Consider the following 144,179-nt stretch of genomic DNA (forward strand, 5'->3'; position numbering starts at 1 on the left):
TGTCTCCAAACTCTCCAGTGGCTCGGGGTTAAATTTTTCACGATAACGCTTTGGTGAAGCATCTTGGGACATTTCCGTCCAGGTGCTAAATAAATGCAAGTTGCTGTTGTGTGTGTCTCAGTGTCAGCTTCTGCTTCAGCTTCAATCTTGAATAAGCTTTCCTCTTTGCTCCATTGTAGGTTCCAGCACTTCCACATCACAAGTTGGGGAAGGGCTCTCCCTCCATTTTAAAGATGGAGTAGGGATCTCCCTCCATTCTAAAGATGGAGGGGGGTGTATCTTGTGCCCCACATCCTGACTACTGTTTGGAGGCCTGTACATAACTCCCATTATGGTTTTTTTTTACCTTTGTGGTTCCTCAACTCTACCCACACAGATTCTACAACATCTGACCCTACATCATTTCTTGCTATCGATTTAATTTCATTTCTTACTAACAAAGCAACCCCACCCCCTCTGCCAACCTGCCTATCTTTTCGATAGGATGTCTATCCTTGGATAATAAGCTCCCAGTCCTGATCCCCTTGCAGCCATGTCTCCGTGATGCCCACCACATCATACCTGCCAATTTCAATCTGCGCCACAAGCTCATTTACCTTATTTCGTATACTGCGTGCATTCAGATACAACACCTTCAGTCCTGTATTTCCTGTCCCCTTTCTCATTGTTCTCCCTTTATCTGTTGTGCTTGAAGTTAGATTCCTAGCCCTTTCCAAACACTCTGTCCTGTTTTGTGTTCTGGAGACTTTAATAGCCTCTCCTGGGCTCTCCTTTCTTTTCAGTTTTTTCATAATCTTCCATGAAGTTGAATCCACCCCCCACCCCCCCACACGCTAACCTGCTGCTTTGTTTCCCATTAGTCTTACTTCTTGGAGTTTTACCCTTCCCTCCACCACCCAACTTTCTAGTTTAAAGTCCTGTTGACCACCCTACTTACTCTTTTTGCTAGAACATTGGTCCGAGATCGGTTCAGGTAGAGACTGTCCCAAGGGTACAGATCCCTCCTGTTCCAATACTGATGACAGTGCCCCACTAAATTGAACCCCTCTTTCTCGCACCACTCCTTTAGCCATGTGTTTACTTCCCTTATTCTCACGTCCCTGTGCCAATTTGCACGTGGCTCGGGTAGTAATCTGGAGATTATAGCCCTTGAGGACCTGTTCTTTAATTTAATTCCTAGTTCTTGATAGTCCCCAAACAGGTCCTCTTTCCTAGTCTTACCTGTGTTATTTGTCCTGACATGGACCACAACAACTGGATCCTTCCCTCCCTCTCCAATATCCTTTCAAGCTGGTCAGAGATGTCCCTCATCCTGGCACCGGGCAGGCAACATACCATGCGGGACTCTCAATCCTGCCTACAAAAATTGCTGAATGTGTGTGTGTGTGTGTGTGATTATGACAGTGTCACACTCTAATTGGTCAGAGGACCAGTGCTCCTGCTTGGTCTTCCAGTGCCGTCCCCTTCTTCTGTTGGGATTGAGGCTGCCATCAATGACCAGAGATATTGTGAGCAGGAGCATGTTCAGCGCGGGTATGAAGCTGAACTCAGGTGGACGTGTGGAAATTCACGGCAGTGAGAAAACCGCTGGAGGCGTGGAAGGGATGGAGCCAATGGGAAGGCTTCATAAAGACCTGGTGTAGGCACCAAGTGGGCGGCAGCTGCCAGGTTTCTTTGGGTGACAGGCCCAGGTTAAAGGCTGCCATTTCTATAGGGGCAGTGTGCAGTATGGTGCATGTGCAGCCGCCATCTTTATAGGGGCTGTGTGCAGCATGGTGCATGTGCGGCCGCCATCTTTATAGGGGCAATGTGCAGCATGGTGGATGTGCGGCCATCTTTATAGGAGCAGTGTGCAGCATGGTGCATGTGTGGCCGCCATCTTTATAGGGGCTGTGTGCAGCATGGTGCATGTGCGGCCGCCATCTTTATAGGGGCAATTTGCAGCATGGTGGATGTGCGGCCATCTTTATAGGGGCAATGTGCAGCATGGTGCATGTGCAACTGCCATCTTTATGGGGGCAATGTGCAGTATGGTGCATGTGTGACCACCATCGTTAGATTAATAACCCACAGGGGGTGATGAATATAGAGATAGAGTTTGGTGTGAAATCAATGGGTTGCTTTAAAACATGAGGTAAGGTTTGCAGTCAACAACAACAGCTATGTCTATATAGCAGAAAAGGGGACATGGATGGCTTCTGGAAGTGGAGGAAGATGGTTCTGAGGACACAAAACCACTCCTGGAGGAGTTAGACATTGACCTAAAGGATATTTACTGTCATCCCAGTGCACTTAACAGGAAAATTATCAAAGTGTGACAATAAGGAGATATTAGGGCCGATGACCAAAAGATTGAGAAAAGAGTTGGTTTTAAGGAGTGTCTTAAAGGAGGAAAATGAGGTAGCGAGGTGAAGAGGTTTAGGGAGGGAATCCCTTGGGGCAAAGGCACAGCTACCAATTCACAAGAGGCCAGAATTAGAGAAGCGCAGATATCTCGGAGGGTTGTGGGGTAGCAGGAGATTGCAGAGATTGGGAGGGGTGAGGCCATGGAGGGATTTGAAAACAAGAATAGGGTTTTTTTTAAAATCAAGATGTTGTTTGACTGGGAGCCAATGCGCATCAGGGAGCACAGGGATGATAGGGGAAACGGGACTTGCTGTGAGTTAAGGCACAGACAGCAAACGTTTGGCTGGCCTCAAGTTTAGGGGGGGGGGGTGGTGGGGGGTGGGGGGGGGGGGGTGGGGGGGGGGGGGGGTGTAAAATGTGGGAGACCAGCCAGGAGTGTGTTGGAATAGTCGAGTCCACAGGTAACGAAGGTACGGATGTGGGTTTCAGCAGCCGACGAGCTGAGACAAGAGAAGTCAGATGATATTATGGAGATCAAAATAGGCCGTCTTAGTGATGGCAAGGATATGAGGTCGGAAGCTCATTTTGGGATCAGATGTGACACCAGGGTTGTGAACAGACTGGCTTAATCTCAGGGAGATTACCAGGGAGAGGGGTGGAGTCGGCCGTCTGGGATTGGTGCTCGGTCCGAAAATCGTGGCTTCAGTCTTCTCGAACTTTAATTGAAGTTAATTAGTCAGCTGGAGGAGAACCAGAAACTAAAATGGGCCAGAGGACTGATGCAACGCTTCACTTAGAGAGGGTGAGAAAGGAAGGAAGGAAACTCTGGGAGTTTGGAGAAACCACCTTCAGGATCGCTCATTAAATCTCCACACAGTAAGTTCTGGCTAACGTCTGCATTTTTGTATGGTCAGTCAGGGTGTTTAAAAATGAATGGCAAAACACTGCGGATGCTGGAAATCAGATGCAAAAACAGTGGATCCAATTCTTCAATGTTAGAGGGAGGCAATGGTGTAGTGGTATTGCCACTGGGATAGCAAACCAGAGACCTAGGGTAATGTTCTGGGGACAAAACAAAAATAAAAATACCTGGATAAACTCAGCAGGTCTGGCAGCATCTGCGGAGAGGGGCACAGTTAACATTTCGAGTCCGTATGACTCTTCAACAGAACTAAGGAAAAATAGAAAAGAGATGAAATATAAGCTGGTTTAAGGGGGGAGGGGGGGGGGGGTGGGACAGGTAGAGCTGGATAGAGGGCCAGTGATAGGTGGAGATAACCAAGAGATGTCACAGACAAAAGGACAAAGAGGTGTTGAAGGTGGTGATATTATCTAAGGAATGTGCTAATTAAGGGTAGAAAGCAGGACGAGCAAGGTACAGATAGCCCTAGTGGGGGTGGGGTGGGGGGAAAGGGATCGAAATAGGCTAAAAGGTAGAGATAAACCAATGGATGGAAATACATTTAAAAATAATGGAAATAGCTGGGAAAAGAAAAATCTATATAAATTATTGGAAAAAAGGGTGGATCGGAAAGGGGGTGGGGATGGAGGAGAGAGTTCATGATCTAAAATTGTTGAACTCAATATTCAGTCCGGAAGGCTGTAAAGTGCCTTCACATAAAAGACTCAATCTACTTGTGGACTGAGTACATCTAGAAACACAACGATTTCCGTGCTGGCAGATCCACAGTGATCCCTCTCCATATCCCGGCTACAAGATAAGAGTGGGGAACAGGATACTATTTTAATTAAACAGATTGCACTAAATTAACAAAGCAGGGACAAATTGAAAAGCAGCCCCTAAAGGGATACTGCCAAAAAAAAAAGCAGAATCTTAAAGGAAACTTACAAAATTAAAATGTGATTAAAGGGGTCAATAAAACACCCCAGCCCCCACTCTGCCCACTGGGCACAAAAAGACCTCAATCATGCCAGCAAGCTCCTTCTTCAGAGGCACCCAACTGTGAATGTAACTGCGGAAGAGGAGCCGACAGTCAGGAGGGAACAGGATATACCTCTTCGGCTGACTTTTGTAGCTCTCACTAAAGCATTCAACACTACCAGCAGGGCAGGACTGTACAAGATTTTGAGGAAAATTGGCTGCCATAAAGCTCATTCTCTCTGTATCACTGCATTCAGTCCACTCCTTTATTCCTCTCTCTCTTTGCATTGTGTGTGTGTGTGCGTACATACGTGTTCTGGGAACTCATTCAAACCTTGCCGGGCTGTGAGACTGAAACCCCAGTTGATAGGTGAGAGATGTGCGTGTGCGTCTCAAACTCTGTGCTACACCCTTCAGTGCTGCAACCCATCGGAAGCCACAAACCAGAATTGATTGTCAGCAGCTCCCCCTGCAACTGACTATTGAGTTCAACGACGGAAGCAGCAACTGACTGTCAGCATTCACTGTCATTACCTCTCTGAAACCGAGTTCAACTACAGGATGTTGGGCTGTCGCAGATGATTCTGATACAGACAGGGTGGCTCATCCTGTAACTGCAGAGCTGGCAATGACTAAAATCAGTAAAACCGTCAATGCTCACACTTCCATATCACTGTTAAAAATCTCATTAAAAAGTTACGCCTTGTTCAATCAGATCTAACTGGGTTTTAACTGCATTGTGTTTAACAAAATTTGATGAACAACAGAACATAAGAATATGATTTTTACTGGCATATCGGTAGCGTGCTGCTAAATGATAAATTCGATTCAAGCAATTGTTTTTAGTTTTTTTTCCCAACTATTTTAACTTCCACCTTCACACCCCTTCTGTCTGTCCCAATCTTTAACTTGCTCAATGTGAAAAATGTTAAAAGTGATCTTATTTTACAAGAACATAAGAAATAGGAGGAGGAGTAGACCATTCTGCCCCTCAAGCCTGTCCCCACCAGTCAATAAGATCATGGCTGACCTGACGTGGCACTAACTTTGTGTCTCATACGCACAGGCAGAGTAAAGCACCTTACTAATAATCACCCCGGTCGATCATTGAGAATGAGCCCCAGGTTCTTTCTTACTGTGTTAGTGAGTGCTGAGTCCTGGGAATTGGAATTTGGGTGGGGGGGTTGGGGGTTGGGGGTAAGTGGAGGACCTGGAGCTATTTGGGTAATAATCTTGCCTCCTTGTGATATAACTCCTGATCAACACCGCCACAACTCTAGCACCAAAAAGCACTCTCAGAAAAATTTTTTCCACAGGTTTTTGCCCAATTTGAGACCGGCAGGGATGAGCCTGTAATAACCAGGCAAGGCTAGAGTGGCCACGTCAAGAACAATGTCCACATATGAAGGGGATTCCAAATCTTTCTGTTGCTTCTTCAGGGAGTCTATCTCTTGCTTCATTTCCCTCGCACGGCCCTGGAATCCTTCTTCATTCAGCTTCTTCTGCTCCAGGAGCCTTTGATTCAGGACCTTCTCGTGTTCTTGTTGCAAGCTGCTCCGCTCCTGCTCCAGCTTCTCTTTCAGCTGGGCCATGGTATCCTCCATCGCCTGCTTCTCATCCTTCCGAAGCTGCTCAGCGGCTCGTTTCTCCTCCTCCCTCCATTTCCGCTCTTGCTCTGCTATTTCTGCCCTCTCCCGTTCGGCTGGTCAAAGAGAACATGAGGAATTACAGTTACTTTAACAATGCAGCAAGAGGCCATTCAGCCCTACCCATCCCCGATAAGGTTTAAGTTCCGCGCGAGCCTCCTCCCACCTTCGCCATTCAGCCCCTCGTGCCTGTACCACCATTCAATCAGATCATAGCTGATCTGGATCTGAACTCCCATCTACCCACCCTGGTTTTTTTTTATTCATTCATTCAGGGATGTGGGTGTCGCTGGCTGGGCCAGCATTTATTGCCCATCCCTAATTGCCCTTGAGAAAGTGGTGGTGAGCTGCCTTCTTGACCTGCTGTGCTGCACATCCCACAGTGTACACCCACAGTCCTGTTAGGGAGGGAGTTCCAGGATTTTCACCCAGTGACAGTGAAGAAATGGCCAATGGCCAATATATTTCCAAGTCAGGATGGTGAGTGACTTGAAGGGGAACTTCCAGGTGGTGGTGTTCCTATGTACCTGCTGCCCTTGTCCTTCTAGCTGTTACTGATCGAGGGTTTGGAAGGTGCTGCCTGAGGAGCCTTGGTGAGTTCCTGCAGTGCGTCTTGTAGATGGTACACACACTGCTGCCACTGTGCGTTGGTGGTGGAGGGAGTGAATGTTTGTGGATGGGGTGCCAATCAAGCGGGCTGGATGGTGTCAAGCTTCTTGAGTGTTGTGGGAGCTGCACACATCCAAGCAAGTGGGGAGTATTCCACCACACACCTGACTTGTGCCTTGTAGATGGTGGACAGGTTTTGGGGAGTCAGGAGGTGAGTTACTCTCCGCAGGATTCCTAGCCTCTGATCTGCTCTTGAAGCCACAGTATTCATATGGTTCCATAACCCTTAATCTCCTTAACCGATAAAAATCTGTCAATCGCAGTTTTGACATTTTCAGCTGATCCCTTCCAGCCTCAATAGCTTTTTCGGGGAGAGAGAATTCCAGATTTCCACTCCCCTGTGTGTGAAGAAGTGCTTCTTGACATTACCCCTGAATGGTCTGGCTCTAATGTTAAGGTTCTGCCCCCTTGTTCTGGATTAACGCCCTCCGCCCACACACCCTGACCCAACTAAAGGAAATAGTTTCTCTCTAGCAACCCGAGTGAATCCCATAATCTTCTTAATAGTCTAAATTAAACAGCCTTAATCTTCTATACTCAAGGGAATACACCCTTAGATGTACAATCTGTCTTCATAATCTTAACAGTTAGATTCCAACCCTTCTGGCTAATCCAGCTTCCACTTAAATGTATCTATAATATTCGCATCCATCATTCCTTGTGTAGTGAGTTCCACATCATTACCAGCCTCTGGGTAAAGACATTTCTCCTGAATTGCCTCTGAATACAGCGATCTACTTGTTTAAAGTGTGTTCTAATAGCACACTTTAGCATTGTCTTACTTACCCGAACAGCATAACCCTCTGTTCTTGCTTTAGTGCAGTTACTGCACAAGCATCAGGAACCACAGTGTAGTTGTGCATGCTCACCATGTTCTTGCTTAACACTTCCTGTTGCTTCCCTCTCCTGCCCGTTGTCATGGGAGCAGGAAGCAGGAAGATTGTGACTGGGAAGTTGTGTGGGTGGGTGAGGAGAGGGAGATGGTGAGCAGGAGAGCGGGTGTTTGGAGATTGAAACAGCGAGCGTGAGAGCTAGAACGGGGTTGTGGGTGGGGGGGGGGGGGTGGTGTGGAAACAGCAAGTGAGAAGGTTGGGTGTGAAGGAGGTGGTGAGCGGGAGGGTCAGAGGAGAGAGGCGGTGAGCGGGAGGGCTGGGGGAGAGAGGCGGTGAGCGGGAGGGCTGGGGGAGAGAGGCGGTGAGCGGGAGGGCTGGGGGAGAGAGGCGGTGAGCGGGAGGGCTGGGGGGGAAGAGAGGCGGTGAGCGGGAGGGCTGGGGGAGAGAGGCGGTGAGCTGGAGGGCTGGGGGAGAGAGGCGGTGAGCTGGAGGGCTGGGGGAGAGAGGCGGTGAGCGGGAGGGCTGGGGGAGAGAGGCGGTGAGCTGGAGGGCTGAGGGAGAGAGGCGGTGAGCGGGAGGGCTGGGGGAGAGAGGCGGTGAGCTGGAGGGCTGGGGGAGAGAGGCGGTGAGCTGGAGGGCTGGGGGAGAGAGGCAGTGAGCGGGAGGGCTGGGGGGAGAGAGGCGGTGAGCTGGAGGGCTGGGGGAGAGAGGCGGTGAGCGGGAGGGCTGGGGGAGAGAGGCGGTGAGCTGGAGGGCTGGGGGGGAGAGAGGCGGTGAGTGGGAGGGCTGGGGGGGAGAGAGGCGGTGAGTGGGAGGGCTGGGGGAGAGAGGCGGTGAGCTGGAGGGCTGGGGGGCAGAGAGGCGGTGAGTGGGAGGGCTGGGGGAGAGAGGCGGTGAGCGGGAGGGCTGGGGGAGAGAGGCGGTGAGCGGGAGGGCTGGGGGAGAGAGGCGGTGAGCTGGAGGGCTGGGGGAGAGAGATGGTGAGTGGGAGGGTCAGGTTAGGGAGACAGTGAGCGGGAGGGTTGGCGGAGGAGAGAGGTGATGAGTGGGAGGGTCGGGGAGAGAGATGGTGAGTGGGAGGGTCGGGGAGAGAGATGGTGAGTGGGAGGGTTGGGGAGAGAGATGGTGAGTGGGAGGGTCGGGGAGGGAGATGGTGAGTGGGAGGGTCGGGGAGGGAGATGGTGAGTGGGAGGGTCGGGGAGGGAGATGGTGAGTGGGAGGGTCGGGGAGAGAGATGGTGAGTGGGAGGGTCGGGGAGAGAGATGGTGAGTGGGAGGGTTGGGGAGGGAGGTGCTGAGCAGGAGGGAAATGGTGAGAGGGAGATGAGTGGGTAGACTAGTGATTATAATAGTAGTAAGTAAAAAGAGGATTGTTGGTCCAGTTAGTTCAATGCAACCAATCGGTTTTTGATGTAGAAATTCCAGGTCAGGAACATAACATGTTGGTTTCTTTTGGGAAAATGACTTTTGCTTAGCAGACCTAATGTGTTCTTAAAATCTGATGGGCTAAATGAGAGGCAGCTGTTTGAATCCTGCTGAAAAGAGAGATACACTGCCGAAGATTTGCATTTTGCACTTATCAGGACAAACACAAGAATGCCAAATTTCAAATGACGACAACAATTTATACTACACGAGGAAAGGGTGCTGATTGCTGGGGCAAGCAGACTCGGATTGGCCAAGGCAATGCCATGAAAAAAGCAATGGGGAACTATAGGCTCCCCAGGTAATTCACAAAGCTTGAACAGATTCCTTTTGTTTGCAGAGTATGGGCCCCTGAAATAGCTACGGTAATAACCAATATAAGACACAAAGTTGAGCTCATAACATGGATCATTTACACTTGCTAGAAGCAACACACATTCACACACAGGACCAGCTCTCTGCCAACAAAAGGAATATGTTTGAGTCTTGCATCTTTTGTGAAAGGAGGTTGGGAGCCTATAGTTCCACGTTGCTTTCAGCCAAATGAAAGTGCTGATTGGCTGCCAGTTTTCTTGGGTTTTGGGGGACTGTACCTGCAAGCTGCTTCTCCCTGGCCATCATGTTCTTATCAACAAGCCGAAGGTGCTCTGAGAATTGCTGCTTCTTTTCTAGAAAATCTTGAAGAACCTGTTCAGCCTGTGGAGGGAATGGGTTTAAGTGTTTTTGGAGAAGATTTTCACCCTTCAACAGTTAACAGTGGAGCAATGAAAATCAGGCACTGGAAAGGTAAGAATTGGAGCGGCACACATTCTCCGAGGGGTGTAGGGTCTGGCAGAGGCTACAGAGATAGGGAGGGTTGTAGGGGCTGGAGGAGGTTACAGAGATAGGGAGGGCTGTAGGGTCTGGCAGAGGCTACAGAGATAGGGAGGGTTGTAGGGGCTGGAGGAGGTTACAGAGATAGGGAGGGCTGTAGGGTCTGGCAGAGGCTACAGAGATAGGGAGGGTTGTAGGGGCTGGAGGAGGTTACAGAGATAGGGAGGGTTGTAGGGGCTGGAGGAGGTTACAGAGATAGGGAGGTTTGTAGGGGCTGGAGGAGGTTACAGAGATAGGGAGGGTTGTAGGGGCTGGAGGAGGTTACAGAGATAGGGAGGGTTGTAGGGGCTGGAGGAGGTTACAGAGATAGGGAGGGTTGTAGGGTCTGGCAGAGGCTACAGAGATAGGGAGGGTTGTAGGGGTTGGAGGTGGTTACAGAGATAGGGAGGGTTGTAGGGGTTGGAGGTGGTTACAGAGATAGGGAGGGTTGTAGGGGTTGGAGGTGGTTACAGAGATAGGGAGGGTTGTAGGGGCTGGAGGAGGTTACAGAGATAGGGAGTGTTGTAGGGGTTGGATGATGTTACACAGATAGGGGTGTAGGGGCTGGAGGAGGTTACAGAGATAGGGTTGTAGGGGTTGGAGGTGGTTACAGAGATAGGGAGGGTTGTAGGGGTTGGAGGTGGTTACAGAGATAGGGAGGGTTGTAGGGGTTGGAGGTGGTTACAGAGATAGGGAGGGTTGTAGGGGCTGGAGGAGGTTACAGAGATAGGGAGGGTTGTAGGGGCTGGAGGAGGTTACAGAGATAGGGAGTGTTGTAGGGGTTGGATGATGTTACACAGATAGGGGTATAGGGGCTGGAGGAGGTTACAGAGATAGGGTTGTAGGGGTTGGAGGTGGTTACAGAGATAGGGAGGGTTGTAGGGGTTGGAGGTGGTTACAGAGATAGGGAGGGTTGTAGGGGTTGGAGGTGGTTACAGAGATAGGGAGGGTTGTAGGGGCTGGAGGAGGTTACAGAGATAGGGAGTGTTGTAGGGGTTGGATGATGTTACACAGATAGGGGTGTAGGGGCTGGAGGAGGTTACAGAGATAGGGTTGTAGGGGCTGGAGGAGGTTACAGAGATAGGGAGGATTGTCAGGGCTGGAAGAGGTTACAGAGATAGGGAGGATTGTCAGGGCTGGAGGAGGTTACAGAGATATGGAGGGTTGGAGCGGCTGGAGGAAGTTACAGAGATAGGGAGGGTTGTAGGGGCTGGAGGAGGTTACAGAGATAGGGAGGGTTGTAGGGGCTGGAGGAGGTTACAGAGATAGGGAGGGTTGTAGGGGCTGGAGGAGGTTACAGAGATAGGGAATGTTGTAGGGGCTGGAGGATGTTACAGAGATAGGGAGGGTTGTAGGGGCTGGAAGAGATTACACAGATAGGGTTGTAGGGCTGGAGGAGGTTACAGAGATAGGTTTCCTGGGGCTGGAGGAGGTTACAGAGATGGAGAGAGTTGTAGGGGCTGGAGGAGGTTACAGAGATAGGAAGGGATGAGGGCTCAGGATGGATGGGCTCCTCTTAGTCAACTTCAAATGCTTCAGGACCTCAACTCAAATCAGCCAGAAATATTCCCAGCATTCCAAATTATACCTGGACTCCTTTCCCTGTTTTGGCTCGATATCCCTCAACCAGCACTGCCACATCCTTCACATACTCCGCGTATCCTCCTGACTTTGCATAAGACCCTGTCTGCATCTTTTCTTTAATTGCAGCTCCGAGCCTCAATATGATGGCGCTCGAGATGTTCACAGATTCTTTCCTGTTCTCCTCACACATGTTGGTGTAGATCGTAGCCACTGAACTCTGTGAAAGAACAAGGACACAAGGTAATTAACCGAGTCATCGTCTTATCTAACCAAGAATTAAGTTAGGTCAATGGAGTTGGGATATAGATCAACCAGGATCTCACTGAATGATGGAACTGACGGGAGGGGCTGCCTGGCCTCCTCCTGTTCCTATTTTCCTATGTTTTGCCCATCCTCCAGTAGCAAAGAATTAAATGGATAAAACATTCCCAGTTGGTAAACTCTCCCATTGGTCAGTTACAAGACAATGCTAGAATGAGAAGAAATTATTGAGCAGCAAATTCCACTGCACCACATAGTGGCCAGGGTCTGTCACTACACTGTGTCAGTTGACATAGGAAATTTGACTGGGAAATGTTGACACAGGAATTTACAATGGAAAGTATTGTCTCAAATACTTCGCCGAAAATTGCAACAGAAGATAAGGCTTGTGGAGAAAAACGTTTTTCCGGATATCTGGATATATTTTTATCTAAATTGATTGACTGATCTTTCCAATTTTTCAGCATATTCTAGGGAGGACCTTAAGACTTTGTAGGGTGTACACAGATTTACTGGAGTGATTCCAGAGAAGGTTAAGGGGAGATTTAATAAAGGCGCTCAAAATCATGAAGGGTTTTGATAAGAGTAAATGAGGGGAAACTGTTTCCATTAGCAGGAGAGCAAATGAGGAGACGTTTCTTTTAAAACAGTGAGATATTGTGATGTGGAATGCACTGCCTGAAAAGGCGATTCAATTGGCACTTTCAAAAGGGAATTGGATAAATACTTGAAGGGGGGAAATTAGCAGGGCTAAGGGGAAAAGAGTCAGGGGGTGTGGGGGTGGGGGGAGTAGAACTAATTGGATAGCTCTTTCAAAAAAGCCAGCAAAGGCACAATGGGCTGAATGGCCTATTTCAATGCTGATTCTATGAGAGGTATTGACAGAAGGGATGCTGGTGTCTGCAGCACCGATACAACTGAACTCACCATGAATTCCTGCTGATATTTCTGCCCTTCATCCTTGAAGCATTGTTTCATGAAGAGCTGAAGGGCCCGGGACTGGCACTGATTGTGGATCGCCGATAGTTCCTCCACTGTCCTTGTCGGGAGACTGACCTGTTCTTTCATCCACCCCTCATAGGCCTTGGTCGCCTCGTTGACCGCGGCCGTGTTCTCAATCTCCGCCAACATGTGGACCGTGCTTTCGAGGCACGGGACCTTCCCGCTGCGGATAGAGTCCACGTAGGTGAGGGCCAGGTTTCCCAGCACTGAGGGAGAGAGGCACAGGGGCAGCTCAATATTGACATTAAAAAGACACATGGAGTCTCTCCTGGACGTACATTGGTGTCTGTTCCACTAAAACAATAAGCACCGGCAATTTGAGATTGGAGCAATCGAACGGCCGGGAATCTCTCTTTAGCTGCAGGAGTTGGGAGGGTCAGCGGGAATTTGACAGACTCCCAAAGTGTGTCTCTCTTTCAAACCCTCTGACACCTTCGGCATTCACCTGACACACTGCTTAAGGGCGTCCACACATAAGTCCCATGTCATCAAAGCCTCCATGGTGGCGGGAGAGTAGGAGGAGGAGGAGAAGGACGCTTAGAGGAACAAGGAAGAGGGTGAGGAGCAGGAAGGTGAGGGAAAGGAGGAGGAGGGAAGAGGGGGGTCAAACGGAAGGGTCAGGATGAAAGACGGAGGACGTGTGCCAGGGTGAGCGGGAGGGGAGGGCGATGTGGGGGACGAGAGCAGGGGAGTGAGTGGTGGTGCGAGGACTGAGGAGTGCGTTTGACAGGCTGCCTGATTTTGGCATGAGTGAAGTTCCCAGTTCTTGTAATGGAGGAAACTTGCTAATGAAAGTTGTACACAGGGGCACAAGCTGGAAAATCCTCCCCCAACACCCCACCATGGTCTATCTGCCATCCCTACTGTTTATCACCAGCTTATTACCTACGACCCAGAAGGAAGAACACCTTCTTCCACTGAATTACAGACACAAGGGGCGAAGAACTCAATGAACTGTCAGGAATAGCTGTGATGATCAATATGTCATCAGCAGAGCCTCTGTAATTAACCCCAAGATGATGGTAGATGGTCAGTGTTATTTACCCAATATGGGAGACTGCTCCTTACATGGGTATACATGGTGGTAACTGCCCTGGTAACAGTGACCCACACTGTCCCTCACTCTCAAACTACTCCCATCACTGCCCTCTCTCTCTTTACCCTTTATATACTGAGGAGAGGGTCCATACACTGAACTTGTATTCCTGACCATATCGAAAGCTAAAGGGGGTAATTTGATTGAGATATATAGGATTTAGAAAGGGATTGATGGGGTAGATTGAGAGAAACCTTTTCCCCTGGTGAGAGGAATCTAGGCCAAGGGAACATGACCTAAATATCAGAGCCAGGCATTCAGGAGAGAAGCTTGGAGAACACATCTTCAAAGAAATTGTGGTAGAAATATGGAGCTCACCATTACATAAAATAGTAGGTCTAAGCTCAATTAATCATTTTAAATCTGATTTAGAATTTTGCGAGGCAGGATTATAAAAGAACATGGAGCAAAATTAGGTGGGTGATAAGACACAGATCAGCTGTGACCCTTAAAAAATGTCAGAATAGGCTGGAGGAGCTGAATGGCCTCCTCCTGTCCCTAAATATCCAAACCGTTGTCCTTCCAGGGGGGGCGCAGAAGAGATTAACCAGAATGGCTTCAGGGATGAGGGATCTCAGTTAACGTGGAGAGTTTGGGATTGTTCTCCTTAGAGCAGAGAAGGTTGAGGGGAGGTTTAATGGCAATTTTCAGAATCGTTCAAGGTTTTGGCAGAGTAAGTACATAGAAATGGTTTCCCATGGTATGAGGGTGGGAAAGAAGAACCAGATGGAGAAATGAGGAAACGCTTTTTGACGCAGTGAGCTGTGGTGACCTGGAAGGCGCTGCCTGAGAGGGCGGTGGAAGCAGATTCAACAGGAACTTTCAAAAGGGAATTGGATAAGTACTTGTAGAAGAAAATTTTGAAGGGTTATGGGAAAAGACTGGTGCAGTGAGATTAATTGGATCGCTCTATCAAAGAGCCAGCACAGGCATGATGGGCTAAATGGCCTCCATTGTGCTGTAAGATTCGTTGATATTTATGAAGTGGACAGTATAGGTGTTTGGATTATCCTAATATCAGTGAGGCAAACTGACCCTCACCTTCACACACAGGATTTCTCTCCTTTTTTATGATGAACTCTCCATATCAATCACAATGTCCTGAACTACAAACTCTGGCACTTACATCTCCCGGTGACTCTGTGACCTCCTTTCAGTCTCTTTATCTGCGCTGTGCTGTAAACATACTCCAGAAATTCCTGGGCCTGTTTCACAAAGGCTGGATCCAGTCTGGAGTCTGCAATCTGATCCATATTTTTCATCAGCTCCTTTTTGGCTGGTCGGTCAAACACAAAACACTTGCGAGTGGGGAAATAATTCCTGATACATTCCCTGGGCAGGTTGTGGTCCTGAATTTTCTTACTGGTGCCTGAGAGGAAAGGAAACACATTAAAAAAAAATCAGCTCTTAACACATGAAAACCAAATGCAAACTGATCAGGATTGTCAGTCGTAGCTCAGTGGGTAAAACTCTCACCTCTGGGTCAGAAAGTCATGGACTCCACACATTGTCCAGAGGCCAGAGCCCAGAATCCAGCCTGACACTCCCCATTGCCAGTATTAAAGGGAAAGACGCGCTGTCGGAGGGTCAGCGCCGAGGGAGCGCCGCGCTATCGGAGGGTCAGTGCCGAGGGAGCACCGCGCTGTCGGAGGGTCAGTGCCGAGGGAGCGCCGCGCTGTCGGAGGACTAGTACTGAGGGAGGGCTGCACTGTTAGAGGGTCGGTACTGAGGGAGCACTACATTGTCGGAGTGTCAGTCCTGAAGGGGTGCTGCACTGTCGGAGGGTCATTACTGAGGGAGATATGCACAGTTGCAGTGGCAGCCCTGACGGAGCCCTGCGAGGTCAGAGTGACAGTACTGAGGGAGCGCCACACTGACAGAGGTACCATTTTTTATATGAGACGTTAAATTGAGGCCCTGTCTGCAATCAGAGGCGTCTGCAAAAGGTCCCGCTGCCATTACTTTAGATGGAGAGTCGGGCAGTTCTCCCTGGTGTCCATAGCCAATACTTATATAATAAGATAGGCACCAATAAGTTCAGTAAAAAATTCTGGATTGCAGGCGTTGCCATAAGACCATAAGACATAGGAGCAGAAATTAGGCCAATCGGCCCATCGAGTCTGCTCCGCCATTCAATCATGGCTGATAACTTTCTCAACCACATTCTCCCGCCTTCTCCCCGTAACCTTTGATCCCCTTACCAATCAAGAACCTATCTATCTCTTAAATACACTCAATGACCTGGCCTCCACAGCCTTCTGTGGCAATGAATTCTATAGATATCACTTTAAGGGAATATGCAATAAAGCAGCTTGTGACCAACAGCTAGAAGTGTGTGTGTGAGTGTGAGTGTGTGTGTGCGTGAGTGTGTGTGCGTGTGTGTGCATGAGTGAGTGTGAGTGTGTACATGAGTGTGTGCATGAGTGAGTGTGTGTGCATGAGTGAGTGTGTGTGTGCATGAGTGTACGTGTGTGTGCATATGAGTGTGTGTGTGTGTGTGTGTGTGTGCGTGCATGTGTGTGTGTGTGTGTGTGTGCATGAGTGAGTGTGTGTGTGTGCATGAGTGAGTGTGTGTGTGTGCATGAGTGAGTGTGTGTGTGCATGAGTGTGTGTGTGCATGAGTGAGTGTGTGCATGAGTGAGTGTGTGCATGAGTGAGTGTGTGTGTGCATGAGTGAGTGTGTGTGTGCATGAGTGAGTGTGTGTGTGCATGAGTGAGTGTGTGTGTGTGTCCAAATTGCAGCTGCACGAGCAATCATTGCTGAATCCATAAAGTTGATCTGTCTGCTGGGTCATCCTGTATTGTGTCTGCAAATAAACCAAACCTATGTATAGTTTACCAGTCCTGGTGCGCGATTGTGGAGGGCACACACAGAAATACAACATGATGGCAGCGATGTTCAGTTGAAGGCGGAGCCACAAGCAAGATTTGGTGCAATATGGAAGCCATCTGTACAATGAAACCCCAGGAGGCAGAGTCCCTTTATGGATGGCGCTTTGCAGAATAGGCAGTAGCTGATTGTGCAATTAGCCCGATTGGTGGTTAATGGGAGCAACAAGTTGGTTTTGAATTGAGCAGTAAAATCTGAAGGGCCCTCATCACCACCGGTGCCATTCCTGTGCCAAAAGAGAAAGGAACGCAAAATGGGAGCGGGAAAGAAGCTGAACTGAAGCCAAAAAGAGGGAAGAGAATAAAAGAAACCCTAGTTGCTGCATTGTGAACCTCTCCATGGAGTAGAGAGGTTACAAATTCCCCTCTACATTGGGAGTGTCCGTAAAAGGTAGGGAACATCAGAAAGATGACCACCAAATTCCACAGCATGAATCGGAAGGCCACAGGTGTCCTCTCCGAGTTTAGGTTTTTCAGACAAAGGATGGAACTCTGCTTTTTGGATTTATTCCAGAGAAACCACACAGCCCTGGTGATTTATCCACCTTCAAGGGTGCCAGTCCCTCCAGTACTTCCTCTCTCACTATGCTTATTGTATCTAGTATTTCACACACCTCCTCTTTAACTAGAATGTCTGCATCGTCCCTCTCCTTGGTGAAGACAGAAACAAAATACTCATCCAGAACCCTGTCCACACCTTCACCATGTACATCTCTGATAGGCCCCTCGTTTTCCTTAGTTATCCTCTTGCTCTTAATGTACTGGTAAAACATCTTTGGGTTTTCTTGATTTTACCTGACAATATTTTTTCGCACCCATTGTTTGCTTTCCTAATTTCCTTTTTTACTTTACTCCTGTACTTTCTATACTCTGCTAGGCTTAAAAATTAGGGGCCGCCCTTTTGGGACAGAGATGAGGAGAATTTTTTTCACTCAGAGGATTGTGCGACTTTGGAACTCTCTGCCTCAGAAGGCGGTGGAGGCTGGGAACAAAAAAAGACATTCATTGAATATCTTTAAGGTGGGGGGTAGGTTGATTCCCTTGCCTAACAAGAATCTAAGGTTCTCAGGGGGTAGATGGGAATGTGGAATGAGCAATGCAAACAGATCAGCCATGATCTTATTAAATGGTGGAGCAGGCTCAATGGGCTGAATGGCCTATATCTGTTCCTATTTCATACGTTCGCATGACCCAGCTGCTGAGCCATACTGTACCATATCTTCAAATAAACCGACCCCCACCCCCCGTATAGTTTACCAGTCCTGGTGTGAGATTGATCAGTGTAAAGCGGACATAGAAACACAACAGTAGGATGGGATGAAGAGAGGGTTGGAGAAAAGGCTCATGTGAAGCATAAACAGTTTGGATTGAGTGAATCTACAGTTTGAAAACAGGATAATGGAATTCTGTGTAACTTTGGGAGGCGGTGGGAGACAGGGATACTGAACTATTGGAATGGTCTATAACTCAAGATAACACTGGTGGGTCCTCTGGTCACTCAGTTGCTGCTTGTTCCACACTCACCCTGCTTTAGTTTGAGAGCGTTGTCCAGGTATTCATCCGCTGTCACCTTTCTGCCTTCCAACTGCAACTCCAGGGAGAAGTCTCGAACGGACCAGACAAAAGCCGGGAAGAAGCGGGCAAACTCCATGGACTCGTCGTCCCCAGCCCCTGATTTCACTTTGATGAGCTCGGTCAGTTCCGTGACGTAGCTGAGCAGCAGCTAAGGAATGGGGTTCACAGGGGGGTAACAGATTCTAGCAGCTGTCAGACCAGAGCACAGGGTGATGTAGTTGTCTGATTGGAGCTGGACGGTGTGAGTGAACACGTATTGAGGAACTGACTCCTCTCAGATAAGCAATAGGACAGAAACGTGTTCGCTCCAGGAAACGGTTAATTTATTATTGAGAATCTAGTTGGGTTTATCATCAATTCCCAAAGGTTGGTATCATTGGCAAGGCTGGTGTTTATTGCCCACCCGTAGTTACCCTCAGAAAGTGGTGGAGAACCACGTTCACGGAACACAGCCATTGGCTCGCTGGGTCACTTCAGAAGGCAGTTCAGATTCACCCTCTTTGATGTGGGACTGGAGTCACAAATACATTCAGTTCGGGTAAGCAGGTCCTGTTTCCTTCCCTAATGGATCATAGTGAATCGACTGGGATGATTCCAGCTCCAGTTCGACTGGAGAAAAGCAGACATGTGATCTGACAGTGCAGGAACCCCAGTGAGCTGGAACCTGCCTGAACCTGAGGGACTGACCAGTTTTAAACTGAGCGCTGGCTGGTGCGAAGACTCAGAAATCCAGAAGGGGGTTTGATAATTTGGAAGATCAAGGTTGGCAGATGAAATTGAATGCAGAGAAGTATGAAGCGATTCATTCTGGTGCAAATAACAATGAGAGGTAATATAAAATAAAGGGTACAATTCTGAAGATGGTGCGGGAGCAGAGGGACCTGGGGGTCTATGTGCATAAATCAGTGAATATGGCAGGGAAGGTTGAGAGTGCGATTTATGAAACAAGGGATCAACCACACTCATGAAGCTCGACACCATCCAGGACAAAGCAGCCCTTCTTGACTGGCACCCCATCCACACACATTCACTCCCTCCACCACAGACGCACAGTAGCAGCAGTGTGCACCATCTACAAGATGCACTGCAGGGACTCATCAGCGCTCCATTTACAGCACCTTCCAAGCTCACAGCTGTTGCCATCTAGAAGGACAAGGGCAGCAGACACATGGGGACACCACCACCTGGAAGTTCCCCTCCAAGCCACACACCATCCTGACTTGGAAATATATCGGCCGTTCCTTCACTGTCGCTGGGTCAAAATCCTGGAACTCCCTCCCTAACAGCGCTGTGGGTGTACCTACACCACATGGACTGCAGTGGCTCAAGAAGGCAGCTCACCACCACCTTCTCAAGGGCAATTAGGGAAGGGCAATAAATGCTGGTCAGCGATGCCCACATCCCATGAATGAATAAGATAAATGTGCAAAGGATACTGCAGCTTCGCGACTGCATACTGATCGATGGTGCCCATGCTGTTGTACACCAACATACTGCTCAACAGCACGGCAAGAGCAAAGATCCAAGAATCATTCTTTTCATCACCCTGGAGAGAGATGGAACAATTAAAAGCAGTGCTGAATCATTTCACACAATTCCCTCACTTTATTGAACAGCTGCAACACTTGGAACAATACTTTGTTATAAGCCAAAATGTAAATCAGCTCATAACATGACACCTTTTCCTGTTTCTGTGAAACAACCTCAAGGGGCTGAATAGTTTCCTGTTCCTGTGTGCCATGCTCAAGGGGCTCAATGGTCTTCTCTTGCTTCTGTGTAACTTGCCTCTCTGAATGGCCTCTCCCTGTTGCTGTGTAACAGGTTTGAGGGCCTCAATGGTCTCCTCATGTTTCTGTGTACCAGGCTAATGGGGCTGAATGGGCCTCCTCCTGTTCCTGTATGACAGACTCAAGGGGCTGAATGGCCTCTTCCTGTTCCTGTGTAACAGGCTCGAGGGGCTGAATGGCCTCCTCCTGTTCCTGTGTAACAGGCTCAAGGGAGTGAATGGCCTCCTCCTGTTCCTGTGTAACAGGTTCAAGGGAGTGAATGGCCTCCTCCTGTTCCTGTGTAACAGGCTCAAGGGAGTGAATGGCCTCCTCCTGTTCCTGTGTAACAGGCTCAAGGGGCTGAATGGTCTTCCCTTGTTCCTGTGTAATAGGCTCAAGGGGCTGAATGGCCTCCTCCTGTTCCTGTGTAACAGGCTCAAGGGAGTGAATGGCCTCCTCCTGTTCCTGTGTAACAGGCTCAAGGGAGTGAATGGCCTCCTCCTGTTCCTGTGTAACAGGCTCAAGGGAGTGAATGGCCTCCTCCTGTTCCTGTGTAACAGGCTCAAGGGAGTGAATGGCCTCCTCCTGTTCCTGTGTAACAGGCTCAAGAGAGTGAATGGCCTCCTCCTGTTCCTGTGTAACAGGCTCGAGGGGCTGAATGGTCTTCCCTTGTTCCTGTGTAATAGGCTCAAGGGGCTGAATGGCCTCCTCCTGTTCCTGTGTAACAGGCTCAAGGGAGTGAATGGCCTCCTCCTGTTCCTGTGTAATAGGCTCGAGGAGTTGAATGGTCTCCTCCTGTTCTGATGCTCCAGTGCAAATTGCAGAGCAAAGCATGCTGACCAATCAGTTCATTAATCTCAAACCATTGACCCTCCCACACTTCACTCCCTGCCTTGGAATGTCGAGTGTATTCTTCCGTTTACAGAATGGTGTCAGTGATCTCTGAAACGCAATCATGGACTGAGAGATAGAATGACCCACCTTCTCCACATCCCCCAGTCCTTCAGTGTCCAGTAATATGAGGCAGTGGTTAGGATTTCGTGGGTGAGGCACACACATCATCCAGATCCCTTTGGTGTGGGACTGAATGGTGGATCCCAGTGAGAAACCTGGTTTGCATTGGGGAAGAGCAGAAGACAATTACTGATTCACAGAATCACAGCCTGACATATTCAGTTCATCATTCCACACGGCCCCAAAGGTCAAAACCATTCGGGTTGAGAGAGAGAGAGAGAAAGAGAGAGAGAGTGGTATAGAAAGAGAAAGAGGAGGAGAGGGGAGTGAGGGAGGAGAAGGAGCAAGAAGGAATGAGAAAGAGAAGGAATGAGAAAGAGGAAGGAGTGAGACCAGGTGAAAGATAGAGGTTGAAAGAGAGAGGGTGAAATACAGAAAGAGAGAGAGAGAGACACAGACAGAAAGAGACAGAGAGAGAACGAGAGGTTAATCAGAGCACAGATGGGGCCACAATAGAGGAAACAAGGTACAGATATGAAGATGGGAATCTATACAAGGTCAATTTATTCATGATGTGAAGAGGAAGAGACAAAGACTGGCCATGTCCATGTTTTGATTCTCACAGGGTAGTGACTAAGGCATTTCTGAACTTTGGAGTTTTGTACCTCTCTGTCTCCCCGCCAGTTTGTTCATGAGGTAGGATTTGCCGGTTCGGTACAAACCCACTATGGCCACCACCACCGCCGGCTGGCTGATCTCCAGCAAGATGTTCAGGGCCTCTTGGCTGACCTGGAGTTCACCAGACGCGCTGTTCTCAATCAAACACACGGGCTCCTCCATGTTGTACACAGCACGACCTGCGCTTGGGTTCATGAGGGGGACAATCCTTTCCACCTAATGCACAAAGAAAATTACAACGTGTTCACTCTCCAGCTCCTAATGGGAGGAAAGATGAATGGGAAAGATTGTTAGGATGTGACCAGGTAGTTAAGGGCAGGAGGTATTGGGTCAACACTACAACAAAACTGGAATTTGGGAATGAGCAAGGAAAGTTGAGGTGAAGAAAAGTCCTCCACATATGGAGCACACCTCATGCCCTCGAGATATCCCAATGTGCTCCACAGCCAATGAACTACTTTCGAAGTGTCGTCGCTTGTAATATATGGAAACATTGCAACCAATTTGTACATAGCAAGCTCCCAAATAGAGAAATAATATTAATGGTCAAGTCAGCAGTTTTTGGAGGATGGACATCCTGGTGGTAAACTTGCAGAATTATCTGTACTTTCAGTCGATATTAATAAATTAGTTCTTAATGGCTTCTGATCCTGTACAATTTGGATGAATCTTCTCTGCTGGTTCTCTCCAGCACAGGTCAGTAAATTGATACCTTGGCACGTTTGGGTTCTTTCAAAGAACCCAAACGTTCTTTCACTCCTTTTCCAGCAGTTACTTGGTCCAGTTGCACAATCGGCTTCCTACATAGGACGATGTCACAGAGATTCTCCAGGATAATCATTCGGCCATTGCACATACAGCTCACACAGGTTTCAATCAATCTGGCCAACACTGAAACAGATTCGAAAATAAGTCACAATCTCTCCAGGGACAAGTGCAACACTCAAGAAGCGTGACATCATCTGGGGCAAAGCAGTGTGGTCAGCACCCCCCCACCCCCCCCCCACCCCCCACCCGCACCATAAACATTCCCTCCCCCCTCCACCGTCGCACAGGGGCAGCAGTGTGCACCATCTCCAAGATGTCACTGCAGCAACTCGCCAAGGCTTCCAGACGCATGACCTCTAACAGCTAGAAGAGCAAGGGCAGCAGATGCATGGGAACACCACTACTTCCAAGTTCCCCTCCCAGTCACGCACCATCCTGACTTGGAACTATATCGCTCTTACTTCATCATCACTGGATCAAAATCCTGGGATTTCCCTCCCTAACAGTGCTGTGGGTGTAGCTACGCCATATGGACTGGAGAGGTTCAAGAAGGTGGCTCACCACCACCTTCTCAAGGGCAGTTAGGAATGAGCAACAAATGCTGGTCTAGCCAGCGACAGGCATATCCCGAGAATGAACTATTAAAAATTACTATGCTTAATATTCTACTAAACGGCCTAACATCTCCCAGGAGTAGTGAAGTTTAAATCTATCCTTTTACATTTTATTTAATAGAAATGGGTCATCTCGAGTTAACTGATCTGCTTGCATCAACATGCCCTGTTTCCCTGAGTTATATTTGTCTGCAGCGTCTGTTTGCAGTCTTTGAATTAATTAAATTTTGTTGCCTTTGGAAGAACTTCCTTTCGTTCCCCCAGACCTCCTTTCCATCACTCCACATGCCAACAGTTATACAGCACATTTATGTCCCCGATGCCTCACAAGTCCATTGTCTGAAAAAAAACCAACACTTCACCATGTAACCTGATGTTAGAACAAGTGACCAACAGCTGGATCAAAGGCCCAAATTGTAAGGAGAATCTGAAAAGGTGGCGGGGGGGCAGTGGAAAAAGAGAAGATGGAGGGGGTTAGGGAGGGAATTCCAGAGCTTGGGACCCAGGCAGCTGAAGGCACGGCCGCCGATGGTGGAGCGATGGAAATCGGTGGATGCTCAAGAGGCCAGAATCGGGGCAGTGCAGCGATCTCGGAGGATTGGAGAACCGGGAGAAAGCAGTGGAGATAGGGAGAGGTGAGGAGGCCCAGAAGGGGCTGAACACCAGAATGATAATGTTGACATGGGGCTGTTGTTAGGTCGGAAGCCGGTGGAGGTCAGTGGGCGAATGGAATTTGGTTCGAGTTAGGATACGGGGCAGCAGAATTTCGGATCAGCTCAGGTTTATGATGGTGGGAGTTGGGAGATTGGCCTGGGGAACTTTGGAATAGACGAGCCCGAGAGGTAACAAAACCGCTGAAGACACCTGACCCAGGGGTCGAGCAAGGGGGAACGTACTCTGCCCATTAACCTTGTGGCCTCCCACGATGCTTTTCACTTTGCTGTTGTGAACATAGCCCCTCAGTCTTTCTGCCTGCATCTGGAATTCCCGGTCCAACTCCCCCTCCAGAACCTCGTCTATTCTCTTTCCATCAGCATCCGGACACGGGTGGCAGAATTCGAAACATTTCTGTCGGTGAAATAGCTTCCTGAGGCAGCAACTGACCGAACAGTCGTCGGTATCTGCGAAACACAAGTGGGGATGTGTCTGTAATTCAGAGGCCAAATCAAAACAAGGTAACTCCAAGGTCCAAATGGAACACACCTGCTCCTACTTATAATGTTCCTTTTGGGGACTTGACAGGACAGATGTGGGGGAAATGTTTCTCCCTGGCTGGGGGAACATGGGGTCACAGCCTCAGAATAGGAAGTCGGCCATTTAGGACTGAGATGAGGAGAAATTTCTTCATGCCAAGAGTTGTGAAGCTTGGAATGCTCTAGGCCAGAGAGCTGCGGAGGCTCAGTCAATGAGTATATTCAAGCAGAGTTCAACAGATTTTTGGGTACTAATGGAATGAAAGGGATATAGGATTGGTGCAGGAGAGGTGAATCAGAAGCAGAAGGTCAGCCACGATCTTATTCAATGACGGAGCAAACTTGAAGGGCCGAATGGTCCACTCCAGCTCCTGTGTAACAGAATCAAGGGGTTGAATGGACTCCTCAAGTTACTGCGTTACAGGTTTGAGGGGCTGAACGACTCATGTTCCTGTAGAATAGACTCGAGGGGCCGAATGGCCACCTCCTAAATTCAGCAGGAGTCGTCCATTTGGTCCATTGCGTCTGTGCCAGTACTAGCTACCCAGCAGGAAGCATCTAGCCCAGTCCCATTCCTCTGTGTAGTATCGACATCCATTTTATATTCTCCCTTTTCAAATCCTTTCCCAATTCCCTTTTGAAAACGTTACAGTTTTTGCTCCAAAACCCTCTTGTGATAAAACACCTCAAATTCCAATCATCCACTGTGTTAAACTTCAATCTTCACTGTTTGATCTCCTGGTGATGATGAGTTATCCATTCACCAATAAGAGAATACAATCTATCAGGATTTGCCCTCTGTACACCAGGAATCCCCCCCCATCCATGAGGTTGTCAGTGGTTTAATGCCACCAGCCTTCAGGCAAGATGCCAGGAATCAGAGACAGTGGATAATGGAAAAACACGGATTGTGGATGAAGACATGGTTCAATCTGATTCTTTCTGTCGCTGGACACATTTCGACCTGGTGTCAAAGCATGGGATCCCATTTCGGATGGAAAAGTCCCACTCCAGCTACATGAACCCCAAACTCCAGGCTGACAGAATCAGTGCAAGTGCTGAGGGAGTGCTGCACTGTCGGAGGGACAGTACCGAGGGAGTGCTGCACTGCCGGAGGGACAGTACCGAGGGAGTGCTGCACTGCCGGAGGGACAGTACCGAGGGAGTGCTGCACTGCCGGAGGGACAGTTCCGAGGGAGTGCTGCACTGCCGGAGGGACAGTACCGAGGGAGAGCTGCACTGCCGGAGGGACAGTACCGAGGGAGTGCTGCACTGCCGGAGGGACAGTACCGAGGGAGTGCTGCACTGCCGGAGGGACAGTACCGAGGGAGTGCTGCACTGCCGGAGGGACAGTACCGAGGGAGTGCTGCACTGCCGGAGGGACAGTACCGAGGGAGTGCTGCACTGCCGGAGGGACAGTACCGAGGGAGTGCTGCACTGCCGGAGGGACAGTTCCGAGGGAGTGCTGCACTGCCGGAGGGACAGTACCGAGGGAGTGCTGCACTGCCGGAGGGACAGTACCGAGGGAGTGCTGCACTGCCGGAGGGACAGTACCGAGGGAGTGCTGCACTGCCGGAGGGACAGTTCCGAGGGAGTGCTGCACTGCCGGAGGGACAGTACCGAGGGAGTGCTGCACTGCCGGAGGGACAGTTCCGAGGGAGTGCTGCACTGCCGGAGGGACAGTACCGAGGGAGTGCTGCACTGCCGGAGGGACAGTACCGAGGGAGTGCTGCACTGCCGGAGGGACAGTACCGAGGGAGTGCTGCACTGCCGGAGGGACAGTACCGAGGGAGTGCTGCACTGCCGGAGGGACAGTACCGAGGGAGTGCTGCACTGCCGGAGGGACAGTACCGAGGGAGTGCTGCACTGCCGGAGGGACAGTACCGAGGGAGTGCTGCACTGCCGGAGGGACAGTACCGAGGGAGTGCTGCACTGCCGGAGGGACAGTACCGAGGGAGTACTGCACTGTCAGAGGGTCAGTATTGAGAGAGTGCTGCACTGTCAGAAGAGCCGTCTTTCGAGATGTTAAAGCTGAGTGCCCATCTGCCCACTCAGGTGGACGTAGATGATCTTATGGGCTCTATTTTGATGGAGAGCAGTGGGTGTTTAATCCATTGTGCTTGGTCAATAATCATCATTAAAATGGATGTTCCAGTCATTATCATGTTGCTCCCTGTGGGACCTTGCTGTGCGTAAATTGGCTGCCGCTTTTCACACATTATGACAGTGGCTACACTTTGAAAGTATTCCATTGGTTCTGAAGTGCTTTGGCGGGGTTGGGGGTGGGGAATTCTGAGGACTATAGAAGGTCCTATGTAAATGTAAAACATAAACAGAAACAGAAATACCTGGAAAAACTCAGCAGGTCTGGCAGCATCGGCGGAGGAGAGCACAGTTGACTTTTCGAGTCCTCATGACCCTTCAACAGAACTAAGTAAAAATAGGAAAGGGGTGAAATATAAGCTGGTTGGGGGCGGGGGTGGTGTGGAGGGTGGTGTTGGGACAAGAAGCCAGTGATGGGTGGAGATAACCAAAAGATGTCATAGACAAAAGCACAAAGAGGTATTGAAGGTGGTGATATTTTCTTAAGGAATGTGCTAATTAAGGGTAGAAAGCAGGACAAACAAGGTACAGATAGCCCTAGTAGGGGTGGGGTGGGATGAGGGAATCAAAAAAAGGCTAAAAGGTAGAGATAAAACAATGGGTGGAAATACATTTAAAAATAATGGAAATAGGTGGGAAAAGAAAAATCTATATAAATTATTGGAAAAAACAAAAAGGAGGGGGAAGAAATGGAAAGGGGGTGGGGATGTCACTCGGTCTGTGTTTGGTACACCTTCGGTCTCTCCGCAAGCATTACCCAGACCTCCCTGTCACTTGCCATTTTAACACTCCACCCTGCTCTCATGCCCACATGTCTGTCCTTGGACTGCTGCATTGTTCCAGTGAAGCTCAACGCAAACTGGAGGAACAGCACCTCATCTTCCGACTAGGCACTTTACAGCCTTCCGGACTGAATATTAAATTCAACAATTTTAGATCATGAACTCCCTCCTCCATCCCCACCCCTTTTCCGTTTCTTCCCCCTCTCTGTTGTTTTTTCCAATAATTTATATAGAATTTTCTTTTCCCACCTATTTCCATTATTTTTAAATGTATTTCCACCCATTGTTTTATCTCTACCTTTTAGCCTTTTTTGATTCCTTCACCTCACCCCACCCCACCCCTACTTGGGCTATCTGTACCTTGCTTGTCCTGCTTTCTACCCTTAATTAGCACATTCCTTTAGATAATATCGCCACCTTCAACACCTCTTTGTCCTTTTGTCTGTGACATCTTTTGGTTATCTCCACCTATCACTGGCTTCTTGTCCCAACATCCCCCTCCACACCACCTCCCCCCCCCTTAAACCAGCTTATATTTCACCCCTTTCCTATTTTTGCTTAGTTCTGTTGAAGGGTCATGAGGACTCAAAACATTAACTCTTTTCTTCTCCGCTGATGCTGCCAGACCGGCTGAGTTTTTCCCAGATATTTCTGTTTCTGTTTTTGTTTTGGATTTCCAGCATCCGCAGTTCTTTGCTTTTATCTCTATGTAAATGTAAATTCTCATTGTTTGTTACTTGTTGCTTATACCTCAGTTTCTCTCGATTCTCACAATGTTTACCTTGCCTGAGGGTCAGAATAGATAGCAGGTCAGAATCGTCTGCAGTCAGTCTGAAGCCACCTATCCAAAGATTTAGCTCGGAGTCCCGAACACACCAGAGAAATTCAGGGAACTCCCCCTTCTCACTGGCATCGGAAGGCATCTGAACATACTGCGAGATCTTGGTGATGAAGCTGATGGTGGTTAAGGGAATGAGACAAAAGGCAGCCATCCTATATGTACTGTCCACCACCTTATTACACATGATTAAAGTATTACATTCCCCAACCATTTGCATAATGTTAAATTAGGACATTATTTTACATAGAATTTACAGCATGTATACCTGTCTACACTTCTTATGTTGTCTACGTTTTACATTGACCACTCAAATATTGGGAACAAGGTTAACGAAACAAATAATTATCAACCTTGAAACTTCGCACTGCCTGTGTTTGACCAGGGCAGTATTTACATTGATACTCATGCCCCAATAAAATAAAATATTGGCCCATGTTCACACCATGCTTCAAACGGCTTCACTTGGAATAAAGTGGAGATTCCTCAGTGAGTACCCAGAGGGCAGAGGCTGAAAATGGGAGTGATGATCAGAGTAAAACGTGACCAAGTCCAACCAAACCAATCAGGCTAAAAAAGCACATAGGATTACACAGAAGCTTCAGTGCAGAAACAGGTCATTTGAAACAGAAGGTGTTTGTGCTCCGCACAACTTGAACGTGAAACTAATGTAATTAAAACAAATCTCATTATTAATACTTTATTTTTGATCCCTAAAATCCAGGGCAGAGGGGTTGAGGCGAAGGTGTTCATGTTGTTCGGATAAAGGGGTCAGGGAGAAACAGAGAGAGAGGCAGATAGAGACTTACACATAAAGAGATGGATGGATAGAGAAACACACAGAGAAAGATAGAGAAGGGCAGAAAGAGAAGGGGAGATTTAGAAAGAGATTATGAGAAAAGCAAAGAGATTGAGGGAGACAAACTCAGGAGGACAGAGAGTTAGGGAGACAGGCAGCAATAAAGGTGTAACCAAATAATTATAGTGAAAGGTAGAGAGATATAAATGAGTCAGTGAGCGAGAGAGAGACAAGGAGAGTGACAAAGGAAGAGTTTAAATCGGGTTATGGAAAATTGAGTGGGGGGGTCATTTTTGACCGTTGAGACTGAGTTACAACTTCCTCAAAAAGACTGAGAGCTGTTCCTCTTTAAACCATCTTCAAATTAAACCCAAACTGCCCACAAAACGAACCATTCCCAAAACTGAAGTGGACACAAACCCAAAGTTCCCCAAATCCAAACCCAATAAAACTGATCCTCAAAGAGCAATGAAAAGGATACCGCAGTTTGTCCAGGGCCTCTTGGTCGACCCTGCCTTTACTGTTATACAGGAAGATGCTGCTGAGAATCAGAGCGAGGGCACAAATCCTGGTCTCTGTGCTGTCATCTCCCTGGAGGAGAAAGATAGAGAGGCCGGGGGAGGGGAGAGAGGCCGGGGGAGGGGAGAGAGGCCGGGGGAGGGGAGAGACGGAGAGAGGCCGGGGGAGGGGAGAGACGGAGAGAGGCCGGGGGAGGGGAGAGACGGAGAGAGGCCGGGGGAGGGGAGAGACGGAGAGAGGCCGGGGGAGGGGAGAGACGGAGAGAGGCCGGGGGAGGGGAGAGACGGAGAGAGGCCGGGGGAGGGGAGAGACGGAGAGAGGCCGGGGGAGGGGAGGGGAGAGAGCGGAGAGAGGCCGGAGGAGGGGAGAGACGGAGAGAGGCCGGGGGAGGGGAGAGACGGAGAGAGGCCGCGGGAGGGGAGAGACAGAGAGGGGGAGAGAGGCCGGGGGAGGGGAGAGATGGAGAGAGGAAGAGAGGCCGGGGGAGGGGAGAGACGGAGAGAGGGAGAGAGGCCGGGGGAGGGGAGAGATGGAGAGAGGCCGGCAGAGGGGAGAGATGGAGAGATTGGGGAAGGCAAGAGACGGAGAGATTGGGGAAGGTGAGGGATGGAGAGGAACATAGGAATATCAGAATATGGGAAATAGGAACATGAGTAGGTCATTCAGCCACTCAAGCCTGCTCCACAATTCAGTTAGATCATGGGCTAATCTTCTACCTCAATGCCATTTCTCCACACTATACCCAAATCCCCTGATGTCTTTAATATCTAGAAATCTATCGATCTCTGTGTTGAACATACTCAATGACTGAGCATCCACAGCCCTCTGGGGTAGAGAATTCCAAAGATTTACCACCCTCTGAGTGAAGAAATTCCTCCTCATCTCAATCTTAAATGGCCTACCACTTGTTCTGAGACTGTGTCCCCAGGTTCTAGACCCCCAGTCAGGGGAAACATGCTTCCTGCATCTACCCTTGTTAAGTCCTGTAAGAATGCTGTAAGCTTCAATGAGATCACCTCTCATTCTTCTAAACTTGAGAGAATACAGTCCTAGTCTCCTCAGTCTGTCCTCATAAGACAATCCTGTCATCCCAGGAATCAGTCTGATGAATCTCCTCTGCACTCCCTCTATGGCGAGTGTATCCTTCCTTAGATTAGTGGACCAAAACTGTACACTGTTAGGGGGAATAAAGGGATCCAGTAAGAATTTACAGTAAGGGAATGATACTGTTGGAATCTCCAAGCTGCCAGTGCCTGCAAGTACATAATCAGTAAAAAAGCACCAGATGAACCTCATACACTCTCAAACTTTGTACACCCTCAGGGTTTGCAATCACCAGCAAAGCCCTGGGAGTCAGACTGGAGACTTAGGTTGTAAAGAACAACTAAGATTGAGCCTGTTTACAGCAGATAGGGAAAGAACAGATGGTCCTTGTTTAGGTAAGAGAGAAGGTCTCTGCCTGGGTGAAAATAGGGACATACGTTGCATGTACCTGTTACCAGAGATGTCTGTTCAATGTAAACCTATATGTTGACAAGATCGGAATCTGGAAACTGTTCTTGTACGTGACCAATAATGTATAAATATGTTGAACATTTGTAATTTAGCAGAGTGCTATATCAAGCTGTATTGAGATGGTTCTCCCCTTGCAATTGCTCGAATAAATGATCGTACCTGAGACTCCTGTGGTCCGTTTGTCAAAGTGATCACAACAACACAATACTCCGGGTGTGCTCTCACCAAGGCTCTATACAACTGCAGCAAGACTTCTTTGCTCTTGTACTCAAATCCCCTTGCAATAAAGGCCAACATATCATTAGCCTTCCTAATTGTTTGCTGCACATGCACGTTAGCTTTCAGTTACTCATGGTCTCGGACACCCAAGTCCTTTTAGACATCAAAACTTCCCAATCTCTCACCATTTAAGATTTCTGTTTTTCTTACCGAAATGGATAACTTTACATTTTTTCCACATTATATTCCATCTGCCACACTGTGGCCCACCCCCTTTACCTGTTTAAATCCCCTTGCAGCCTCTTTGCATCCTCCTCACAACTCATATTGATACCTAGTTTTGTGTCATCTGCCAACTTGGAAACATTATATTTGATTTCGACTGTGAACAGCTGGGGCCTAAGCACTGATCCTTGTGGTACTCCACCATCACCGCCTGCCAAATTGAGAATAACTCTTTTATTCCTACTCTCTGTTTTCTGTCCGTTAACCAATTCTCAATCCATACCAGTATATTCCCCCAATCCTTTCTGCTCTAATTTTGTTTACCAATGTCTTGTGTGGGACTTAGCGAAAGTCTTCTGAAAACCCAAATACACCACATCCACCAGCTTCCCCCTTATCTATTCTGCTTGTTACATACTCAAAAAAAAAACTCCAGCAGGTTGGTCAAATATGATTTCCCTTTCGTAAATCCATGTTGAAATCCGATTATTATTTTCCAAGTGTCCAGTTAGCACATCCTTTACATTGGTTTCTAGCATTCCCCCTACCACTGATGTCAGACAAACAGGTCAGTAGTTCCCCATTTTCTCTCTCCCTCCTTTCTTAAATAGTGGGATTTCATTTGCTACCTTCCAATCTACAGGAACTGTTCCAAGATCTATAGAATTTTGGAGAACGATCATCAATGCAGCCATTATCTCTACACCCACCTCTTTCAATACGCTGGGATGTAGGTCATCAGGTCCAAGGGATTTACCAGCTTGCAGTCCCATCTATTTCTCCAGTACTACTTTTTATTACTCATACTAATTTCCTTCCATTTCTCATTCTCGCTAGTCCCTTGGTTCTCCAGTATTTCTGGGAGTCTTTTTCTTGTATTTTCCTCCATGAAGACAGATGTAAAGCATTTGTTTAATTTATCTGCCATTCCCTTATTCCCCAGTATAAATTCTCCTGTCTCTGCCTGTATCGAGATAGGGGAAGCAGAGAGACGGAGAGGTTGTAAAAGGGGAAGAGATGGAGAGATTTAGGGAAGGAGGATAAGGTAAGAGAAGGGGAAGAACTGGAGACTAATGAGAGTTTGAGGGTTCCACGTACTTCTTCACTGGAAGATGCTGTCTCTGCTGAGCAGATTCTTTGACCTTATGTATCCTCCCTCTCTCCATCCAAAACTCTGTTTAATTATTGACCTCACATCCTAATCTCAACACTGCTTCCTCCTTCTGACTGAAAGCCGGGTGAATTGTGTAGTCACCTGCGAACACATATGTCAATCAGCCCAGTGGGTGAGGGGAGCTGTTCGACTGTGGGGGGCATCATCCAGATACAGATGCTTCCTGACTTGCTGAGCGCTTCCCGTGATCATAGGCTTATACACCACAGAAGGAGGCCATTTGGCCCATCGTGCCTCTGTCGGTGCTTTGAAAGAGCAATCCAAGTAGACCCACTCGCCCTGCTCTTTCCCCAAAGCCCTGCAAAATTGAACTGCTGCAAATATTTATCCAGTTTCCCTTTTGAAGGTCCCTGTTGAATCCATCACCCTTTCAGGCAGCGCCTTCCAGATCACAACAACTCACTGCATAAAAAACATTTCTGCTGTCTGGACCTTTTACCGGTTATCTTCAAATTGAGTACCGACTTTCCTGCCAGTGGAGATAGTTTCTCCTTATTTACTCTCTTGACACCCTTTGCAATTCTGTACACATTTCTGCTAACTCTGCCCCTTAATCTTCTCTGCTTTAAGAAGAACAGTCTCTCCACATCAATGAGTGCCTCATCCCTGGAATGATTCTGGTAAGTCCCCTCCACATTCTCTCCGGAATTGGACTCAATACTCCAGTTGAGCCAGAGCCAGTGTTTTATAAAGGTTTAGCATACACCTCACTTTTGTAATCTGTGCCTCTATGAATAAAGCTCATGTGCCCTTTTTGACTGTCTTTCCAACTATTTTTTTGATTTATTCATTGGATGTGGGAGTCGCTGGCTGGGCCAGCATTTATTGCCCTTGTTCAGAGGGCATTTAAGAGTCAGCCACATTGCTGGTGGATCTGGAGTCACATGTAGGCCAGACCAGGTGACCAGGATGGCAGATTTCCTTCCCGAAGGGGCATAAGTGAACCAGGTGGGTTTTTATACCCTGGTTTCATGGTCATCATTAAACGTTTTGATTCCAGGTTTTTATTACACTAAAATTTCATGATCTGCTATAGTGGGATTTGAACCCAGGTCCGCAGAGTCGTCCCTTGGCTCTCTGGAATACTAGCCCAGTGACAATACCACTTTGCCATCACCTCTTCCTTCAGCTGCCTTCTATGATTTGCATACATACACTCCCAGGTCTCTCTATTCCTGCACCGCCTTCAAACATGCACCAGTTTGTCCCTATTGTCTCTCCTCACTCTTCCTACCAAAGCCCCTCCCTTCACAATTCCTGTGTTTATCAACAATAGCTGGCTCATTTCATTCTTAAACGCGCCCCATTTCTACCCGTTACCTGTTCCTTTGTTTCCAATCCGTCGACATCCAGAATAACCAGACGCTGATCATCTTGATGAGGGTGAGGGAGACACCACATCCACATTCTCCGGCCGGGGGCCTTGTTCCCAGGGCCCACTGGGAATCCTGTGTGTATGGACAAAGAACAAACTTGCGTTGATGAGGCTAAATTTTTTTTCAATTATTTTTTCACGGGACATGGGCGTCGCTGGCTAGGCCAGCGTCTATTGCCCATCCCTAACTGTCCTCATTCAGAGGGCAGCTAAGAGTCAACCACATCAGAACCATGGACCCCATCCTGGTCTGGAGTCACATGCAGGCCAGACCAGGTAAGGACAGCAGACTTCCTTCCCTAAAGGGGCATTAATGAACCAGATGGGTTTTATAACAATTGGCAATGGCATCACTTTTGATGCCAGATTTCTATTAAATTCAGATTTCACCATCTAGCCCCGGTGGGATTTGAACCCAGGTCCCCACAGTATTAACCTGGATCTCTGGAACTGTAGCCCACTGACAATGCCACTATACCACAGGATGTATAGCCAGGCTTGTGGTCCCTGGAGCATAGAAGATTGACAATAGAGTCATTTTAATTTAATCGAGGTGTTTCAGACGATTCAGGGAGTTGATAGGGAAAAGAGAGAGAAAACAATCTTTCGGATTGTGTGGGGTGGGGGAGGGGCAAGGCACAGAACAAGGGGCCAGAAACTTTACAATTACAGCCAGGTTCTTCATGAATGATGTCAATCATAACCTCTCTCAGTCATACTGCTTTCTCTCTATCCCATGGTAACACAGACTGACGCTAACACCTTCATGGGGCATCGCAGGGAGCTCCGCAGCCAGTCAAACGCTGAGTTTTACATTAAAACGTGGTGGTTGCGTAATGCACAGCAAGATTCCACTAACATCAATTGAAATAAGCGGCCAGTGAATCTGGTTGGTGTTTGGTTGAAGGATCAGTGGTATCCTGGGCACCAGGGAAGAGAGATAAACCCCCCCCCCCCCATTTCCCTCACCACCTCCATGTGCGGCTCTTGTGGTGCACAGGGTAGGTTCCTTACCTCCGAACCCAGAAGCTTCGGTTTTGAGTCCCACTCCAGGAGTTGATGGTCAAGGAAGGTTAATTATCAACCTGCAGATTGTTGAGGGACGTCTATGCAGAGGGGTAAGAGCAGGAGAGTCACCTGGTCAGCTGCGCTCAATACAGAATGAAGCGGAGGAGGTTACAGAGATGGGGATGGATGGAGGAGGTTGTAGGGGCTGGAGAAAGTTACAGAGATGAGGAAGCGACAGAGGGGGCACAGGGAGGCCATGAATGCCTTTGAGCATGAGGACCAGAATTTTAAAAGTTCCGGTGTTGCGGGACCAAGAGCCAAGATAAGAACTTACCTTTCCTCTGATTGGCCAGCCTGTTCATCAGGTAGGACTTCCCAGTGTTTGGGGGCCCTAGTATCGTCACCACCTGGACAGACTGGGTAATAGCTGAGAGGATTTTCATTGCCTCTGGATTCAGACTCAGGGATCCTGAGGGAGAGATCTCCAGGAGGTGTATGGGCCTCTTCATATAACCATCAGGCTCCATTGCAAACAGTTCTCAGATACCTGCAACCAAAACACAAGAGCTCATAAGAAATTAGGAGCAGGGGGAGGGCATTTGGCCCATTAAACCCGCTCTGCCATTCAATAAGTTTGTGGCTCATCTGACTGTGGTCTAAACTGCACTTTCCTGGCTGCCGACCATAACCCTTGGCTCTATTGTTGATCAAAAATCTGTCAAACTCAGTCTTGAATATATTCAATGACACGGCTTCCACTTCTTTCTGGGCAAGGGAATTCCAAAGATTAACGACCTCCTAAGAGAAGAAATTCCTCCTCATCTCTGTCTTAAACAGGAGATGCATTATTTTTAAACAGTGCTGCCTGATTTTAAGGTTCCCTCACCAGGGGAAACACTCTCTCAGCATTTGGAGTTGGTCAAGAGTTGGTCAAGAATCGTTCCACAATTACCAGGGATGGGGTGGGCCTTAACCAGTTGACTTGATCTATTTCACTGGGACCATTGCAACCAACATGCAAATTCAACCAGCCAACCCAGGTCCCTTTCACTGATCATTTCATACTCTCCTCCAATCATTTCCAATTCCATTCCCTGTCAATCCAACTCACCAAGCTATGAGTAGTGTTGACACTCATTCCACAGCCCTCATTTCTTAAGATTAATAGCGCAGAAACAAGCCATTCCATCTAAGTGGTTCCTCCCAACGTTAACACCCAACACTATCTAACAAAATGGAAAACAAGGACCTCAGTGTTGAATAGCCTCCTCCTATTTCTGCGGAGCAGGGCTATGCCACATTGCCGGAGTGTCAGTACTGAGGGAGTGCTGCACTGTCAGAGGGTCAGTACTGAGGGAGTGCTGCACTGCCAGAGGGTCAGTACTAAGGGAGCGCTACATTGTTGGAGGGTCAGTACTAAGGGAGTGCTGCACTGTCGGAGGGTCAGTACTGAGGGAGTGCTGCACTGTCAGAGGGTCAGTACTGAGGGAGTGCTGCACTGTCGGAAGGTCAGTACTGAGGGAGTGCTGCACTGTCGGAGGGTCAGTACTGAGGGAGTGCTGCACTGTAGGAGAGTCAGTACTGAGGGAGTGCTGCACTGTCGGAGGGTCAGTACTGAGGGAGTGCTGCACTGTCAGAGGGTCAGTACTGAGGGAGCGCTGTACTGTAAGAGAGTCAGTACTGAGGGAGTGCTGCACTGTCGGAGGGTCAGTACTGAGGGAGTGCTGCACTGTCGGAGGGTCAGTACTGAGGGAGAGTTGCACTGTAGGAGAGTCAGTATGGAAGGAGCTCTGCACTGTTCAAGGGTCAGTACTGAGGGAGTGCTGCACTGTCGGAGGGTCAGTACTGAGGGAGAGTTGCACTGTAGGAGAGTCAGTATGGAAGGAGCTCTGCACTGTTCAAGGGTCAATACTGAGGGAGTGCTGCACTGTTTTTAAGTCAGTACTGAAGGAGCACTGCACTGTCAGAGGGTCAGTACTACATACGAACATATGAATTAGGAGCAGGAGTAGGCTATATGGCACCTCGTGTCTGCTCCGTCATTTGATAAGATCTGATTGTGGCCTCAACTCCACTTTCCGCCTGTCCCCAATAATCTTTGCCTCCCTGGTTAGTCAAGAATCTACCTAATGCTGACTTAAAAATATTCAATGACCCAGCATCCACCATTCTCTGGGGAAAAGAGTTCCACAGACTCAACCCTCAGAGAGAAAATAATCTCTCCTCATCCCTGTCTTAAATGGCAGACTCCTTAATTTTAATCTGTGTCCCCTAGTTGTAGTTTTTCCCACGAAGGGAACCACCCTCTCAGCATCTGCCTGATCAAGTCACCGCAGGATTTATATGTTTCAATAAGATCACCTGTCATTCTTCTAAACTCCAATGGATACAGGCCCAATGTGTCCAACATTATTGCAGAAGATAGGTAACCCCTTCATCCCAGAAATCAGTCAAGTGAACCTTCTCTAATTGCTTCTAATGCAATTATATTCTTTCTTAAATAAGGAAACCAAAACTGTACACAGGACTCCAGGTGTGGTCTGACCAATGCCCTGTCCAATTGCAGCGTAACCTTGCTACTTTTATATTCCATCCTCTTCGCAATAAGTAACAACATTCCATTTGCCCTCCTAATCACTCGCTGTACCTGTATGCTAACTTTTTGTGATTCATGCACCAGGACGCCCAGATCCCTCTGTACCTCAAGTTCTGCAATCTCTCTCCATTTAAATCATATGCTGCTTTTCTATTTGTTTTGCCAAAGTGGACGGGTTCACATTTTCACACGTTTCACCACCTGCCAATTTTTTGCCCACTCACTTAACCTATCTACACCTCTTTGTAGACTTCTTATGTCCTCTTCAGAACCTACTGTCCTGTCTAACTTTGTGTCATCAGTAAATTTAGCAAACATATATTCGGTCCTTTCATCCGAGTCATTGATATAGATTACAAGTAGTTGAGGCCCAGCGTTGATTCCTGAGGCACTCCACTCGTCACATCTTGTCAACCCAAAAATTACCCATTTATCCCTACTTTCCTTTTCCTGTTCGTTAACAAATCCTCTATCCATGCTAATCTGGTACCCTCCACACCATGAGCTCTTATTTTGTGTAACCTTTGAAGTGGTGCCTGGTCAAATGCCTTCTGGAAATACAAGTACACCACAGCGACAGGTTCCCCTTTACCCATGTTGCTTGTTACTTCGTCAAAGAACTATAATAAGTTAGTCAAACATGATTTCCCTTTCACAAAACCACGTTGACACTGCCTGATTGTATTGAGATTTTCTAAGTGCCCCACCATAACCTCCTTTATAACAGGTCCCAGCATTTTCCACTACAATAGATGTTAAGCTAACTGGCCTGGAGCTTCCAGTTTTCTGTCTCCCTCCTTTCTTGAATAGAGGAGTCCCATTTGCTATTTTCCAATCTGTTGGGGCCATTTCAGAATCCAGGGAATTTTAGAAAAATGAAACCAATGCATCTACTATTTCAGCAGCCACATCTCTGAAGACCCCAGGATGAGGCCGATCAAGACCTGGGGAGTTGTCAGCTTCTCATTCTAATGATTTTCTCAGTCTCCTTTCTCTGGTGATTGGAATTGTTTTTCCCTCCCTTTCATCTTTTCACTTACTATTATTTCTGGGATATTAGTTATCTCCACGACAATGAGGACAGACACAAAATATCATTTCAATTTATCTGCCATTTCCTTATTTTCCATGATTAATTCCCCATCCTTACTAGATAAAAACAAAAAACTGCAGATGCTGGAAATCCAAAACAAAAACAGAATTACCTGGAAAATCTCAGCAGGTCTGGGACCATCGGCGGAGAAGAAAAGAGTTGACGTTTCGAGTCCTCATGACCCTTCAACAACTGTTCTGTTGAAGGGTCATGAGGAGTCGAAATGTCAACTCTTTTCTTCTCCGCCGATGCTGCCAGACCTGCTGAGATTTTCCAGGTAATTCTGTTTTTGTTCCCCATTCTTACAGTCTGGAGGACAAACGGTAATAGTGCTTTTCCTTTTAAATACCTGTAGAAACTCTTGCCATCTGCTTTACACTTCCAGCTAACTTCCTCTTGTCCTCTCATTTCTCCCTCAACTTCTTTCTAGCCATTCTTTGCTGGTTTTATATTCTGACCAATCTTTGGTCGTATGACTAACCTTTGTGAAAGTATACACTTTTTCTTTAAAATTGATACCATCTTTAACTTCCCCAGTAAGTCACAGATGTGTATCCTTCCATAAGAGTCTTTCTTTCTCTGTGGAATATATCTTTGCTGAATGTTATGAAATATCTCCTTAAATCTCTGCCACTGCATCTCGACTGACCTATCCCTGAACCTAAATTACCTAGTTCACTTTAGCCGTGACTGTCATTATGTACTCACAATTCCCCAGAGCACTGCATTGTCCGAGGGTGAGTACCGAGGGAGTGCTGCACTGTCAGAGGGTCAGTACTGAGGGAGTGCTGCACTGTCAGAGGGTCAGTACTGAGGGAATGCTGCAGTGTCTGAAGGTCAGTATTGAGGGAGTGCTGCACTGACGGAGGGTGAGTACTGAGGGAGTGCTACACTGATGGAGGCCGAGTACTGTGGGAGGTCTGCACTGTCGGAGGGTCGCTACTGAAGGAGTGTCACACTGTTGCAGCTTCAGCACTGAAGGAGTGTCACACTGTTGCAGGGTCAGCACTGAAGGAGTGTCACACTGTTGCAGGGTCAGCACTGAAGGAGCTTCACACTGTCGGAGGGTCAGTACTGCATCAGCGCTGCACTGTTGGATGGTCAGTAATGGAGAAGGGCTGCACTGTCGGATGGTCAGTAATGGAGAAGCGTTGCACTGTTGGAGGTGCTGTTGTTTTGATGCGACGTTTATCTAAGGCCCAATCTGCCCTTTCGGCTGCAGGTAAACAACATTCAGGATTCCCAGAGGACTTTGGAACTGGGAGAGAGAATGACATGGAGGGAGAGAGAGGGGAGAAATGAAGAGGGTGAGGGTGAATAGGGAAGGAGAGGGGGAGGAGGCATAAATGGAGTGAGACACTTGGTGAAATGACAGAGTGAGTGACTGGAGTCTCTCTCTCTATCGAGTTCACCTCCAATATCCTGGCAGTCTACAAAGGAAATGGAGCCAGAGGAAACGCTCTTGGCAGCAGTGACAGAAATAAGGCAAGAAAGAACTCCCAGTGTGGAGAATTCACTGGAGTCTGTGTGCGGGGTGTGGGAGGGGGGTGCGGGGTATGGTAGGGCAAAGGGAGCCCCATGTAAAGTGGTCCCAGGGTTTCAGTTTGAGCTCAAACACCGTGAACCAACACAAGGCCCTGAATACTGAACAGCCACAGTTACACCGAGCAGGCTAACCGCCCAGGTGTAAGTGTGGAGCCAGGTGAACTTACCTGTCGCTTCAGCTTCTGAGGTGCCAGATTGTGAGGTGTCCGCCTGTGCACTGATTCCTCCTTGGAGACAGGGAGTCCGTGAACCGTCGGTGTGCGTCTCCTCGGGGTTTGTGTGGCTGCACCCGAGCTCCCGCGGAACTCAACTCAATCCGAAACAGAAAGTGAGCAGCTTGTATCATAAACACACACACAGAGAGAGAGAGAGAGAGACTCGCTGGATGAGGTCAGATACCAAATCCATCTTCCTGAATGTTTGACATGTCGGTAATTCTCCAGTTCTCGTCGTTCAGTATGCCCACACCTTCTGCTAACATTCTTACCTCCAGTATTACACAGGCTCATTCGGGATCAGCGCCCTTGTTCAGGTAACCCCTTACTGTCTAAAGCGGTCAAACACCAGCACCACCCCTCCCTCAATCTCTCTTCCCCCGTCCCCAGCTCCTTGTCTCATTGATCTCTCTATCTACCTCTCCATCTCCCTCCCCCTGTCCACCGCAAATCCCCCACTCTCCCTTTATTCCCCTCACTGTTTCTACCCTCTGTCTCCGCTTTCACTTTAACCGCGCGCTCTTTCTCTCTCTCCTCCCCCTCTTTTTCCACGCACCACTCTATCTCGTTTACTGTTCTCTGTCTACGACAAGGAGGACAGACACAAAATATAATTTCAATTTATCTGCTATTTCCTTATTTTCCATGATTAATTCCCCATTATTACTGTCGAGAAGACCAACGCTCATAGTTCTTTTCCTTTTTAAATATCTGTAGAAACTCTTGCCATCTGCTTTACACTTCTAACTAACTTCCTCTTGTACTCTCATTTCTCCCTCATCTTCATTCTAGCCGTTCTTTGCTGTTTTTTATATTCTGCCCAATCTTTAGTCATACGACTAACCTGTGTGAAATTATAAACTTTTAATTTCAAAATGATACTATCTTTAACTTCTTTAGTTAGTCACAGATGGTGTGTCTTTCCATAAGACTCTTTCCTTCTCTGTGGAATATATCTTTGCTGAATGTTCTGGAATACCTCCTTAAATGTCTGCCACTGCATCTCGACTGACCTATCCCTGAACCTAAATTTCCCAGTTCACTTTAGCCGTGACTGTCTTCATGTCCTCACAATTCCTCAGAGATCTGCATTGTCAGAGGGTCAGTACTGAGGGAATGCTGCAGTGTCTGAAGGTTAGTATTGAGTGAGTGCTGCACTGACGGAGGGTGAGTACTGAGGGAGTGCTACACTGATGGAGGCCGAGTACTGTGGGAGGTCTGCACTGTCGGAGGGTCGCTACTGAAGGAGTGTCACACTGTTGCAGCTTCAGCACTGAAGGAGTGTCACACTGTTGCAGGGTCAGCACTGAAGGAGTGTCACACTGTTGCAGGGTCAGCACTGAAGGAGTGTCACACTGTTGCAGGGTCAGCACTGAAGGAGTGTCACACTGTTGGAGGGTCAGCACTGAAGCAGCTTCGCACTGTCGGAGGGACAGTACTGGATCAGCGCTGCACTGTCGGATGGTCAGTAATGGAGAAGCGTTGCACTGTTGGAGGTGCTGTTGTTTTGATGCGACGTTTATCTAAGGCCCAATCTGCCCTTTCGGCTGCAGGTAAACAACATTCAGGATTCCCAGAGGACTTTGGAACTGGGAGAGAGAATGACATGGAGGGAGAGAGAGGGGAGAAATGAAGAGGGTGAGGGTGAATAGGGAAGGAGAGGGGGAGGAGGCATAAATGGAGTGAGACACTTGGTGAAATGACAGAGTGAGTGACTGGAGTCTCTCTCTCTATCGAGTTCACCTCCAATATCCTGGCAGTCTACAAAGGAAATGGAGCCAGAGGAAACGCTCTTGGCAGCAGTGACAGAAATAAGGCAAGAAAGAACTCCCAGTGTGGAGAATTCACTGGAGTCTGTGTGCGGGGTGTGGGAGGGGGGTGCGGGGTATGGTAGGGCAAAGGGAGCCCCATGTAAAGTGGTCCCAGGGTTTCAGTTTGAGCTCAAACACCGTGAACCAACACAAGGCCCTGAATACTGAACAGCCACAGTTACACCGAGCAGGCTAACCGCCCAGGTGTAAGTGTGGAGCCAGGTGAACTTACCTGTCGCTTCAGCTTCTGAGGTGCCAGATTGTGAGGTGTCCGCCTGTGCACTGATTCCTCCTTGGAGACAGGGAGTCCGTGAACCGTCGGTGTGCGTCTCCTCGGGGTTTGTGTGGCTGCACCCGAACTCCCGCGGAACTCAACTCAATCCGAAACAGAAAGTGAGCAGCTTGTATCATAAACACACACAGAGACAGAGAGAGAGAGACTCGCTGGGTGAGGTCAGATACCAAATCCATCTTCCTGAATGTTTGACATGTCGGTAATTCTCCAGCTCTCGTCGTTCAGTATGCCCACACCTTCTGCAAACATTCTCGCCTCCAGTATTACACAGGCTCATTCGGGATCAGCGCCCTTGTTCAGTTAACCCCTTACTGTCTAAAGCGGTCAAACACCAGCATCCACCCCTCCCTCAATCTCTCTTCCCCCGTCCCCACCTCTTTGTCTCATTGATCTCTCTATCTACCTCTCCATCTCCCTCCCCCTGTCCACCGCAAATCCCCCACTCTTCCTTTATCCCCCTCGCTATTTCTACCCTCTGTCTCCGCTTTCACTTTAACCGCGCGTCTTTCTCTCTCTCCTCCCCCTCTTTTTCCACGCACCACTCTATCTCGTTTACTGTTCTCTGTCTACGACAAGGAGGACAGACACAAAATATAATTTTAATTTATCTGCTATTTCCTTATTTTCCATGATTAATTCCCCATTATTACTGTCGAGAAGACCAACGCTCATAGTTCTTTTTCTTTTTAAATATCTGTAGAAACTCTTGCCATCTGCTTTACACTTCTAACTAACTTCCTCTTGTACTCTCATTTCTCCCTCATCTTCATTCTAGCCGTTCTTTGCTGTTTTTTATATTCTGCCCAATCTTTAGTCATACGACTAACCTGTGTGAAATTATAAACTTTTAATTTCAAATTGATACTATCTTTAACTTCTTTAGTTAGTCACAGATGGTGTGTCCTTCCAAAAGACTCTTTCCTTCTCTGTGGAATATATCTTTGCTGAATGTTCTGGAATACCTCCTTAAATGTCTGCCACTGCATCTCGACTGACCTATCACTGAACCTAAATTTCCCAGTTCACTTTAGCCGTGACTGTCTTCATGTCCTCACAATTCCTCAGAGATCTGCATTGTCAGAGGGTCAGTACTGAGGGAGCGCTGCACTGTCAGAGGGTCAGTACTGGGTGAATGCTGCACTGTCAGAGGGTCAATACTGAGGGAGTGCTGCACTGTCAGAGTGTCAGTACTGAGGGAGTGCTGCACTGTCAGTGGGTCAGTACTGAGGGAGTGCTGCACTGTCAGTGGATCAGTACTGAGGGAGTGCTGCACTGTCAGAGGGTCAGTACTGAGGGAGTGCTACACTGTCAGATGGTCAGTATTGGAGAAGCGTTGCACTGTTGGATGTGCTGCTGTATTGATGCGACGTTTATCTAAGGCCCAATCTGCCCTATCGGCTGGAGGTAAACAACATTCAAGATTCCCAGAGGACATTCGAACTGGGAGAGACAATGACATGGAGGGAGAGAGAGGGGGGAAATGAGGAGGGTGAGTGTAAATAGGGAAGGAGAGGGGGAGGTGGCATAAATGGGGTGAGACACTGGGTGAAATGACAGAGTGAGTGACTGGAGTCTCTCTCTCTATCGAGTTCACCTCCAATATCCTGGCAGTCTACAAAGGAAATGGAGCCAGAGGAAACGCTCCTGGCAGCAGTGACTGTAATAAGGCAAGAAACAACTCTCAGTGTGGAGAATTCACTGGAGTCTGTGTGTGGGGTGCGGGGGTTGGGGGGGGGGGGTAGTTTGGAGAATGGGAGAGGGAGACACATGTCAAGTTTCAGTTTGAGCTCCAACACAGTGTACCAAAACAAGGCCCTGAATACTGAACAGCCACAGTTACTCCGAGCAGGCCAACCGCCCAGGTGTAAGTGTCGAGCCAGGTGACCTTATTTGTCGCTTCAGCTTCTGAGGTGCCAGAGTGATGTGTCCGCCTGTGCACTGATTCCTCCTTGGAGACAGGGAGTCTGTGAACAGCCCGCTGTGCGTCTCCTCGGGGTTTGTGTGGCTGCACCTGAGCTCCAGTGGAACTCAACTCAAACTGAAACAGAAAGTGAGCAGCTTGTATCTTAAACACACACAGAGAGAGAGAGACTCGCTGGGTGAGGTCAGATACCAAATCCATCTTCCTGAATGTTTGACATGTCGGTAATTCTCCAGCTCCCGTCGTTCAGCACCCCTTCTGCTAACATTCTCACCTCCAGTATTCACACAGGTTCATTCGGATCAGCGCCCTTGTTCAGTTAACCCCTTCCTGTCTTATGCGGTCTAACACCAGCACCACCCCTCCCTCAATCTCTCTTCCCCCGTCCCCACCTCCTTATCTCACTGATCTCTCTATCTACCTCTCCATCTCCCTCCCCCTGTCCACCGCAAATCCCCCTCTCTCCCTTTATCCCCCTCACTGTTTCTACCCTCTATCTCCGCTTTCACTTTAACCGCGCACTCTTTCTCCTCCCCCTCTCTTTCCACGCACCACTCTATCTAGTTTTCTGTTCTCTGTCTACGACAAGGAAGACAGACACAAAATATCATTTTAATTTATCTGCTATTTCCTTATTTTCCATGATTAATTCCCCATTATTACTGTCGAGAAGACCAACGCTCATAGTTCTTTTCCTTTTTAAATATCTGTAGAAACTCTTGCCATCTGCTTTACACTTCTAACTAACTTCCTCTTGTACTCTCATTTCTCCCTCATCTTCATTCTAGCCGTTCTTTGCTGTTTTTTATATTCTGCCCAATCTTTAGTCATACGACTAACCTGTGTGAAATTATAAACTTTTAATTTCAAATTGATACTATCTTTAACTTCTTTAGTTAGTCACAGATGGTGTGTCCTTCCAAAAGACTCTTTCCTTCTCTGTGGAATATATCTTTGCTGAATGTTCTGGAATACCTCCTTAAATGTCTGCCACTGCATCTCGACTGACCTATCACTGAACCTAAATTTCCCAGTTCACTTTAGCCGTGACTGTCTTCATGTCCTCACAATTCCTCAGAGATCTGCATTGTCAGAGGGTCAGTACTGAGGGAATGCTGCAGTGTCTGAAGGTTAGTATTGAGTGAGTGCTGCACTGACGGAGGGTGAGTACTGAGGGAGTGCTACACTGATGGAGGCCGAGTACTGTGGGAGGTCTGCACTGTCGGAGGGTCGCTACTGAAGGAGTGTCACACTGTTGCAGCTTCAGCACTGAAGGAGTGTCACACTGTTGCAGGGTCAGCACTGAAGGAGTGTCACACTGTTGCAGGGTCAGCACTGAAGGAGTGTCACACTGTTGCAGGGTCAGCACTGAAGGAGTGTCACACTGTTGGAGGGTCAGCACTGAAGCAGCTTCGCACTGTCGGAGGGACAGTACTGGATCAGCGCTGCACTGTCGGATGGTCAGTAATGGAGAAGCGTTGCACTGTTGGAGGTGCTGTTGTTTTGATGCGACGTTTATCTAAGGCCCAATCTGCCCTTTCGGCTGCAGGTAAACAACATTCAGGATTCCCAGAGGACTTTGGAACTGGGAGAGAGAATGACATGGAGGGAGAGAGAGGGGAGAAATGAAGAGGGTGAGGGTGAATAGGGAAGGAGAGGGGGAGGAGGCATAAATGGAGTGAGACACTTGGTGAAATGACAGAGTGAGTGACTGGAGTCTCTCTCTCTATCGAGTTCACCTCCAATATCCTGGCAGTCTACAAAGGAAATGGAGCCAGAGGAAACGCTCTTGGCAGCAGTGACAGAAATAAGGCAAGAAAGAACTCCCAGTGTGGAGAATTCACTGGAGTCTGTGTGCGGGGTGTGGGAGGGGGGTGCGGGGTATGGTAGGGCAAAGGGAGCCCCATGTAAAGTGGTCCCAGGGTTTCAGTTTGAGCTCAAACACCGTGAACCAACACAAGGCCCTGAATACTGAACAGCCACAGTTACACCGAGCAGGCTAACCGCCCAGGTGTAAGTGTGGAGCCAGGTGAACTTACCTGTCGCTTCAGCTTCTGAGGTGCCAGATTGTGAGGTGTCCGCCTGTGCACTGATTCCTCCTTGGAGACAGGGAGTCCGTGAACCGTCGGTGTGCGTCTCCTCGGGGTTTGTGTGGCTGCACCCGAACTCCCGCGGAACTCAACTCAATCCGAAACAGAAAGTGAGCAGCTTGTATCATAAACACACACAGAGACAGAGAGAGAGAGACTCGCTGGGTGAGGTCAGATACCAAATCCATCTTCCTGAATGTTTGACATGTCGGTAATTCTCCAGCTCTCGTCGTTCAGTATGCCCACACCTTCTGCAAACATTCTCGCCTCCAGTATTACACAGGCTCATTCGGGATCAGCGCCCTTGTTCAGTTAACCCCTTACTGTCTAAAGCGGTCAAACACCAGCATCACCCCTCCCTCAATCTCTCTTCCCCCGTCCCCACCTCTTTGTCTCATTGATCTCTCTATCTACCTCTCCATCTCCCTCCCCCTGTCCACCGCAAATCCCCCACTCTTCCTTTATCCCCCTCGCTATTTCTACCCTCTGTCTCCGCTTTCACTTTAACCGCGCGTCTTTCTCTCTCTCCTCCCCCTCTTTTTCCACGCACCACTCTATCTCGTTTACTGTTCTCTGTCTACGACAAGGAGGACAGACACAAAATATAATTTTAATTTATCTGCTATTTCCTTATTTTCCATGATTAATTCCCCATTATTACTGTCGAGAAGACCAACGCTCATAGTTCTTTTTCTTTTTAAATATCTGTAGAAACTCTTGCCATCTGCTTTACACTTCTAACTAACTTCCTCTTGTACTCTCATTTCTCCCTCATCTTCATTCTAGCCGTTCTTTGCTGTTTTTTATATTCTGCCCAATCTTTAGTCATACGACTAACCTGTGTGAAATTATAAACTTTTAATTTCAAATTGATACTATCTTTAACTTCTTTAGTTAGTCACAGATGGTGTGTCCTTCCAAAAGACTCTTTCCTTCTCTGTGGAATATATCTTTGCTGAATGTTCTGGAATACCTCCTTAAATGTCTGCCACTGCATCTCGACTGACCTATCACTGAACCTAAATTTCCCAGTTCACTTTAGCCGTGACTGTCTTCATGTCCTCACAATTCCTCAGAGATCTGCATTGTCAGAGGGTCAGTACTGAGGGAGCGCTGCACTGTCAGAGGGTCAGTACTGGGTGAATGCTGCACTGTCAGAGGGTCAATACTGAGGGAGTGCTGCACTGTCAGAGTGTCAGTACTGAGGGAGTGCTGCACTGTCAGTGGGTCAGTACTGAGGGAGTGCTGCACTGTCAGTGGATCAGTACTGAGGGAGTGCTGCACTGTCAGAGGGTCAGTACTGAGGGAGTGCTGCACTGTCAGATGGTCAGTATTGGAGAAGCGTTGCACTGTTGGATGTGCTGCTGTATTGATGCGACGTTTATCTAAGGCCCAATCTGCCCTATCGGCTGGAGGTAAACAACATTCAAGATTCCCAGAGGACATTCGAACTGGGAGAGACAATGACATGGAGGGAGAGAGAGGGGGGAAATGAGGAGGGTGAGTGTAAATAGGGAAGGAGAGGGGGAGGTGGCATAAATGGGGTGAGACACTGGGTGAAATGACAGAGTGAGTGACTGGAGTCTCTCTCTCTATCGAGTTCACCTCCAATATCCTGGCAGTCTACAAAGGAAATGGAGCCAGAGGAAACGCTCCTGGCAGCAGTGACTGTAATAAGGCAAGAAACAACTCTCAGTGTGGAGAATTCACTGGAGTCTGTGTGTGGGGTGCGGGGGTTGGGGGGGGGGGGTAGTTTGGAGAATGGGAGAGGGAGACACATGTCAAGTTTCAGTTTGAGCTCCAACACAGTGTACCAAAACAAGGCCCTGAATACTGAACAGCCACAGTTACTCCGAGCAGGCCAACCGCCCAGGTGTAAGTGTCGAGCCAGGTGACCTTAACTGTCGCTTCAGCTTCTGAGGTGCCAGAGTGATGTGTCCGCCTGTGCACTGATTCCTCCTTGGAGACAGGGAGTCTGTGAACAGCCCGCTGTGCGTCTCCTCGGGGTTTGTGTGGCTGCACCTGAGCTCCAGTGGAACTCAACTCAAACTGAAACAGAAAGTGAGCAGCTTGTATCTTAAACACACAGAGAGAGAGAGAGACTCGCTGGGTGAGGTCAGATACCAAATCCATCTTCCTGAATGTTTGACATGTCGGTAATTCTCCAGCTCCCGTCGTTCAGCACCCCTTCTGCTAACATTCTCACCTCCAGTATTCACACAGGTTCATTCGGATCAGCGCCCTTGTTCAGTTAACCCCTTCCTGTCTTATGCGGTCTAACACCAGCACCACCCCTCCCTCAATCTCTCTTCCCCCGTCCCCACCTCCTTATCTCACTGATCTCTCTATCTACCTCTCCATCTCCCTCCCCCTGTCCACCGCAAATCCCCCTCTCTCCCTTTATCCCCCTCACTGTTTCTACCCTCTATCTCCGCTTTCACTTTAACCGCGCACTCTTTCTCCTCCCCCTCTCTTTCCACGCACCACTCTATCTAGTTTTCTGTTCTCTGTCTACGACAAGGAAGACAGACACAAAATATCATTTTAATTTATCTGCTATTTCCTTATTTTCCATGATTAATTCCCCATTATTACTGTCGAGAAGACCAACGCTCATAGTTCTTTTCCTTTTTAAATATCTGTAGAAACTCTTGCCATCTGCTTTACACTTCTAACTAACTTCCTCTTGTACTCTCATTTCTCCCTCATCTTCATTCTAGCCGTTCTTTGCTGTTTTTTATATTCTGCCCAATCTTTAGTCATACGACTAACCTGTGTGAAATTATAAACTTTTAATTTCAAATTGATACTATCTTTAACTTCTTTAGTTAGTCACAGATGGTGTGTCCTTCCAAAAGACTCTTTCCTTCTCTGTGGAATATATCTTTGCTGAATGTTCTGGAATACCTCCTTAAATGTCTGCCACTGCATCTCGACTGACCTATCACTGAACCTAAATTTCCCAGTTCACTTTAGCCGTGACTGTCTTCATGTCCTCACAATTCCTCAGAGATCTGCATTGTCAGAGGGTCAGTACTGAGGGAGCGCTGCACTGTCAGAGGGTCAGTACTGGGTGAATGCTGCACTGTCAGAGGGTCAATACTGAGGGAGTGCTGCACTGTCAGAGTGTCAGTACTGAGGGAGTGCTGCACTGTCAGTGGGTCAGTACTGAGGGAGTGCTGCACTGTCAGTGGATCAGTACTGAGGGAGTGCTGCACTGTCAGAGGGTCAGTACTGAGGGAGTGCTGCACTGTCAGATGGTCAGTATTGGAGAAGCGTTGCACTGTTGGATGTGCTGCTGTATTGATGCGACATTTATCTAAGGCCCAATCTGCCCTATCGGCTGGAGGTAAACAACATTCAAGATTCCCAGAGGACATTCGAACTGGGAGAGACAATGACATGGAGGGAGAGAGAGGGGGGAAATGAGGAGGGTGAGTGTAAATAGGGAAGGAGAGGGGGAGGTGGCATAAATGGGGTGAGACACTGGGTGAAATGACAGAGTGAGTGACTGGAGTCTCTCTCTCTATCGAGTTCACCTCCAATATCCTGGCAGTCTACAAAGGAAATGGAGCCAGAGGAAACGCTCCTGGCAGCAGTGACTGTAATAAGGCAAGAAACAACTCTCAGTGTGGAGAATTCACTGGAGTCTGTGTGTGGGGTGCGGGGGTTGGGGGGGGGGGGGGAGTTTGGAGAATGGGAGAGGGAGACACATGTCAAGTTTCAGTTTGAGCTCCAACACAGTGTACCAAAACAAGGCCCTGAATACTGAACAGCCACAGTTACTCCGAGCAGGCCAACCGCCCAGGTGTAAGTGTCGAGCCAGGTGACCTTAACTGTCGCTTCAGCTTCTGAGGTGCCAGAGTGATGTGTCCGCCTGTGCACTGATTCCTCCTTGGAGACAGGGAGTCTGTGAACAGCCCGCTGTGCGTCTCCTCGGGGTTTGTGTGGCTGCACCTGAGCTCCAGTGGAACTCAACTCAAACTGAAACAGAAAGTGAGCAGCTTGTATCTTAAACACACAGAGAGAGAGAGAGACTCGCTGGGTGAGGTCAGATACCAAATCCATCTTCCTGAATGTTTGACATGTCGGTAATTCTCCAGCTCCCGTCGTTCAGCACCCCTTCTGCTAACATTCTCACCTCCAGTATTCACACAGGTTCATTCGGATCAGCGCCCTTGTTCAGTTAACCCCTTCCTGTCTTATGCGGTCTAACACCAGCACCACCCCTCCCTCAATCTCTCTTCCCCCGTCCCCACCTCCTTATCTCACTGATCTCTCTATCTACCTCTCCATCTCCCTCCCCCTGTCCACCGCAAATCCCCCTCTCTCCCTTTATCCCCCTCACTGTTTCTACCCTCTATCTCCGCTTTCACTTTAACCGCGCACTCTTTCTCCTCCCCCTCTCTTTCCACGCACCACTCTATCTAGTTTTCTGTTCTCTGTCTACGACAAGGAAGACAGACACAAAATATCATTTTAATTTATCTGCTATTTCCTTATTTTCCATGATTAATTCCCCATTATTACTGTCGAGAAGACCAACGCTCATAGTTCTTTTCCTTTTTAAATATCTGTAGAAACTCTTGCCATCTGCTTTACACTTCTAACTAACTTCCTCTTGTACTCTCATTTCTCCCTCATCTTCATTCTAGCCGTTCTTTGCTGTTTTTTATATTCTGCCCAATCTTTAGTCATACGACTAACCTGTGTGAAATTATAAACTTTTAATTTCAAATTGATACTATCTTTAACTTCTTTAGTTAGTCACAGATGGTGTGTCCTTCCAAAAGACTCTTTCCTTCTCTGTGGAATATATCTTTGCTGAATGTTCTGGAATACCTCCTTAAATGTCTGCCACTGCATCTCGACTGACCTATCACTGAACCTAAATTTCCCAGTTCACTTTAGCCGTGACTGTCTTCATGTCCTCACAATTCCTCAGAGATCTGCATTGTCAGAGGGTCAGTACTGAGGGAGCGCTGCACTGTCAGAGGGTCAGTACTGGGTGAATGCTGCACTGTCAGAGGGTCAATACTGAGGGAGTGCTGCACTGTCAGAGTGTCAGTACTGAGGGAGTGCTGCACTGTCAGTGGGTCAGTACTGAGGGAGTGCTGCACTGTCAGTGGATCAGTACTGAGGGAGTGCTGCACTGTCAGAGGGTCAGTACTGAGGGAGTGCTGCACTGTCAGATGGTCAGTATTGGAGAAGCGTTGCACTGTTGGATGTGCTGCTGTATTGATGCGACGTTTATCTAAGGCCCAATCTGCCCTATCGGCTGGAGGTAAACAACATTCAAGATTCCCAGAGGACATTCGAACTGGGAGAGACAATGACATGGAGGGAGAGAGAGGGGGGAAATGAGGAGGGTGAGTGTAAATAGGGAAGGAGAGGGGGAGGTGGCATAAATGGGGTGAGACACTGGGTGAAATGACAGAGTGAGTGACTGGAGTCTCTCTCTCTATCGAGTTCACCTCCAATATCCAGGCAGTCTACAAAGGAAATGGAGCCAGAGGAAACGCTCCTGGCAGCAGTGACTGTAATAAGGCAAGAAACAACTCTCAGTGTGGAGAATTCACTGGAGTCTGTGTGTGGGGTGCGGGGGTTGGGGGGGGGGGGGTAGTTTGGAGAATGGGAGAGGGAGACACATGTCAAGTTTCAGTTTGAGCTCCAACACAGTGTACCAAAACAAGGCCCTGAATACTGAACAGCCACAGTTACTCCGAGCAGGCCAACCGCCCAGGTGTAAGTGTCGAGCCAGGTGACCTTAACTGTCGCTTCAGCTTCTGAGGTGCCAGAGTGATGTGTCCGCCTGTGCACTGATTCCTCCTTGGAGACAGGGAGTCTGTGAACAGCCCGCTGTGCGTCTCCTCGGGGTTTGTGTGGCTGCACCTGAGCTCCAGTGGAACTCAACTCAAACTGAAACAGAAAGTGAGCAGCTTGTATCTTAAACACACAGAGAGAGAGAGAGACTCGCTGGGTGAGGTCAGATACCAAATCCATCTTCCTGAATGTTTGACATGTCGGTAATTCTCCAGCTCCCGTCGTTCAGCACCCCTTCTGCTAACATTCTCACCTCCAGTATTCACACAGGTTCATTCGGATCAGCGCCCTTGTTCAGTTAACCCCTTCCTGTCTTATGCGGTCTAACACCAGCACCACCCCTCCCTCAATCTCTCTTCCCCCGTCCCCACCTCCTTATCTCACTGATCTCTCTATCTACCTCTCCATCTCCCTCCCCCTGTCCACCGCAAATCCCCCTCTCTCCCTTTATCCCCCTCACTGTTTCTACCCTCTATCTCCGCTTTCACTTTAACCGCGCACTCTTTCTCCTCCCCCTCTCTTTCCACGCACCACTCTATCTAGTTTTCTGTTCTCTGTCTACGACAAGGAAGACAGACACAAAATATCATTTTAATTTATCTGCTATTTCCTTATTTTCCATGATTAATTCCCCATTATTACTGTCGAGAAGACCAACGCTCATAGTTCTTTTCCTTTTTAAATATCTGTAGAAACTCTTGCCATCTGCTTTACACTTCTAACTAACTTCCTCTTGTACTCTCATTTCTCCCTCATCTTCATTCTAGCCGTTCTTTGCTGTTTTTTATATTCTGCCCAATCTTTAGTCATACGACTAACCTGTGTGAAATTATAAACTTTTAATTTCAAATTGATACTATCTTTAACTTCTTTAGTTAGTCACAGATGGTGTGTCCTTCCAAAAGACTCTTTCCTTCTCTGTGGAATATATCTTTGCTGAATGTTCTGGAATACCTCCTTAAATGTCTGCCACTGCATCTCGACTGACCTATCACTGAACCTAAATTTCCCAGTTCACTTTAGCCGTGACTGTCTTCATGTCCTCACAATTCCTCAGAGATCTGCATTGTCAGAGGGTCAGTACTGAGGGAGCGCTGCACTGTCAGAGGGTCAGTACTGGGTGAATGCTGCACTGTCAGAGGGTCAATACTGAGGGAGTGCTGCACTGTCAGAGTGTCAGTACTGAGGGAGTGCTGCACTGTCAGTGGGTCAGTACTGAGGGAGTGCTGCACTGTCAGTGGATCAGTACTGAGGGAGTGCTGCACTGTCAGAGGGTCAGTACTGAGGGAGTGCTGCACTGTCAGATGGTCAGTATTGGAGAAGCGTTGCACTGTTGGATGTGCTGCTGTATTGATGCGACGTTTATCTAAGGCCCAATCTGCCCTATCGGCTGGAGGTAAACAACATTCAAGATTCCCAGAGGACATTCGAACTGGGAGAGACAATGACATGGAGGGAGAGAGAGGGGGGAAATGAGGAGGGTGAGTGTAAATAGGGAAGGAGAGGGGGAGGTGGCATAAATGGGGTGAGACACTGGGTGAAATGACAGAGTGAGTGACTGGAGTCTCTCTCTCTATCGAGTTCACCTCCAATATCCTGGCAGTCTACAAAGGAAATGGAGCCAGAGGAAACGCTCCTGGCAGCAGTGACTGTAATAAGGCAAGAAACAACTCTCAGTGTGGAGAATTCACTGGAGTCTGTGTGTGGGGTGCGGGGGTTGGGGGGGGGGGGGGAGTTTGGAGAATGGGAGAGGGAGACACATGTCAAGTTTCAGTTTGAGCTCCAACACAGTGTACCAAAACAAGGCCCTGAATACTGAACAGCCACAGTTACTCCGAGCAGGCCAACCGCCCAGGTGTAAGTGTCGAGCCAGGTGACCTTAACTGTCGCTTCAGCTTCTGAGGTGCCAGAGTGATGTGTCCGCCTGTGCACTGATTCCTCCTTGGAGACAGGGAGTCTGTGAACAGCCCGCTGTGCGTCTCCTCGGGGTTTGTGTGGCTGCACCTGAGCTCCAGTGGAACTCAACTCAAACTGAAACAGAAAGTGAGCAGCTTGTATCTTAAACACACAGAGAGAGAGAGAGACTCGCTGGGTGAGGTCAGATACCAAATCCATCTTCCTGAATGTTTGACATGTCGGTAATTCTCCAGCTCCCGTCGTTCAGCACCCCTTCTGCTAACATTCTCACCTCCAGTATTCACACAGGTTCATTCGGATCAGCGCCCTTGTTCAGTTAACCCCTTCCTGTCTTATGCGGTCTAACACCAGCACCACCCCTCCCTCAATCTCTCTTCCCCCGTCCCCACCTCCTTATCTCACTGATCTCTCTATCTACCTCTCCATCTCCCTCCCCCTGTCCACCGCAAATCCCCCTCTCTCCCTTTATCCCCCTCACTGTTTCTACCCTCTATCTCCGCTTTCACTTTAACCGCGCACTCTTTCTCCTCCCCCTCTCTTTCCACGCACCACTCTATCTAGTTTTCTGTTCTCTGTCTACGACAAGGAAGACAGACACAAAATATCATTTTAATTTATCTGCTATTTCCTTATTTTCCATGATTAATTCCCCATTATTACTGTCGAGAAGACCAACGCTCATAGTTCTTTTCCTTTTTAAATATCTGTAGAAACTCTTGCCATCTGCTTTACACTTCTAACTAACTTCCTCTTGTACTCTCATTTCTCCCTCATCTTCATTCTAGCCGTTCTTTGCTGTTTTTTATATTCTGCCCAATCTTTAGTCATACGACTAACCTGTGTGAAATTATAAACTTTTAATTTCAAATTGATACTATCTTTAACTTCTTTAGTTAGTCACAGATGGTGTGTCCTTCCAAAAGACTCTTTCCTTCTCTGTGGAATATATCTTTGCTGAATGTTCTGGAATACCTCCTTAAATGTCTGCCACTGCATCTCGACTGACCTATCACTGAACCTAAATTTCCCAGTTCACTTTAGCCGTGACTGTCTTCATGTCCTCACAATTCCTCAGAGATCTGCATTGTCAGAGGGTCAGTACTGAGGGAGCGCTGCACTGTCAGAGGGTCAGTACTGGGTGAATGCTGCACTGTCAGAGGGTCAATACTGAGGGAGTGCTGCACTGTCAGAGTGTCAGTACTGAGGGAGTGCTGCACTGTCAGTGGGTCAGTACTGAGGGAGTGCTGCACTGTCAGTGGATCAGTACTGAGGGAGTGCTGCACTGTCAGAGGGTCAGTACTGAGGGAGTGCTGCACTGTCAGATGGTCAGTATTGGAGAAGCGTTGCACTGTTGGATGTGCTGCTGTATTGATGCGACGTTTATCTAAGGCCCAATCTGCCCTATCGGCTGGAGGTAAACAACATTCAAGATTCCCAGAGGACATTCGAACTGGGAGAGACAATGACATGGAGGGAGAGAGAGGGGGGAAATGAGGAGGGTGAGTGTAAATAGGGAAGGAGAGGGGGAGGTGGCATAAATGGGGTGAGACACTGGGTGAAATGACAGAGTGAGTGACTGGAGTCTCTCTCTCTATCGAGTTCACCTCCAATATCCAGGCAGTCTACAAAGGAAATGGAGCCAGAGGAAACGCTCCTGGCAGCAGTGACTGTAATAAGGCAAGAAACAACTCTCAGTGTGGAGAATTCACTGGAGTCTGTGTGTGGGGTGCGGGGGTTGGGGGGGGGGGGAGTTTGGAGAATGGGAGAGGGAGACACATGTCAAGTTTCAGTTTGAGCTCCAACACAGTGTACCAAAACAAGGCCCTGAATACTGAACAGCCACAGTTACTCCGAGCAGGCCAACCGCCCAGGTGTAAGTGTCGAGCCAGGTGACCTTAACTGTCGCTTCAGCTTCTGAGGTGCCAGAGTGATGTGTCCGCCTGTGCACTGATTCCTCCTTGGAGACAGGGAGTCTGTGAACAGCCCGCTGTGCGTCTCCTCGGGGTTTGTGTGGCTGCACCTGAGCTCCAGTGGAACTCAACTCAAACTGAAACAGAAAGTGAGCAGCTTGTATCTTAAACACACAGAGAGAGAGAGAGACTCGCTGGGTGAGGTCAGATACCAAATCCATCTTCCTGAATGTTTGACATGTCGGTAATTCTCCAGCTCCCGTCGTTCAGCACCCCTTCTGCTAACATTCTCACCTCCAGTATTCACACAGGTTCATTCGGATCAGCGCCCTTGTTCAGTTAACCCCTTCCTGTCTTATGCGGTCTAACACCAGCACCACCCCTCCCTCAATCTCTCTTCCCCCGTCCCCACCTCCTTATCTCACTGATCTCTCTATCTACCTCTCCATCTCCCTCCCCCTGTCCACCGCAAATCCCCCTCTCTCCCTTTATCCCCCTCACTGTTTCTACCCTCTATCTCCGCTTTCACTTTAACCGCGCACTCTTTCTCCTCCCCCTCTCTTTCCACGCACCACTCTATCTAGTTTTCTGTTCTCTGTCTACGACAAGGAAGACAGACACAAAATATCATTTTAATTTATCTGCTATTTCCTTATTTTCCATGATTAATTCCCCATTATTACTGTCGAGAAGACCAACGCTCATAGTTCTTTTCCTTTTTAAATATCTGTAGAAACTCTTGCCATCTGCTTTACACTTCTAACTAACTTCCTCTTGTACTCTCATTTCTCCCTCATCTTCATTCTAGCCGTTCTTTGCTGTTTTTTATATTCTGCCCAATCTTTAGTCATACGACTAACCTGTGTGAAATTATAAACTTTTAATTTCAAATTGATACTATCTTTAACTTCTTTAGTTAGTCACAGATGGTGTGTCCTTCCAAAAGACTCTTTCCTTCTCTGTGGAATATATCTTTGCTGAATGTTCTGGAATACCTCCTTAAATGTCTGCCACTGCATCTCGACTGACCTATCACTGAACCTAAATTTCCCAGTTCACTTTAGCCGTGACTGTCTTCATGTCCTCACAATTCCTCAGAGATCTGCATTGTCAGAGGGTCAGTACTGAGGGAGCGCTGCACTGTCAGAGGGTCAGTACTGGGTGAATGCTGCACTGTCAGAGGGTCAATACTGAGGGAGTGCTGCACTGTCAGAGTGTCAGTACTGAGGGAGTGCTGCACTGTCAGTGGGTCAGTACTGAGGGAGTGCTGCACTGTCAGTGGATCAGTACTGAGGGAGTGCTGCACTGTCAGAGGGTCAGTACTGAGGGAGTGCTGCACTGTCAGATGGTCAGTATTGGAGAAGCGTTGCACTGTTGGATGTGCTGCTGTATTGATGCGACGTTTATCTAAGGCCCAATCTGCCCTATCGGCTGGAGGTAAACAACATTCAAGATTCCCAGAGGACATTCGAACTGGGAGAGACAATGACATGGAGGGAGAGAGAGGGGGGAAATGAGGAGGGTGAGTGTAAATAGGGAAGGAGAGGGGGAGGTGGCATAAATGGGGTGAGACACTGGGTGAAATGACAGAGTGAGTGACTGGAGTCTCTCTCTCTATCGAGTTCACCTCCAATATCCAGGCAGTCTACAAAGGAAATGGAGCCAGAGGAAACGCTCCTGGCAGCAGTGACTGTAATAAGGCAAGAAACAACTCTCAGTGTGGAGAATTCACTGGAGTCTGTGTGTGGGGTGCGGGGGTTGGGGGGGGGGGGGTAGTTTGGAGAATGGGAGAGGGAGACACATGTCAAGTTTCAGTTTGAGCTCCAACACAGTGTACCAAAACAAGGCCCTGAATACTGAACAGCCACAGTTACTCCGAGCAGGCCAACCGCCCAGGTGTAAGTGTCGAGCCAGGTGACCTTAACTGTCGCTTCAGCTTCTGAGGTGCCAGAGTGATGTGTCCGCCTGTGCACTGATTCCTCCTTGGAGACAGGGAGTCTGTGAACAGCCCGCTGTGCGTCTCCTCGGGGTTTGTGTGGCTGCACCTGAGCTCCAGTGGAACTCAACTCAAACTGAAACAGAAAGTGAGCAGCTTGTATCTTAAACACACAGAGAGAGAGAGAGACTCGCTGGGTGAGGTCAGATACCAAATCCATCTTCCTGAATGTTTGACATGTCGGTAATTCTCCAGCTCCCGTCGTTCAGCACCCCTTCTGCTAACATTCTCACCTCCAGTATTCACACAGGTTCATTCGGATCAGCGCCCTTGTTCAGTTAACCCCTTCCTGTCTTATGCGGTCTAACACCAGCACCACCCCTCCCTCAATCTCTCTTCCCCCGTCCCCACCTCCTTATCTCACTGATCTCTCTATCTACCTCTCCATCTCCCTCCCCCTGTCCACCGCAAATCCCCCTCTCTCCCTTTATCCCCCTCACTGTTTCTACCCTCTATCTCCGCTTTCACTTTAACCGCGCACTCTTTCTCCTCCCCCTCTCTTTCCACGCACCACTCTATCTAGTTTTCTGTTCTCTGTCTACGACAAGGAAGACAGACACAAAATATCATTTTAATTTATCTGCTATTTCCTTATTTTCCATGATTAATTCCCCATTATTACTGTCGAGAAGACCAACGCTCATAGTTCTTTTCCTTTTTAAATATCTGTAGAAACTCTTGCCATCTGCTTTACACTTCTAACTAACTTCCTCTTGTACTCTCATTTCTCCCTCATCTTCATTCTAGCCGTTCTTTGCTGTTTTTTATATTCTGCCCAATCTTTAGTCATACGACTAACCTGTGTGAAATTATAAACTTTTAATTTCAAATTGATACTATCTTTAACTTCTTTAGTTAGTCACAGATGGTGTGTCCTTCCAAAAGACTCTTTCCTTCTCTGTGGAATATATCTTTGCTGAATGTTCTGGAATACCTCCTTAAATGTCTGCCACTGCATCTCGACTGACCTATCACTGAACCTAAATTTCCCAGTTCACTTTAGCCGTGACTGTCTTCATGTCCTCACAATTCCTCAGAGATCTGCATTGTCAGAGGGTCAGTACTGAGGGAGCGCTGCACTGTCAGAGGGTCAGTACTGGGTGAATGCTGCACTGTCAGAGGGTCAGTACTGAGGGAGTGCTGCACTGTCAGAGTGTCAGTACTGAGGGAGTGCTGCACTGTCAGTGGGTCAGTACTGAGGGAGTGCTGCACTGTCAGTGGATCAGTACTGAGGGAGTGCTGCACTGTCAGAGGGTCAGTACTGAGGGAGTGCTACACTGTCAGATGGTCAGTATTGGAGAAGCGTTGCACTGTTGGATGTGCTGCTGTATTGATGCGACGTTTATCTAAGGCCCAATCTGCCCTATCGGCTGGAGGTAAACAACATTCAAGATTCCCAGAGGACATTCGAACTGGGAGAGACAATGACATGGAGGGAGAGAGAGGGGGGAAATGAGGAGGGTGAGTGTAAATAGGGAAGGAGAGGGGGAGGTGGCATAAATGGGGTGAGACACTGGGTGAAATGACAGAGTGAGTGACTGGAGTCTCTCTCTCTATCGAGTTCACCTCCAATATCCTGGCAGTCTACAAAGGAAATGGAGCCAGAGGAAACGCTCCTGGCAGCAGTGACTGTAATAAGGCAAGAAACAATTCTCAGTGTGGAGAATTCACTGGAGTCTGTGTGTGGGGTGCGGGGGTTGGGGGGGGGGGGGGGAGTTTGGAGAATGGGAGAGGGAGACACATGTCAAGTTTCAGTTTGAGCTCCAACACAGTGTACCAAAACAAGGCCCTGAATACTGAACAGCCACAGTTACTCCGAGCAGGCCAACCGCCCAGGTGTAAGTGTCGAGCCAGGTGACCTTATTTGTCGCTTCAGCTTCTGAGGTGCCAGAGTGATGTGTCCGCCTGTGCACTGATTCCTCCTTGGAGACAGGGAGTCTGTGAACAGCCCGCTGTGCGTCTCCTCGGGGTTTGTGTGGCTGCACCTGAGCTCCAGTGGAACTCAACTCAAACTGAAACAGAAAGTGAGCAGCTTGTATCTTAAACACACAGAGAGAGAGAGAGACTCGCTGGGTGAGGTCAGATACCAAATCCATCTTCCTGAATGTTTGACATGTCGGTAATTCTCCAGCTCCCGTCGTTCAGTATGCCCACCCCTTCTGCTAACATTCTCACCTCCAGTATTCACACAGGTTCATTCGGATCAGCGCCCTTGTTCAGTTAACCCCTTCCTGTCTTATGCGGTCTAACACCAGCACCACCCCTCCCTCAATCTCTCTTCCCCCGTCCCCACCTCCTTATCTCACTGATCTCTCTATCTACCTCTCCATCTCCCTCCCCCTGTCCACCGCAAATCCCCCTCTCTCCCTTTATCCCCCTCACTGTTTCTACCCTCTATCTCCGCTTTCACTTTAACCGCGCACTCTTTCTCCTCCCCCTCTCTTTCCACGCACCACTCTATATAGTTTTCTGTTCTCTGTCTACGACAAGGAAGACAGACACAAAATATCATTTTAATTTATCTGCTATTTCCTTATTTTCCATGATTAATTCCCCATTATTACTGTCGAGAAGACCAACGCTCATAGTTCTTTTCCTTTTTAAATATCTGTAGAAACTCTTGCCATCTGCTTTACACTTCTAACTAACTTCCTCTTGTACTCTCATTTCTCCCTCATCTTCATTCTAGCCGTTCTTTGCTGTTTTTTATATTCTGCCCAATCTTTAGTCATACGACTAACCTGTGTGAAATTATAAACTTTTAATTTCAAATTGATACTATCTTTAACTTCTTTAGTTAGTCACAGATGGTGTGTCCTTCCAAAAGACTCTTTCCTTCTCTGTGGAATATATCTTTGCTGAATGTTCTGGAATACCTCCTTAAATGTCTGCCACTGCATCTCGACTGACCTATCACTGAACCTAAATTTCCCAGTTCACTTTAGCCGTGACTGTCTTCATGTCCTCACAATTCCTCAGAGATCTGCATTGTCAGAGGGTCAGTACTGAGGGAGCGCTGCACTGTCAGAGGGTCAGTACTGGGTGAATGCTGCACTGTCAGAGGGTCAATACTGAGGGAGTGCTGCACTGTCAGAGTGTCAGTACTGAGGGAGTGCTGCACTGTCAGTGGGTCAGTACTGAGGGAGTGCTGCACTGTCAGTGGATCAGTACTGAGGGAGTGCTGCACTGTCAGAGGGTCAGTACTGAGGGAGTGCTGCACTGTCAGATGGTCAGTATTGGAGAAGCGTTGCACTGTTGGATGTGCTGCTGTATTGATGCGACGTTTATCTAAGGCCCAATCTGCCCTATCGGCTGGAGGTAAACAACATTCAAGATTCCCAGAGGACATTCGAACTGGGAGAGACAATGACATGGAGGGAGAGAGAGGGGGGAAATGAGGAGGGTGAGTGTAAATAGGGAAGGAGAGGGGGAGGTGGCATAAATGGGGTGAGACACTGGGTGAAATGACAGAGTGAGTGACTGGAGTCTCTCTCTCTATCGAGTTCACCTCCAATATCCTGGCAGTCTACAAAGGAAATGGAGCCAGAGGAAACGCTCCTGGCAGCAGTGACTGTAATAAGGCAAGAAACAACTCTCAGTGTGGAGAATTCACTGGAGTCTGTGTGTGGGGTGCGGGGGTTGGGGGGGGGGGGGGGAAGTTTGGAGAATGGGAGAGGGAGACACATGTCAAGTTTCAGTTTGAGCTCCAACACAGTGTACCAAAACAAGGCCCTGAATACTGAACAGCCACAGTTACTCCGAGCAGGCCAACCGCCCAGGTGTAAGTGTCGAGCCAGGTGACCTTATTTGTCGCTTCAGCTTCTGAGGTGCCAGAGTGATGTGTCCGCCTGTGCACTGATTCCTCCTTGGAGACAGGGAGTCCGTGAACAGCCCGCTGTGCGTCTCCTCAGGGTTTGTGTGCCTGCACCTGAGCTCCAGTGGAACTCAACTCAAACTGAAACAGAAAGTGAGCAGCTTGTATCTTAAACACACAGAGAGAGAGAGAGACTTGCTGGGTGAGGTCAGATACCAAATCCATCTTCCTGAATATTTGACATGTCGGTAATTCTCCAGCTCCCGTCGTTCAGCACCCCTTCTGCTAACATTCTCACCTCCAGTATTCACACAGGTTCATTCGGATCAGCGCCCTTGTTCAGTTAACCCCTTCCTGTCTTATGCGGTGTAACACCAGCACCACCCCTCCCTCAATCTCTCTTCCCCCGTCCCCACCTCCTTATCTCACTGATCTCTCTATCTACCTCTCCATCTCCCTCCCCCTGTCCACCGCAAATCCCCCTCTCTCCCTTTATCCCCCTCACTGTTTCTACCCTCTATCTCCGCTTTCACTTTAACTGCGCACTCTTTCTCCTCCCCCTCTCTTTCCACGCACCACTCTATCTAGTTTTCTGTTCTCTGTCTACGACAAGGAAGACAGACACAAAATATCATTTCAATTTATCTGCTATTTCCTTATTTTCCATGATTAATTCCCCATTCTTACTGTCGAGAAGACCAATGCTCATAGTTCTTTTCCTTTTTAAATACCTGTAGAAACTCTTGCCATCTGCTTTACACTTCTAGCTAACTTCCTCTTGTACTCTCATTTCTCCCTCATCTTCTTTCTCGCCATTCTTTGCTGTTTTTTATATTCTGCCCAATCTTTAGTCGTATGACTAACCTGTGTGAAATTATAAACATTTTCTTTCAAATTGATACTATCTTTAACTTCTTTAGTTAGTCACAGATGGTGTGTCTTTCCATAAGACCCTTTCTTTCTCTGTGGAATATATCTTTGCTGAATGTTCTGGAATATCTCCTTAATTGTCCACCACTGCATCTCAGCTGACCTATCCCTGAACCTCAACTTCCCAGTTCACTTTAGCCGTGACTGTCTTCATGTCCTCACAATTCCTCAGAGATCTGCATTGTCAGAGGGTCAGTACTGAGGGAGTGCTGCACTGGCAGAGGGTCAGTACTGGGGGAGTGATGCACTGACAGAGGGTCAGTACTGAGGGAGTGCTGCACTGTCCGAGGGTCAGTACTGAGGGTGTGCTGCACTGTCTGAGGGTCAGTACTGAGGGAGTGCTGAGCTGTCAGAGGGTCAGTACTGAGGGAGTGCTGCACTGTCAGAGGGTCAGTACTGAGGGAGTGCTGCACTGTCAGAGGGTCAGTACTGAGGGAGCGTTACACTGATGGAGGGCGAGTCGTGTGGGAGGTCTGCACTGTCAGAGGGTCGGTACTGAAGGAGTGTCACACTGTTGCAGGGTCAGCACTGAAGGAGTGTCACACTGTTGCAGGTTCAGCACTGAAGGAGCTTCGCACTGTCGGAGGGTCAGAACTGGATCAGCGCTGCACTGTCGGATGGTCAGTAATGGAGAAGCGTTGCACTGTTGGAGGTGCTGTTGTTTTGATGCGACGTTTATCTAAGGCCCAATCTGCCCTATCGGCTGCAGGTAAACAACATTCAGGATTCCCAGAGGACTTTGGAACTGGGAGAGAGAATGACATGGAGGGAGAGAGAGGGGGGAAATGAAGAGGGTGAGGGTGAATAGGGAAGGAGAGGGGGAGGAGGCATAAATGGAGTGAGACACTTGGTGAAATGACAGAGTGAGTGACTGGAGTCTCTCTCTCTATCAAGTTCTCCTCCAGTACCTGCTGAGTTTTTCCAGGTAATTCTGTTTTTGTTTTGGATTTCCAGCATCCGCAGTTTTTTTGTTTTTATCCAATATCCTGGCAGTCTACAAAGTAAATGGAGCCCTAGGAAACTCTCTTGGCAGCAGTGACAGAAATAAGGCAAGAAAGAACTCCCAGTGTGAAGAATTCACTGGAGTCTGTGTGTGGGGTGTGGGGGGGGGGGGGGGGGGGGTAGAGTAGGGGAGAGGAAGCCCCATGTAAAGTGGTCCCAGGGTTTCAGTTTGAGCTCAAACACAGTGAACCAACACAAGGCCCTGAACACTGAAGAGCCAAAGTTACTCCGAGCAGGCTAACCGCCCAGGTGTAAGTGTGGAGCCAGGTGAACTTACCTGTCGCTTCAGCTTCTGAGTTGCCAAAGTGTGAGGTGTCCGCCTGTGCACTGAATCCTCCTTGGAGACAGGGTGTCCGTGAACCGCCCGCTGTGCACCTCCTCGGGGTTTGTGTGGCTGCCCCCGAGCTCCCGCGGAACTCAACTCAAACTGAAACAGAAAGTGAGCAGCTTGTATCTTAAACGCAGAGAGAGAGAGACTCGCTGGTGAGGTCAGATACCAAATCCATCTTCCTGAATGGTTGACATGTCGGTAATTCTCCACCTCTCATCGTTCAGTATGCTCACCACTTCTGCTAACATTCTCACCTCCAGTATTACACAGGCTCATTCGGGATCAGCGCCCTTGTTCAGTTAACCCCTTCCTGTCTAAAGTGGTCTAACACCAGCACCACCCCTCCCTCAATCTCTCTTGCCCCGTCCCCACTTCCTTGTCTCACTGATCTCTCTATCTCCCTCTCCATCTCCCTCCCCCTGTCCACCGCAAATCCCCCACTCTCCCTTTATCCCCCTCACTGTTTCTACCCTCTGTCTCTGCTTTCACTTTAACCGCACGCTCTTTCTCTCTCTCCTCCCCCTCTCTTTCCACGCACCACTCTATCTTGTTTTCTGTTCTCTGTCTACGACAAGGAGGATAGACACAAAATATCATCTCAGTTTATCTGCCATTTCCTTATTTTCCATGATTAATTCTGAGATGATATTTCTTACTGTCGAGAGGCCCAACGCTCATAGTGCTTTTCCTTCTTAAATACCTGTAGAAACTCTTGCCATCTGCTTTACTCTTCTAGCTAACTTCCTCTTGTACTCTCATTTCTCCCTCATCTTCTTTCTAGCCATTCTTTGCTGTTTTTTATATTCTGCCCAATCTTTCGTCGTACGACTAACCTTTGTGAAATTATAAACTTTTTCTTTCAAATTGATACTATCTTTAACTTCTTTAGTTAGTCACTGATGTTGTGTCCTTCCATAAGTGTCTTTCTTTCTCTGTGGAATATATCTTTGCTGAATGTTATGAAATATCTCCTAAAATGTCTGCCACTGCATCTCGACTGACCTATCCCTGAACCTAAATTTCCCAGTTCACTTTAGCTGTGACTGTCTTCATGTCCTCACAATTCCTCAGAGATCTGCATTGTCAGAGCCTCAGTACTGAGGGAGCACTGCACTGTCAGAGGGTCAGAACTGAGTGAGTGCTGCACTGTCCGAGGGTCAGTACTGAGGGAGCGCTGCACTGTCCGAGAGTCAGTACTGAGGGAGTGCTGCACTGTCAGAGGGTCAGTACTGAGGGAGCGCTGCACTGTCAGATGGTCAGCGCTGAGGAACTGTTGCACTGTCAGAGGGTCTGTATTGAGGAAGTGTTGCACTGTCCGAGGGTCAGTATGAGGGTCTGCTGCACTGACGTAGGGTGATTACTGAGGGAGAGCTACACTGATGGAAGCCGAGTACTGAGGGAGGGATGCACTCTCGGAGGGTCAGTACTGAAGGAGTGTCACAGTGTCGGAGGGTCAGTACTGGAGAAGCGCTGCACTGTTGGAGGGTCAATGCTGAAGGTGTGTCAGTGTTGGAGGGTCACTACTGAAGGAGTGTCACAGTGTTGGAGGGTCAGCACTGAAGGAGCGCTGTACTGTCGGAGGGTCTGTACTGAAGGAGCGCTGCACTGTCGGAGGGTCAGTACTGAAGGAGCACTGCACTGTCGGAGGGTCAGTATTGAAGGAGCACTGCACTGTCGGAGGGTCAGTACTGAGGGGGTGCTGCACTGTCGGAGGGTCAGTACTGAGGGGGTGCTGCACTGTCCGAAGGTCAGTACTGAGGGAGTGCTGCACAGTCAGTGGGTCAGTATTGAGGGAGTATTGCACTGCCAGAGGATCAATATGAGAGAGTGCTGCACTGAAGGATGGTTAGTACTGAGGGATTGCTGCACCGACCGAGGTTCAGTACTGAGGGAGTGCTACACTGTCCGAAAGTCAGTAATGAGGGAGTGCTGCGCGGTCCGAGGGTCAGTATTGAGGGAGTGTTGCACTGTCAGAGGGTTAGTACTGAGGGAATGCTGCACTGTCAGAGGGTCAGTACTGAGGGAGTGCTGCACTGTCTGACAGTCAGTATTGAGGGAGTATTGCACTGTCAAAGGATCAGTATGAGAGAGTGCTGCACTAACGGATGGTTAGTACTGAGGGAGTGCTGCACTGATGGAGGCTGAGTACTGAGGGAGTGTTGCACTGTCGGAGGGTCAGTACTGAGGGAGTTTCACACTGTCGGAGGGTCAGTACTGAGGGAGTTTTGCACTGTCAGAGGATCAATACTGAGGGAGTTTTGCACTGTCGGAGGGTCAGTACTGAGGGAGTTTTGCACTGTCAGAGGATCAATACTGAGGGAGTTTTGCACTGTCGGAGGGTCAGTACTGAGGGAGTTTCGCACTGTCGGAGGGTCAGTACTGAGGGAGTTTCGCACTGTCGGAGGGTCAGTACTGAGGGAGTTTCGCATTGTCGGAGGGTCAGTACTGAGTGAGTTTCGCACTGTCAGAGGGTCAGTACTGGAGAAGTGCTGAACTGTCGGAGGGTAAGTACTGCTGAAGCGCTGCACTGTTGGATGTGCTGTTGTTTTGATGTGACGTTTATCCAAGGCCCAATCTGACCTATCGATTGGAGGTAAACAACATTCAGGATTCCCAGAGGACTTTGGAACTGGGATAGAGAATGACATGGAGGGAGAGAGATGGGGGAAAATGAAGAGGGTGAGGGTAAATAGGGAAGGAGAGGGGGAGGAGGCATAAATGGAGTGAGACACTTGGTGAAATGACAGAGTGAGTGACTGGAGTCTCTCTCTCTATCAAGTTCACCTCCAATATCCTGGCAGTCTACAAAGGAAATGGAGCCAGAGGAAACGCTCTTGGCAGCAGTGACAGAAATAAGGCAAGAAAGAACTCCCAGTGTGGAGAATTCACTGGAGTCTGTGTGTGGGGTGTGGGGTATGGGAGGGGGGTGCGGGGTATGGTAGGGCAAAGGGAGCCCCATGTAAAGTGGTCCCAGGGTTTCAGTTTGAGCTCAAACACCGTGAACCAACACAAGGCCCTGAATACTGAACAGCCACAGTTACACTGAGCAGGCTAACCGCACAGGTGTAAGTGTGGAGCCAGGTGACCTTAACTGTCGCTTCAGCTTCTGAGGTGCCAAAGTGTGAGGTGTCCACCTGTGCACTGATTCCTCCTTGGAGACAGGGAGTCCGTGAACCGCCCGCTGTGCGTCTCCTCGGGGTTTGTGTGGCTGCACCCGAGCTCCCGTGGAACTCAACTCAAAGCGAAACAGAAAGTGAGCAGCTTGTATCTTAAACACACAGAGAGAGAGAGAGACTCGCTGGGTGAGGTCAGATACCAAATCCATCTTCCTGAATGTTTGACATGTCGGTAATTCTCCAGCTCTCGTCGTTCAGTATGCCCACCCCTGCTGCTAACATTCTCACCTCCAGTATTACACAGGCTCATTCGGGATCAGCGCCCTTGTTTAGTTTACCCTTGCCTGTCTAACGCAGTCTAACACCAGCACCACCCCTCCCTCAATCTCTCTTGCCCCGTCCCCACCTCCTTGTCTCACTGATCTCTCTATCTACCTCTCCATCTCCCTCCCCTTGTCCACCGCAAATCCCCCTCTCTCCCTTTATCCCCCTCACTGTTTCTACCCTCTATCTCCGCTTTCACTTTAACCGCGCGCTCTTTCTCTCTCTCCTCCCCCTCTCTTTCCACACACCACTCTATCTCGTTTTCTGTTCTGTCTACAAGGAGGACAGACACAAAATATCATTTCCATTTATCTGCTATTTCCTTATTTTCCATGATTAATTCCCCATTCTTACTGTCGAGAGGACCAACGCTCATAGTGCTTTTCCTTTTTAAATACCTGTAGAAACTCTTGCTATCTGCTTTACACTTCTAGCTAACTTCCTCTCGTACTCTCATTTCTCCCTCATCTTCTTTCTAGCCATTCTTTGCTGTTTTTTATATTCTGCCCAATCTTTAGTCGTACGACTAACCTTTGTGAAATTATAAACTTTTTCTTTTAAATTGATACTATCTTTAACTTCTTTAGTTAGTCACAGATGGTGTGTCCTTCCATAAGAGTTTTTCTTTCTCTGTGGAATATATCTTTGCTGAATGTTATGAAATATCTCCTAAAATGTCTGCCACTGCATCTCGACTGACCTATCCCTTAACCTAAATTTCCCAATTCACTTTAGCCGTGACTATCTTCATGTACTCACAATTCCCCAGAGATCTGCATTGTCAGAGGGTCAGTACTGAGGGAGTGCTGCACTGTCAGAGGGTCAGTACTAAGGTAGCACTGCACTGTTCGAGAGTCAGTACTGAAGGAGCGTTGCACTGTCCGAGAGTCATAACTGAGGCAGTGCTGCACTGACAGAGGGTCAGTACTGAGGGAGCGCTGCACTGTCAGAGGGTCTGTATTGAGGATGTGTTGCACGGTCCAAGCGTCAGTATGACGGACTGCAGCACTGACGTAGGGTGATTACTGAGTGAATGCTACACTGATGGAAGCCGAGTACTGTGGGGGTGCTGCACTGTCGGAGCGTCAGTACTGAAGGAGTGTCACAGTGTTGGAGGGTCAGTACTGAAGGAGTGCTGCACTGTCGGAGCGTCAGTACTGGAGAAGCGCTGCACTGTCGGAGGGTCAGTACTGAGGGAGCACTACACTGTCAGAGGGTCAGTACTGAGGGAGTGCTGCACTGTCAGAGGGTCAGTACTGAGGGAGTGCTGCACTGTCAGAGGGTCAGTACTGAGGGAGTGCTGCACTGTCAGAGGGTCAGTACTGAGGGAGTATTGCACTGTCAAAGGATCAGTATGAGAGAGTGCTGCACTAACGGATGGTTAGTACTGAGGGATTGCTGCACCGACCGAGGTTCAGTACTGAGGGAGTGCTACACTGTCCGAAAGTCAGTATTGAGGGAGTGCTGCGCGGTCCGAGGGTCAGTATTGAGGGAGTGTTGCACTGTCAGAGGGTTAGTACTGAGGGAATGCTGCACTGTCAGAGGGTCAGTACTGAGGGAGTGCTGCACTGTCAGACAGTCAGTATTGAGGGAGTATTGCACTGTCAAAGGATCAGTATGAGAGAGTGCTGCACTAACGGATGGTTAGTACTGAGGGAGTGCTGCACTGATGGAGGCTGAGTACTGAGGGAGTGCTGCACTGCCGGAGGCTCAGTACTGAAGGAGTGTCGCACTGTCGGAGGGTCAGTACTGAGGGAGTTTTGCACTGTCGGTGGGTCAGTACTGAGGGAGTTTCACACTGTCGGAGGGTCAGTACTGAGGGAGTTTTGCACTGTCAGAGGATCAATACTGAGGGAGTTTTGCACTGTCAGAGGGTCAGTACTAAGGTAGCACTGCACTGTTCGAGAGTCAGTACTGAGGGAGCGTTGCACTGTCCGAGAGTCATAACTGAGGCAGTGCTGCACTGACAGAGGGTCAGTACTGAGGGAGCGCTGCGCTGTCAGAGGGTCTGTATTGAGGATGTGTTGCACAGTCCAAGCGTCAGTATGACGGACTGCAGCACTGACGTAGGGTGATTACTGAGTGAATGCTACACTGATGGAAGCCGAGTACTGTGGGGGTGCTGCATTGTCGGAGCGTCAGTACTGAAGGAGTGTCACAGTGTTGGAGGGTCAGTACTGAAGGAGTGCTGCACTGTCGGAGCGTCAGTACTGGAGAAGCGCTGCACTGTCGGAGGGTCAGTATTGAAGGAGCACTGCACTGTCGGAGGGTCAGTACTGAGGGGGTTCTGCACTGTCGGAGGGTCAGTACTGAGGGGGTGCTGCACTGTCCGAAGGTCAGTACTGAGGGACCGCTGCACTGTCAGAGGGTCAGTACTGAGGGAGTGCTGCACTGTCAGAGGGTCAGTACTGAGGGAGTGCTGCACTGTCAGAGGGTCAGTACTGAGGGAGTGCTGCACTGTCAGAGGGTCAGTACTGAGGGAGTGCTGCACTGTCAGAGGGTCAGTACTGAGGGAGTGCTGCACAGTCAGTGGGTCAGTATTGAGGGAGTATTGCACTGTCAGAGGAACAATATGAGAGAGTGCTGCACTGAAGGATGGTTAGTACTGAGGGATTGCTGCACCGACCGAGGTTCAGTACTGAGGGAGTGCTACACTGTCCGAAAGTCAGTATTGAGGGAGTGCTGCGCGGTCCGAGGGTCAGTATTGAGGGAGTGTTGCACTGTCAGAGGGTTAGTACTGAGGGAATGCTGCACTGTCAGAGGGTCAGTACTGAGGGAGTGCTGCACTGTCAGACAGTCAGTATTGAGGGAGTATTGCACTGGCAAAGGATCAGTATGAGAGAGTGCTGCACTAACGGATGGTTAGTACTGAGGGAGTGCTGCACTGATGGAGGCTGAGTACTGAAGGAGTGTTGCACTGCCGGAGGCTCAGTACTGAAGGAGTGTCGCACTGTCGGAGGGTCAGTACTGAGGGAGTTTTGCACTGTCGGTGGGTCAGTACTGAGGGAGTTTCACACTGTCGGAGGGTCAGTACTGAGGGAGTTTTGCACTGTCAGAGGATCAATACTGAGGGAGTTTTGCACTGTCGGAGGGTCAGTACTGAGGGAGTTTTGCACTGTCGGAGGGTCAGTACTGAGGGAGTTTTGCACTGTCAGAGGGTCAGTACTAAGGTAGCACTGCACTGTTCGAGAGTCAGTACTGAGGGAGCGTTGCACTGTCCGAGAGTCATAACTGAGGCAGTGCTGCACTGACAGAGGGTCAGTACTGAGGGAGCGCTGCGCTGTCAGAGGGTCTGTATTGAGGATGTGTTGCACGGTCCAAGCGTCAGTATGACGGACTGCAGCACTGACGTAGGGTGATTACTGAGTGAATGCTACACTGATGGAAGCCGAGTACTGTGGGGGTGCTGCACTGTCGGAGCGTCAGTACTGAAGGAGTGTCACAGTGTTGGAGGGTCAGTACTGATGGAGTGCTGCACTGTTGGAGCGTCAGTACTGGAGAAGCGCTGCACTGTTGGAGGGTCAGTAATGAAGGAGTGCTGCACTGTCGGAATGTCAGTACTGAGGGAGTGCTGCACTGTCAGAGGGTCAGTACTGAGGGAGTGCTGCACTGTCAGAGGGTCAGTACTGAGGGAGTGCTGCACTGTCAGAGGGTCAGTACTGAGGGAGTGCTGCACTGTCAGAGGGTCAGTATTGAAGGAGTGCTGCACTGTCAGAGGGTCAGTATTGAAGGAGTGCTGCACTGTCAGAGGGTCAGTACTGAGGGAGTGCTGCCCTGTCAGAGGGTCAGTACTGAGGGAGTGCTGCCCTGTCAGAGGGTCAGTACTGAGGGAGTGCTGCCCTGTCAGAGGGTAAGTACTGAGGGAGCGCTGCACTGTCAGAGGGTCAGTACTGAGGGAATGCTGCACAGTCTGAGGGTCAGTATTGAGGGAGTGTTGCAGTGTCGGAGGGTCATAACTGACGGAATGTTGCACTGTTAGAGGGTCTGTATTGAGAGAGTGTTGCACCATCCGAGGGTCAGTATGAGGGAGTGCTGCATTGACTTAGGGTGATTACTGAGGGAGTGCTACACTGATGGATGCCGAGTACTGTGGGAAGGCTACATTGTCGGAGGGTCAGTAATGAAAGAGTGTCACAGTGTTGGAGGATCTGCACTGAAGGAGCTTCGCACTGTCGGAGGGTCAGCACTGACGGAGCTTCGCACTGTCGGAGGGTCAGTACTGAAGGAGCGCTGCATTTTCAGAGGGTCAGTACTGGATCAGCGCTGCACTGTCGGAGGGTCAGTACTGGATCAGCGCTGCACTGTTGGAGGGTCAGCACTGAAGGAGCTTCACACTGTCGGAGGTGCTGTTGTTTTGATGTGACATTTATCTCAGGCCCAATCTGCCCTTTCGGCTGCAGGTAAACAACATTCAGGATTCCCAGAGGACTTTGGAACTGGGAGAGTGAATGACATGGAGGGAGAGACAGGGGGGAAATGAAGAGGGTGAGGGTGAATAGGGAAGGAGAGGGGGAGGAGGCATAAATGGGGTGAGACACTGGGTGAAATGACAGAGTGAGTGACTGGAGTCTCTCTCTCTATTGAGTTCACCTCCAATATCCTGGCAGTCTACAAAGGAAATGGAGCCTGAGGGAACTCTCTTGGCAGCAGTGACAGAAATAAGGCAAGAAAGAACTCCCAGTGTGGAGAATTTCACTGGAGTCTGTGTGTGGGGTATGGGCTGTGGAAGTGGGAGTGGGGTTGGGGTGGGGGGGGTGGGTGTAGGGTAGGGCAGAGGGAGCCCCATGTAAAGTGGTCCCAGGGTTTCAGTTTGAGCTCAAACACCGTGAACCAACACAAGGCCCTGAACACTGAACAGCCACAGTTACTCCGAGCAGGCTAACCGCCCAGGTGTAAGTGTGGAGCCAGGTGACCTTACCTGTCGCTTCAGTTTCTGAGGTGCCAAAGTGTGAGGTGTCCGCCTGTGCACTGATTCCTCCTTGGAGACAGGGAGTCAGTGAACCGCCCGCTGTGCATCTCCTCCGGGTTTGTGTGGCTGCACCCGAGCTCCCAGGGAACTCAACTCAAACCGAAACAGAAAGTGAGCAGCTTGTATCTTAAACACACACACAGAGAGAGAGAGAGAGACTCGCTGGGTGAGGTCAGATACCAAATCCATCTTCCTGAATGTTTGACATGTCGGTAAATCTTCAGCTCTCGTCGTTCAGTATGCCCACCCCTTCTGCTAACATTCTCACCTCCAGTATTACACAGGCTCATTCGGGATCAGCGCCCTTGTTCAGTTAACCCCTTCCTGTCTAACACCAGCACCACCTCCTTGTCTCACTGATCTCTCTATCTCCCTCTCCATCTCCCTCCCCCTGTACACTGCAAATCCCCCACTCTCCCTTTATCCCCCTTATTGTTTCTACCCTCTATCTCCGCTTTCACTTTAACCGCGCGCTCTTTCTCTATCTCCTCCCCCTCTCTTTCCACGCACCACTCTATCTCGTTTTGTGTTCTCTGCCTACGACAAGGAGGACAGACACAAAATATCATCTCAATTTATCTGCTATTTCCTTATTTTCTGTGATTAATTCCACATTCTTACTGTCTACAGGATCAACGCACATCGTGCTTTTCCTTTTTACCTGTAGAAACTCTTGCCATCTGCTTTACACTTCTAGCTAACTTCCTCTCGTACTCTCATTTCACCCTCATCTTCTTTCTAGCCATTCTTTGCTGTTTTTTATATTCTGCCCAATCTTTAGTCGTACGACTAACCTTTGTGAAATTATAAACTTTTAATTTCAAATTGATACTATCTTTAACTTCTTTAGATAGTCACAGATGGTGTGTCCTTCCATAACAGGGTTTCTCTCTCTATGGTATATATCTTTGCTGAATGTACTGGAATATCTCCTTAAATGTCTGCCACTGCATCTCAACTGACCTATCCCTGAACCTAAATTTCCCAGTTCACTTTAGCCATGACTGTCTTCATGTGCTCACAATTCCCCAGAGATCTGCAATGTCAGAGGGTCAGTACTGAGGGAGTGTTGCACTGTCCGAGGGTCAGTATGAGGGAATGCTGCACTGTCGCATGGTCAGTACTGAGGGAATGCTGCACTGTCTGAGGGTCAGTATGAGGGAGTGCTGCACTGACGGAGGGTGAGTACTGAGGGAGCGCTACACTGATGGAGGCTGAGTACAGTGGGAGGGCTGCACTGTCGGAGGGTCAGCACTGAAGAAGCATCGCACTGTCGGATGGTCAGCACTGAAGGGGCGTTGCACTGTCGGAGGGTCAGCACTGAAGGAGCGCTGCACTGTCGGAGGTTCAGTACTGGAGAAGCACTGCACTGTTAGTGCGAAGCACCTTCAGTGCTGACCCTCCGTCAGAGGGACAGTAATAAGGGAGTTCTGCACTGTCAGAGGGTCAGTACTGAGGGAGTGCTGCACTGTCGGAGGGTCATTACTGAAGGAGCGCTGCACTGTCGGAGGGTCAGTACTGAAGGAGCGATGTCCTATCGGAGGGTCAGTACTGGATCAGCGCTGCACTGTCGAATGGGCAGTGCTGGAGAAGCGCTGCACTTTTGGAGGTGCTGTTGTTTTGATGCGACGTTTATCTAAGTCCCAAAATGCTCTATCGGCTGGAGGGAAACAACATTCAGGATTCCCAGAGGACTTTGGAACTGGGGGAGAGAATGACATGGAGGGAGAGAGTGGGGGGAAATGAAGAGGGTGAGGGTGAATAGGGAAGGAGAGGGGGCGGAGGCATAAATGCGGTGAGACACTGGGTGAAATGACAGAGTGAGTGACTGGAGTCTCTCTCTCTATCGAGTTCACCTCCAATATCCTGGCAGTTTACAAAGGAAATGGAGCCAGAGGAAACGCTCTTGGCAGCAGTGACTGTAATAAGGCAAGAAAGAACTCCCAGTGTGGAGAATTTCACTGGAGTCTGTGTGCGGGGTATGGGCTGTGGAAGTGGGAGTGGGGTTGGGGTGGGGGGGATGGGTGTAGGGTAGGGCAGAGGGAGCCCCATGTAAAGTGGTCCCAGGGTTTCAGTTTGAGCTCCAACACAGTGAACCAACACAAGGCCCTGAACACTGAACAGCCACAGTTACTCCGAGCAGGCTAACCACCCAGGTGTAAGTGTGGAGCCAGGTGACCTTACCTGTCGCTTCAGCTTCTGAGGTGCCAAAGTGTGAGGTGTCCGCCTGTGCACTGATTCCTCCTTGGAGACAGGGAGTCAGTGAACCGCCCGCTGTGCGTCTCCTCGGGGTTTGTGTGGCTGCACCCGAGCTCCCGCGGAACTCAACTCAAACCGAAACAGAAAGTGAGCAGCTTGTATCTTAAACACACAGAGAGAGAGACAGACTCGCTGGGTGAGGTCAGATACCAAATCCATCTTCCTGAATGTTTGACATGTCGGTAATACTCGAACTCTCGTCACTCAGTATGCCCACCCCTTCTGCTAACATTCTCACCTCCAGTATTCACACAGGCTCATTCGGGATCAGCGCCCTTGTTCAGTTAACCTCTTCCTGTCTAACGCGGTCTAACACCAGCATCACCCCTCCCTCAATCTCTCTTCCCCTGTACCCACCTCCTTCTCTCACTGATCTCTCTATCTACCTCTCCATCTCCCTCCTCCTGTCCACCGCAAATCCCCCACTCTCCCTTTATTCTCCCCTCACTGTTTCTACCCTGTATCTCCGCTTTCACTTTAACCGCGCGCTCTTTCTCTCTCTCCTCCCCCTCTCTTTCCACGCACTACTCTATCTCGTTTTCTGTTCTCTGTCTATGACAAGGAGGACAGACACAAAATATCAGTTCAAATTATCTGCTATTTCCTTATTTTCCATGATTAATTCCACATTCTTACTGTCTGGAGGACCAAAGCTCATAGTGCTTTTCCTTTTTAAATACCTGTAGAAACTCTTGCCATCTGCTTTACACTTCTAGCTAACTTCCTCTCGTACTCTCATTTCTCCCTCATCTTCTTTCTAGCCATTCTTTGCTGCCCAATATATTCTATATTTTATATTCTGCCCAATCTTTAGTCGCACGACTAACCTGTGTGAAATTATAAACTTTTAATTTCAAATTGATACTATCTTTAACTTCTTTAGTTAGTCACAGATGCTGTGTCTTTCCATAAGAGTCTTTCTTTCTCTGTGGAATATATCTTTGCTGAATGTTCTGGAATATCCCCTTAAATGTCTGCCACTGCTTCTCGACTGACCTATCCCTGAACCTAAATTTCCCAGTTCACTTTAGCTGTGACTGTCTTCACATCCTCACAATTCCCCAGAGATCTGCAATGTCAGAGGGTCAGTACTGAGGGAGTGCTGCACTGTCGGATGGTCAGCACTGAAGGAGCGCTGCACTGTCAGAGGGTCAGTACTGAGGGAGTGCTGCATTGTCAGAGGGTCAGTACTGAGGGAGTGCTGCACTGTCAGAGGGTCAGTACTGAGGGAGCGCTGCACTGTCCGTGGTCAGTACTGAGGGAGTGCTGCACTGTCCGAGGGTCATAACTGAGGGAGTGCTGCACTGTCCGAGGATCAGTACTGAGGGAGTGCTGCACTGTCCGAGGATCAGTACTGAGGGAGTGCTGCACTGTCAGAGGATCTGTACTGAGGAAGTGTTGCACTGTCAGAGGGTCTGTATTGAGGAAGTGTTGCACTGTCCGATGGTCAGTTTGAGGGACTGCTGCATTGACGTAGGGTGATTACTGAGGGAGTTCTACACTGATGGAGGCCGAGTGCTGTGGGAGGGATGCACTGTCAGAGGGTCAGTACTGAACGAGTGTCACACTGTTGGAGGGTCAGCACTGAAGGAGCTTCGCACTGTCGGTTGGTCAGTATTGAAGGAGCGCTGCACTGTTGGAGGGATAGTAGTGGAGAAGCACTGCACTGTTGGAGGGTCAGTACTGGAGAAGCACTGCACTGTCGGAGGGTCAGTACTGAGGGAGTTTCGCACTATCAGAGGGTCAGTACTGGAGAAGCGCTGCACTGTTGGAGGTGCTGTTGTTTTGATGCCACGTTTATCTAAGGCCCAATCTGCCCTATTGGCTGGAGTTCAACAACATTCAGGATTCCCAGAGGACTTTGGAACTGGGAGAGAGAATGACATGGAGGGAGAGAGAGGGGGGAAATGAAGAGGGTGAGGGTGAATAGGGAAGGAGAGGGGGAGGAGGCATAAATGGGGTGAGACACTGGGTGAAATGACAGAGTGAGTGACTGGAGTCTCTCTCTCTATCAAGTTCACCTCCAATATCCTGGCAGTCAACAAAGGAAATAGACCCATAGGAAACTGTCTTGGCAGCAGTGACAGTAATAAGGGAAGAAAGAACTCCCAGTGTGGAGAATTTCACTGGAGTCTGGGTGTGGGGTGTGGAGGTGGGGTGTGGTTCGGTAGGGGAGAGGGAGCTCCATGTAAAGTGGTCCCAGGGTTTCAGTTTGAGCTCAAACACCGTGAACCAACAGAAGGCCCTGAACACTGAACAGCCACAGTTACTCCGAGCAGGCTAACCGCCCAGGTGTAAGTGTGGAGCCAGGTGACCTTACCTGTCGCTTCAGCTTCTGAGGTGCCAGAGTGTGAGGTGTCCGCCTGTGCACTGATTCCTCCTTGGAGACAGTGAGTCCGTGAACCGTCCGCTGTGCGTCTCCTCGGGGTTTGTGTGGCTGCACCCGAGCTCCCGCGGAACTCAACTCAATCCGAAACAGAAAGTGAGCAGCTTGTATCATAAACACACACAGGGAGAGAGTGACTCGCTGGGTGAGATAAAAACAAAAAAACTGCGGATGCTGGAAATCCAAAACAAAAACAGAACTACCTGGTAAAACTCAGCAGGTCTGGCAGCATCGGCGGAGGAGAAAAGAGTTGACGTTTCGAGTCCTCATGACCCTTCGACAGAACTTGAGTTCGAGGCCAAGAAAGAGTTGAAATATAAGCTGGTTTAAGGTGTGTGGGGTGGGGGGTGGTAGCGGAGAGAGAAGTGGGGGGGGGGGTGTGGTTGTAGGGACAAACAAGCAGTGATAGAAGCAGATCATCAAAAGATGTCAACTACAATAGAACAAAAGAACACGTAGGTGTTAAAGTTGGTGATATTATCTAAACGAATGTGCTAATTGAGAATGGATGGTAGGGCACTCAAAGTATAGCTCTAGTGGGGGTGGAGGGAGCATAAAAGATTTTAAAATATTTAAAAAGAGGTCAGATACCAAATCCATCTTCCTGAATGTTTGACATGTCGGTAATTCTCCAGCTCTCGTCGTTCAGTATGCCCACCCCTTCTGCTAACATTCTCACCTCCAGTATTCACACAGGCTCATTTGCGAGCAGCGCCCTTGTTCAGTTAACCCCTTCCTCTCTAACTCGGTCTAACACCAGCACCCCCCTCTCTCACTCTCTCTTCCCCCATCCCCACTTCCTTCTCTCATTGATCTCTCTATAGCCCCCTCCCTCTCCCTGTCGTCTGCAAATCTCCCTGTCGCCCTTTATCCCCCTCACTGTTTCTACCCCTCTATCTCCGCTTTCACTTTACCCACGCTCTCACTCTCTCTCCTCCTCCTCTCTTTCCCCATCCCACTCTATCTCTTTTCCTGTTCTCTCTCCGTCCCTCTCTCTCTCCGTCCCTCTCTCTCTCTGTTCCTTCCCTCTCTCTGTCAATGATCTCTCTCTGTTCACCTCTTGCTCTGTCACTGATCTCTCTGTTCCCTCCCTCTCTCTGTCACTGATCTCTCTCTGTTTCCTCCCTCTGTCACTAATCTCTCTCTGTTCCCTCCCTCTCTGACACTGATCTCTCTCTGTTCACAGCTCTCTCTCTGTTCACAGCTCTCTCTCTGTTCATCTCTCCCTCTCTCTGTTCCCTCCCTCTCTCTGTTCCCTCCCTCTCTCTGTTCCCTCCCTCTCTCTGTTCCCTCCCTCTCTCTGTTCCCTCCCTCTCTCTGTTCCCTCCCTCTCTCTGTTCCCTCCCTCTCTCTGTTCCCTCCCTCTCTCTGTTCCCTCCCTCTCTCTGTTCCCTCCCTCTCTCTGTCACTGATCTCTCTCTGTTCCCTTCCTCTCTCTCTGTCCCCTCCCTCTCTCTGTCCCCTCCCTCTCTCTGTTCCCTCCCTCTCTCTGCCACTAATCTCTCACTGTTCACCTCTCTCTCTGTCACTGATCTTTCTCTGTTCCCTCCCTCTCTCTGTCACTGATCTCTCTCTGTTCACCTCTCTCTCTGTCACTGATCTCTCTCTGTTCCCTCCCTCTCTCTGTCACTGATCTCTCTCTGTTCCCTCCCTCTCTCTGTCACTGATCTCCCCCTGTTCACCTCTCTCTCTATCCTACCTCCACCCCAATCTCTGCCTTTACTCTCTTTCCTTGTGTCCCGATTTCGCTCTCTGCCCCCCCACCTTACTCTGAACCCACTCTATCTCTGCCCCCTCACTCTCACTCTGTCTCTATCCCTCTCCCTATCCCTCTTTCTCCCTGGCTCTCTCTTTCCCTCTCTCCCTCTCTCTGTGTTTGTGTTTGTGTCTCTCTCTGTCCCTCTGTTTCTGTGTCTCTCTCTGTCCCTCTCTCTGTCCCTCTCTCTTTCTCTGTGTCTCTCTCTGTCCCAATCTCTGTCTCTGTGTCTCTCTCTGTCCCTCTCTCTGTCTAGCTGTTCCTCTTTCTGTGTCTCTCTCTGTCCCTCTTTCTGTCTCTCTCTGTCCCTTTCTCTGTCTTTGTGTCTCTCTCTGTCCCTCTCTCTGTCTCTGTGTCTCTCAGGCCTTCTCTCTGTCTAGCTGTCTCTGTGTCTGTGTCTCTCTCTGTTCCTCTCTCTGTCTCTCTTTGTCTCTTTCTCTGTCTCTGCATCTCTCTCTGTCTCTTTCTCTGTCTCTGTGTTACTCTCTGTCCCTCTATCTCTCTCTGTCCCTCTTTCTGTCCCTTTCTCTGTCTCTTTCTATCCCCTATCTGAAACTGGCAAAAAAAAAGTTTTTAATCTCTCACCTTTTCCAGTTCTGATGAAAGAGAACAGACTTGAAATGTTAGCGGGTCTTTCTCTCTCCACAGTTACTGCCTGACCTGCTGAGTGTTTGAGGCCTTGCTGTGTTCTTTCTGTTCACTTTCCTCCATCGATTAGTGGCTTGTGTTTTTGGCTCAGTCTTAGTGCCAATCGCAGCTAATATCATCAGGTATATATTTACCAGTAACATTGCTCAGCACTGACTCAGCCATTGAGTGAGTCAGCAACGAATTTACAGCCCTCTACTTACCTATGCTTAGCCCTTCCAATCCTGCACATTCAGTCGATCCTGATTTGCTCATCTTCCATGCTCTGCCATCAACACAACACACAGGAATGCTGGAAGGAATCTCATCTCTGAATGACCCTCCGTCACCTCGCATGAAACGAGGCCTTAAAAACTCCTGCAACCTCCACTTCCAAGGTGAACCCTACCACACCAAACCAAACCAAACTAAACTCCACCGCTGACCCACCCTCTGGAAAACCTTCCAGCTCACTCACACTCCCCACCCCAACCTATTCTAACAGTGCAGTGCTCCCTCAGTACTGACTCTCTGACAGTGCAGCGCTCCCTCAGTACTGACCCTCTGACAGTGCAGCACTCCCTCAGTACTGATACAGTGCAGTATTTGTTCACTGTATCTTTCTGTCAGAGCACTGGAAAGTGAACAAATAAATAGAGTCACTTGAATTTAGTTGATAAAGCGAGATTATTACCGTGGTGTTTAAGGTGATTAAATGTCATAGAGGTTTACAGCGCAGAAAAAGGCCCTTCGGCCAATTGAGTCTGCATCGGTCAAAAAAGTGCCCAACTATTCTAATCCCATTTTCCAGCACTAGGCCCATAGTCTTGTATGCCATGGCATCACAAGTGTACATCCAAATACTTCTTCAATGTTATGAGGGTTTCTGCCTCTACCACCCTTTCAGGCAGAGAGTTCCAGATTCCCATCACCCTCTGGGTGAAAAAATTCTTCCTCACATCCCCTCTAAACCTCCTGCCTCTTACCTTAAATCTATACCCCCTGGTTATTGATCCCTCCACCAAAGGGAAAAGTTCCTTCCTGTCTACCCTATCTCTGTCCCTCATAGTGTTATACACCTCAATCATGTCCCCCCTCAATCTCCTCCGCTCCAGGGAAAATAACCCCAGTATATCCAATCTCTCCTCATAACTATAACTCTCCAGCCCAGGCAACATCCTGGTAAATCTCCTCTGCACTCTCTCTCAAGTGCAATCACATCCTTCCTATAATGCAGCTTCCAGAACTGAACGCATTACTCTAGCTGCGGCCTAACCAGCATTTTATACAGTTCCAGCATAACCTCCCTGCTCTTATATTTTATGTCTCGGCTAATAAAGGCAAGTATCCTATATGCCTTCTTAACCACCTTATCTCCCTGTCCCACTACCTTAAGGGGCCGGTAGTCAAGCACATCAAGGTCCTTCTGATCCTCGGTACTTCCCAGGGTCCTACCGCTCATCGTGTATTCCCGTGCCTTGTTTGTCCTGCCCAAGTGCATCATCTCATATTTATCCGGATTAAGCTCCATTTGCCACTGATTAGCTCATCTGACCAGCCCATCTATATCCTCCTGTAATCCAAGGCTATCCTCCTCACTATTTATTACCCCACCAATTTTCGTATCATCTGCGAACTTACCGATCAACCCTCCTACATTCAAGTCTAACTCATTCATATAAACACAAGCAGCAAGGGACCCAGTACTGATCCCTGTGGAACCTCACTGGACACAGGCATCCAGTCACAAAAACAACCCTCGACCATCACCCTCTGCTTCCTGCCACTCAGCTAATTCTGGATCCAATTTGCCAAAGTGCCTTGAATCCCATGGGCTCTTACCTTCGTTATCAGTCTCCCATGCAGGACCTTATCAAAAGCCTTGCTGAATTCCAAGTAGATGACGTCAAATGCATTGCCCTCATCTACACACCTTGTCACCTCTTCGAAAAATTCAATTAAATTGGTCAGACATGACCTGCCCTCAACAAAACCATGCTGACTGTCTTTGATTAATCCCTGCCTCTCCAAGTGTAGATTAATTCTGTCCCTGAAAATTGCTTCTAATAGTTTCCCCACCACTGAGGTTAGACTGACATGCCTATAGTTCCCTGGTTTATTCCTCACTCCCTCCCTTCCTCTCTTCTTGAATAACAGTACCACATTGGCTGTCCTCTAGTCCTCTGGCACTGTTCCTGTGGCCAGAAAGGTATTGAAAATTATTGACAGCACTCCTGCTATCTGCTCCCTTGCCTCATACATTTCATCCAGGCCTGGAGATTCATCTACTTTTAAGCCTGCCAGACCACTTAGAACTTCCTCCCTTTCTATGCTAATTTATTTAATTAGATCACAGTCCTTCTGCCTGATTTCCATACCCACGTCATCCCTCTCACTTGTGAACACTGACACAAAGCATTAATTTAGAACTCTATCTTCGTCTTCCAGCTCCACACACAAATTACCACCATGGTACTTATTGGACCTTACTCTTTCCCCAGTTATCCTTTTCTTACTCTTAATATACTTGTAAAATAACTTTGGATTTTCCTTTATTTTACTTGCCAATGTGTTTTCATGCCCCCTTTTTGCTCTTCTAATTTCCTTTTTAAGTTCCCCCCTCCACATTCTGTACTCCTCTAGGACTTCTGCCGTTTTGAGCCCTCGGTATCTGCCAAAAGCCTCCCTTTTTCTCTTTATCCAATCCTATATATTCCTCGACATCCAGGGTTCCCTGGATTTGTTGGTCCCATCCTTTATCTTTACTGGAATATGTTAGCCCTGTACTCTCCCTATTTCCTTCTTGAATGAGTCCCACTGCTCTGATGCAGATTTACCTAAAAGTAGCTGCTCCTAGTCCACTCTGGCCATATCATATCTGATCTTATTAAAATTGGCCTCCCCCAATTTAGAACTCTGATTTCTGGCCTGTCCTTGTCCTTTTCCATAACAATCTTGAATCCAACAGAGTTATGATCACTATCTGCAAAATGCTCCCCTACTGATACCTTTACCACTTGCCTGGCTTCATTCCCTAAAATTAAGTCCAGGACTGCCCCCTCTCTTATAGGACCTTCTAAGTACTGGTTTAAAAAACTCTCCTGGATGCATTTTATATGGAGAGTGGTAGGGGGCTGGAGGGGGTTACAGAGATAGTGAGGGCTGTAGGGGCTGGAGGAGGTAACAGAGATAGTGAGAGTTGTAGGGGCTGGAGGAGGTTACAGAGATAGGGAGGGTTGTGTGGGCTAGAGTAGGTTACAGAGATAGGCAGGGTTGTAGGAGCTGGAGGAGGTTACAGAAATAGGGACGTTTGTAGTGTCTGAAGGAGTTTGCAGAGATAGGGAGATTTGTAGGGGTGGAGGAGGTTACCGAGATAGAGAGCGTTGTATGGGCTGGAGGAAGTTACAGAGATAGGGTGTGTAGTCGGAGCTGGAGGAGGTTACCGAGATATGGGGCATTGTAGGGGCTTGAGGAGCTTACAGAGATAGGGAGGGTTGTAGGAGCTGGAGGAGGTTGCAGAGATAGGCAGGGTTGTATGGGTTGGAGGAGGTCACAGAGATAGGGAGGTTTGTAGGGGCTGGAGGAGTTTACATTGATAGGGGGGATTGTAGTGGCTGGAGGATGTTATACAGATAGAGAGCGTTGTGGGGGCTGAAGGAGGTTACAGAGATAGTGAGTGTTGTCAGGGCTGGAGCAGGTTACCCAGATAGGGATTGTTGTAGGGTTTGGAGGAGGTTACAGATGTAGGGAGGGTTGTAGGCTGACAGTGCCCCACGAAATGGAACCCCTCTTTTTCGCACCACTCCTTTAGCCATGTGTTTACTTCCCTTATTCTCGCATCCCTATGCTAGTTTGCACATGGCTCGGGTAGTAATACGGAGATTATAACCCTTGAGGACCTGTTCTTTAATTTAGTTCCTAGTTCCTGATAATCCCCAAACAGGTCCTCTTTCCTATTTTTACCTATGTTATTTGTCCCGACGTGGACCACAATGACTGGATTCTCCCCCTCCCTCTCCAATACCCTTTCAAGCTGGTCAGAGATGACCCTCACCCTGGCACTGGGAAGGCAACATACCATGCGGGACTCTCAATCCTGCCTACAAAGGAAGCTATCAATTCCCCTAGTTATAGAATCCCCTACAACTACCACTTGTCGTTTTGCTACGCTCTCTTGAATGGCCTCCAGAGCCACAGTGCCGTGGTCAGCTGGCTCATCCTCCCTACTTTTTTTTTTTGCAAAAATATATTTTATTCATAAATCTTCAAAAACATTTCGAACCATTTCAAAATCACCATTACAAAAACAATCAGGTTCAACTTTAACAACATGAATCACAAGGTGTATCAGTACAAACAATGAATATTACAATCAATTGCAGACATTCATTTTGAGCTGTACATCCTGAGGGGCTCTACACAGTTCCCAGTTTCTCGGTGCACTGTGGCAGAAAGGTCTTAGGCAGCGACCCTTCCCCATTGCGCCTTTGCGGCGGCTGCCCCAAGCTTTAGTGCATCCCTCAGCACATAGTCCTGGACCTTGGAATGTGCCAGTCTGCAACACTCAGTCAGGGACAACTCTTTGCACTGGAAAACCAACAAGTTTCGGCCAGACCAGAGAGCGTGTTTCACCGAGTTGATGATCCTCCAGCTGCAGTTGATGTTTGTCTCGGTGTGTGTCCCTGGGAACAGCCCGTAGAGCACAGAGTCCTGTGTCACAGAACTGCTCGGGATGAACCTCGACAGAAACCACTGCATCTCTCTCCAGACCTTCTTCGCAAAGACACAATCTACAAGGAGGTGAACAACGGTCTCTTCCCCACCACAGCCACCTCGAGGGCAATGTGCAGAGGGGGTGAGACTCCTGGCGTGTAGGAAGGATCTTACAGGGAGGGCCTTTCTCACCACCAGCCAAGCTACGTCTTGGTGCTTGTTGGAAAGTTCTGGTGATGAGGCATTCTGCCAAATGACTTTGTCAGGCTGCTCAGGGAACCATCCCACAGGATCCACCCTCTCCTTTTCCCTCAGGGCCTTTAAGAAGTTATGTGCCGACCACTGCCTGATAGACTTGTGGTCAAAGCTGTTTCTCTGCATAAATTTTCCCACGAGGGACAGGTGGTACGGCACGGTCCAACTACTTGGAGCGTTCCGCGGCATCGTGGCCAGACCCATCCTTCGCAACACCGGGGACAGGTAGAACCTCAGCATGTAGTGACACTTGGTGTTTGCGTACTGAGGGTCTACGCACCGCTTGATGCAGCCGCACACAAAGTTGGCCATCAGTATGAGGGCAATGTTGGGCACGTTTTTTTCCCCCTTTATCTAGAGGCTTGTACATCGTGTCACTGCGGACACGATCCATTTTCGACCTCCAGATAAAGCGGAAGATGGCTCGGGTGATCAGGAATGTGGAATGGGCCAGACCTGCGCCACGTACAGCAACAGCGAGAGTGCCTCACACCTGATGACCAGGTTCTTACCCACAATGGAGAGGGAGCGTCGCTCCCACTTGCCCAGTTTCCTTTTCACCATAGACACTCGCTCCTTCCAGTTTCTAACGCATGCCCTGGTCCCGCCGAACCATATCCCCAGCACCTTCAGGCCATCAGCCCTGACAGTGAAGGGGACAAAGGATCGGTCAGCCCAGTTCCCTAAGAACATGGCCTCGCTCTTCCCACAATTTACCTTGGCTCCCGAGGCCAGTTCGAACTGGTCACAGATGTGGATCAGTCTATGCACTGACAGCGGATCTGAGCAGAAAATGGCGACATTGTCCATGTACAGGGAGACTTTGATCTGAGTGCCTCCACTGCCTGGGATCGTCACTCCTCTTCTGCCCGGATCCTTCCTGATGGACTCAGCAAAGGGTTCTATGCAACACACAAACAGGACAGGGGAGAGAGGACAGCCCTGCCTGACTCCAGATTTAATAGGAAAGCTATCTGATTCCCACCCATTGATTGAGACTGCACTACTGATGTTAGTGTAGAGCAGTTGGATCCAATTGCGAATTCCCTCCCCAAACCCCATTTTGGAGAGCACATCCACCATATAGGTGTGTGATATTCTGTCAAAGGCCTTCTCCTGATCCAGGCTGATGAGGTAGGTATCCTGTACATAGGCAATCGTATCCCTGAGCAGCGCGAGGCTGTCAGAGATCTTCCTGCCCGGCACAGTGCAGGTCTGGTCAGGGTGAATCACCAATTCCAGAGCGGATTTGACCCGATTGGCGATGACCTTGGACAGAATCTTATAGTCCACATTCAACAGTGAAATGGGTCGCCAATTTCTAATTTCCTTCCTTTCTCCCTTGTGCTTGTAGATGAGGGTGATGATGCCTTTCCTCATGGATTCTGACATACTGCCGGCCAGAAGCATACTCTCATACACTTCTAGCACGTCTGGGCCGATCCAGTCCCACAGAGCCGAAAACAACTCCGCCGGCAAGACATCGCTTCCGGGAGTTTTACTCTTCTCGAAGGACTCAAGGGCCTCAGTCAGTTCGTCAGGAGTTAGCGCTTTGTCCAGACTCTCCCGTGTACTGTCGTCTAAGACCTCCGTGATAGAGGACAGGAAGGACTGGGAGGCCGTGCTGTCTGTGGGCTTCATGTCATATAATCCGGCATAGAAGGATTTGCTGATCCTCAAAATGTCGGACTGCGATGACTTTACTGAGCCATCTTCTTCCTTCAGGCTGCTGATCACAGAGCTCTCTCTGTGTACCTTTTGGAAAAAGAAATGTGAGCATGTCTCATCCTGCTCCATGGAGCGGACTCTGGAACGGAAGATGATCTTGGAGGCCTCCGAGGCAAAGAGCGAGGCTTGCTGGCTCTTCACCTCTTGGAGTTCCTCCTTGAAATCGACCCCCATCGACCGCAGCCAGAGCAGATTCTGCATGTTTTTCTGGAGTCGGGACATTTCCCTCTGTTCCTTTCTAGCTTTCTGGGTGCCTTTGAGGACGAAAAACCTCTTGATGTTTCCCTTGATCACTTCCCACCAGTGTGTCAGTGACTCAAAGTGGGGTTTCATGGTTCTCCAACCTTTGTAATCCCTCTTGAGCTCCTCAATGTTCTCTGGGGTCAGCAGTTTCACGTTTAGCTTGCATGCCTCCCTGCCAATCCGCTGGTCCTTCTCTAAGTGACAGTCAGCCAGTAGGAGGCAGTGGTCAGGGAATAACACCAGCTTGACGTCGGTGGATCTGACTGTGAATGCACGGGACACAAACAGGAAATCTATCCTGGAACAGACGGACCTGTCAGGCCGCGACCAGGTGTATCTACGCTGCGCTCCATCTGCAGTGTTGCTGAAGACGTCGTGCAGTTTGGCATCCTTTACTGTTTCCATCAGGGATCTGGATGTAGCGTCCAATCTGCTGTCGGCCCTGCCGGATCGTCCAGCTGCATCGATGATGCAGTTGAAGTCACTGCCCAGAATGACTGGCTTGGAGGTCGCCAGCAGCAGTGGGAGCTGCTGAAAAACCTCCAGCCGCTCAGCCCCTTGTGACGGGGCGTAGACGTTAATTAACCGGAGTGGAGCATTCTTATACATTACGTCTGCTACGAGGAGGCGCCCGCCCACCACCTCCTTAACCTGGGAGACGGTGAAGCTGCTTCCCCGCAGCAGAATCCCCAGGCCGGAGGAACGAGAGTCTTTCCTCCTTGGCAAGGTAGTCCAAGGTCGCAACACATCGCCTAGTAGATTTAATGCTACGCACATTTATGGATACAATCTTTACACCCATTTTAAAGCAGTTAGTCGCTTACCAAACCTGTTATCTCAGAGTTCCTTCATGCCCGTGGTGTGCTCAAATTGCTTCACTTGGGATGGGCTGAGGAAAGCGTCCTGAACCTCCCCATTGGAGATGTTCTGGTCGGGTGGCATCTGGGGGTCCGTGCAGAGAGCGGGGTTTGAAATGTCCTCTGTTGGAGAAGCTTCTCCAATCCTCCCCCCCTCTGGGGCATTGCTGCTCCCGGCTTCCCGGAGCTGGGGTGTGCTGAGCGCCTCACTGCTCCCAGATTCCTGGGGCTGTGGTGCATTGGCTTCTTTGGGTTGTGGGCCAAGTTGGGGTGCGCTGGTCTCCTCATTGTCACCAATGTTCTGGAGCTTGGGTGACTCGTCCTCCAACTCCCTAGCGTTTTGCCGCTTCTTCTGTTGGCGCCGCCCTGGCCCTTCTTCGTCCGAAGAGCTGCTGCTCTTGTTATCCGTGTCGGATAGGAGACGGCTCTTGACTCTTGTCTGGGAAGTGGCTTGGTTTCTTTTTAGCCCCTTCTTCCTTTTGGCTCTCTTCACCAGCTGCCACTCCCCCTGCTGCTTTCCCACTGCTGCCTCCTCCTCCTCCATTGATTTGCTCTCCTGAGGAGTGGGAGGTTCAGGGGGCAGTGCTGTTGGTTGGCCGTCTGTTGCCCCAATCTTTTCCTCCACCTTATCTCTCTCTGTGTCCTCCTTTGTCCCGTTGTTCTCCCTGGGGGCCTTGGTGGTTGGAGTGCCAGGAAGCATTTCTTCTGCTTCCCCCTTGTTGGCTTTGGCTGCCTGTGCATAAGTACGGCAACGTTTGGGGCAGGTCTTGTAGAGGTGACTTGCCTCGCCACACAGGTTGCAACACTTAGCCTGTTTACAATCTTTTGTCTGGTGCCCTTCCTTTTTGCAGTTCTTGCAGAGGACAGCACTGCAGTTGGCCGCCACATGACCAGACTTGCCGCATGAGCGACAAAGTTTGGGTTGCCCAGCGTAGACAAGGTAGCCACGGCTTCCCCCGATAGCGAATCTGGAAGGGGGATGGAAAACGGCTCCCTTACTTTCGGTCTTGAGCGTTACCTTAACCTGGCGTTACATGTCCAGATCCCCAAATTATCTTTAACCTCAGTGCAGCTCCCAACCTTATCGAAGTACCTGGTAAGGAAGGTGAGCACGTCAGCGACAGGGACGTAGGGGTTGTACAGATTCACTGTCGCAACCCGTTCTCGTTGCAACGGTAGAGCAAAGAGCGGTTCAGCTGTCAGGATCTTCATTTCTGGCAGGTCCTTCTTTTCCTCAAACACCTTCAGGCGTTTGACACAAGCTGCCACTTGCTTGAAGGTCACATCAAAGAAACCAGCACTGGGGAAATCCTGTAGGCAGTAGACCTCCGTAGCCTCAAACCCACACAGCTTGAATAGGATCCTCTTGGTGAGGAAGGTTCTATCCATTCCTGCTCCTTGCTTGCTGCCCTTCACCATGACTCAGATGGTGTTAGGCTCATTCTCCCTACAGCCCTGTTCCTCGTCCACACAGGGAACAAATACCTCATACCTGTTCCATTCTTTGACAGTGGGTCCTCCTTGATTCCCTTCTGAGTCGCGGTGGCTGCGATGACTTCTCCCAGAATGCTTCAGTCACATCCCACCAGCGCCCTCTGTTGGGTGCCCGTCCTCCTGTTGAGTGCAAGAGTCCTTCTCCTCCGTTCCCTCCTGAGTCGTGGTGGCTGTGATGACTTCTCCCAGAATGCTTCAGTCATTTCTCACCAGCGCCCTCTGTTGGATCTACCTGGAGTCCGAGGGTTAGAATTTAATATGATCAGGCTGATTTGATCCAAGTTGTCAAAATATTAGAAGGAACTCATGGGGTAGATTAGGATAATCTAATTGAGGAATCTTGAACTATGGGGATGTAGTGTTAAAATTTAGGAATTTCTGAAGTGAAGTTAGGAAACACTTCGACATGTAAAGGGCCATTGAAATTTGGAACAGTCTTCCGTGAAATGCAGTTGATGTGAGTCAATGTTTAACTTTCAAATCTAAGGATGACCTGATTTGATGCTTTTCAGAAATGCAGATATTTTCCCGTACATCCCTGTTGCTTGCTGACTGTGTGTGTCTGTGTGTGTGTGTGTGCCTGTTTCTATGTGAGTGTTTTTATGTGTGTCTGTGTGTGTGCCTATGTGTGTCTGTGTATTTTGCTCTCTCTGACACTCTGTAAGCCTTCACATACATAATTTCACCATTTTAAGTTGATTCATGGTGGCCATTTTCACACCAAAGTCTTGTTTCATCAGAGCAAAACTTCCTTAATATTGTGCACCAATTGATGGGACAGTGTAGAGGGGGTTTGACCCTTTGATTAACCCTGTGTTGTTTCTGTACTGCAAGTGATTGATGCGTCAGTGAAGAGGAAGCTTTACTCTGTTTCTTACGTGTGTTGTACCTGCCGTTGTCATGTTGAGATTGGAGAGAGAGCGTTACTCCGTACTATCCCCAACCTGGGAGTTTTTGAGAGGACATTATTAATAGAAATTAACTCTCCATTTAACCCTGTGCTTTACATACCCTGGGAGCATTTGTTGGGGACAGTGTGGAGGGAGCTTTACTCTGTATCTAACCCCGTGCTGTACCTGTCCTAGGAGTGTTTGATAGGGACAGTATAGAGGGAGCTTTACTTTGTACCTAACCCCGTGCTGTACCTGTCCTGGGAGTGCTTGATGGGGACAGTGTGGAGGGAGCATTACTCTGTATCTAACCCCGTGCTGTACCTGTCCTGGGAGTGTTTGATAGGGACAGTGTAGATGGAGCTTTACTCTGTATCTAACCCCGTGCTGTACCTGTCCTGGGAGTGCTTGATGGGGACAGTGTGGAGGGAGCATTACTCTGTGTCTAATCACGTGCTCTCTCATCTCTGAGAGTGTTGGATGGATGTAGGCCCAATACAAAATATTACAACGCAGGTAATACTTAAAAGTTTTAAAGAGAATGTATAAAATATATGTATAAAACAGTAATCAGTGTTTAAAAAGTAAGGTCGTAAAGTCTCCATATGCATTCAGTTAATACTTCAGTCTTCAGTGATTACAAAGCCTAAAAGGTTTATACAGTTACAAAACTAATCACACACTGTTACAAAAGTTAACTCTAATACAAAGTATAAATTGAGCCAATTGTAATTGCTTTTTCCTAAAACACTATGAATTAAAACTAACTTAATGTAGAATGCAGCTGTTGTTATTCTTTCCTCTAACTTTCCTGTGATGGTAACATCAGGATTTGATAAGGTTTAACAATGTGAGGGGATGTCGTCTTGCCTGTTGAAGGCTGCAAGTTCTCACATTATAGCTCTGTGATATGGAAATAAGTACAACAGGGGCCTCTCCAGCAGTTGTTCTGTAATTAACTCATTGGTATGTTACCTCGATGCTGTCTTAGCTCCGATGGTGCCTTTCTCTGTCAAATGAAACTAAGCAGAGTCACATGATATTAAATGATGAAGCCGTCTATTCGTTCCAGATTAAAAAAGATAACATGCTATTGGGTTAATCGATTAATATACTTTAATTTTAGTTTAGTTTATCAAAGTATAATAAACATCAATTTCCCTAACCTAGTACTATAGGCCCATGTGTCCCTCAGTGTCAGTTCCTGTTCATGTCTAATACACAACAGGTGAGAAATGTTTTTGTATAGCTGTTTATGCCTCTCTGTCAGCCCCTGGATATGTAGAGTACACAGCGGGGCAAAGGAAATGTTTCACTCCCGCATAACATGTTTGTCTTAAAGCCTGCTTCTGTGCATGTACAGTACATTGTGGGTATAAGGGAATAATTCGACGTGATACAGAGAGTAATCCGCAGATGGCGATAGAGGACAACATCAAGCTGGAACCTTAAACCTGATTTTCAATCCGTGCAAGTGTGTGAGTTTTGAATGAAATTGGTCTCCCCCTGCAGTACAAAGCAGTCTCGCGGTGAAATGACAGCTGATTTTTCACTCCTTCAGTTTAAAGTATCACTGACTTGCAAAGTATAATTCACATCTTGCTCTCTGAGCTGCTGAGTGCGTCCAGCATTTTCTGTTTTTATTTCAGTTGTGACTGAGCGTAGTGTTAGAGAGATACAAGGAATGGGGAAGTAGCCATTTAATTATCAGGTAAAGCTGAATCATAAAGCAGACAACTGGACAACAATGAACCAGATTCTGGGAAAACAAAAGCTGGAGGTATGGACACACACCCACATACAGACACATATGCAGACATGAATTCACCACTCCCCCCCCCCCACCCCCCCGGTCAAACAGACACACACGCACACGGACACATACATAACAGACCCAAACAAATGGAAACACATGTATTCACAAATGCTCACACGCACCCACACACACATACAGGCACACAACCAGACACACAAACACACCGTAATGCACAAAACCATGAAAGAGGAAACACCCAAGTATTTGCACTGAGACTCTACGCCACGAGCCTTAAGACACGTACACACAGGTAGAGACAGACTCATACACACAAGCACACACTCGCACAGAAATACACGCATCCACACAAAGACACATAGATATAAACACACACACACACAAATACATCAAAATACTCATCCACACACTGACAAACACAAAAAGAACATGCACACACGCATGCAGATGCACACACAGACATCAACGCACAATATTGCCAACTCTCGTGCTCCCAAACATTGACACGAAAAGACTTGCAGAGACAAATCCACACACACACACACACACACACAGGCATACGTGCAGGCACACACACTATCACAAATTCACACACATACACAGTCAAACAAAGATAAACATATATACACAAATACACAATGCTACGCACTTAAGCCTAGACACTTGAAAGGGTTTGGGTTTGCGTTTCATCGAAGTCCGGATTCTGTTCCTTTATTTTCATTCAGACTTGTGCTGGGGGAAGGAGTTGTGATGAAACTGCATATTTTGAGGGATTTTTCAAATGTGCTGTTGTTTCGAGGATTCTTGGTAGTGGAATGTGGAAAATCGACACCGGTCCTTCTGCATAGTTATTATTGTAACAACGTGCCTTTCAGGAGAACCTCATGTAAACCTGTGAGATAATGTTAACCGCAGCAGGTAAAAATAGAAAAAACTAATGTAATGTGGGTAGAAGAGGGAAGGTGACTCCTCTACCTGGTGGGTAATAGTCTCAATGCTGTTTGAACCAGTGCCTCTTGATCACGTCCGAGATTTCTTGGTATTGATGTATCTGCATAAAATGAAAGGAGATGTGAAAAGCATCTTAACATACAGGTTTTAGGTTTACAACAAGGTATTTCCTGAAACAAAAATTCTCCAGCAAGGGCTATTTACAACAACAGGCCTTTGCTAGTGCTTTCATCATTGAGACTGCCATTCTATTTTCCTGTTCAATCTCCACAGTTTTTAACATTCTACCTCGTTATACCCCATGTTCCGAATACTGTTTAATATCCCACCCTGTCTAATCCCACTCTCCTGCTCATTCCCCAAAACACTTTAATATTGCACCCAGGTTAATTCCACTCGATTTCTCACAGCCTCTTCACTTTAATGTACAATGTAGTCTAATCTCAGTCTACTGCTCAATCCCCAAACCCTTTAACATCCCACCCAGTCTAATCCCACTCTCCAGCTCATTCCCCAAACCCTTTAATATCACACCCAGTCTTATCCCACTTTCCTACTTACTCTCCCAAACCTTGTTAATACCCCACCCAATCTAACCCCACTCTTCTGTTCACTTCCCAAACTGTTAATATCCCACCCAGCCTAATCCCAATCACTTGTTCACTCCCCAAATCCTTTAATACCACACCCAGTCTAATCCCACTCTTCTGTTCACTCCCCCAAACCTGTTAATATCCCATCCAGTCTAACCCCATTCTCCTGTTCACTCCTCAAACCCTTTAATACACAACAAAAACAGAATTACCTGGAAAAACTCAGCAGGTCTGGCAGCATCGGCGGAGAAGAAAAGAGTCGACGTTTCGAGTCCTCATGACCCTTCGACAGAACTAGTTCTGTCGAAGGGTCATGAGGACTCGAAACGTCAACTCTTTTCTTCTCCGCCGATGCTGCCAGACCTGCTGAGTTTTTCCAGGTAATTCTGTTTTTGTTTTGGATTTCCAGCATCCGCAGTTTTTTTGTTTTTACCTTTAATACACCACCCATTCTAATACCACTCACCTTCTCATTCCCTATAAACTTTAATGTATAATGCAGTCTAATCCCACTGTATTTTCCATTCCCCAAACCCTTTAATACCCCATCCAGTCTAATCCCACTCTTCTGCTCACTCCCCCAAACCTGTTAATATTTCACCTAGTATAATCCCATTCTCCTGCTCAACTCCCAAACCCTGTAATACCCACCAAGTCTAATCCCACTCTTCTGTTCACTCCACAAACCCTTTAATACCCTTCTGTCTAATCCCACTCTCCTGCCCTCTCTCTATGGACTGTAATACTCCACCGAGTCTAATCCCACTCTCCTTCTCGCTCCCCAAACCCTTTAATAACCCCCTAGCCCATTCCCACTCTCATGCTCACTCCCCAGAACCTATGAATATCCCAGCCAATCTAAAACCATTATCCTGATGACTACCCATACAATTTAATACCCACCCAGCCTATTCCCACTCTCCTGCTCACTCTCCAGAATTAATTCTTATCCACCCAGTCTAATCCCAACCTGCTGCTCACTCACTGCAATTTTTAACACTCCATCTAGTCTAATCCCATCATCCGGCTCACTCCCCACATGCTTCAGTATCGCACCCAGTCTAATCCCAACTTCCTGCTCATTCTTCATACATGCTAATAAGCCACCAAGCCTCTTCCTACCCTCCTGCTCACTCACTACAAATTTTAATATTCCAGCAAGTCTAATCTCACTCTCCACTCACTCCCCAAATCCCTTAATACCACACTCAGTCTAATCCCACCCTCCTGTTCACTCCCCAAATACTTTAAAAAAACTACCCAGTCTAATCCCACTCTCCTGCTCACTCTACAAATCCCTTAATATTCCACCTAGCCTAATCCCAGTCTGCCACTCACTCCCCATCCCTATAATATCCCACCTAGTCTATCCCCACACTCCTGCTCCCAACCCATGAACACTCATGTCCCACTGAACCCAATTTCACCTTCCTGATCACCCACCCCCACCCTATCTGTTGTTAATTTTCCCACACTAATGCCCTGTTGTTTTGTAACCCACCCCATGCTGGTATATCAGGCAGTGTGACCCCAAGCTGGTGTATTCTTCAGTGTGTGAATGGAGCCACTAATCTGTTTTTGCCATTTTTTGCACTCGCTGGCTGCAATTCCATGGTTAAATTTCTGATCCTTAACTCAGAGTATCATGGAAAGTTCAGAGGGAGTGTGAGAGATGAGTGTTTTTGCAAAGTAGTTGGACAGGAACGTTCACAAGTTTTTTAAACATGTGAAACCTGACTCAGTCCATTAGATAAACAATGAACAAAGGATATATACTTGAGCGATGACGACTGATTGAGATTGGCAACTTTGATTATTTTATCCTGATCAGTAACTTGAAAGAGAGCAGTTCACTGACACAGGCAGCTGCTCCTGATCTGCAGAGGCTCTAACAGCAAGACACAAAATGAAGCTGTTTTTTGACATTGTGATCGTCAGCACATGCATTGCTGTGGGTAAGATGGTTTCTGTTCTATTCGTTATAGTTATGTGTGTGAAACTGAGCTAATACCCCAAACTCTATCTGCCCTGAAGACATTAAACAGTTTGCTATGTCGCTATATGTAACCCAGAGCGCTGAATGGCAGCAGCTTCCCTTCCTTGAATCACTTTGTTAACCAGTTGGGTTTTTGAGGTGTGTACTGTATCGAAACAGACATGTTTATAACTCATTGTCATCTAATCCCAACCTCCTCACTCCCCAGACACACTGATATCCATTCTCCTGCTCACTCCTCATATGCTTTAATACCCCACTCAGTCTAGTATCACTCTCCTGCTCACTCCCCAGAACCCTTTCATACCCACTTAGTCCAATCCCACCCTCTCACTCCCCAGACCCATTACTGTCCCACTCAGTCTTACCCTACTCTTCTGCTCACATTCTAGACTAGGCTCTGATGCTATCTGCTGTTGTCTATATGCGTGTTTACCATTCGCTGGTTAACTTGTTAAAATAAATTCAGTTGAGAGTAAAATTAACTTGAAACTTTTTGAAGTTGAGATGGAATTCAACTACAGAAAAACAGCCCACTGTTTCTTCAGTCAATCTATCAAACTTGTTTTTAATTACCTGTTTTATCCATTTTTTAACCGTTTTCCCCCAACCTCCCCCCTCCCCCTGTAGGCCCACCTGTCGCTTGTTTCTATGTTGTGTTTTCACAGAGCGCTGACTCTTGTTCTGCTATTAACACATTCTGCTGCCTTACCTTTATGCCACGATCAGCACCTTCCTAACTCTTTACTACTACCATTTACACTCCCGTTGTCGCGTCCATGACATCTTTATCAATTTCTCCTTAGCTCCCACCTATTCCTGATCCCGTATCTTGCTCCACCTGCTCCAATCCCTCTTTGACAGTATAAAACCCATCACATCACATTTATAATTCTCTTTAGCTCTGGGGAAGAGCCATACATACTCGAAATGCAAATATTTCCGTTAATTCTGTTAACTTGTTTCTCTCCCCACAGATGCTGCCAGTTGAGCTTTTCCAGTGCTGTCCGTTTTATTTTCAGGTTCCTAGCATCCGCAATGCTTTGATTTTATTAAATCTATCAAACTCCCCTGGATATGCGGGTAAATATAGTGTTTATTGAGATTATGATCAGCAAGCACGGGCCTGAAATATGTAAGTGCAAGATATTGCAGCAAAAAGACCAGAGGTTAGACTTTGATGTCAGAGGCATGATTGGGAAATTTTCAGTTGACACAAAAAATGGCCAGGTAGGATAGTTATTGACTCCAGAAAGATATGAAAGATTTGGCTGCGTGGGTGTGGAAGTGGCACATGGAAGTCAAACAGGAAAAGTGTGAGGTAAGGCATTTGGGGAGGGCAAACATAGCAGGGGAATACCTAATAAACGGGAAGTTTGTGAGAGGAGTTGAGGAAGTGAGAGACCTTGGAGTTCATGTCCACAGGTCCTTGAATGTGGCAGGGCAGGTGGACAAGGTGGTCAAGAAAGCATATGGAATGATTTCCTTTAACGGGTGAAGTATTGAATACAAAAGCAGGGATGTAATGATGGAACTGTATCAAATGATGATTAGGCCACAGTTGAAATGTTGTGTCCAATTCTGGTCAGTGCAGTACAGTGTCAGGAAAATATATTAATTTTCATAATTGCATTGCAATTTATTGTAAAATAGGAATAGTGGGTCTGGATAGTGTGTGTGGGTGTTTGTGTGTGTGTGTGCGTGTGACTTAATTGAATTAAAGACAGCTGATATGAAGGTTTTGATGTATCAGAAGTGAAGCTCGGTTTGAAATGCCAAATAAGTAAACTTGGCTGAAGATTTAGAATACGAGGTGGAAAAGAGCATTTGCATTTTCAGATAAACCAAAGTAGTTTGAATTTCAAAAGAGGCAGTGAAATGTTACACTTAGCCAGAAGCAGCCAAATGGTGTATTTATTTTTCCCAAAGCTTACTGATAAAATTGGTACTTTGAAAGATTTTTATAATTAGAAAAGTAAAGTTGAAACGTCATATTGGGACAATAGGGTTTACATTTAAAAAAAGAGAAACCTGTATAAAGGAGATGGGGTTGTGTGTAAGAAAAGGCATTCTAAGATCTGACAAGTGTGATAAGTCTCCAGCTTCTAAGCCTCAAGAGTACAGAGGAGATTTACAAGAATATTGTCAGGGCTTGAAAGTTGCAGCTATGAGGAGAGTTTGGATAGGATAGGTTTGCTTATCTTAGAACAGAGGAGGCTAAAGAGGGACCTAATTGAGATGCACAAGATTATGAGAGGCCAAGATAGGGTAGTAAGGAAATATTTGTTTCCCCTAGCTAAGAGGTCAATTATCAGGGGATATAGATTTAAGGTGGCTGGCAGAAGGATTAGAGGGGACAGGAGGAAAAAACCTTTTCATCCAGAAGGTGGTGGGCATCTGAGTTCTCTGCCTAAGTTGGTGGTTGAGGCTGCAATGCTCAACTCTTTTAAAAGCTACCTGGATCTGCATTCAAAATGCTGCAATGCTTTGGACCATGTGTTGGTAAGTGGATTAAAATGAGCGGCTACTTTACTTTTTCTCTCTTTTTGGCCAGCGAAGACACGATGAGCTGAATGGCCTCTTTCTGCACTGTAATTTTTGTATGTTCTATGGAACAATATGAATAATGTGCCTCAATTAATATCTCCTCAAATTGAAATTCAGAAAATCATTGAATTTTTCTCCATCTCTCGTTTTCTAGTGCGAGCTCTGAACTGTTTGTCCTGCTCTGCAAATTCGGGCTTCTGCAGCTTATCAGAAAGTACTTGCAAATCTGGGACCACAAGCTGCCAGACAATTTCAAGTACAAGCATTGTCGGTAATGCTGCTTTTCAACAAACCCATTCCAAATTGAGTGAAAATGTCAATCCTCATTATTCTTTTAGATTGAATTCAGGAACATTATCGTTCTTCCTTGGCTTCTCACCAATCAGTGGTGAGTGTAGTCATTTGAGGCAGGATTTGTGAGGTCTTGTGGCGCAATGGGTAATGTTCCTAACTCTGGGATTCAGACCCACCCCAGGACTTGATGGTCAAGGGAGGTTGATTCATAATGTGGCCCAAACAGGGTTGAGTGTCAATCTGCAAATCCATCCCACAGACGAGGCAAAAGTTGGAGCATTGGTCAGCCAAGGATGGAAAGAGAGTTCGAGCCTCTACCATAGATCTCCTTGGCACCAGTTTAAAACATGCATGTAACAGTGCCTATTACCCCAATAACCCGGACTCCCTGAGTGAACTGTAACCCAACACCCAGTGAGGATTATAAGGGGACACATTCCATGAAATTAATTTGTTGGTGGTTTAAAGGGTTATAATGTGACCTTGTTATCGGGGGAGATATGAATGTCATTGGTTAAGGAAGGGGAAATTCTTTCCAGCACCACAAGGGTTGGTAATCGGAGCATACGGGTCTAAGTAAAATAATTGGGAAAATGCAATAAAGAAAAAAAGTTCGAAAATTACTCCACTGAAAGAACCCTTTCAGACTCACATGCCTGCACCCAATCCCACTGTTGAGTTTGTGATCACTTGATGTGCATATCTGAGTAGGTAAGAGTTTCTGCATTTTTGTCACTCTTTCAGACAGTGAGTTCCAGGCAATTTGCCAACCTCTGGGGGAAAATAACCCTCACCTCCCTTCTAATCTTGGTATACTATTGAATAGAGAAAAACATTGCAGTGATATGGCGGGTTGGGTGGTGTGGGTGAGAGTGTGATCAGTGAGATTGCTTCAGGAAAGAGCCAGAGCAGACTCAATGGGTTGAAAGACCTCCTCCTATCCTGTACTGTTCTTTGCTTCAAGGAGAGCGAGACACAGAACTAGATACACACCTGGACAAAAGCCAGGAATTGACAAATGGTCTCTTTTTCATTCGTTCATGAGATGCGGGGGTCGCTGGCTATGCCAGCATTTATTGCTGACCCTAATTGCCCTTGTTCATGAGGGCATTTTAAAAGTCAACCACGTTGCTGTGGATTTGGAGTAACATAAAGGCCAGAACAAGTAAAGACAGCAGGTTTCCTTCCCCATTGAGCATTAGTGAACCAGATGGGCTTTCACAACAATCGGCAATGGTTTCATAGTCATCATTAGACTTCGAACCCGGGTCCCCAGAATATTACCCAGGATCCCTGGATTGGTCCAGTGGCAACACCACTAGGTCACCGCCTCCCCATCGCCCGGGGTATGTGCTGTGCTGTGCTGAGTTGAATTACTATCCACGAAAATCACATTGATCAAAGCCTAAATCTTCCAACTGCATCTTCACAGAGGGACAAACGAATAGTCGAATTAAACAACAGTGCCGCAGTTCCTTGGAAGACTTTTCTTTCAATAGTGGAGTGGTATTCATCTCCCGGAGGAGCAGTTTCTGTCAAAATGACCACTGTAATGATCAGATAGTCGCAGGTAAGGTCACAGTGTGTGATATTCTGATTCGCAACCGACGGGATGCGTTTAATGAATGTGCGGAATGCGTTGCCTTGGTTTGTTTCAGCTTCCTGGTCCCGAAACGATGGGGCTTCCAGCCCACCGCGCCTCCCGCGCTCACCCACCCCCCCCTCCCGCCTCACCCACCTTCCCCCCACCCCCCGCCCGCCCCACTTCGCCTCACCAACACCTCTCTCACGTCCTTGGAAACCTATCCCTTTGACCACGCTTTTGGTCAAATTTCTCTGTGGATGGGTTCTGCATTATGTTCGATTACTCGCCTGTAAAAATCACGGATGGTTTTACTGTATTATGGCACAATTTAATTGCAAGATGTTTCAATTAGTTGGCGTATAACTTATCAGCTGTCGTCATGAATACACGATCTGTCATGACCCGGATTGACCGGTTGACGGACACAGTGTAGTGCTACGCCCTTTAAAATCGCTGTTCATTGAGGTTAGCCCCAGTTCCCCCATGGAATATCCATCTTTGCTACAAGGCACACAGAGGGCATTTGGCCTGTGTGAGAATTGGGTAATAATTCATGGCGCACTGTTGCTCCATGTATAAATTTTTAAAATTCATTCACGGGATGTGGGTTCCGCTGGCTGGGCCCAGCATTTATTGCTCATTCCTAGTTGCCGTTCAGAAGGTGGTGGGTGAGCTGCCTTCTTGAGCCGCTGCAGTCCCATGTGGTGTAGGTGCACCCACAGCGCTGTTAGGGAGGGAGTTCCAGGATTTTGACCCGGCGACAGTGAAGGAACGGCCGATATATTTCCAAGTCAGGATGGTGAGTGACTCGGAGGGGAACTTCCAGGTGTTGGTGTCCCCCATGTGTCTGCTGCCCTTGTCCTTCTAGATGGTAGTGGTCGTGAGTTTTAAATTTGTAGCATTGCAGCCAACTGGAAAGGAATGTCAGGCGGGGACTGATGCAGGTGGCCGATTTCAAGCGTTCGAGAATCAGATGGGTTTGTTAAACCGAAATTGTATGAAGAGGGTTCTGAGGAGAATGACGAGACTGGTTCTATCCAATGAATATTGCCTTTTATTTGCTTTGTGCTTCAGAGCCCGCCAATACCACACTGAATGGACTGGAATGTTTCGGATGTTATAGCAACTCGTCCGAGTCCTGCAGTAGTAACAGCCAACAAAGAGTGAAGTGCATGGGAGCAGAGAGCCGCTGCATGGAAGGGGCGGGCCTGCAGCTTTTGTGTATGTTTAACTATTCTCTTCCATTGCTAAGATACACCATTTAACTTCCCCTTCGAATTTCAGGCCTGTCCCACTCTTGTCAGTTTGAAGGGAATTCTTTTCGGGTAAAGAGAATCGTGATCAATACATCAGGAGAGGAGGCCATTCGACCCATTGTCCCTGTGCTGGCTTTTTGAAAGAGCAGTCCAGGATTCCCAGTCACTGTTTCGCCATAGCCTTTCAGACTAAATCCATTGATCATCTTTATCGCAGTCTGTGAGTGTGTCTGTGTGTTTATCGAGCCCTGATGGCCATTTCCACTGGGTTTGTAACCTACACTTGATGTGGGCTGTTCTGGGTCTTTCAGATACAGATTGAGACCGTGACCATTGAGGGCTACTGAATGAGAGGGACTCTTGTGGTCCCCCTCTAACCGAGGGCTGCCATCCAGAAACTCCGTGGGCCTTGTCAGTTCGATCTAGCTCAGCCCTTCATGTCCCTCTCAGTCTCCAACTACAGTGAAATTATTCCTAGGCTCTCCCACTACCCACGCATCTTGATCGATGATTTTGAACAGACTCCCACCCCCTGAAGTTCAGTCCATTGGAAGCTCGGCGCCCTTGTCCAGCTCTAGGCTCCCACCATTGCCCCCGCACATTGCACACTTCTGGGCAGACATCATCTCCACCTCCCCAGCTTTCCACGCTGCCACTCCTCTTACCCCCCCCCCCACCCATTTCCACCCTTGCTCACAGCTCCTCCAATCACAGATTCCCCCAGCGCTAGTTCACAGCTCGTCCAATCACACATTCCCTCCCTCTCGAGCTCGCAGCTCCTCCAATCACAGATTGCCTCTCTCCAATGCATACGCAGACCTTAAAGTGAACCTTGGCCTTCTGGGGAGTACTTGGTGGGCAAGGGAGTGTACTGGTTACTTTGTGAACATTCCAGAAAAACAAGCTGACATATCTGGGCCATGGTTCAAATCCCTCGAAAGGCAAACTGAGGGTTTGAATTGCAGTAAAAATGAATCTTACAATGAAATGCTGGTGTCAGTAAAAGTGACAGTGAAGGCGCTGAATTGTCATACCATTCAGCTAGTTTATCGCTGTCCTTCAGTGACTTCCACATCTGGATTATGGACCACTTTTTAAAAAAATAATGATCTACTCTACTGAGGCATATCTCTTTTCTGTCTCTTTCTAGTACCGATTGGGCTGAATTTTATTACCGAAGGATGCGTTTCTGAGAATATCTGCCGCATGCTAAATTTGGCAGAGTTTTCCATAAGGCTGAATACGCTGGAATGCTGTGAGGGCAACCTGTGCAACAGTGTAGTGAGCACTTCCACAGGTAATGGTCACACAACCACTGCGGACATGATCAATGATATTAGCTTTATATATTAAGGCAACATTACACTTGACAACGCCCTTGAGTTGCTGAGCTTTTTTTTCCCCCTGCATAGGCAGTGTTTGGTGTGCAAAAGGAAGTTTCTGGAGAGTTCCTCCCATCTGTGAATCGTACAAACACCAGAATCTCCACAAAACAGCAATGAATCAGACCGTGTATGACTATCCTATCAATCCCATCCATTCTTTCTCCATAGCCCTGCAAATTGCCCTGTCTCAAGCAGCCACCTGATTCCCTTTTCAAAGTTATTATTGAATCTGCCTCCCCCGCCCTTTCAGGCAGTGTATTTCCGATCACAACAAATCAATGCGCAAACATCTGCAGTTCCCGTTCTTTTTCCTTAGCCAATTATCATAAATCGGTGTTCCACGGTGACCCACCCTCCTGCCAGTCATAGCAATTGATTCTAATTTATTCTATCAAAACCATTCATGATTTTGAACGATTATTAAAATCTATTAAATGTCCTTCCCTGTTCTAAGGAGAGCACACGAACTTCTCTAATCCCCACACACTACTGTGTGCTGCATCAGATCCCCTAGGTTAGTACTGCTTCAGTGTGATGACCTCTCTAGGGCTGCCAGCGACAGTGGGCCCTGTTAAGCTTGGTCAAGTGAAATTGAGGAAAATTTACAGAAGAGTTAAAGAATGTTCAGCACAACTGGTCAATGCTGTCATTTTCTCCACACAATCGTCATCACCTCACCCTACCTCATCAAACTCTTATAAATGTATCCTGATATCCCTTTCCCCATCATATGCCTTTCCCTTTAGATGTATCTATACATATCTGAACCAATCCCTGTGATAGCGATTTCCATATTTCACAACACGTTCTGGGTAAACACGTATCTCCTGCATCAATATTTGACTTTTCAGTGCCTATCTTATATTGAAGACCCTAGTTCAGCTCTCCCTTAATTGGAAACGTCTCTCCGTCTACAATACTGAACACCTTGATAATTCCGAAGTGCTCTATGAGCTCACCACTGGCCTTTTCTCAGGAGAAAGGAGCCCTAACCCATTTGGTAAAGAGTGTTAACACTGTGAAAGCACAGCATGACTTAATTTCTCAAACCGTAGAGCAGAATGGTTCACTCCAGAGTGTACACAGAGTGAGCTTTGTAACTGAGATACAAGCAGATTTTGCAGGAACAGCAGCCAACCAGGGATTTATGATAAATGAAACTAGGAATAGATGTGTGCTTTTATTTGGAATTAAATATTGTGTCTTGGAATTGACAGGGATCTGTAAAGCGTCAGTAACAATTGATTTGTGCACTATATTAACTTCTGCCTATATCAATTTCAACATGTGCTCCAATTTGACCCTGTAAATGACACTTAGCATCAGCGCAGACAGGTCAATCAATCGGATTGAAGAACTTGCACAGACAGCAAAGCATTAAGCAAAAGAGAAGTAATAAATCTGCAATGATAATTCAGAACCATTGGACAGAAAGCTAAATAACAATTAGGACAGACAAGTGTGAGACAACTAGGACCTGAAACATCATAAAAACTTTACAAACTATAATAAAAGATAATTGTACAATTTTTAAAAGCATTCTATTTTTAAAATCATTCTATTTTAAAATGTTCTTCCACACTTGCAAAATTCGGGTTTCAGCAGCATTAACAACTCAGGTACATCTGATTAATCAAAGCATTTCATTTTCATTGGTTTTGAAGTCTGAAAAAGCTCCCATGAATTCATTGATTGCATCTGTGAAATCTGCAATGATGGACCCTGCGCAGGAGTACGGTATTACTGACAGCAACTTGCAGATTCCGTGTTCAACTGCACATATTGAGAGTGCAGACATTTTGCACAGTGGGCACCGACAGTTTGACCATCATCATAACCACAAGCTCCAAGACAATCTTCGCGAAATTATTTCTGTTTATCTGAAATCAGGCATCTTAGTTGCCAGCAAGATTCAATTAATTCATAAAATAAAAATGGGTTGATGATTTTTTTAGCAGAACTGGGACACGTTAGAGAAGTAAGAACAGAAATTTCTGGAAAAGCTCAGCAGGTCTGGTAGCCTGTTTGGAGGGAGAAACAGAGTTCATGTTTCGATTCCAATAACAACTCTTCTTAGGAACTCCAGTTAAAGGTAGAGAATTTGGAGATATAATAGGTTTTATATCAAGTGCAGAGGCAGGGATGGGGTAGGGAAATTGGAGAAAATAACAAAAAGGAAGGGTTATGATAGAGTGAAGGGCAGCTGTAGTAAATAAATAACATTTATTCCTAAAATTTGATACGTAGCCATTAGGTTTTAAGATTCAACACCATTTAGCAACTAAATATTTATAAAAATTCGTTCCTGGGATGTGGGCGTCACTGGCTAGTTCAGCATATATTGCCCAGTCCTAATTGCCTTTGTTCAGGGGGCATTTAAGAGCCAACCACATTGCTGTCAGTCTGTGTCACATTTAGCCCAGGTAAGGACAGCAGATTTCCCTTCCCTCAAGGACATTAGTGAGCCAGGTGGGTATTTATGGCAATAGTTTTGTGGTCATTGATGGAATTTTATTGAATTCAAATTTCACCATCTGCTGTGGTGGGATTCGAACCCCAGTCCCAAGAAGGCCAGTGACAATACCAATATGCGACTACCTCCACCAATGTACTGTGTCCTACTGTCTTCTTTTTAGGTTCAATGACATCTGTCATGACAACAAAAAGCTCATTGACCCCAGCAGTAAACAACACATTGGCCCCAAGTGCAACCAGCACATCAGCCCCAGCTGCAACCAGTCCATCAGCCCCAGCTGCAACCAGTTCATCAGCCCCAGCTGCAACCAGTCCATCAGCTCCAGCTGCAACCAGTCCATCAGCCCCAGCTGCAACCAGTCCATCAGCCCCAGCTGCAACCAGTCCATCAGCCCCAGCTGCAACCAGTCCATCAGCCCCAGCTGCAACCAGTCCATCAGCCCCAGCTGCAACCAGTCCATCAGCCCCAGCTGCAACCAGTCCATCAGCCCCAGCTGCAACCAGTCCATCAGCCCCAGCTGCAACCAGTCCATCAGCCCCAGCTGCAACCAGTCCATCAGCCCCAGCTGCAACCAGTCCATCAGCCCCAGCTGCAACCAGTGCATCAGCCGCAGTTCCAACCGGCACTCCGAGTCCTCTTGCAACCAAACCATCGACACCAATTGCAACCAGTACATTCGTCCCAGCTGCAAACAGCACATCAAAAAGGGTTGCAAGGAACAATTCGACCCCAGCTGCAACCAGTATTTCAGCGACCCGCACTCAGAACACAGCTACAAGAAACTTGTCGGACCCCGATTCATGCAATAAAACGTGCCAAAAAGATAACGGCAGATCAAAGCAAATATGGTATATGTGGATAGAAATAGGTAAGTGAAATGCGTGGAGAGATAGAAATATTTCAGCCTTCCCAGCAGGAAGCATTACAGAGATCCCAGCAGCAACCACTGCAGGAATCCTAAATACACAATCCCCAGCCACCCCCAAATTTAGCTCAGACAGCCATGGGATACCCTGATTGGGGCAGGAAACATGAAATAAGTATTGAAAACATATCCTCAGTATGACAGCCTACAGGTTGCTCTTATTTCCTTTGATAATGTTTCAATCATCAGCTTGAAAATCACAGCACGGTATTTGTTATAATAAACCAGAGTCAAATGGATGCCACAATCAGACCAATGATAATCTCATTGACTGGGTGGAGCAGGCTGGAGAGGTCAAATTATTTTATCCCTTATGTGCTTATGTACATACTCTCTATCAGTCGATAAGCACAAGGAACAGTCGGCAAGAGTCGCTTCATTCAAAGATTTTTTTTTAAAAAAGGGGGGGAATGTTGGGAACGCTCAGCGGGTGGGACAGCACCGGTGGAGACAGAAACAGAGTTAACATTTCGGGTCGCTGTCCTTTTATCCGAAATTTGAGAACTTAAGAGAAGGTTTTAAACAAATAGGAAGGCAGGGATCGAATGGAACAAATAACAAATATGAAGGTTGGTTCTCCGATGGAGGTGAGTGATTAAACATGTCAATCGTAACCATTTGTCAATTTTGTTCTGTAACAGTTACACTGTAAAATTCTATTCTTGTTCTGATGCACCCGTTGATTAATTTGATCGCCGTTCAAGCAACATCTCTACCTGTCGGGCCAGGTTTAGTATTGTGCGCACTTATTGTTGAAAACGAATGCAGGGGATTCCTGCAAGGGTTTTCACAATGTAATTGTTTAAGTTATCGGTGCTGGTAGAGATCAGGTGTGCAGCAGTGAGTCACACAGGTCGAGATGTTTGATGCTCCATTTAGATCAAAATACATTCAGATGGACCCAGCCAGTCCCAAGTGAGGCGCTCCAATTAGTGGAGGGAAGAATGTGCATCGATATTCCCTGCTTCTTTGTTATCGTGTCTTTGTTACCCTATGTAATAGACTATTCGAGTGCTCTATTGCCCTGCCTCCCATTTCTGTAAACTTGAGTTCATGTACAAGTATTACAGCTTTTCTAAAATTATTAATTCATTCGTGTGGGGTCGCTGGCTAGGCCAACATCTCTACTTGCCCTGGAGAAGGTGGTGATAAGGCACCTTCTTGAACTGCTGCTGCCCATGTGATGTTGGTACACCCACAATGATGTTAGAGAGGGAGTTCAAAGATTTTGGCTGTCACCAGTACATTGACCCCAGGTCTAAACCAGCACAAGAACACATAAAAACTTAATAAATAGGAGTTGGAGTAGGCCATTTGGTACCTCAAATCATATGCCTTGTTAACCACTTTCTCAACCTATCCAGTCATGTTAAAGATTTCTGCAAATATAGCCCAAGACCTCTGCTCCTGCATCCACTTCAGTTCACACTTCTCTGCATTAAGCTCCATTTTGCAAATGTCCACCCATTCCACCAACCTGTCCATGTGCATTTTCAGTCTATCATTATTTTCCTAAACCTCAACGATACTTCCAAGTTTCGTGTCATCCATCAGTTTCAAAATTGTGCCCTGCACACCGGAGTCTTGACCATTAATGCAGATGAAGAAAAGCATTGACCTTGGCACTGAGCCCTGGCAGCCAACTGTATACTTTCCTCCCACCTGAAAAACAATAATTTGCTGCTGTTCTATTTCCTGTCACAGTCAGCTTCGTATCCATGCTGGTACTGTCCCATTTATTTTATGGGCTTTAACTTTGCTGACAAGCCTGTTATGTGGCACTTTATTAAATGTCCATAGACATCCATCGACATTCATCTCCCCATCTTTCTAATGATTTCCTCAAAAGCTTTAATTCAGTTAGTTACATATGATTTGTTCAAATGCTTAACCAATCAGTCACTGGTGAAAGATTCCAGTATCTTCCTCACAGCTGAAGTTGAACTAACAGGCTGTATTGTCCTCCCTCTGCTGCCCTAAAATGTTATTACATTTAAATTTATTCAATTATTGCCAAAGCATTTGTAATTTTCAAACCTTTTTCTTTTAATATCTATCACCTTACTCTGCGTGCTAGATATTTACTTACTTTAATTGATCCAGTATCATTTTTAAACATGTATTACATACATTTCACAATGGTCACCACAGAGAGTCAGACAGTGCAATGGTATTTAAGTTGACTCCATAGATCATGTTGCACTCTGAGGTGCTTCAATGCAATTGTCCTTTCGCCTTATCTTAGTTTCCTGCGCATAAGCACAGGTTTCTCTCCACGACTGAAAACTGACATTATTTGACGTACTCATTGAAGACCGCTGTTATTTCCTTCTTGTCTATTATTTCCATTTAAATGTTACCAATCAGCCCACGTTCCCCACACCAATGAATCTCACTTAATTTTTATTTATTTAAGCGCTTAATGTTAATTTTGATGCCGCTTCCAAATGTTTATTCATGGACCCTTCTTGCACCTATATTTACTTTATTTGGATATTTTTGTTGTTTTATTTTGTAGTCAAGGTTTTCTTGATTTCAACTTTTACATCTGTGTAAGACCTTTACTTCAGCTTTGTTCATGGACACAATTTCATGAGAATTATATGGTTAGATTAATGGCTAATTAACAGGAATAGGAATGCAACATAAGATTATACGGATTCTAAAAAAAATGCTCCAAAAAAACCATGTGCTTATTATCTGGGAAAATTCAGAGGGTAGAAAAACTTTAACATGTTTCCCGTAAAAATGGCAGCCCAATATTTTGATATAACAGCACATACTTAGCCAAGTGAGAGAAATATTGATGAAAAACAAGATCAGATGAAAATTAATTTCCCTCAGTTTACATTAAAAAATATCCTATAATCAGGATGATGCCCTTGAGCTCATTCTGCCATTCACTGCATCATGGTTGTTCTGTATCTAACCACCTTGGTTTTGTTACCCAAAGCACTCTTACCCAACAAAATCCATCAATCTCCATTGGTTACAACGCTTGTCGCAATCCCCAGGTTAAAAATTATTTTATAAATCAAGAGGTGAATGGGTGAAAGGAAATTGTTAAAATTGAAGTCATCAGATCAAATTATTGGAGTTGCGGGGTGGCAAGTCTCTGGGTCATGACTGATTACATCCTAGTGTCTTAAAAGAAGTGGCTAATGAGGTATTCGGTGCGCTAGTGTTAATTTTCCAAAATTCGCTGGGTTGTGGAAAGGTTCCATCAGGTTGGAAAGTAGTGAATATCACCCCTCCATTCAAGAAGGGCTGGTGGGGAGGCAGTAAGCAAACTATAGGCCAGTTAGCTTGACATCTGCCATGAGGAAGTTATTGGAATCGATCATTAAGGAGGTTGTTCCCAGATACTTAGTAGAGCTCAAGGCAATATGGAAGAGTCATCATGGTTTTGTGAAAGGAAAATCATGTTTAACCAAGTTATTGTAGTTTTTTTCAAGGTGTAACATGCGCAGTGGTTAAAGGGGAGCCTGTAGATATACTGTACTTGGATTTCCAGAAGGCATTTGATATGGTGCCACATCAAAGAATATTATGGAAAATAAGTGCATATTGTAGGGTGTAACATATTAATATGCATAGAAGATTGGCTGACAGACAGAAAGCATAATGCATAAATGTGTGCATAAATTAGTCTTTTTTCTAATTGGCAGGATGTGATGAGTGGAGTCCCATAGGGGTCTGTACTGGAGCCTCAACTCTTTAAGATTTACTTCAATGACCTAGGTGAGGGGAGTGAAGACGTGGTAGCTAAATTTGCAGATGACATAAATATAGATAGGAAAGCATTTTGTGAAGAGGACATGAGGAGGTTGCAGTTGGATATAGATAGGTTGAATGAGCGGGCAAAGATCTGGTAAATGGAGGTTAATGTGGGAAAGTGTGAAGTTGTTCACTTTGTCAGGAATCAAAGAAAAACAGAGTTTTATTTAAATGGAGAACGGCTGCAAAATTCTGAGGTGCAGAGGGTTCGAGATTTTCTCGTACATAAGTCACAAATAGTTTGTATGCAGGTACAGCAAGTTATTAAGAAGGCTAATGGAATGCTATCCTTTATTAAGAGAGGGATTGAACATAAAAGTAAAGATGTTATGCTTCAGTTATACAGGGCAACGGTGAGATCGCACTCGAATACTGTGTGCAGTTTTGCTCTCCTTATTTAACGAGGGATCTAAATGCTATTGGAGGTGGTTCAATGGAGTTTTACTAGATTGATACCTGGAATGAGTGGGTTGTCTTATGCGGAAAGGTTGGACAGACTGGATTTGTATCCACTGGAGTTTAGAAGAGTGAGGGGGGATTTGATTGATGTATACAAAATCCTGAACAGCCTTGGCAAGGTGGACCTGGAAAGGACATTTCCTCTTGTGGGTGAGTCCAGAACTAGGGGGCACTGTTTTAAAATTGGGAGTTACCCTTTTTGGACAGAGGTCAGGAGAATTCTTTTCTCTCAGAATTTCGAGCGACTTTGGAACTCTGCATCAGAATGTGGTGGAGGCGGGGTCATAGATTTTTTTTTAAGGCGGGGTAAATAGGTTCTTGTTAGGCAAGGGAATCAAAGGTTATCAGGGTTACATGGAATCTGGAAATCAAAACTCAAGATCATCAGCTATGATCTTAGTAAATGGTGGGGCAGGTGCAAGGTGCTGAAAATGGTCTACTCCTGTTCCTATTTATTATGTTCTTAAAGACAGCTGCACCTATTTAGTATTGTAGAACAAAAAGCAGTTTTCAGGTACTTTTTGAGATTCAGTTCTATTGAAGTAAATTGAACGGAATATCAGGCAGAAAGAAAAAACAGCGACCAATACAACATGGTCAATTCTCTGATACTGCTGGGCAGTGATCTTTGAGCTTGAGCACTGTGAGGCTTACAGCATGCAGCTTCTCATAAAATTCTATATCCGATTATACTCACTCTACCCCATTCTCGAATTTCCCATCCCTCACTCTCCAATCTCCCACCCCCCTACTACCCAACCTTCCCACCCCCACTCCCCAATCGCCCAATCCCTCTTCCCAAACTTCCATCCCGCACTTCACAATCTCCCATCCTGCACACCCTAATCTCCCACCCAATCACAACCTTCACTGGCCCCAGTCCCCAAGTCCCAATCTTCCATCAAGCACTCCTCAATCTCTCATCCTTCACTTCCCAACCCCCAACCTTCCCTTGCCCACTCCACAATCTCCCAATCTACTTCCTAATCTTCCATCATGCACTCCTCAATCTCCCATCCCTTACTCCTCAATCTCGCATTCGACATCTTCCCATTCCCCACTCTCAGATCTGACAGCCCCCACTCCCAAATCTCCCATCTCCCACTCCCCAGTCATACATTTCCCATTCCACATTCACCACTCTCCCATTTCCAACTCCCAAGACTGACACCTCCCCTACACCCACCACCCCCGCCCCACCCCCCCCACGCCCCACCCGCCCCCCGCCCCACGCTGGACTCTAAAATCCTCCATCCCCCACCTGGCGGGCCTTGTTTGCCCACAAAATTCAGCAACCCATATGAGCATTTCACAAAGCTAAAAGAGACAGGACAGAACCCCCTTCTTTGATATCCCAGTGAATCCTTCCAAACTCACTGTTGCTGAGTGTGTGAGTGTGTGAATCACTTTATGTATGAATGTTGTTGAATATGTGGTTTGTTCATTTCTGGCCTACACATGAGGTGTATTTTTGCATTAGGACAGGAGGTCTTCAGTTTGAAATGCATGTCTTAATATTACATGCATTTCAACGGGAAAAGCTGCTTCCATATCGGTAGTTTGATTAATGAGTTTCCAGGAACATATTTATTACTTATAATGAGGTACTTCTATAGCAGTGTGGAACTTATGTTCCCTAAACAATTTGATTCTTTGATTAAAACTTCCATATGAGTGCAGATAGTCAAAACCTTCTTGTAAGGAGCATCTTAAAGGGGGAGAAAGGAGTAGGGGAGAAAGAGCAGTTTAGGGAGGGAAATCCTGAGTTAAGGGATGGGACAGTTGAAGGCACGTTTGGCATTGGTGGAACGATTGCAATCAGGAATGTCTGATGCTAGAATTAGAGGAGTTCAGATGTCTAAGTGTGATGTAGACCTTGAGGAGGTTTCAGAAATAGGGAGGGCCGGGCCAACGAGGGATTGGAAAACCTGGATGAAAATGTCAAAATGGCTGCATTGCTTAACCAGAAACGAATATAAGTCAGTGAGCAGAGGAATGATGGGTGAAGGGGATTTGGGACAAATTCTGACATGGGCAGCAAATATCTGGCCTTCAAATGTATACAGAAGTAAAGAGAATTTATATGCTGTTTTTAATGACCACTAGATGTCTCAAAGCACTTTACAGCCAATGAAGTAGAAAGTGTAACCAGCAACCAATATCATTGCGCCAATTTTGTAATTCTGCTGAGTATTATCTTTTACCACAGCAGACGGCTCCTTGCAAAATCACAGGTGACTGCACAGCTAAGATCCGTGTGGGGCTTTCTGCTTTCTTAACAATTGGAGCCTTTGATTCAGAATCAGAATATCCAAACTTCCATTTAGCACAGATGGCCAAAAGCCAGAAAAGTCAGGTTTAAGGATCAGTTTATAGGTGAAGAAAGAGGAAGAGAGGTGGAGAGGTTTAGGAGAGGGAACTGCAGAGTTAAGGGCTCAGATCACCATTGGTGGAGTGATTAAAATCAAGGAAGCTCTAGAGGCTAGAATTAGATGAGTGGAGATATCTCAGAGTGTGGTCGGGCTAGAGGAGGTTATAGAGATATGGCATGGGTGAACGAGGCCATGGAAGGATCTGATAACATTGGACAAGTAAGGAATCATGGATCAATTGGGGTAAAAGTTAGGACATTCCTGTACTTCAATGTTTTGCCCTGTCAGTGCCACCTAGTGCATATTAATGCTACAATGGAAGCAGTCTTTAAAAGACAGGACAAGTTTACAACATTGGCTCAATAAGGTCCAATCATGATAGATTATACTTGTCAAATTAATAACAACATAATCATCAAATCAATAAGTCCACCATTACTGTGCCTATGACGGTTACCACAGAAACCTTACAAGGTCAGTAAATGCTTCACTATAGATTTCACCAAGATCATTTTAACAGCATTGAAACTCTCATTTGCTTTATGTTTAGCAATATTTGTCGATGTTGCTCTTTCTAACTTAGTAACAATATAGTTCGCAGTAAGATTTTCATAATGAAACCCAATTCAAAGGTGTTAGGTCATTGAGTTTGGATCCGTTTTTAGGACATTTAACGTAACATAAAGCTTTGCCCCTCACTAATCCTTGTGATCCAATAAGGACAGGCCATGCCAACAACAATGCATTAGCAACAGATATCATACTTAAAAGCAAGTCCTTCATACCCACAGGATGGAGACAATCGCCATGTAAAAATTGATCATATGCTTGTAAAGTGCATTGTGTGTTGAATTCTATAATGCCGCTGTTATCATGCATCATCTGATCAACCTAATCAACTTTAATTCAAAACCTCATACCTTGAGTTCTAAACATGAGAAGGTTTCCACTATGTCAGGCATCATATCGCACCGAGGGCGAAGCTGTATTGAACCAGGTCTGTACCTGTGAAGATGCAAAATGTAGTTGTTATGATAAGTGAAACTGAGATTAATGAAATATTACTCACTGCTGGTGAGGGAAAGGATTTTCAGATTGGAGGGTGGTTCGGCTGAAAACCAGTAGAACCCAGTAATAAATCAATGTTTGTCTTTCTTTTATACTTTGGATACTTTAAAGTAAAACTAATTCAGATGTTTTCTTGATAGATTAAATTATGATCAGAGTTATATTTTATCCATCTATTTACCTGCCCATCAATAAAACAATCTAACCACACACCACCTCAGTTAGTCTTGTGAGGTTTATACTTTCAAATCATCAGGTAGTTCTGGATATGAGAAGCCCCAGTTGATCCACCCAGAAAAAACCCCGAAGTGCCCACTGCACCATTGAATTGGTTCTTAAATGCGATCAGAATGTTACTTTCCGCTCCTCTATCTGCGACTCCGTTCCAGGCAATGAGAAGCACGAATCAATTCCTGATGTCGGCTCTCAATCTGCCTTTAACTATTTTAACCATGTCCTGGGGCCAACTGCCAATTTCAATTTGAAGCGCTTTTTTGGGGGTGTGGGGGGTGGCGGGGTGGCGGGGTGGGGAGTATATTTACTTTCGATCAGCACGTATTTCTTCATTGATTTCAATACCGCCTCCCCTATCACCGCCGCCACCCCTCTTCCACCTGTATGTTTTCTCTGTTTCTGCCATTTGAATCTACCCGCTGTGTCTCAGCTCACTCTAACTGCACACAGTGCTCAAGGTGCAATCTGAACAAGCAAAATAGGAGCAGGAGCGGGCCATTTGGCCCGTCGAGCCTGCTCCACCATGCAATAAGATCATGGCTGATCTGTTGATATTACTCATCCCACATTCCCATCTGTCTACGCCATTCCATCCCGGTAACCTTTGATTCCCTTGCCGAAGAAGAATCTACCTGCCTCCGCCTTAAAGATATTCAGTGACCCCCCTCCGCGCCCCCCCCCCCACCATCTCCACCGCCTTCTGAGGCAACGAGTTCCAAAGTCTCACAACCCTCCGAGAGGAGAAAAACATTCTCATCTCTATCCTAAAAAGGGCGCCCCCTAATTTTAAAACAGTACCCCCTGGCTCTGGGCTCACCCACAACAAGAAACACCCTTCCCACCTCCACCTTGTCAAGACCGTTCAGGATTTTGAATACTTCAATCAAGTCTTTCATCATAGAACCGCATCATATGGGGGGCGGGGGCGGTCCTTGTTTAACTTACAGTTCAGCATCCTATTCGCACTGTGATTGCTGGTGTTAAATGGAAGGCTTCTATCTTCAATAGAGATCCTATACTTGTTTTACTTGACCTCGACCAATTTTTAGAAAGATTCACGCGGTATGTATGTCACCCATTTTTTTCCTTCCTAGGTTCAGTTCTTTACACTTTATTTCTGAAAGCCCATTCAATGCAATACACTTTAGGCACCTTGTCAGGGCTTTTTCCTATTTTACATTATGCTGTTTTAAACCTTTCAATTTATTTTCACAGATTTAAACCAAGGCTGTATCTTCATAATCACCATTGTTTTAATAATCCCCACCATGTCGATGTCGGCGCTGTGCTACGTATGGAATACGATAGGACATCCATGCAAATGTAATTGTTATGGTGTTGTGGTTGAAGAAGATAGCCAGCTGGAACCTCTGAATGAACAATCGGATGCGACTAAGTGTTTTCCTGTTGGTCTGCTCCAAATACGTCAAATCACCAAAGAGCCGGATTGTGCTGCATTACCATAAGGAATAATACATTCTCAAACTTGACTTCAGCTTGGGTGGAAAAGGAATCCAGGAATATTGATAAAGTGGTTGGGCTTTACAGGGATACTGACATAGATCGGGCGTGTGGACCAGCCGTAAGACGGTGGACAATTGAACTAGCAATAGGAAAGAGATAATGACATTGTCAAGTTATTAAATGAAATTTAATCAAGCTATTAGCATAAGGTTTTTTTGCTGATGGTTACTAACTTAATGAAGGGGATTTAAGAAGGAAATTAGTTAATTTATGTATTTGTTTGATAATGCCCGGCTGTAAGCCTATTCTAGAAAGGGGCGTTCACTATTTCAGCAGCTTTATATGTGTCGGAACCAACGAATATATGAATTAGGAGCAGGGGTAGGCCACTCGGCCCTTCCAGTCTGCTCATGACTGATCTGATTTTAATCGCCTCCCTCCACCCCCAGTCTACCCTAGTAAACTTTCACTGCAATTTGTCAATCAAGAATCATTGGGCTGCCATTTTTATAGGAAGCATTTTAAGTTCTTCTTTACCTCTGAATTTTCCAACAGAATAAGCACATGGCTTTTTGGAGCAGTTTTTTTTAGATCCTGTATAATCTTCTGTTTCATTCTTATTCCTAAAGATTTGCCATTAATCTAACAATATAATTGTCATGAACTCGTGTCCATGAACAAAATTGAAATAAATGTAAAAATTGAAACCCAGAAGACTGGGACAACAAAATAAAACAACACAAATATCCAAATTGGTGTGGGAAACATGGGCTGATTGGCAGCATTGAAATGGATATAACGGACAAGGAGAAAATAACAGATATGTTAATTGAATACCCTCAAATATTGTTAGTTTTCACTCCAGGAGAGGAAACTGTATTTATGCGCAGGAACCTAAAATAAGGCAAAGGGTGAATTGTATTCAAGCACCTCAAAGTGCAACATGACGAATGGAGACAACTTAAATACCATTGCACTCTCTGGCTGCCTGTTATGACCATTATGAAATGTCTGTAATGTTCATTGATTGTATTGAAGCACCTCAGGGTGCGACATGATCTACGCAGACAACCTAAATACGATTGCACTCTCCGACTGTCTGTTATGACCATTATGAAATGTCTATAATGTTCTCTGATTTTATTGAAGTACCTCAGGGTGCACAATGATCTAAGTGGAAGGTTGAATATGGTTGCACTTTTCGTGATGGCTATCTTGAAATGTGTTGTAATGGTCTTTCAGATATTTTATGAAAATATATGTTTTTCCAAAAAAAGTGGATTTAATACAAGTTTAAAAATGATACCGGAGGAATTAAAGTAAGCAAATATCTAGCACCCAGAGTACGGTGAGAGATATTAAAAGAAAAAGGTTTGAAAATTCCAAATGCTTTTGCAATAATTGAATAAATTTAAATGTAATAACATTTTAGGGCAGCAGAGGGAGGGCAATACAGCCTGTTAGTTCAACTTCAGCTGTAAGGAAGATACTGGAATCTTTCACCAGCGACAGATTATTTAAGCATTTGAACAAATCATATGTAACTAACCTAATTAAAGCTTTTGAGGAAATCATTCGAAAGATGGGGAGATGATTGTCGATGGATGTCTATGGACATTTGAGAAAGTACCACATAATAGGTTTGGCAGCAAAGTTAAAACCCTTAAACTAAATGGGACAGTAACAGCATGGATACGAAGCTGATTGTGACAGGAAATAGAGCAGCAGCAAATGGTTGTTTTCAGATGGGAAGAAAGTATACAGTGGGCTGCCAGGGCTCAGTGCCAAGGTCAATCCTTTTCTTCATCTACGTTAATGGCCTAGACTGCGGTGTGCAGGGCACAATTTCAAAATTTATGGATGACACAAAACTTGTAAGAGTTATTGAGGTTTAGGGACACAACGATAGACTGCAAAAGTACATGTACAGGTTGGTGGAATGATTGGACGTTTGGAAAATGGAACTTAATGCAAAGAAGTGTGAGCTGAGGTGGATGCAGGAGCAGAGGTCTTGGGCTATATTTGCACAAATCTTTAACGTGACTGGACAGGGTGAGAAAGTGATTAACAAGGCATATGGCTCTAGGTACCAAATGGCCTACTCCTGCTCCTATTTAATCAGTTTGATTATGTTCCTGTACTGGTTTAGGCCTGGGGTCAAAGTACGGGTGACTGCCAAAATCTTGGAACTCCCTCTCTGACATCACTGTGGGCGTACCAACATCACATGGGCAGCAGCTTTTCAAGAAGATGGCTCACCACCATCTTCTCCAGGGCAAACAGGGATGGGGAATAAATACAAAAAACAAAAAACTGTGGATGCTGGAAATCCAAAACAAAAACAGAATTACCTGGAAAAACTCAGCAGGTCTGGCAGCATCGGCGGAGAAAAAAAGAGTTGACGTTTTGAGTCCTCATGACCCTTCGACAGAACTAGGCGAATCCCAGGAAGGGGTGAAATATAAGCTGGTTTAAGTTGGTGGTGGTGGGGGGGGGGGTGGTTTGGGTGGGGGGAGAGAAGTGGAGGGGGGTGATGTGGTTGTAGGCAAAAGCAGTGATAGAAGCAGATCATCAAAAGATGTCACAGACAGCAGAACAAAAGAACACATAGGTGTCGAAGTTTGTGATATTATCTAAACGAATGTGCTAATTAAGAATGGATGGTAGGACACTCAAGGTATAGCTCTAGTGGGGGTGGGGGGAGCATAAAAGATTTAAAAATATTTTAAAATAATGGAAATAGGTGGGAAAAAGAAAAATCTATATCATTTATTGGAAAAAAAAACAAACGGAAAGGGGAAGAAACAGAAAGGAGGTGGGGATGGAGGGGGGAGGTCAAGACCTAAAGTTGTTGAATTCAATATTCAGTCCGGAAGGCTGTAAAGTGCCTAGTCGGAAGATGAGGTGTTGTTCCTCCAGTTTGCGTTGGGCTTCACTGGAACAATGCAGCAAGCCAAGGACAGACATGTGGGCAAGAGAGCAGGGTGGAGTGTTGAAATGGCAAGCGACAGGGAGGTTTGGGTCATTCTTGCGGACAGACCGCAGGTGTTCTGCAAAGCGGTCGTCCAGTTTACGTTTGGTCTCACCAATGTAGAGGAAACCGCATTGGGAGCAACGAATACAGTAGACTAAGTTGGGGGAAATGCAAGTGAAATGTTGCTTCACTTGAAAGGAGTGTTTGGGCCCTTGGACGGTGAGGAAAGAGGAAGTGAAGGGGCAGGTGTTACATCTTTTGCGTGGGCATGGGGAGGTGCCATAGGTGGGGATTGGGGAGTAGGGGGTGATGGAGGAGTGGACCAGGGTGTCCCGGAGGGAACAATGACCCAAACCTCCCTGTCACTTGCCATTTTAACACTCCACCCTGCTCTCTTGCCCACATGTCTGTCCTTGGCTTGCTGCATTGTTCCAGTGAAGCCCAACGCAAACTGGAGGAACAACACCTCATCTTTCGACTAGGCACTTTACAGCCTTCTGGACTGAATATTGAATTCAACAACTTTAGGTCTTGACCTCCCCCCTCCATCCCCACCCCCTTTCTGTTTCTTCCCAATAAATGATATAGATTTTTCTTTTTCCCACCTATTTCCATTATTTTAAAATATTTTTAAATCTTTTATGCTCCCCCCACCCCCACTCGAGCTATACCTTGAGTGACCTACCATCCATTCTTAATTAGCACATTCGTTTAGATAATATCACCAACTTCGACACCTATGTATTCTTTTGTGTTGCTGTCTGTGACATCTTTTGATGATCTGCTGCTATCACTGCTTTTGCCTACAACCACATCACCCCCCCTCCACTTCTCTCCCCCCACCCAACACCCCCCCCCCCCCCACCACCTTAAACCAGCTTATATTTCACCCCTTCCTGGGATTCGCCTAGTTCTGTCGAAGGGTTATGAGGACTCGAAACGTCAACTCTTTTTTTATCCTCCGATGCTGCCAGACCTGCTGAGTTTTTCCAGGTAATTCTGTTTTTGTATGGGGAATAAATGTTGGCCTAGCCAGCGATGCCCACTTCTCACGAATTAATTAATAATTCAAAAAAGCTGGAATACTTGTACATGAACTCAAGTTTTCAGAAATGGGAGGCAGGGCAATAGAGTACTCGAATAGTCTATTACATGGGGTAACAAAGACACGATAACAAAGAAGCAGAGAATGTCGATGCACATTCTTCCCCCCACTAATTGGAGTGCCTCACTCGGGACTGGCTGGGTCCATCTGAATGTATTTTGATCTAAATGCAGCATCAAACATCTCGACCTGGATGACTCATTGCTGCACTCCTGATCTCTACCAGCACCGATACCGTAAACAATTACATTGTGAAAACCCTTGCAGGAAGCCCCTACATTCGTTTTCAACAATAAGTGCGCACAATACTAAAGCTGGCCCGAAGCGCAGAGACGCAGTTTGAACGGCGATCAAATTAATCAACGGGTGTATTAGAACAAGAATTGAATGGTTCATTGTAACGGTAACCGAGCAAAATTGACAAATCGTTACGATTTACATGCTTTATCACTCCTCACCTCCAACGGAGCATCCACCTGCGCATTTGTTATCTACCCCATTCGATCCCTGCCTCGCTATTTGCTTAAGACCTGCTACATCTCATAAGTTCTGAAAATTCGGATAAAAGGACAGTGACCTGAAATGTTAACTCTGTTCCTCTCCCCAGCCCGCTGATCGTTTCCAACACTCCCCACTTTAAAATAAAATCTCTGAATGAAGCGAGTCTTGCCGAATGTTCCTTGTGCTTACCGACTGATTGAGCGTATGAACAGCAGGACATTAGGGATAAAAGCATTTGACCCCTCCAGCCTGCTCCACCCAGTCAAGGAGATTATCATTGGTCTGATTGTGGCATCCAGTTGACTCTGGTTTAATACAACAAATACCGTGCTGTGATTTTGAAGTTGATTTTTGAAACATCGTCAAAGGAAACAAAAGCTGAGGTTATATTTTTCAATACGTATTTCATGTTTCCTGCCCCAATCAGGGTATCCCATGGTTGTCTGAGCTAACTTTTGTGGTGGCTGGGGATTGTGTATTTAGGATTCCTGCAGTGGTTGCTGCTGAATTCTCTGTAATGCTTCCTGCTGGGAAAGCTGAAAAATTTCTACCTGACCACGCATTACGCTTACCTATTTCTATCCACAGACCATAGCATATTTGATTTGATCTGCCGTTATCTGCTGTATCTATTTCATTGGTTGGATCGGCGTTCGAAATTTTGGGTGCAGCTGGGGTCGGAGTGCAGTTCGCAACTGGGGCTGTTGTAATGTTTTGCAGCTGGGGTCGAAATGCTAGCTGCAACTCTTTTCGATGTGATGTTTGCAGCTGGTGTCGGTGTACTGATTGGAGCTGGAATTAATTTGCTGCTTGCAGCTTGGTTCAGTGTAATGATTGCAGCTGTGGTTAAAGAGCTCATTGCAACTGGGATTGATTTGCTGGTTGGAGCTGCATTAGATGGACTTGCTGCAGTTGCGATTGATATATTGTTTGTAGCTGGAGCCGCTGTACTGGGTGGATCTGCGGTAGATGTATTGGATGCAGCTGGAGTCAAGGTGCTGATTGTAACTGAGATCCATGTACTGGTTTCAACTGGGGCTGATGCGCTGATTGCACTTGGAGCCAATGTACTTGTTACAGCTGGTCTCGAAGTGCTTTTTGCAGCTGCGATTGGTGTAACTGTGTTCCAAGTACTGGTTGCAGCTGGGGTCCATGTACTGGTTGGAGCTGCGGTAGATGTACTTGTTGCAGCTGCTGTCCATGTACGAGTTGCAACGTGAATTGATCTGCTGTTTGCAACTGGGATCGATGTATTGTTTGGAGCTGTGGTAGATGCACTTATTGCAGGTGGGGTCGTTGTACTTTTTGCAGCTGCCATTGATGTATTGATTGCAGCTGAGATCCATGTAGTGGTTGCAACTGGAATTGGTCTGTTGCTTGCAGCTCGGTGCCGATGTACTGGTTGCAGCTGGGGCCGATTTACTGATTGCAGCTGGGGCCAATGCATTAGTTGAAGCTGGAGTCAACATACTCATTGCAACTGTGGTCCACGTACTGATTGCAACAGGGATTGATGTGCTGATTGCAACTGGTGCCCATGTACTGGTCTTAACTGGGACAGATGCGCTGGTTGCAGTTGGGGCCGATGTACTTGTTACAGCTGGTGTCAAAGTGTCTGTCCCATCTGGGATGGGTATACTGGTTGCAACTATGTTCCATGTACTGCTTGCAGCTGCGGTAGGTGTACTGGCTGCAGCTGGGGTCCATGTACTCGTTGGAACTTAGGTCGGTGTGCTTGTTGCAGCTGATCTCTATGTACTGGTTAGATCTGTAGTAGATGTGTTGGTTGCAGTTGGGATCGAAGTACTCATTGCAGCTGGGGTTGATGTGCTGATTGCAATCGGGGTCCATGTACTGGTTTCAACTGGTGCTGATATGCTGGTTGCACTTGTGGCCAATGTATTTTTTACAGCTGGTCTCGAAGTGCTCGATGTAACTGGGATTATTGTACTGCTTGCAGCTGGGTTCCATGTACTAGTTGGAGCTGGGATAGGTGTAGTTGTTTCAGCTGGTGTCTAAGTACTGGTTGGATCTGCGATAGATGTACTGGTTCCAGCTGGAGTCCATGTCCTAGTTGGATTTGTGGTAACTCATTTGGAGTTAAAACAATTAAACTAAATTGACAAAATAAGGGATAAATCAAGCACAGCCCTTAAGTCAGGTCAGCTCTAAAATCAAGGACAAAATTTAAAGGAAGCTTAAAAACATTAAACCAAAATGTGATTAAAGGGGTCAATAAAACACCTCAGTCCCCGCAGCACCCACTGAGCATGGAAGGTCTCGAGACTGCCGGCAGACACTGCTTGCTCCCTCTACTTGAATGTAGCCGTGGAAGAGGGACAATCAATCAGGCGGGACAACCCCCTCGATCACCTGCTGCCTGGTCTTGTTAATGGCCAACTTGGCCAGGCCCAGGAGCAGGTTCACGAGGAGGTCCTCCTCCTTCCTGACCCCCCTCCACACCGGGTGTCCGTAGGTCAGGAGCGTGGGGCTGAAGTGCAAACAAAACATTAATAAAAGGTTTTTTAAATAACTGAAAAGGGAGTGCAGTCTATCACACCCTATATAAACGTGGTCCTTGGACTCCACAAGACCACAAAAAGGGCAGGTGTCCTGGGAGTCCATGAACCTATACATTCTCCGATTGTAGGGGACTGCTGCATGCAACACCCTCCAACCCAGGTCCCCGATAGAAAGTGGGAGGACACCTCCATAGAGGGCCTCCCATTGGGGGCCTCCGCCGCCGGACGGCAGCAAGGAACGCCAGGGCGTGTCTGGGTGGTGGACGAGGTCAAGTAAATGGAAGGTGTGCAGCAGCAGTACGTACAGAAAGCTCCTTCGCACCGTGCCAAATGGCAAGGAGGGTGGATCTTTGGTAGGTGTACTTGTTTCAGCTGGGGTCCAAGTACTGGTTGGATCTGCGGTAGATTAAGTGGTTGCAGCTGGTGCCCATTTACTCGTTGCAGCCATGGTAGATGTACTTGTTGCAGCTGGGGGCGACATGCTGATTGCAACTGAGGTCCATGTATTGGTTTCAACTGGGGCTGATGTGCTGGTTACATTTGAGGCAAATTTACTTACTACAGCTGGTCTTGAAGTGTTTGTTGCAGCTGGGATTGATGTCGTGGTTGTATATGTAAAATTGTCTATTTTGGCAGGGAGAATAAAAAATATGCATATTATCTAAATGGTGAGAGATTGCAAAGCTCTGAGATTCAGAGGGATCTGGGTGTCCTAATGTATGAATCATAAAAGGCTATTACGTAAGTACAGCTGATAGAATGTTCTCGTTTATTGAGAAGGGAATTGAATATAAAAGTAGGGAGGTTATTCCTCTGTTGTACAGGGCACTGGTGAGAGCACATATTGAGTATGATGTACAGTATTATTCTTATTTAAGGAAGGATGTAAATACATTAGAAGCCGTTCAGGGAAGGTTTACTAAACTATTGCCAAGAATGGTCGGGTTGTCTTATGAGGAAAAGTCAGACAGGCAGGGCTAGTATCCACTTGAGTTTAGAAGAGTAAGAGATGTCTTGATTAAGGCCTTGAGGGGTATTGACAAGGTGCATGTGGAGAGGATGTTTTCTCTTGTGGAAGAATCTAGAACTAGGGGTCACTGTTTAAAAATAAGAGATCGCTCATTTAAGACAGAGATGAGGATTTTTTTTTCTCTGAGGAAAGTTAGTCTTTGGAACACTCTTCCTTAAAAGGTGGCCAGAGCGGAATATTTGAATATTTTTAAGGCAGAGCTAGATAGATTCTCGATAAACAAGGGGGTGAACGGTTATTGGAAGGGACGTGGGAGGTTACAGTCAGATCAGCCATGATCTTATTGTCTAGCGGAGAAGGTTTGAAGGGCCGAGTGGCCTACGCCTTCTCCTAGTTCATATGTAATTCACGATAATGTAGAAGTGACAAGGGATTCTGCACCCTCATCCCCGGTAGTAAAAGAAAACTTTGGGAAACTAGTTTCGGTTTTTAACTGACTTGATGATTGTACTGGTGAAATAAATCTCACTGGGAAATCTAGAGATAGAAAGAACCTGCATTAACGTAGCGCCTTTCACGATCTTGAGACGTCACAAAAGCTTTGCAGCCAATGAAATACTTTCGAACTGTAGTGACTGCAAAGTTATCACTTTATGATCTACATCTCACTGCCAGTCAATCAGGAAGTGCATTCCAAGGATTTTACAATCACAGTTCAAAAAGTCTTTGGTAAGCAAGTGAGTTTTATCTCAAGCTAGACAATAAAAACTAAATCACAATAGCACAGGTTTGAGGTTCAATTTAGCATTTGACTGCTGTCTAACACCAACCCATTAAAAATAATATTCATTTTTATGCATAAAAATAGCTTTTATATATATATATATATCCTAGATTTTGTTTCACATAGTAACATGAGAAAGTGTGTCACACCGCAGATTTTATGGCATGCTTTTAGAAAAGTCCCATAAGCAAAGATCGCTAGTTAATTTCAAACTACGAAGGAATTTTAATTAGGCTGTTCAGTGTTTTTACAAGATGTGCAATCTGGTCCTGCTTAAATCAAAGTTGCTCCACTCAAATTACGATTAGCTCAGTATTTTTAACACCTTCTTCCCACTCTGCTCTCTTGATAATGTTGTTTCATTCAAATTCTCGGGTGTTATGGGTAGGTGATATGGTTCAATCAGCTGTGTTAATAATACACTACATTCACATGAAATTCTAGAATCAGTTCTAAAAATTATAACGTGGCACTAATATTTTAGGAATAGTTTCATAGGCAAAGAGATTTGAAAGGAGTCACAAATCATAGGGCAGTTGCACATCAGAAAGATCTTTCAAGCCATCTCGGTCTCTGGATTACAAATCGTCAGGTACAATTGGACTATTTAGTTGCTTCATAAAATGCTGCAGAGTTTTGACTCCATTTGTTATCTGCACATTAGTTGCATTTGTCGATCACTCAATGCAGAGATGCATTCTCTGGCATTAGATTTGACTTTAGCATTCATTAGTCTGAAGTGACGTCCCATTCACCAATCAGCACCACCCCCCCACCGACCCCACCGCCCCCCGCCCCACGCCCCCCCACCCAACCCCAGACAGACATAGACACACACAGGCACACACAACCCCGTTAAAATTTACTGTGTTGACCTCAAAAGTGAGCATCCTGTCCTGTTGCTTCCTCGACACACTGGATGATAACATTACTGACTTCCAGTATTGATAGCCCAGGCAGCTGAAGGCATGTTAAATCAATGTAAACAATATTTCGGAGGGGAAGGGAATTGGATGAGATCTCAGAGGGTTGTAGGGGGTGAAGGATGTTGCAGAAATAGGGAGTGTGGTCGGGGCAGCAGGATGTTATAGAGACAGGGAGTGTTGCAAAGCTGGGGAAGGCAACAGTGATAGAAAGGGTTATAGAGCTGGGGAAGGTTACACCGATAGGGAGAGTTACAGTGACAGAGAGGGTTACAGGACTGGAGAAGGTTACAGCGATAGAGATGGTTACAGGACTGGAGAAGGTTACAGCGATAGAAAGAGTTACAGGACTGGGGAAGGTTATAGGTACAGAGGGGGTTACAGGGCTGGAGAAGGTTACAGCGATAGAAAGAGTTACAGGACTGGAGAAGGTTACAGCGATAGAAAGAGTTACAGGACTGGGGAAGGTTATAGGTACAGAGGGGGTTACAGGGCTGGAGAAGGTTACAGCGCTAGAAAGAGTTACAGGACTGGAGAAGGTTACAGCGATAGAAAGAGTTACAGGACTGGAGAAGGTTACAGCGATAGAAAGAATTACAGGACTGGAGAAGGTTACAGCGATAGAAAGAGTTACAGGACTGGAGAAGGTTGCAGCGATAGAAAGAGTTACAGGACTGGAGAAGGTTGCCGCGATAGAAAGAGTTACAGGACTGGAGAAGGTTGCAGCGATAGAAAGGGTTACAGGACTGGGGAAGGTTATAGGTACAGAGGGGGTTACAGGGCTGGAGAAGGTTACAGCAATAGAGAGGGTTACATAGCTGGAGGAGGTTACTGCGATAGAGAGGTTTACAGACTGGGTAGGCTTACAGGGATAGAGAGGTATAGGACTGGGGAAGATGACAGGCATAAAGGGGGTTATAGGGCTGTATAAGGTTACAGCAATAGGGATGGTTACAGGACTGGTGAAGGTTACAGCGATAGAAAGGGTTACAGGGCTGCAGAAGGTTACAGCGATAGAGAGGGTTACAGGCTGGATAAGGTTACATGACAGAGAGGGTTATAGATGAAGTTGTAAAGATAAGGTGGGCTATAAACCTGAAGTAGTTGTTTTGTATCGTTCATGAGATGTGGGTGTCGCTGGCTAGGCCAGCCTTTATTGCCCATCCCTAATTGCCCCTTGAGATTACAGAGATTGTGAGGGTTGTAAGGCTGGAGTAAGTAATGGGGATAGTGAGGGGATATTGGCCTTTGTCAAATTTCTAACCCTTTTAATATCAGTCCCTTGTTTAGTGTTTGACTTTAAATGTTTCTGCAGCTCTAATAAGTTTTGCTTCTGGTCAAGGTTACAGTTATGTGACTGGTATGGACACGTATGTTTTTTTCATGTTTAACATGCATTTGTCAGAAAACAGGGAATGCCTGCAGACTCCAATAAGTAGGTAAGTGAACAAAACCAATTAATGACCGGAAGTGCCTTGACCTGTAAAATGTGCAACATATGAAGCACTGTGATGAACACACATATATTATCTCTACCATACTGATACTAGGTTCTGAATTCAGACAGGCGCACCATGCAGCTTTCAGATGGCTGCCTGACTCTGAAGATACAAAATAAATCCTGGTTCGTGAACGATCATGGTGATGACTACATGGATCTGCACATTTCGACATTTGATTGAAGAAATTGGAAATATGTTCATGTCTCTTCGTTTGATATTCATGTTTCTATCCAGTTTATCAGCATAAGCAACTGATCAATCATTTCCTGGGGTGATTAAAACAGTAAGTGTTAAATCAGTAGCTTAAAGCCTGTTAACGATTGCTAGCATTTGTTTATGTAATATTTAACTGTCAACATGTTTTACTATTCTCGTAATCTTAACTTTTCCCTTCTTAAGTATTGGTTGACTGATTGTGAAGCTACCCAACAGTTCCCAACTTAGTTTTATAAAACGCTTAAAGTGAATTATGTGATAAACCCATATAAAGAGGGAACTTAATTGAAGCTCCCTGTGGCCTGTATTTGGACCCCTTTTTTAAAAAAATTCTTTCACAGGATGCGGGTGTCGCTGGCCATTCCAGCACGTGTTGCCCATCCCTACTTCCCCTTGAGAAGGTGGAGATGAGCCAGCATTTGCGAAGAATTCATTTGATTGCAATTCATAGCCAAGTCTTCAACAGTTCAGAGGAATAATTCTGGTGGTTTGTGCAGTGGCATGGTTAGGGCGGCTGTTGGGGTGGGGTGTGGAGGGCGGTGGGTGGGGGGGGCGGGGGGGGGGGTAGGGGGTGGGGAGGGGGGAATGATGTTTGAGTGATTTATGGTTAGAGAATGAGAAGGTAAAAATTTGACATCTCATTGATATTCTGCCCAACATGCCAACGCTAAATTTGGGGGAAAAAAGTGATTAGTTAATCTCCAGTGACCGTTTGGATGAACGGATGAAGTTGAACGTGAGCAGGAGGCAGGATACGTGTGGCCCAGCCATTCAGCCTGATGCATTAATGACCAAATCCCGTTACACATGCAAGCCACCTGCTCACATTGCGACAATGCGCAACCCACAGCAGAATCCACCGTACGGGATTCTTTAAACAACTGTGGCATCCCTTTGTTTCCTTTGCACGGTGCTTCTAGCATGGAATGCAATGTTCCACCTCAAACATCCCGAGCTTCGCACTCTTCCTTGGCGAAGTGAAGCGAAGTAGTGGAAGGATTGGCTGACTGAGTTCCAGCCTGACAGAGTGGTATTCTTATTGCTTATCTATCGAGGCTGTAGGAGGTAAAGAGACCACTACAACAAGCAAGGAGGGGCAAAATGTGGTGTACATCTTTCTTGGGAAGCAGAGTTCCTACCGTATGCTGGATACAGGTGTTTAGTAGAACAGAGCAGTTTCCAACAGTTTGGAAAATGTTAGAGCCACATGGCTTCACCATTGCGTGGAAAACACAGAAAATACAAGATTCTCAAATACAAGGAGATAGGGGCGCAGAGAACAGGAGACTATGACTGAGTGAAATGCAGATTGAGTGAGGAGATGGGAGTTTGCTTCGGGTGGGAACTTATGGGAAGCTTTTCTTAAGTTTAAACCTAGATTAAGGGTTGCGTTCTCACTTTCAAACATTGTTACTTTAATAGCCTACTTAACCAGGGAGCTGCCTGAAATGGCAGTTATCTGTCAATCAGCTGAAAGTAGCTGCCCTCAATAGGCGATAATTTCAGCAGCAGAAAGCTGAGCTGGCTTGGTCGAGTGTGGCGTGGATTGAGTGACGGGTGGGGAAGTTGCATCAGGTGGGAATTCGGTGCAGAGGGTGAAAGAGGTTTTCCTTTTCCTTCTGTTTTTCAGCCTCCAGCATTTGGTGAGTTTTCTCCCGTGTCCCACAAGCTATGTGAGTGCAGCTTTCTATTAATTTATTTGTGTAAATTACCCATTGACTGATTAAATAAACAAGGTTGAACAGAAATGGTTTTGTGGTGTCCTGTGACTGCAGCGTTTGCCAATCTGTGGCATGCACTTCAATCCTGGAGACCCATATCCGCAGAGGGTGCCTGCAGCTTAGGTTGCTCAGCCGGAGTTTGAGCTTTAGACAATGAGGGACATCTGGGAGGGGAAGAGTTACCTGGGCACTTCACCCCAAGATGCATTCAATCCCCTTACATTAGGTAAAGTTGGTCCATGGCCTGGAACAGGAGGGTGTGACTGCAAGTCAGCCAGGGAAGGGAACCAGTGACGAAGGACACATAGCCCCTGACTTTGTCCAACAGGTACGAGGGTGCTTGAGTGAGTATGGCTTATTAGGCTGTTGCTTGGCTGGTCTGTGAGACAACTTTCCTAATTTTTGCACAAACCCCCAGATGAGAGGAAAGAGGGCTGTGCTGGTCAACAGGGCTGAGTTGGCCTCGGTCAATTCTGGGTGGGTCGTCCAGTTTCTTTCCTTATTAACATTTTAATGGCTTGATACAACTGAGTGGAATGGCTATAACCATGCGGGCATTGAAGAGTCAAATCACAATGACTGCAAAATTACACATAGGCCAAGCCAGACCAGGTAAGGTCGGCAGATTTCCTTTCCTAAAGGGCATTAGTGAAACGGGTGACAATGGTTTCATGATCATCAGTCTACTATTCACTATTTGCATTCAAATTCCTCCACCTGCTGTGGTGAGGATGTGAACCTGGATCCACTGTTCATTACCCTGCGTCTCTCAATTACTAGTCTGGTCAAAACACCGTCACTCCTGATACATATTGCTGCCAAATTGTTTCAGTGGTGGAGGGACCGAATGTGGTGGATGGGATGCCAATCAAATGGGCTGGACGATGTTGAGCTTCTTGAGAGTTGTGGGAGCTGCACTCATCCAGGCAAGTGGGGAGTATTGCATCACACCCTTGACTTGTGTCTTGCCGGTGGTGGAGAGGGTTTGGGGATCAGGAGGTGACTTTAGCCCCGCAGAATTTCCAGCCTGTCACCTTAACTTGTAGCCACAGTATCTATATGGCAGGCCAGGTTCAGTTTCTAGTCAATGGTAGCCCCCAAGATGTTGATCATTGATGTTCAGCGATGGTAATGCAATTAAATGTCAAGAGGAGATGTTTATATTCTCTCTTGTTGGAGATGGACATTGCCTGGCACTTGTGCATTGCGAATGTTACTGATCTGAACTTAAAATAGTCGGAAGCATTGTTTCCCCCAGCACAACATTCTAACAATTGAAATAAATCATTCGTGACTGATTATGACCTTTAAACAAATCTCAGCATCGAATCTAATTTACCACATAGGCTGTTGAAGAAGGTGGCTCGCTACCACTTGTTTTCAGAGGGGCTGTGTTTATTGTCTTGTACTCAATGCACACGCAGGCACCGCAGATAGCTGCAGAAGTTAAGCTAAGACAATCAGAGAGCACAGTGATACCTGCAACTCAGTGAAAAGCCAATAGGGCCATTCGTATCAGTAACTCATTAGGTTTTTTTTTAACTGAGCTGATAAATCCTGCAATTTTCTGTAAGCACTTTCTTTCCTCATTCCTAAATTTAAGTAACAGAATAACTACTTTTGAAACCTCTGTTTGTTCTACATTTGTCTAAAACATAAGGATTTCACGTCGGTCGCTGGACGGCAGCGGTGAGCGTTTCGGCGAAAGGAGCGGTGATTTGATTGGAAAAAGAAGCAGGGAGGTGATCGGCAAGCAATACGGCGAAGGGAGCGTTGATTGAAGTGGAGAAAGGAGCGGTGAACGGGTGGGCCATTGGACCGGTGAGTGAATAAGTGTTGGGGTCAGACTTGGGGTTAGGGTTAGGAACAATAGTACATTTCTCATCCTGTGCGAGACATCTCTATTTCCTGCATCTTTTAAGATTTAATTCTACATTGATGTTCAGAAAATCGGAATAAAACTTTTGGCGGAAGATTTAACAGGAATTTGGTCATTTAATGATGCAAATCTGCAAATGAGTTTCTGTGGATTTTTTTTTGATAATTACCTACCTGTATTCTTGGATTTACTAGATTTATTCACTTGAGCATGTGGAGCTCCTGGGTCAGCTGCAGGACAAGAGGAAATTAAGAAATTAAAGTTGTATTAGCAAGGTTTAAATTGGCAGCAAAAAGTTCCATAATATTATCCGTTATAAAAATCAAGTATTTCACTTTTCATTTCATTCAGGTTTGATTAGCAAAGGTGTTACTCAAAGTGCCCATTCATTTTTATCCAGAACATTTTATCTTTTATTCTTCCATGGAACAGTGTGACTGGCAAGGCCGGCATTTGTTGCCCGTCCCCAGCAGGTCATTTTCACAATGCAAAGCCACAGAATGGAAGACGCAGAAAATACCAGGATCTCGTGTTTGAAAAGATATGGCCACTGAATATTTTTCAAAATACCTCCCAAATCCCAGGACATTTCATTACACCGTTTTTTTCTGGTGTCATACGCATTGTTCTACTGAAATCTTTACACGACCTAGCCTAGCTCACAGCCCCTCTCACTAACTGCCTTTTCTTCCCTTCATTCTCTTCATTTCTTGATTTTTACCTTCCATGGTCAAGCCACACCAAAAACAGTGAATCACACCTTGACTGTCTGCTGCTGCCATTCCCACCAGTGGTTCTTTGTAACCTGGTCCTCTTTAAACCCTCAGAAGCGAGAAATGACATTATGATTGTCCACTTGTGCACTGAAGCTGCATTTTCAACCCAGTCCAGAGGCGGACTCTCGTAAACCTGAAATGTTAAGCCTCATCAATTTTTATTTCTTTATCCTTTGCTGGGGTGCGGGCGTCGCTGGTAAGCCCAACATTTTTTGACAAACCCATATGACCATTAAGTGAGTGGCTTGCTCGGCCATTACAGGGGGCAGTTAAGAATCAACTACATTGCCGTGGGCCTGTAGTCACAGATAGGAGAGATTGGGTAAGGCTGGCAGATTCACTTCCCTAAAGGGGATTAGGGAACCAATGGGCTCTTGCTGTCACTGTCAGCATTACTAAAACTAGCTTTATACTCCAGGTTTTTCAATTGAATTTAGATTCTACAGCTGCCGTGGTAGCATTTAAACCCACGCCCCCCAGAGCATTAGTCTGAGCCTCTAGATTACTAGTCCAGTGACAATACCACTATGCCATCAAATCTCTGCAAGGGCCAATATTTCAACTGAGTGAGGAGAGGAAACAAGAGAATTGGTGTTGCCATGAAGAACCTGATAGGGTCGCCCTTTTCAGAAGAAGAGGAATTTTAGTTATGAGGTGAAAACTGAATATAGACCTGAAAAGACTGAGAATGAGCTGATGGAGGCAATGTTGAGGCTTTATAAATAGTGACATATTAGCTATAGGGAGCACATCAAAATAAACAAACTAAAATTTGGTTAAGGGGGAAAAAGCATTGTTTGCCAAGGATTGGAATGTACATTTGTCTGCCATCAGCGATTGTTGCAGTAGGGGCTATATATTCTTCTAAAAGAGAATGAAGGTATTTTTCCAAAGAGTGGAGGCATGTGTTGAAGGGCCTGGAGTGCTAACAGGAGAATTGAATTAAAATGAGTAGCTCATTCAAGAGGGCATCAGATGATCATTTGAATAGAAACAATGTGCAAGGGTATGAGGAAGAGGCGGGACAATGACACTAGGGCATAGTGCTCATTTGGAGACCCGGTGCAGACACGATGGGCCGAATGCGCCATCAAAATTCTGTGATTCTGCGATATGCAGGAAAAGAACACACTCAGGTAACGCACCAAAGACCTGTACGTGTGCCGTACGTGACTGAACCACGTGCAAAGACTGTCCACCTATCCCAGGCGCGAGATAAATGGGTCTCTTTTCAAAATGTCCTCCTTTGCAATTATCTTATGAACTTTCAAGCTATCTGTCACAGGTCCCCTGGTGTCCTTTCAAGATGCTTTCCTGATTCATTCATCAAATAAAGTGGTTGTTGATCTGTTAGTGGTGTGTGTGTTTCAATGGCATCATCAAAGAAGGATAATGAGACGCTCTAGAAACAGTTAATTATCTAAAGGGCTTTCAGGTCCCTCTTCACAGCGCTCTAAGGGAAGCCAGGTATGCATCATAATTATTGTATTATTCTGTCCAGCATTCACGATCACATATCTGCAGTGTTCCTTCCATCTGATTTCTCCATTTGGTTACAGACATCTGGGGGGACATCTGCAGTTAGAGAATTAAGAGCTCAGATTGCCTAACTCATATTCGGCCCAACACGTGAGAGCTGAGTTTTGAAAAAAGAAAATAGTGAAGTTTTAATCCCCTTGATAAATCGAATAACTGAGTTAATTTGGTTAGAAACAAATTGAAACGACAGGGTAACACAGCCAGCTTCAGCTCCGCCTATTTTCCACAATAATCATTTAAAATTTGAACATGTTCAGTTAGAATTCGCTGCTATCCAGCCAACTGTTTTTAGGACAAATGAGCAGCACTGAACATTCACAGGACAGAGGCGAAATGTCACAAGGCAGTATTGCGTGAGATGGGCAATAGTCGAGTAAACGGACTAGGAGGTGGAAAAATGTTCCCGGGGCGTAGGAAGTTTTGGTCTGATATTATCTCCATCAGTAACTCAGAACTTTGAGGTCGAGGCTATCATTGTGGGACAGGGTTTCGATGGATCACCCTGACAACTGATGCCGGGCTATTAGATTGAGATTTGTTATTGTTGCTGTTCACAGGATGTGGACTTCACTGGCTGGGCCAGTATTTATTGCCCATCTCTAATTGCCCTTGAGAGTTGCCTTCTTGGACCGCTGCCAGTCCATGTGGTGTAGGTACACCCACAGTGCTGTTAGGGACGGAGTTCCAGGATTTTGATCCAGCGACAGTGAAGGAACAGCGATGTATTTCCAAGTCAGGATGGTGAGTGGAGTGGAACTTCCAGGTGGTGATGTTCCAATCTATCTGTTGCCCTTGTCCTTCTAGGTGGTTTGGAAGATGCTGTCCAAGGAGCCTTGGTAAGTTTCTGCAGTGCACCCTGTAGATGGTATACACTGTGCTTAGGTGGTGGGGGTAGTGAATGCTTGTGGATGTGGGGCCAATCAAGTGGGCTGCTCTTCCCTGGAAGCTGTTGAGTTTCTTGAGTGTTGTTGGAGCTACACTCGTCCAGGCAAGTGGAGAGTATTCCATCACACTACTGACTTGTGCCTTGCAGATGGTGAACAGGCTTTGGGGAGTCAGGAGGTGAGTTACTCGCTGCAGGATTCCCAGCTTCTGACCGGGTCTCATAGCCACAGTACCATTTGGCTGGTCCAGTTCCGGTCAATGTTGATCGTGGGGATTTCACCGATGCCACTGAATATCAAGAGGAGATGGTTAGATTCTCTCTTGTTGGAGATGGTGATTGCTTGGCATTTGTATGGCACAAATGTTACTGACCTGAACAGCGATTGCCTTCAGCACAATGTTCTAACCATGACATAAATTGGCGATTGATTATGAATTTTTTTAAAAAAAATTCTCGACATCTAATCAAATTTGCCACGAGGACTGCAGCTGTTCAAGAAGGTGGCTCGACATCAAATTTTCAAGGGGCTTGCATTCGTTGCCAGCACACTCAGTGGAAATGCAGTCGCCCCATGTAAAAATATGTTTTTCTTCAAAAATCCCTCAACTAGTACTGTTGCAGTTGCAAAATCTAACGAAATTAAAAGGAAAAAACAAACATTTTCTATTCATCACTGTCAGCCCATCTGACAAAATAGCATAGGCAAGTGTTTCAGAGAACATTTACTGCATTGATCGACTCTGTTGAAATGTTACACCACGTAAATACACACTGAAACTTTGAAGAAATGTCATCGATTGCAGCGGATATCACAATCAATTTGTTTTCTGAAGTGAAAGAATAGTTTCAATTTAATCCGTATACATTTAATGATCCCAAAATGTTACAATTGGAAGGGTTGATTGTGAAGTATCACGTCACATTGGTAATTCCATGCCATAGGTTCGGGGATTTTTGACTTGTTGTTTGCTAAATATAGATCCATCAAGTCTCCTACACAGGGTGGAAGTTGGAAAGTCAGTTCCGGTGAAGGATGCACATGTGCAACTCTAGATCTATCAGCAGAAAAATGAGCAGCATCAAGAGCAATTCAGTTTTATACTCCTCCTAATTTTACATTCCAAACTGTTGAGGAATATTGAGCTGGGTGTAAAACCCGCATTCCACCTGATCCCGCAGATTTCCCGTCCAAATTACCCCAAACCTGCAATCTTAGCATGTTCTCAACATGCTAAGTGTTAGTTGCCGACTGGCTTCTTGTACATTTGTCAACAGTTTCTACTTTCGCTTCAAAAACTAGAAAATTCTGAAATTGCAATGGCAGAAAAAACCGTGTAGACAGAAAGATTGGGGAACTTGAGTAAAAACGTTTCTCTTTTGGCCACTGGTAGTGACATCATTGCTCTACTTGCAAAGAATTCCTTTCATTACAATTTAGTGCCAACTCTTAAAAATATGCTAACCGTTCCTGTACAACCACAGCAAGAAAACATCAAGAACCCTTACCTTAAATCCATGTCCCCTGGCTATTGACCCCTCCACCAAGGGGAAAAGTTCCTTCCTGTCTACCCTACCTATGCCCCTCATAATTTTATACACCTCAATCATGTCCCCCCTCAATCTCCTCTGCTTCAGGGAAATAATCCCAGACTATCCAATCTATCCTCATAACTAAAACTCTCCAGCCCAGGCGACATCCTGGTAAATCTCCTCTGCACTCTCTCTAGTGCAATCACATCCTTCCTATAATACGGATTCAAGAACTGCACGCAACACTCTAGTGGAGGTCTAACCAGCATTTTATACGGTTCCAGCATAACCTCCCCGCTCTTATATTCTATGTTTCGGCTAATATAGGCAAGTATCCCATGGAGTGCAATATGGGATATGGGATTGTGCCACAGATTGTAGGAAAGCAGCGGCCTATCCTCAACATCAGTTGTATGCCCAATTTTAAAACCCCTTCATACAGGGGAACTTCCGCCATTCCTGTCTCACAAAGCAGGTGATGGCAGATAGCCACCGTTTTGTGTCTCACACGATTCCCCCTGCCACTCAAGCCAATAGGCCTGATACACCTCCCCACCCACATTAACAGTTCCACTCCTATTCTGGACGATTTTGTTTTCGAACTGCCCGCTGGCTTGAGATAACATCCATTATACCAAGTGTTCATATAGCACTTACAATGAAACGTTCCAAGGTGCCATATAAGGAAATTTTATAGCCTCATAGACGTTTACAGCACAGAAGCAGGCCATTTGGCCCATTGGGTCTGAGCCGGTCAGCAAAGACCTGACCACACGAATCCCATTTTCCATTGCTTGGCCCATAGCCCTGGAGGCTATGGCAACGCGAGTGAATATCTAAATACTTTACAGCCTTCCGGACTGAATATTGAATTCAACAACTTTAGGTCGTGAGCTCCCTCCCCCATCCCCACCCCCTTTCTGATTCCCCCTTCCTTTTTTTTTTCCAATAAATTATATAGGTTTTTCTTTTCCCACCTATTTCCATTATTTTTAAATATTTTAAAATCTTTTATGCTCCCCCCACCCCCACTAGAGCTATACCTTGAGTGCCCTACCATCCATTCTTAATTAGCACATTCGTTTAGATAATATCACCAACTTTAACACCTATGTGTTCTTTTGTTCTATTGTTGTTGACATCTTTTGATGATCTGCTTCTATCACTGCTTGTTTGTCCCTACAACCACAACCCCCCCCCCACCTCTCTCTCTCTCTCTCTCCACCCGCCCCCCCCCACCCCCCCCACCCCCCCCCCACCACACACACACACACACACACACACACACACACACACACACACACACACACACACACACACACACACACATACACACACACACACACACACACACACACCTTAAACCAGCTTATATTTCAATTCTTTCTTGGACTCGAACTCAAGTTCTGTCGAAGGGTCATGAGGACTCGAAATGTCAACTCTTTTCTTCTCCACCAATGCTGCCAGACCTGCTGAGTTTTTTCAGGTAATTCTGTTTTTGTTTTGGATTACCAGCATCCGCAGTTTTTTTGTTTTTATCTCTGTGTTTAATTGACTGCCACTGCTCTTCAAGAAATGCCTACCTCCTTGAAGAAGTTCTGTTCTTTTCTGCGACAAGATTTCCATTCCTCTCTTTTGCCTTGCTCACCTTCATTGCTTTCCATTTCCCTCCTGGTGTTTGACAAGGTGTTTACTAAAACCCGCTTTCACAGCCATATCTCCTTTCTCAGTGACTGTCTCCATCTCCGACTTACCCCACGTGGATTTCAACTGAAATTCCACCCCTCATGTTTCGAACCCACCCAGGATTACAGGTATCTCCGGGACATAAAACGTTTCTTGGACTGCTGTTCCCGTCACATTCTGAAATCCACACTCAGTGCCATGCGCCGCCATATGAACACACTCGACCTCTCCCTCCAGCAGCACCACCGTACCCTTTTTCAAAGCTGCGCGTGCCCCCAGTTTCATTTTATTCTTCGGCTCATCTGACACCTCAACAAGAAACTTTTTCTCTTTCTCTCAAGTGCTAAGGAATGCAAGTTCCAACAACTCATCGACACCAACACCCATCTAGGACCCTCCACCCCTGCCCGTCCCTCCGTCCCCACCCCATCTTCCAATCCCAGCCCCAGCCGTGTATTCACTATACCCCCTGACCTTCCCCTTTCCGATGCTGAATGTTCAGTGCTCAGCAAAGGACTTAGTTTCATACCCTTACGCCCTCACCTCAATGAATTTCGGGCTTGGCATGATGCTGAACTCTTCTTCCGCCGTCTTCGTCTCCGGGCTCACTTCTTCGGGCAGGAGTCCTCTCCCAGTTCAATGGATCCTTTTACCCATCTCCAATATTCTCCCTCCACCTGGACCCCTCCCTCTGGATTCTTACCTTCTCTTGATCTTTTCATTGAGAACTGTCGGCGCGACATTAGTCGTCTCAATTTCTCTGCTCCTCTCACCCATTCTAACCTGTCTTTCTCTGAACTTACTGCACTCCATTCTCTCAGGTCCAACCCTTACATTGTCATCAAGCCCACTGACAAGGGTGGTGCTGTTGCTGTCTGGCGCACTGACCTCTACCTCGCGGAGGCTGAGCGTCAACTCACAGACACTTCCTCCCACCTCTCCCTGGACCATGACCCCACCACTGAACATCAAGCCATTGTTTCCAGGACTGTCACTGACCTCATCTCCTCTGGGGATCTTCCTCCCACAGCTTCCAACCTGATATTTGCCCAACCTCGGACGGCCCGCTTCTATCTCCTACCCAAAATCCACAAACAGTACTGCCCCGGTAGACCGATTGTCTCAGCTTGCTCCTGCCCCACAGAACTCATTTCTCGTTATCTTGACTCCCTTCTCTCTCCCCTTGTCCAGTCCCTTCCCACCTACATCCGCGATTCCTCTGACACCTTACGGCACATCAACAATTTCCAGTTCCCTGGCCCCAACCGCTTCCTCTTCACCATGGACGTCCATCCCTCTACACCTCCATCCCCCACCAGGATGGTCTGAGGGCCCTTAGCTTCTTCCTCAAACAGAGGCCCGAACAATCCCCATCCACCACTACTCTCCTCCGTCTGGCTGAACTTGTTCTCACGCTGAACAATTTCTCCTTCAACTCCTCTCACTTCCTCCAAATAAAAGGTGTGGCTATGGGTACCCGCATGGGCCCCAGCTATGCTTGTCTCTTTATGGGGTATGTGGAACATTCCTTGTTCGAGTCCTACTTCGGCCCCCTTCCACAACTCTTTCTCCGGTACATCAATGATTACTTTGGTGCCGCTTCATGCTCTCGTCAGGACTTGGAAAAATTTACTAACTTTGCTTCCAATCTCCACCCCTCCATCATTTTCACGTGGTCCATTTCTGACACTTCCCTCCCCTTCCTTGACCTCTCTGTCTCAATCTCTGGTGATAGACTGTCCACCAATATCCATTACAAACCCACCGACTCCCACAGCTACCTTGACTACCTCAGCCTCCTCACACCCCACTTCCTGTAAGGACTCCATCCCATTCTCTCAGTTCCTTCGCCTCCGTCGCATCTGTTCCGATGATGCTACCTTCAAAAACAGTTCCTCTGACACATCCTCCTTCTTCCTTAACCGAGGTTTTCCACCCACGGTCGTTGACAGGGCCCTCAACCGTGTCCGGCCCATCTCCCGCGCATCCACCCTCACGCCTTCTCCTCCCTTCCAGAAACATGATAGGGTCCCCCTTGTCCTCACTTATCACCCCACCAGCCTCCGCATTCAAAGGATCATCCTCCGCCATTTCCGCCAACTCCAGCATGATGCCACCACCAAACACATCTTCCCTTCACCCCCACTATCAGCATTCCATAGGGATTGCTCCCTCCGGGACACCCTGGTCCACTCCTCCATCACCCCCTACTCCTCAACTCCCTCCTATGGCACCACCCCATGCCCACGCAAAAGATGCAACACCTGCCCCTTCACTTCCTCTCTCCTCACCGTCCAAGGGCCCAAACACTCCTTTCAAGTGAAGCAGCATTTCACTTGCATTTCCCCCAACTTAGTTTACTGCATTCGTTGCTCCCAAAGTGGTCTCCTCTACACTGGAGAGACCAAACATAAACTGGGCGACCGCTTTGCAGGACACCTGCGGTCTGTCCACAAGAATGACCCAAACCTCCCTGTCGCTTGCCATTTTAACACTCCACCCTGCTCTCTTGCCCACATGTCTGTCCTTGGCTTGCTGCATTGTTCCAGTGAAGCCCAACGCAAACTGGAGGAACAACATCTCATCTTCCGACTAGGCACTTTACAGCCTTCCAGACTGAATACTGAATTCAACAACTTTAGGTCGTGAGCTCCCTCCCCCATCCCCACCCCCTTTCTGTTTCCCCCTTCCTTTTTTTTCCAATAAATTATATAGATTTTTCTTTTCCCACCTATTTCCATTATTTTTAAATATTTTAAAATCTTTTATGCTCTCCCCACCCCCACTAGAGCTATACCTTGAGTGCCCTACCATCCATTCTTAATTAGCACATTTGTTTAGATAATATCACCAACTTTAACACCTATGTGTTCTTTTGTTCTATTGTTGTTGACATCTTTTGATGATCTGCTTCTATCACTGCTTGTTTGTCCCTACAACCACACCCCCCCTCCACTTCTCTCTCTCTCTCTCTCTCTCTCTCTCTCCGCTCCCCCCCCCCACCCCCCCCACCCCCCACCCACACACACCTTAAACCAGCTTATATTTCAATTCTTTCTTGGACTTGAACTCAAGTTCTGTCGAAGGGTCATGAGGACTCGAAACGTCAACTCTTTTCTTCTCCACCGATGCTGCCAGACCTGCTGAGTTTTTCCAGGTAATTCTGTTTTTGTTCTAAATACTTTCCCCTTGGTGGAGGGATCAGTAACCAGCGGGCATAAATTTAAGGTAAGGGGGAGGAGGTTCAGAGGGGATGTGAGGAAGATTTTTTTCACCCAGAGGGTGGTGGGAATCTGGAACTCTCTGCCTGAAAGGGTGTTAGAGGCAGAAACCATCATAACATTGAAGAAGTATTTGGATGTGCACTTGCGATGCCATGGAATACAAGGCTATGGGCCTAGTGCTGGAAAATGGGATTAGAACAGTTAGGCGCTTGTTTGACCGGCACGGATTCGATGGGTTGAAGGGCCTTTTTCTGTGCTGTAGGCCTCTATGACTCTATGAATTCTTAAATATTACGAGAGTTTCTGACTCAACCACACTTTCAGGCAGTGAGTTCCAGACCCCCACCACCCTCTGGATGAAAAGATTTCTCCTCACCTCCCTTCTTAGCCTTCTACCTCTTACCTTAAATCTATGCCCCCTGGTTATTGACCCCTCTGCTAATGGAAAAAGTGCCTTCCTATCATCCCTATCTATACCACTCATAATCTTAAACACCTCTATCAGGTCCCATCTCAAACTTCGCTGCTCCAAGGAAAACAACCCCAGCTTATCCAACCTTTCCTTGTAGCTCAGACCCTCCAGCCCAGGCAACATCCTGGTAAATCTCCTCTGCACCCTCTCCAGTGCAATTACATCCTTCCTACAATGTGGTTACCAGAACTGCACACAGTACTCCAGTTGTCGCCTAACCAGCGATTGCAAAAAATGACCAAAAACTTTGTCAAAATGGAAGGTTTCTTGGGATGCCTTAAAGGAGAAAATAGAGATAGAGGAACAAAGATTTAGGGGGGTGATTCCCGAACTTAGGACCCAGGTAGCTGAAAGTATGGCCTTCCAGAGGCGGAGTGATTAAAATCGATAGCACTGAAGAGGCCGTATTAGAGGGGTACAGGGAGATTTGGGATGGAGGAGAATCTAGACATAGGGAGGGTTGGGGGCATGAGGGGATTTCAAAGCGGGGCAGAGGGTTTTAAAGCCTAGCTCTTTCTTAACTGAAAGCCAGTGTAGATCAGTGAGCACAGGGGTGATGGGTGATCAGGACTTGATATGAGAAAGGACATGGGCAGCATATTTTGAGACGGCCTAAATTCGATGGTAGGTAGAATGTGGGAGAGCAGGGCAGGATCCTCTTGCACATTTACTTTACAATTCAATCGACAAACCCACTTGAGCCTCTCCAAGTTAGGGAAGCAACCAACACATGCATGAAATTAGCTCATTGGGAGCAGCAAAAGGGAATGCGAATCAGCTGACTTAAGGCGTGGGACCTGAGCTGCCATTTTATCTTTAGTAGAATTATATCCTTACTTTTCTTCCTTTATTTTGTTGGCCTTCATCTTTTCAGGTGTAAAACGTACTCCAGGTTAGGGTTCCAGTGTACAATCTCGTCCATGTATGTGATTTACTGGCTCCACCCTTGATGAGCACCTTTGCTCAAGTGACCCAGCTCTCCCTGAATGTTGGACACTCCTTGGGACAGATTCAACTCTGGATATATTATGCAGCTGAGAATGCCTTAAGGGCTTTCAATTATATTATAGTGTATACTTGGTGGGAATAGGGGGAAAAGCTAAGCATGTTGATTCATTTACCTTACCCGGTCCCATGGCCGGTGAGTTACTGTTATGTAGAATTATATGATTATATTAGAGTTCCTTCACTGTCGCTGGGTCAAAATCCTGGAACTCCCTCCCTAACAGCACTGTGGTTGTACCTACACAACAGGGGCTGCAGGAAGGCAGGTCCACCACCTTCTCAAGGGCAATTAGGGATGGGCAATAAATTCTGGCCTAGCCAGGGACACTCACGTCCCTAAAATGAATTAAACTAGATGCTCAGCTAACTGTTTAATTTATGGAGAAGTTGCATCAGGCAGCTGATGAGTATGCCTTTGGGAACCAAACTGTTGCTGCTCCAAACAGAGCCTCTCTTTTTATAGAATCGTAGACTCAGTGTGCAGTACAGAGCAAGATGAGTCTATTCAGCAACTGGCGGCTGTGCTTTGCTCTTTCCCAGATAGAAATGCAGAGAGAGTGACATAAATAAACATCGTTAAACAGGCAGATAGACAGCTAATAAAATGCCACTGAAGATGACTATTTTCCACATAGCTTCAGAATGAGTGTGATCTGATTGAAAAGCGGGAACAAAGGGCAAATAATCTTTTGGACCTAGAATTAATGAATAACAAGTGGCAGATGGCTATCATTTATTACCCATCCCTGGGTTGTGGAGTTACATATAGGCCAGACCAGGCGAGGATGGTGGATTTCCTTCCTTAAAGGGCATTAGTGAACCAGATGGGTTTTTACAACGGTGGTTTATAGTCATCATTAGAATTTTAATTACACATTTTTATTAAATTCAAATTCCACTATCTGTGACAGGATTCGAACCCAGCTCCCCCAAAGAATCACCCGGCATCAGCGGATTGCTAGCCTAGCAACAATACCACTCACCCACAGCTCGAAGTGGCTCCAGCTTGGCTTTAGTGTTTATCAATTTCGGCATGCTCACCAAATATCAGAGAGATTAATCGTTTACTCGTAATGGCAACAGCACAGGCCGCAATGAATTTGCTGCGAATGTGTAGAGCGTTTGTACCTAATATCACAGAGCTACCTTAGTCGAATCTCTGACGTTTCGTTTTCTGGCAAATCCCTTTCCACAGCCATGTAGAAAAAAAAAACAGGAGAAGGAACTTTAAAGGATATATTCCACGAACCTCTTTTCTTCACCTTGCGAATGGGAAATACTATCACCAGAGATATTACCACCACACCAACCAATAGTAAGGAAACTTTCATCGGTTTAATCAAAATGAGGGTAATTTGAACTTTGACCGATAATGTCGAATTGGCCAAAATCTAAATTGGCCGCTCATTAGACACCCGCTTGATTGCCCTCCTATTGACCTCACTAGAAAGAAACATCCTGGTGCGTAAAAAACAGAAATATTGTAGCACATTCGGCCCTTCGTGCCTCTGCTGGCTGAGAAAGGGCTATCCACCACAATCCCTCTTTCCATCTCTCAACATTGTAGGATGCGGCACTTCAAACACACGTCCTTAAATGTTATGAGGGTCTCTGCATCTACCACCCTTTCTGGCAGTGAGTCCCCGGCGCCCGGCGCCCGTCGCCCATTGGGTGAAATAAAACCTCCTTAACTCCCCTCTAATCATTCTGCCAACTATCCTAAACCCCTGTCCTCTGTCTATTGGCCTCGTCGTTGCTTTATATTCACTCCATCTAGATTCCGTGCAATTTTATACAGCAGAATTAAATATCCAAATAGCCTCCTCTGTCCCAATCTGTCCTCACGGGGTGCCTTGCATTAGATTTTAATCTGTAATTGACCATTTTAGAATATCGTGTTAAGCCAAGATCTGCCCCAGTTGATTGTGTTGGTGACGGACGACAATGGAAATATATACAGTTCATTCGGTCAACATGCTGGGGGTTACCATTGACCAGAAACTGAACTGGATCAGCCATGTAAACACTGTGGCTAAAAGAGTAGGTCAGGGGCTAGGAATCCTGCAGCGAGTAACTCACCTCCTGACTCCCCAAATCCTGTTCAGCATCTACAAGGCGCAAGTCAGGAATGTGATGGAATACTCTCCAATTGGATGAGTTCAGCTCCCAAAGCACTCAAGAAACTTGACACCATTCAGGGCAACGCAGCCCGCTTGATTGGCACCCCATCCACAAACATTCACCTCCTCCACCACCGATGCATAGTGGCAGCAGTGTGTACCATCTACAAGATGCACTGCAGGAATTCACCAAGGGTCCTGGGACAGCACTTTCCAAATGCCCGACCACTACCATTTAGAAGGACAACGGCAACAGACACATGGGAACACCACCTCCTGCAATTTGCCCTCCCAGTCACTCACTATCCTGACTGTGAAATATATCGGCCGTTCCTTCACTGTCGCTGGGTCAATATCCTGGAACTCCCTCCCTAACACACTGTGGGTGTACCTACACCACATGGACTGGCAGCGGTTCAAGAAGGCAGCTCACCCACCACCTTCTCAAGGGCAATTAGGGATGGGGAACAAACGTTGGCCCAGCTAGCGAAGCCCACACCCCGTGAATGGATTGTTTTTAAAGTCCATTACAGCAAGGCCGCATGCTGGGATTTTCCACCCGTAAAAGCCTTCTAATCTAGAATGTAAATTGTTTTGAATAGGAGTTATTAGCCCCATTATTTGACACAGTTCTACATTTCACCAATTTAGGAAGGTAGTACGCGGACTGAAGATGACCATCCACTATGCATCGAAAGCTCAGAGATAGTGTTGGTCACATCCATTAACTTACCTTCAGTTACCAAATGCACTTCGAATTGGAAGTCCTTTTCTCCAATTGCATTTCTCGCCAGGCAGGTGTATCTCTCTTCATCCGCCTTTTCAAAACTCTGAATGACTAATCGAGAGGAGGTGTTGGTTGAAGTGATTGAGAACTTTGTATCAGACACAGTGATCGGTGTTTCCGCTTTAGACCACGCGAAGGCCACCAATAAGAGTTCTGGGGCTGCGAATCGCACCCGCTCGATTAAGGACACTTCTAAGGCGGCGCGTGAATTCTGATCCACCTTCAGCTGCGGGCCAGAAGGTGCAGAGAGCTGCGGTTCATCTAAGTAAATCACACAGAGATAAGCAGATTGGAATATAATGATCTCATGGCATCATAAAGCACAGGAGGCGTGGCGTTTTCACTGGACTGATAAGCCAAGGATCCAAGATAATGTTCAGTGGATCGGAGTGCGAATCCCATCATA

The 144,179-nt window shown here is 47.0% G+C and overlaps 2 protein-coding genes across 12 annotated transcripts; one reads left to right on the plus strand and one right to left on the minus strand.

Annotated features, from left to right (window-relative positions):
• Positions 1 to 4,999: 4,999 nt before the first annotated feature.
• LOC121271079 (guanylate-binding protein 1-like) lies at positions 5,000 to 77,018 on the minus strand. Of its 10 annotated transcripts, none has more exons than XM_041176806.1 (17): positions 76,867 to 77,018; positions 63,825 to 63,974; positions 34,924 to 35,136; positions 33,527 to 33,654; positions 29,036 to 29,145; positions 27,699 to 27,871; positions 23,736 to 23,960; positions 22,170 to 22,348; positions 21,445 to 21,673; positions 20,807 to 20,934; positions 19,496 to 19,605; positions 18,009 to 18,196; positions 14,722 to 14,964; positions 12,425 to 12,705; positions 11,241 to 11,453; positions 9,394 to 9,496; positions 5,000 to 5,930 (listed from the first exon to the last, which is right to left on the minus strand). In XM_041176806.1, the coding sequence occupies exons 3-17, from the start codon at positions 35,114 to 35,116 to the stop codon at positions 5,524 to 5,526; spliced, it is 2,910 nt and encodes a 969-aa protein (XP_041032740.1). In that variant the 5' UTR covers positions 35,117 to 35,136; positions 63,825 to 63,974; positions 76,867 to 77,018; the 3' UTR covers positions 5,000 to 5,523. The 10 variants fall into 10 exon arrangements, with proteins under 10 accessions (XP_041032740.1, XP_041032742.1, XP_041032741.1 ...); XM_041176808.1 differs by lacking the exon at positions 76,867 to 77,018 and adding an exon at positions 74,472 to 74,608; XM_041176807.1 differs by lacking the exon at positions 76,867 to 77,018 and adding an exon at positions 72,237 to 72,351.
• On the plus strand, positions 63,099 to 116,087 carry LOC121271080 (uncharacterized protein YMR317W-like). Of its 2 annotated transcripts, XM_041176817.1 has the most exons (9): positions 63,099 to 63,254; positions 94,645 to 94,768; positions 97,511 to 97,627; positions 99,083 to 99,220; positions 100,310 to 100,456; positions 101,642 to 101,788; positions 104,513 to 104,639; positions 104,736 to 105,220; positions 114,403 to 116,087. In XM_041176817.1, the coding sequence occupies exons 2-9, from the start codon at positions 94,720 to 94,722 to the stop codon at positions 114,651 to 114,653; spliced, it is 1,461 nt and encodes a 486-aa protein (XP_041032751.1). In that variant the 5' UTR covers positions 63,099 to 63,254; positions 94,645 to 94,719; the 3' UTR covers positions 114,654 to 116,087. The 2 variants fall into 2 exon arrangements, with proteins under 2 accessions (XP_041032751.1, XP_041032749.1); XM_041176815.1 differs by having other exon boundaries at positions 104,513 to 105,220; positions 114,403 to 116,085.
• Positions 116,088 to 144,179: the final 28,092 nt, after the last annotated feature.

Source organism: Carcharodon carcharias, chromosome 29, assembly GCF_017639515.1.
Source record: "Carcharodon carcharias isolate sCarCar2 chromosome 29, sCarCar2.pri, whole genome shotgun sequence".
NCBI classification, from domain to species: domain Eukaryota; kingdom Metazoa; phylum Chordata; class Chondrichthyes; order Lamniformes; family Lamnidae; genus Carcharodon; species Carcharodon carcharias.

Bases quoted from the DNA above. Each gene is read 5' to 3' on its own strand.
- LOC121271080 (XM_041176815.1), top strand. From the start codon at position 94,720: ATGAAGCTGTTTTTTGACATTGTGATCGTCAGCACATGCATTGCTGTG. The intron at 99,221-100,309 runs GTAAGGTCACAG...TTTGTGCTTCAG, and splicing joins TAATGATCAGATAGTCGCAG to AGCCCGCCAATACCACACTG. The intron at 101,789-104,512 runs GTAATGGTCACA...TCTTCTTTTTAG, and splicing joins TGTAGTGAGCACTTCCACAG to GTTCAATGACATCTGTCATG.
- LOC121271079 (XM_041176806.1), bottom strand. From the start codon at position 35,116: ATGGAGCCTGATGGTTATATGAAGAGGCCCATACACCTCCTGGAGATC. The intron at 23,961-27,698 runs GTAAACATTGTG...TGTGTTTCGCAG, and splicing joins TATTCTGACCCTCAGGCAAG to ATACCGACGACTGTTCGGTC. The intron at 20,935-21,444 runs GTACAAAACTCC...AATGCAAACCAG, and splicing joins ACTGGCGGGGAGACAGAGAG to GTTTCTCACTGGGATCCACC.